The sequence below is a fragment of the Papio anubis genome, chromosome 11 (assembly GCF_008728515.1).
Source record: "Papio anubis isolate 15944 chromosome 11, Panubis1.0, whole genome shotgun sequence".
Classification (NCBI taxonomy): domain Eukaryota; kingdom Metazoa; phylum Chordata; class Mammalia; order Primates; family Cercopithecidae; genus Papio; species Papio anubis.
The window spans coordinates 12291885-12436063 of NC_044986.1; the positions used below are offsets into that span (position 1 = coordinate 12291885).

Consider the following 144179-nt stretch of genomic DNA (forward strand, 5'->3'; position numbering starts at 1 on the left):
TCCAGTGTGCAACCAGAGCTGGGAGCGGCTGGCCAAGAGGGCCCACCGCACAGGTCTATGGGAGAGTCGTCCCGCCTCACAGCCTTGCTGGTGTCCAATTTCTTCCAGCCCCTGCAGCCTGGCTGGCGTCAGCCTTGCCCACTAAGCCAGCTCCTCCCAGACAGGCAGACTCAACCATAAATTTTAATTCAAACTATTCCTTTTTATTATTTTCAAATTCTCAAGGCCCTAAACATGATGAGAAAGTTGTTCTCACGCTGTGACCCTCAGATCAGCAAGGTAGAGAGCTTCTCTGCATGTTCCCTTTAGGGTACATCATATCTCAGCAGCTCTGAAGTCTGACCCGCATGTCTCCTATACACAAACACACACACACACACTATTAGACTGGTTATTCTTTACATCTGTGGATACTGCTCTATCCAAGAGTAAGGCCAGTGACTTCGTTCTGTTGAACTCTTTGTGTGGCAGCTCCTTCTCTGGGGCCAAATGGAAAGAAAATCCGGATAATCATGGATAATGTAAGTGCTGACAGGTACGGGTGCGTGACTCCACCTGTACAGGCCGCCTCCTCTATGAAACACATGTAACTTGTTGCAGCATGAATTACTGCTGCTCAGCGGCATGAGCTCACCTGCATTCCTGGGTTGTTTTGCTTCTTGACCGTGTGTCTGATGCCCGTGTGCCTGAGAGTGACTGAGCCCTTTCTGGCGGGCCTCCCACCTGGAATATTGGAAAACTGAAGCTGAAGCCTTGCTTAGAACCTGGAGGGAATTCCTGGTTTCGCTCCTGCCCTGTCCTGTGTGGCCTGAGCCTGGGAGTGGAAGGGTCCATCCTTCAGTTCACATTGCACCAGGGAGTGACCACTCTTGGTCCAGGAATCCTCAGGAAGTCACACATGGCTCTGGAGAGCTAGGGAAATCTGATGCAGTGGGTCTGGGTGGGGCCCGAGACTCTGCATTTCTCACAAGCTCCCAGGTGATGCTGATGTTGCCATCCCCGGGCCACACTGTGAGGAGCAAGGCCTGGGGTTTCCAACTGGCTCTGGATCTAGATCCAAACCCATCTCTGGCCTTCATGAAAACACTGCTGGTTTTTAGACAGAAAAGCTACAAAGCAAGCCAGGGGTACACTGGAAGGGTGAAACAGTGGTGTGACCCCGTCATGGCTGTGACTGATGCATAGCAATGATGTTGCTAAAAAGCAATCAGTGGATGAGGCCTCTGTTTTCCTTCCTGTCCCTTCCATTTTCTACTCTGCAGCCCAGAAACAAATGTCTCCTCGTTGGGCTTCATCAGTAGCTCCTATAGACTAGGAGGCGCTCTCCCAATTCCTCAGGGTGGCATGAAGTGTCCCTCCCTTGAATTACAATCCACTTCTCCGGCCTGGGTCCTTCCCAGCACCTCAGTCCCTCCCCACTAAGTCCCCACCGTCTTTCAGGTGTGGCCCCAGGGACACCCTTGCCATCGTTGGAGACGTGGCTCGGTGGTGGCCTGCTCTGTGAGGCCTCCCTGCCTTCAGCTAGAATTAATCCTTCATTCTCCAGGCCTCTCCACACTCCTTCCCCTACTCTGGGGAATTTTGTTGTGCCAAAATTCTCTCCCTGCCACCCTCTGAGCACCTCAAAGATAGCACCTGCCAGGCACGTGGTAGGCATTCAGTGAATGCCTGTTTAAGGTACAAATGTGGAAAGCGTCTTGTCTCTGTGGCTTCACCATGTGCACAGAAACCGTGGTTTCCTAACAATATAATCAAAATGCAGCACGGTTCAGAGCCCAGGCAAGCAGACAGGGCGCTTCTCAGTAAAGGAGAGCAAGCAGAACAGAGAATTCTTGATCCAGGATAGGAGGAGATAGATGGAGTTCTCATTCTCTCCCTTGAATGTTCCCACTTAATCATCCTTCACAAAGAAGGAAGGCCTAAGTCTGTGGCACCGGCCTCTCTGTGCACGTGCTGCATGGCTTCCTCGCCAGATCCTGCCCATGAACCTAGCAGGGGAGTGCAGTGTTGAGGGTGGGAGTGCTGAGGATCTCTTTGACAGTGAAGTTTTTTCCTGGAGACATGTGGCTGGCCCCGGACCGGGGCTGTGGTCCCTGCAAGGCCTCGGTACTTTTGTGACTGAACAGATTCATGTTCCTTCCATCTCTTTGCAGGCTTCTTTTGGGAGGGGTAGGTCTATGTTAAGAGCTTTACAAGCCTCAGGCACTTGCTTTTGGGGAAACGACTCCCTATTATATGAAACAGATTGAAATACATCCGCGGCTAACATTAGAACACAGTTTTATGTAATGATTGAAGTAGAGCGACCTTGACTTTCAGAGGTAATACTATGTTTTGGAGACATTCACTTCAACATTATTGCAGTTTTGTTTTTGCACTTCCTGTCTCAGAGGAAGGCTTAAACCCTTCTGTAGGGTCTTTGGTCCGATAAGCCTAGGCAGACCCCCCCTGGCAGCCAGATGGTGTGAGGGTAGATCCGGCTTGGGAGCAGGCGGCCCTGCTATTTCCTCCCTCTGTCTTCTTGGACAGGTGTTATTGCCCAGCTAATGACCTTTCTTTTTGCCCTCAAGATTCTTCCTCCAGGCTTCCTCCTGTCCAGGAGAGAGAGAGAGAGTTTCCTCTAGGGTAGAGTCACACACTCCAAGCTGGAAACTCATTGACAGCCCAAGCCTTAAGCCACCAGGGAGTCATGAGGACCGAGAAATCAGCTTACAGGTTTGCACTTTTCCTTGAGAGGAACCCTCAAGGTACAATTGTAGTTTCTTCCTTTTAATGTTGCACAAGCCCAAAGCCCTTTATAGGGCCGTGGCTGTGCTTAGAGGGAAGCTCCTGCTGCCCAGGGTGACTTCTGCCCAGGGGCCATGCCAGCCTTTACCTCTCCCAATGCCCTCTCTCCCCGAGCTGGTATCGGACAGCGCCCTTTAACTCCAGGTGTCTTCAATGCCTGGTCCCTGCCCTGTCAGACGCCCCTGGAAACACACCTGCAGCCCACAGCCTCCTGACCTGGGCTGGGCTGAGCAGGTGCAGTGACTGCAGCCGCCGCCACTCCACATTCCATGGTGCACCTCACCTCCGGGCCGGTCCAGACAAGCACCAACTCCCGGCCAGCTCCGGATGCACATACAGAGGCAGCGAGAGCCGCTGAGGACTCTCTGTCACCTCAGCTGAGCCTACTTGCAGCCTAGATGTGAGTGTCAGGAGGGACGGAGGAGAGCATGCTAACAAGCCAAGTGGCTCCTGCTCTGAATTCTTTGGCAGTCAGGACTCGGGTGCTGAGCTGAGTGTGCGGCGAGCAATGGAGACAGTGCAGGGATGGGAGCTAATTAAGCTGTAAGCCATCCCCAGAGCCCCAGTTCATTTGTAATTATGCTCTCTGATCTCAGAATCGCCTCGGGCTCTCAGGAGAACTGAGCGGAAAGGGGGAGCAGGTGATTGAAAAGTTGATCAGGGCTTTTAGAATGGATTTTCATGAAACTGACATTTACACCACTCGTAGAGAATTTGGCTGCTTGAAAAGAACCATAAACCATGCCTAATTCTGCCACGTGATCCCAGGAGCTCCAATCGGCCGGCCTCAGGGGGTAATGCCTTGTTCTGTGTAGGTCAGGAGACCCCTTGTGTGGTGTGATTTTTGGAAGGTCCCCCTGCTCCTGCCCACAGCCATGCCTCCCGGCGAATCTCCTTGATGCTGAAATTGAGTAGCCCATTTTGTCCTCTGATTGTGCCTCGACATCACAAAATCCAAACACTGGGTTTTGCCGTGACAGACACACGCCTCCGCAGGCAGGAGTATGATCCAATCTCCAGGATGGGACCCCATTGCTCTATGCCCAACCTGCATTTTTTTAAGTCGACAAATCAAAACATGACCTAATTTTTTGAACTGATTTTCCAAATGGGTAACCCAACGGCCAGAAAGGATGAGTGACTTAGTCAAGGTCACGTAGGCAGATGTGGCTGACTGGCACCTGCATCCAAGTCCTCTGGCCTCAAATCTAGTAGGCTCGGCAGTTTTTAAGTAACGGAGTAAAAGGAAAAAGCTGGAAAGTCGGGGATTCGTCAAGTATCAATCTAGAGAGACTGGTACTAGGGAAGGTGCCATGTGGAAAGGGTGGGAGCCCAAACTCGGTCCCCATTATCACCTTTGGTCATTTTTTGATTTGTTGACTGTTAGAAAAATACAAGTTGGGGATAGCGCAATGCTCCAAAGGATAAATTACAAGCAGAAACTCTCACGCCGATGGGCTGACATCTGTTAAGCTCATCTTCGTGCAGTAATGGGCCCTGCTGACAATTGAGTGGTTTCTGGGCAGAGTACCTTCTCTCCCAGAAACCCCGTTCCCCAGACAGTCCCACATAACTGAATAGCAGCAGCTCGTCTTTGCTCCGGCTTTGAAGAAAACCAGATAATACAAGGCTCAACCCAGTTCAGGCAGTGCCTATTTCTTTTAAAAACAGAGAAGGAGACAGACAAAATTCCTGCCTGAATCTGTTAGTCCTGTCCCTGTGGCCAAGCCCCAGGAATTCTGCCCTGGCTGGAAAGACTCAGACCTCAGCACTTTTCTGAGCAGTGAGGACTTGGGCCAGAGTCTCCACCTCTGATTCCGGTTCCCAGAATGGCAGCGAGATGTGTCGGCGGGAGCTGGCCTTCGAGGGCCTTCCAAATCTGAGGAATGAGGTTAGGGAATCTTGAGGTTTTTTTCTATTTTTTTTATAAATAGTGAAATATAAATGATTGTTTCGTAGAATTTTAATAAAAATTCAAGAGTTAAGGAACTTAGCCCTGTGTCTGGCATAGAATAAGAACCTTTAAAATCTTCATTGTGAAACAATACATTTCTAATTATAGAGGCAGTTCTTTCACTGTAAACAAATTTAGAAAACACGGAAAAGTACAAAGAACAAAACTAAATTCATCTATAATCCCAACTCCCAGACATGGTACCTTAGTAATATATATAATTTCAGAATTTTTTCTACTCCGAAATTGAATATATCTAGATTATAAACTAAATATATCTGTTTTAGACATCATAAATAAAATACATTAATCACAAAAATGGGACTATGATGTGTGTATTGTTTGACTGTATTTTCACTTTACATTTCATAAACTTTTATTGTTAATAAGTATTCATCAATGCATTTTCATGATTGCATAGTGTTCCATTAAATTATAAATGAGCATCCTTGCACACAGTCATTCACTCGTTTGCCTGATAATTTTCTCCAGATAAGTTTGCAAGATTGAACTCCCAGCATCAAAGATTTTAGGTGCGCACAACCCAACTCCCTTCCCAAACAAGTGTACCAGTTTCCAATGTGAGCTCTTCTCTGATACCAAAAATACATATAATTGATCCTCATTGTTCATAAATTCCATGTTGGCAAATTGTTCTACTTGATAAAATTAATTTGTAACCCCCAAATCGAGACTTGCAGCATGTTCACCGTCATTCACAGACAAGCACAGAGTGATGAACACATATGCGCACGTTCAGCTCTCACACTATGAGCAAGTGTCCTTTCATGCTCTGTTTAGTGCAACATTTTTCTCATTTTTGTGCTTTTTTCTTGGTGATTTCGCTGTTTAAAATGGCCCCTGGGCACAGTGCTGAAGTGCCATCTGGTGTTCCTAAGCGCAAGAAGGGTCTTTCCTGCCTTATAGAGAGGCTTTATGTGTTAGATAAGCTTGTTCATGCATACGTTATAGTGCCATGGACACTGAGTTCAATATCAGTGAGTCAACAATATACATTAAATAAGGTGTCTTCATACAGAAACACGCATAAAACACGGTTATGCATTGATATGTTGACAAAAATAGTATGATCAGAGGCTCACAGGAACCAAGCCTTGTATTTCCCCTGGGAGCAATGGGTCAGGACATGCTAATTCGGTGTTCAGAGTGCCTGTATTGAACATAACCAGCACAGATGATGAGAAGTGACTGTATGTGTCTTAGGTGTACGAATCTTTCAGACTGCAGCGGTCTTGCCTGTGGATTACAGGCCTCCTGTATTCGTGGACATCCTTTCCCAAAAGCTTTCCAGAAAATCTCTTTGGCAAATAGAATTCAAGTTTTATCTTTTAACTCTTAATGCCTGGTACATAGTAAGCGCATAAATACAGTGTGTGTTGAATGAGTGGGAAAATAAATATTAGAGGTTGTTACACACTTAGGATCCCAGTTCAGCATAATGCATTTCTCAGTTTCTGCTTTCATTAGGCCTGCCTTTGGCTGCGTTCCTTCTAGACATCTCTGAAGCATAAGCACCCAGCTCACATGTCCCCTTCCAGAGAAGCAAACTTCTGATGACTCCCTTGACCTTCACCACCCACTTAATCTAAAGGCCATTGATAGCACTGAGAAAAGCAGTGACGTGGCATGAACAATCACATTTCCCATGTCAAAAAGTAAAAAACAAGGACGTTATCTTATTTATAAATTATTCATGTGGAAGAAGAAGATTTGCAGAATAACATTTTGTGAAATTATACAAGTGAAAGTTATACAAAACTCAAATTTCAGTGTTCATAAATAATTTTATTGGAACATGGCCACACCCACTTATTAGCGATCATCTGTATCTGATTTGGCGATACTACAGTAGGGCTAAGTGGTCCCTACAGAGACCAGACAGCCCCAAAAAGCCTGAGACATTTACTCTCTGGTCCTTTACAGAAAAAGTTTGCTAATCCTTGGTCTGGAGGTATGAAAAGATATGTGGTCACAATATACTTTTAAATGTACGTATGTGTGCACGCGCAGTAATGTGTACTGACACACCAATTTGTACAAAACTTCTTTTGCTTAGAATAGTGGTTCTGAAACTATTTGGTCTCAGAGCCCCTTTTGAATCTTGAAAATTGCAGAGAACCCAAAAGAGCTTTTTTAAAATAGGGATTCTGTTTATTGCTATTTGCCATATTTAGAAATTAAAACTATAAACATTTAAAATATTTACTTGAGGTAGAGCACAGTTACTCACGCCTGTAATCTCAGCACTTTGGGAGGCCGAGGCAGGCAGATCACTTGAGGTCAGGAGTTCGAGACCAGCCTGACCAACATGGAGAAACCCCGTCTCTACTAAAAATACAAAATTAGCCAGGCGTGGTGGCCCGTTCCTGTAATCCCAGCTACTCGGGAAGCTGAGGCAGGAGAATCACTTGAACCCAGTAGGTGGAGGTTGCAGTGAGCCAAGATCGTGCCACTGCATTCCAGCCTGGGCGACAAGAGTGAAACTCTGTCCCAAAAAATAAATAAAAATAAAACATTCACAGGGTGAAGCCCCTAAGAGATAGCTGACTAGCCTGGGGCATAGAGGGCCTCTCCTGCCTCTGCTTCCAGGAAGATAAGCAGAGAGTCAGAGATAGAAGAGGTTAGAACACCACAAGTCATTCCCTCATTTGTCATGCAAACCTAGGGTGGGGCCAGTGGCTCCCATGAAGTCTTGGCAACCAAAGGCTTTAGGGACAAGGTTTACGAGTGGCAGTTTTTCCCAGATTCAAGGCTTTCTCCAAGCCTCATCTGTCTTCTACTTCCTCTTATTCCCTCCGCCCTCACCCATGAGCTTGGGAAGAGAAGCTACCATGACATGTCACCTTATATGTCCTTGAGAAGAACCAGAGCAGTTCTCATTGGCATTACACTTGGCCACATCTGTCTGAAACCCTCCCACTAGCTGGAGGAGCATGTCCCCTGGACCAACTGCTCCTCCAGGGCTCCCTTTGCCGCCACAGTGCACCAATGCCCTTGGCATCATTCGGGTGCAGTTATGTTCTCTCTCAGGGAACCTAAGATTCAGTCTAACTATTCTATGCCAGATGTAAACCACCAAGCCTGGCTAATTTTTGTATTTTTTTTAATAGAGACAGAGTTTCACCATGTTGACCAAGCTGGTCTCGAGCTTCTGACCTCACCTTGGCCTCCCAAAGTGCTGGGATTTGCTCACCTCGGCCACCCAAAGTGCTGGGATTATAGGCATGAGCCACCACACCTGGCCAAAATGCACTTTTAACAACTATTTAGCTATTTTTAATGTTTTAATTGTTGTAGCTACTCTGTTAAAGCAGAAGGGCAGTCTGTTTACTCAACCTGAGCATGAAACTCAGCCAAAAATTACTCTGAGCATGGTGATGAGGCCTATGATGTGCTTGAAGCATGACTAGCTCCATCCAATATGGCGGACTTCTGATAAGAGTTAATAGTTTATGTTCATTGTCTGCTCACTGAGTACCAGGCACTGTTTCAAGCAGACTACAAATTATATACTCTGATAACTGCTTTCCTACTTTGCTTTAATTATAGAACCCATGGTTTTAAGCTAGGCACATGGCTTCCCAGTATAGAGACCACATCTACAAGCCTACAAGCCTCTCTCATTTAGGTGCTGCCATGGGACCAAGTTCCAGTCAATGAGATGTACAGAATGAACCCTTTGCCTTGTATTTCTCTCTTATTTCTTCGTGCTAGCTGGAGCGAAGACCTGATGGCTGGAACTCCGGTTGCCATCTTAGGTCATTAAGTGGAAGCGACTTGTTGAAGATGGTGGAGTAGCAACAACTTAGAAGGAGCCTGGGTCTCTGCTACCGTGGACTACATACCATTTCCTAGCTTTGGTCTTTCTTTGGGGGTAAGAGAAATCTTTCTTTTTTTAAGCCACCGTGTTATAGACTGAATGATTATGTCTCCCAAAATTCATATGTTAAAACCCTAAACCCCAACATGATGGTGCTTGGAGGTGAGCTTTTGGAAGTTCATTAGGTTTGGATAAGGTCATACAGTGGAGTCCCTATCATGGGATTACTGTCCTCATAAGAAGAGGAAGAAAAACTAGAGTACTCTCTTTCCACCATGTTAGAAGGCAACTGTCTGCAAGCCAGGAAGAGGGTCCTCACCAGGAACTAAATCTGCTGGAACCTCGATCTTGGACTTCCCAGCCTCCAGAACTGTGAGAAATAAATATTGGTTGTTTAAACCACCCAGTCTATGACGTTTTGTTATAGAAGCCCATGGTGACTCAGATACATTGTTATTTGAGGTATGCTATTACAACAGCCAAACATAATCCTAATGCAGAGTTATTGCTTTTAATTGCCTTAATAATATGACATCAATATTTTTCAAATGAGGAAACTGAGGCACATAGAGATTATATAACTAACCCAAGGTCATACATCTGAAGAGGAGTGCAACCAAGATTCTAACTCAGGCAGAATTCAAAGAATATACTTTAAAAAATAAAAAATAAAAATAAAATAAAATAAGAAAACAGAGTCTCATTCCATCACCTAGGCTGAAGTGCAGTGGCATGATTCTCACTCGTTGCAACCTCTGCTTCCTGGGTTCAAGGAATTCTCATGTATCAGCCTCCCAAGTAGCTGGGATGACAGGCATAAACCACCCAGCCTTGGTAATTTTTGTATTTTTTAGTAGAGACGGAGTTTCACCATGTTGGCCAGGCTGGTCTTGAACTCCTGACCTCAAGTGATCTCACTTCGGCCTCCCAAAGTGCTGGGATTATAGATATGAACCACCACATCTGGCCAAAATGTACTTTTAACAACTATATTTCACTGCCTAATATTTTAGTATATAACTGACCTTCCTTTGGAGGCTGATTTTGTGGCCTCTTTCACTTAGTTTATGAAAATCTCCCATTATTTGATATCAGCTTCTAGTGTAGTCATTGGGTTGCCAGCTACAAAATGGACAGATTAAAAACTCCTGTTTATTATATTCTCAACTCATCTGAACTTTATAGATACACACACACACACACACACGTGATGTTTACATATTCTTCTCAGAATGCCAAATGTTCACCTAGCTCATCAGACATTGACTTTTAGACTCTCTACACATGATCATAGTCCTGAACCCACAAATATATCCCATAATAACAATCATGTCAAATATCAAATATTTATTGTGTCCAAAGGAAATGTCCTTTATTGGCCATTGAGGGTCTCATTTTAAGTTTTCCTAAAACAAAAGTTAGGTGGAATTTTTCCCACTAGCCAAGTAGCTTCTCACACCTGGACCAGCTGAGTGGCATGCTTTGTAGATAGGACCACTCAGCTAGCCTCTCATGAGCCCCTTGCCAACTCCTGCTCTTTAGTTGTGGACCATGTGTATTAGTCAGGCTAGGCGAGGCTATACTGCAAGAACTACTTACTCCTAAAACTTTAGTGTCTTAATGGAACCCAGTATGGGTTGGCCAGGGGCTGAGGGATATTCAAGGGAGCTAGTACTCTACATAGCCACTTAAAGAACGAGACTAATGGTGACTCCTGCATCTTGTGGTTACATTCTTGGGAACATATGACCTCTATGATTACCATGGAAGAAGAGAACCCTTGGATATCCCAACCCAACCCAGAATCACGCATCAACCTGGAAGTTTCTTGGAGAACCCTAAAGGTTCAATGTATCATTTTCTTTCTCAGCTCATTGGCCAGAACTAGTCACACGGCCCCACCCATCTGCAAGGAGGCTGGTGAATATGCTCGGGAAAGGGGATATGGCATTTGGTGAGCAGGAAATGTCTCCACCATCCCATCTCAGCATCAATAAGTCTACAATAATGAGTCTCACTAAAGGATTGTTTTAGTTTTGAGAACAGGGAGGGGAAATTCTGAGCTTTAATTAATGAGAAAGTACAGATGCACAAGGACTTTTATGTGTATCTCTATCCCAGTGGCAGAATAGGTTAGGACCCTGGTAAATATTTGATGGTTGGTGCATAATTGGTCAAGTGGGGTCTAAGAACTAAAAGAGGATGCTTAGTGGCTTCAGCAGAAATAAGCCAGTTAAGGTTTATTTGGGTCTGCCTTAAGGCCGTGAAGAACCCTGGAGTAGCATCCATGGTTCCACCCCTCCCCTCTATGAGCCCTGTCAACAAGGATGGTAGGAAATAGATTTATGAAGTTTAGAAAGAGATGAACTAAAAAGTGTGTATCTAGAGAAATGTACATTTGTATTCATACCCTGAGTCCTCTAGTTTACGCACATTAGAATTTCTGTAAGTGGTTTTGATGAAAAAGGGTCACCTTCTCTGTTGATAGTTGGCCAAGTCCAACTAATGCCTAAGGACCTAGTTGAACCAGGGCCTGGCTTAGCTATATCAGTCAGTCACTCAGATATGTGCTTTGTCTCTATCATGTGCCAAATACAATGTGAAATATTTTGATGGTTACCAAAGAAAAGTACAATGGGGCTACAAGGCAATGAGACAGGTTTCGTAGTAAAACATGGTGCTTTTGTAAAATGTAGCCCAGAACACCTTGTCTTTCACAGTAGTCCCCTTCGAAGGCTGTGCATTTATTTCTGAGATGTAGTTGAGAAGGGCTCCTCCATCCAGTTGGAAATGTCTTTGGGCCCCTGGTCAGGTCTCAGCTGGCTGTTACCATTGTAACATTTCCTATTCCGGATCCACTGTCATCCTGCAGAGTTATCTGCGTTGTTTGCTGGAGTCAGCTTTCAGTATCTTTTGTCTGTTCTCACAAATCAAGTATATGCTTAACAGTGGAAAGGTAGCCACACCACCAAATATCTAGAAAACAATGTCCAGTAGCCTTGAAAGGCAAATCCCAAAGTATATTTTTAAACTCTCTGGCAGATTACATTTTCCAAAACAATACTTCTCATCCTACATGCTTTTTGAGAAACTTAGCATTCACTCATTGAGAGGTGGAGTGTAATTCCTCTCCCCTTAAATGAGGATGGGCTTCTGACTCATGTGTACCCAACAGAATGCAGTGGAGGTAATGTTGTCAGACTTCAGCGGCCAGATCATAAAGCAATTCAGCTCTGCCATGGGAACAGAAAACTAACTGGAGCCCTGAGAATCACTCTGCCTGTTCTGACCACCATATTGTGAGGAAGCCCAAGCTATCCTACACGCAGAAACCACATGACAACAAAGTGTGAGAGATTCCCAGTCAACCCCCAGCTGCTCACCCTCCCCCTCTCTCAGCTCCAGCCACACCCTCTGACTGCAACTGCATAAGAGACACAGGACCATTTAATCAAGTCCCTCTCAATTTCCTGTCCCACAGAAACTGGAGGAAACAATAAAATGTTGTTTTAAACACAGCCATTGGTGTGCTTGTAAATTTTTCTCCATGAAAAAACAAAAAAGCCACCCTGATTTGTAGCGTTCAGCTATTTCTGTGGTGTAAAGCTCCTACAATGGCCAATCTTAAGCTACTAATGTGATAAACAAGAGTTGAGAAGAGATGCACACAACTGGTTCTCACGAGTAGTGTGAGCGGACTCCAGCACACACCTGTATACAGCACTAGAGTAAATCTTTAAAAGGGACAGCTCTGAAGGCCAATTGCACTCCTGAGCATGTTTTAAAGTTCTTTTTCCAATTTATGTGACAGAGTCCAGAGCCAGGAAGCATTGGGATTGGTGGAGTCTATCTGTGCCTATCTTTGGCTAAGACACAGAATGACGCCCACTGACCTCATAGTAGACAGAGCACGGAAACATCTTCCCAAACCTAAGAGACCCCTAATTTGACGGTATCTTCCACAATACAGAAAAATATAGGGGAGCAAGACCTGCACCTGTGGAGAGGTAGATACGCAGATGGCTGTGGGCAAGTTAGGCCACAGCTCCTTGAGGGTTTTGAAGACTCTCCTCCCCTAGCTGGGCTGCTGAGGGATTGGATGAATGCAGAACAAACACGCAAGAAGCTCATGGGAGTGCCAGGCCCACTGCTGCATGAGAACACAGCCATGTCTCCTGCTAAGCATGTTTTCACCACTGCCCGGGAAAAACATTTGCCCCCACCAGCTGCCAACAGGGTCTGTGTGGGGAGATCACACAGAGATGGTCAGGCTATTTTCAATAACTTGTTTTCTATCATAAATTTATATATGTTATTGTGGAAAAAATGAACACATAAAAAGAGAAAATTATACCCAATTCTCACTAACCCCACTGAAAACTTTTGGAGTTTTTCTTTTTTTAGTGCTTTACTATACACAATATGTACCTTTCTACATCCAAAGTCTTGCACTTAGCATGACATCATGATCATGCCCCCACATCCTTAAATATTAAAAAAGTTAATGGCTGCATATTATTCTAGCATTTGGATGGTAGCAATTCTCATTACTGGTTATAGAGCTTATTTCTCAAAATGTTTAATCCCCAAGGTGGGCATCCCTGAAAATAAGTCTTCGTACTTTTATCTGATTGTAGAGCATTTGTAGAAATAGAAAAAAATTACAAAAGTATGTGGCCACTTTTAAGGCCCTCAGTCAATTACACAAAGTTTGTGTCGGTGGAAAGTCACACCTGCATTGTGTAACGGTGCATGTCGTATAGGAATTTGACGGGCAAAGTGAATTTTTATTTTGTTTTTGATATTTGAAAATCTTCTTTATTGAATATTTGTATTTGTATTATTTACTTGTGTTCTTTGTCCAATTTAACGTATTAGGATAGCACTTTTCTCATTGTTTTGCAATAAACTTTCACATAAAAATGGATCCTTTCTGACATTTATCCAAACATCTTTCCAGTATTACTGATATCTAGAAGTTTTAATGTTTTTGTCGTCAAACTCAATCATCTTTTACTTTTTAACCTATTCCTAAGCATTTGTATCAACAAAGTCCTACTCTCAAGATGTGAAGTTTACCTGTCTTTCATTTGTATGTTATTTTTGCATATAAGTGTTAAATGCATGTGGAATTTATTTTGGTATAGGGATTACCTTTAATTTTTTCCATATGATTGGTCTCGACATCATTTATTGACTAATCTCCCTTTCCTCACAGATCTTTACCACATACTAATTTTTTTGTCTATATTACCTCTATTAGGGCCTGTGTTTGAGACATTCTGTTATATTGATTCATCTGTTCACGGTTTAATTTGGCTATTGAAGCTTTAAAATACCATCCCCTTACCCTTTTCTCCTCATTGTGATAGAATATTTTTAATATACTTCTTTCTCAAAATATTCTGGGCTGAATTGTGCTACTAAAAATGTCTTAAAAGGCACAGTCCAGGCTACAGCAGACCTGGTGTGTACATAACTCTTGTTGACCTGAACAGCCAACACTATCTCCCTCTAAGAGGTCAAGTTTACAACTGTCTTCCAAGAAACTGATCTTTTGATTTTTCCTGGCTCATGGTGGCCTTTTGCTTTGGAATGGAGAAGCAAGAAGGACAGAGTGAAGGAACAGCTTGGGCCTTGCTGGGACATGTTGACGGGAAATTAACATGTATGGTCACCCTCTTTTTATTAAGAGAATCATGTGCTATTGGCCAGAAAGCAATAACTTGCACTTAGCTCTCTTCACTGCACCCTGGCAGAGGGGCACCCATAAATGAGACTGGTAGCTGTCCATTAAGGAACACTCAGCAAAGGGTAAAGTCTCTATTTGCAACCTTATCACCGCATTATCTTGGGTAAGCTATCTCATGGCGGAATTCCACCATACAACCTGTGACATCCTTCCAGCCTGGACATCCTTCCAGTTCCAACATAGGGCCACTGGTTACAGGCAGCCCTATCCAAATCTTGCAATGAAATCCTCAAAGTGTCTGCCTTTGTTTCCTGAAACCAGCATTTGTCGGAACTCTTCAACAGTGCTGAATTTAGACATCTTTTTGTTTTCCTGAGACTTCTTGCTTTGTGAATGATCCTTTCAAGATCCCAGGGATAAAAGTGTCCACAAAGTTTGAAACAGATAAAAAGCAATCGCTTTCACACAAGAAGAAGAAAGTTGAGTTTTCTTCCCTTCCTCTCATTAGTTTAACTTCTGACTGATTTAGACATTTGTTACACTTTCCCTGGAAATGTAAAAGTTTAATTTGGAATGCAGTCACAGAGCAAAAATTCTGCTGAGTATATAATGCAAAAATATGGTTGCTAATGAGTGGCACTGATTTAACAGGAAATAAGGAAGAAAAATACAAATTTTGGAAGAAAATAAGCAATTTTATAATGTTTCCACTTGTTCCAAATCCAACTTCGTTGCTTCAAGGGGTAGCTTGGAAATTTTTCTCAAGAAAGCACAGTAAATATTCCTGAAGGCGAACTATTTTCTGGCCTGGAAGAAATGAGTAGAAATGACAAATTTCCTACAACAACCTCTGAGAAATTTGTGTTGATGACACCTCTGATGTTAAATTCTTCTTTCCTCCAGCAATACATATAATGAAGAACAAAGAAGAGGGCAACAAATTCCCGCTTTTTAAATTAAAATCCTTTAAGTCCTTGTAGCTGCATTGTTTGTGTGTGAATGTGTGTGTTTTAAAGACATTTTGAGATAGTTTAGGGAGATATCACAAAAAAATCTTCTTCCTCCCATTAGAAATTCTGATTTTACACCGTTAACTGGCATTTTCAAAACACCAAGCGCCCAGTTTGAAGTCTACAAATAAAACACAAGCCCAGATGTTGCAGTTTACACTTGCATGCATTTAACACTTCATAAGTAGTTCATTAAACTGATAACATTTTAAACAGTAACACTGGCTCTTTCAGTCTCCCTCAGCTTGTAATTGTCCTGAGGCACCGAATGAACCCTTCCTAGGCTGGGAACCACAGGAATTTACATTCTTGACATGTATCTCTTAATTATCGACACTCTGGGGTCCCTGGCTGACTCAGGAAGGGCCGGCTCGGGTCTGCACGCCCCAGTGACCGCGCACAGGGACAGGCCGGAGGGCCGGTGGGCCAGGGACACCGAGCAGGGACACAGCCTTGGGACTCACGCAGGGCAGACGTCAGACACCAAACGGAGCGAGCTGGAGCCTCCCCACCTCCTCAAGCACCGCGGCTGGGTTCCCGCTGAGCCTCTTGGGTTTACTAAGCAGCTTCTTTCTGACCAGAACAGTTTTCCAGCAATGCCTCTCCCCATGTTTAACGGCCTTGGGATGAATGCTCACCTCCCTCTTGCCTTTCCTTCCAAGGATGGCATTCCCGGCTGCCCAAGTTCTCCCTAGAAAATGGGAGACCTTGGTTCGGCGTGGGTCCCATCTCCAGGGAATAAGCCTCTAGGCCCTGGGGTGACCGTAGTGTTGGCTAGGCCGCGGAGGCCCGGGGTGTCCTCCTGTCCACTCACGGGACAGGCGCAGAACAGGGAAGGGAAGGGTTGCTAGCGGTGTGCCAGGCACGGTGCGCAGCTCCGCAGGCGTTTCGTTCAGTTCCACCACACCCGGATGCCGCAAGTACAGGGCGGACCTCGTCCCTCCTGCGGAGATGAGCCCAGGTCAACTTGCCCGAGCCCACGTGGCCGCAGACGATGCGCCCCGCAGTGCTGACTCGGCGCGGGGCACTGTGCTTAGGGGCCCTGTGCTGCCCCATCTCCGTCAATCCTACCAACTGGTCGGGATCTTTATCACCCTCATTTTCAAAAGAGAGTGATGACAGAAAGGAAGAAGGAATTGGGACTCAAGTCCGCCTGGCTGCCTTCAGACAGCGGGCTTGGCCTCTGAACTATGGCCCCCTCTGCAGACACGGGGTGTGCATGGCGAGTTAGAGAGTCTCAAAGCCTGGGCCCAGCGATTTCACCCCAGAGGATGGAGAACCCTCTTCGTTCGCCCCTCCAGCCGCATCAGGACCCGGGGCGCCCTGCGCTCCCACGCCTCCCGCCCTAGGCACGGTCCCCAGCCCCACGCAGCTGATAGGGAACGGATGGATGACTGAGCGGCTGCTGATTGGTTAACCTAGCTGGGCTGCAGTGAGGCCCGAGGCGGCCAGCGAGCTTCCTTCCCAGGCAGAGAGCCCCGCGGCCTCACGGAGCCAGGAACCGTAGCCCGAACCCCTGCTCCGAGCCTGGAGTCCGGACCCAGACCCGAGAGCGCGAGCGGGAGCCGGACGTGCAGGGGTTCCGCGGCCGGGTGCACAGCGCCATCGCGTGGCCAGCTCGGGGCCGCGGCTCCGTCCCCGTGGACGCGGCGATGGGCGGAACCACTGCGTCCCTTTAGGATCATCCCCTTATCTCCGGCTCTGGGCTCCGTGTGGCTGCAACAACAAAGGCAATGGGCCAGTGGAGTCTTAGCGGGGACGCCTTGGTCAGTTCTGAACTGTTCGCACTGTTCTTAGTGGAGGTAGCAAGACCCCCTTCTTTCCTGGTGGGCAGTGGGGATGTCGCGGAGACAGAAGCTCAGGTGGCAAAGGGTGGTGGAACCTTCTGCACTTTCCAGAATACATGGGTCCATGGACATGGGCACGGCCATGTTAAGGCTCACGTTCATTTGTTCAGTTCGCTTATTTAATTCATTTGTTCAGTGGTTCCTTCATTAATTCCGTCAACAATATTGTCTTGAGCGTTTACTGTGGGCCAGAACCCAAGATCGGGACTAAGGACACAAAAGAGAAAGCTGGAGGCTGAGGCAGGAGAATCGCTTGAACCTGGGAGGTGGAGGTTGCAGTGAGCCGAGATCACCACTGTACTCCAGCCTGGGCGACAGAGTGAGAGTCTCCGTCTCAAAAATAGAAAAAAAAAAAAAAAAAAAAAAAAAAAAAAAAGAAAGAGAGAAGAAAGAAAGAAAGAAAGAAAGAAAGAAAGAAGAACGAAAGAAAGAAAGAAAGAAAGAAAGAAAGAAAGAAAGAAAGAAAGAAAGAAAGAAAGAAAGAAAGAAAGAAAGAAGAACGGAAAAGATGGCTTACCGTCTTTCTTGTCAGTCTCATGAGGCCAGAATATTTGAAAAAGCATAAATTAATATACACAGGATTATGAAACAAACCGATTATACTGATACGCAGTTATCAAAATATTTTTAAGCAGTGCTATAGTCGTATATTTTCTTTGTTGATAGAGGATGTAATGGGAGCTACAGACCAATCTATTAACTACAGTCATTTCAAAATAGTGATGAGCCCAACTGATATTTTGAGATAATTGCATCAACTACGATGTGGTAGAAAAACAGCTGTGATTTCTGTTGGAGACAAAGACACAGACACTGCTAATACACTGTGGCATGTTGCCTATTTTCATAATTAAGTAAACTGTAAAATCTCAGTTAGACATTAGTGAAAATAATGATATAAATGTTTCCCTGTCCAAGTTCATGGAACCCCCTCCTCCAGATTTTATTCACAGACTCCTTGGTGAGCAGAAATAAACAGGGTGAGTGTGGACAGTGATGAGGGCTTGGAGGAAATCAACAGGGAGAGGGACTAAAGATAAAATCGGAAGGGAGGCCCTGTGTGGGATGCGATGATCGGGGAAGGCCTGGATGAGACCATGGTTCACTGTAAAAGTCCCATACAGAAGTAGGAAATGGCTACTAGGTACTCTGACTTAGCCTGTAAATCTGCAGTCTTCTTGAACACTTGTATCTGGTGTTCAGGCCTGGACTTACCTTGTGACCACAAGGCCTCCCAATCCCAAAAGTCCAGGTCAGCCTCATGGACATCCAGAGATTTCATCCCAGGGCACTGAAGATGAAATCTCTGCCTGGGCCCTGAAGGCACTTGATTTTGCAACTTTACCACCTAAACGTTCCTGGGTCACTCTTGAGGCAACCCATCCTGGGCAAGAGTAGTTTGCATGGCAAATGGAACTTTCCCAAGTTTAACCTGAAGAAGGTGGTCGGCATCGTGTCCTATTTAGAAACCAGGCTCCTTCCAGCCTGGGGATCCCCTGAATCTTCTAGATCTTTATCCACCTTTCATTCAACCTGTAATTCCCCAGGGCCCCTTCTAAGCCAGCAGCTGCGTGACATCTCTGTTCTCATCCACCCATTTCCAGGCAGCAGCGTGTTGGGGGTGGTTGGGGAGTGTAGTGCTGGGTCACAGGCAGCCTTTGTAACTGCATATGAACCAGTGTGGCAAGCTTGCAGGATGATGTCAGAGCTGGCACTGGCAAAGAACAACTTTGTTGACAAGAAGATTAATTAGACAAATGTAGTGCCCATCAGTTACTGCCACCGCCTCCTTGGGGGTCAGCTCTAGTCAGGCCTTTGCTAGAGATTTCTTTTTCGTCTTTGTAGAGAAAGCTTAATCTCCTAACAAGGCAGCCAAGAAACAGTTCATGGCGTGCCAGAATAGCAAGTGCATACAAGCATGTTCTGAAGTGAGGGTGCCTGCACACCGCCAGGCTGCAGGGCTGGGGCTGGCCCAGCCTTGGAGCCAACTGGGCCTCTTCCTTCTACCTGTACAGACCCAGCCCCAGGAAGCATGTTGAGCCCTGAATCCTTCCTCACAAGGGAAGACATCCATTTGTGAGCTCTCTTGGCCCCCTCTTCCTCTCTTGCTTTCCTGGGAGAGTTCCCCCTTTCATGGAGGGGCGGGCAGACAGCCATGCAGGGTCTTCAGAGCTCGGAGGCTTCCGCCACCTACACCTTCCCTCTTTATCCGAAAGGCACCTGCCCCATTGTCCCATTGTGGGAAGAGGCAATGAATGAATTGCTGAGTGGTAGTGGCCTTATTCATCATTCATCAAATACTCAGTAGGTTTATAGGCATATTATATCCCAGCAACACTGCAGTAAAGGAATGATTCCCACATATCAGGCCCTGGCCCTGGGGAAGGGGTTATATTCTAGAGGGGGAGGCATGGCAATGTGCACCTGTGGTAAAGGCCAAGAAGGAGCTAGGAGAGGGGATGTGGTGGTGAGGGCCGGGAGATGGCAGCCGTTTTGGAAAAGGTGCCCCTGAGGAGGTGAAATTAGAATTGAAACTTGAGGAGGGAGAGAATCTGTGGGGAAGAGCTGAACTGTTCGTACTGTTCTTAGTGAAGGTAGCAAGACCCCCGTCTTTCCTGGTGGGCAGTGGGGAAGAGCTGACTCCCTGTTGGCTGCAGGGGACAGGAATCTGACAGTGCCAAGGGAGGGGATGTTCTGTGGATATCTGTTGACTGCATGAATAAAACAAAATGTTTCCAAGCTGTGCTTCTCACACTTCAGTGTTGTGTTAGAATCCTTAGGAAGGAGGGTCTTGTTAAAAAGTAGATATCCAGCTCCACTGATTCAGAAGGGCTGGTGCAGGGCCCAGAGAGCTGCATTTTAACAGCCCTTCCTCCAGGCAGCCCTCCCAGCCCCTCCCGGAGCCCCATCTCCAGGAAGGCACTCAGCCCTGGATTGCAGTCCTGTCTGTCTGTCTGTCAGGCCTACCTGAGGTTTCAGAAAGGCCTCACAGTCAGGATCCCAGGGGCCCAAAGCCAGTGTGGCTTTGGTGGGACCATCTTGACAGCTCCTTATAACTCCAAGGCCTCCACCTCCCACTGGCCAGCAAGGAGCCCTGGTGGGCAAGGGCAGGGCCTGCTCTGTCTCATCAGGCTCTGGGTCCCTGGGGCTGGGGATGGGCCTCCCCTGGATCCTGTTCCCCTTCTTTTAGAGTAACGGACACCTGGAACCCTGAGCCAACCTCCAGGTCTGTGTGGGCCTCTCTCCCTGGGTCCATCATTCTTCTGTGGGTGATGGTTCAGCTGGAACTGGGTGGGGGTGTGGACATGTGGGGCTGGTGGGTATACACGCCGGTACACACACACACACACACACACACACGTGTGTGCACTAAAAAACCAAGTGGGGTGAGGTGTGAAGGGGGTAGGCTGCAGCCTGGCTGTCTGTGCTGCTTTTTTCTGAGAGGCAACTCCTCAGAATTCTAAATTCAAACCTTGCCTTCATGATGATGAAGATGTATTTATCAAGGTAGAAAAATTATGTGTTTGATCTTCTAACAACTGATTGGACTGGTAACTTTTTTTTTTTTTTTTTTTTTTTGGTGAGAAGGAGCCTTACTCTGTCACCCAAGCTGGAGCGCAATGGTGCGATCTTGGCTCACTGCAACCTCCGCCTCCCAGGTTCAAGCGATTCTCCTTCCTCGGCCTCTCAAGTAACTGGGATTACAGGTGACGGCGCCACGCCCAGCTAATATTTTTGTATTTTAGTAGAGATGGGGTTTCACCATGTTGCCCAGGCTGGTCTCGAACTCCTGAACTCAGGCAATCCACCCGCCTTGGCTTCCCAAAGTGCTGGGATTACAGGCATGAGCCACTACACCCGGCCTCAGATTGATAACATTTTAATAGTTGACACATGGTATGGGACCTTCACTTTTATTCTCATCTTGGGCCCCCCGAATGTTAGGATGATTGGAGACAGTTACAGGGAAGGTACCAGAACCAAGGAATTTTCCCCATGAATGGGGAGTATGATTCCAAGAACGGAGACTGTGAATTCCCAGTGTTGCCTGCCACCTATCTTTTCACCTTCACCACCCAGGCTTAACCTCCAGGCCAGAGATTGGCCAGGTCTGGTTGGGCAAACCACCGTCAGCGTCTGTTTAGCAAATGGATTGTAGGACCACACCCAAACCTGATGAATGCCGTCCCTGCAGGTGGGGCTCAGGAGGCAGAATTTTCTGCCCCCTCCCGGTGACTTAGAGGCACTAGGAAATGTGAAATCCACGGTGGGGGAGAGGTGTGGGCCCTTCATTCAGATGGATCCACACTTGGAAACGAGGAGGGGGTTCTGAGCTTGAAGACCAGCTGGAGAGGCGCAGTCTGGGATTCATCTGCTGTCTCTGAACAGATGTTTGGGGACTCCAGGGTCACACATTTACAGGGAACTCCCTTTTCCAGCTCCGTGTACAGGGGGCTTTAAATGCACGGGGCCCTACTTGGGAAGCCTCTCAAGTCCTTCCTACATCCATGAGTCCCTGGGGTTCCTCCTGACCCCCGGCACCATGGAAGAAAGCTACCCTCATGTCCACTCGCCAATTCTCTTCTAGGAGGGAATGTAAAACTCAGCTTGGGACGGAGCGGAAAGGCCCATGCGTGTTCCTGAACCTACCACCAGCAGGAGGCCACGGGCTCTTCCCTCTCTGGGCTGGGTTTTCAAGATGATACCAGGATCCAACTCTAAGAAATACATTTCAGTGTAAGACTTTTCTTAGTCATTGGAGAGCAAAGGGATGAGGAAATGTCTTTTCTTTGGCTAATGGTTTCGGCCGTGCTGAGCGACAGGTGAGAGAACTCATTTCAGCAGTGGGAGAAGCCGCCTGCCGGGGCGCCGTTTCCTGATCTCTGCTGCCCTCTGCTGTCCAGTGCCGGCTGAGACATGCCGATGCGACGCACGGTCCACAGCATCACAGAGCTGCATCCTAAGAGGTGGTTTGCCAACAAGGAATCTGAGGCTCAGAATGGGCTGTGACTTCTTCCAGGCCACACAGCAGGTCACCAGAGCTCCTGCCTCCCCAGCAGTCGGACAGAGTCCTCTGGCTCACGGAGTCTCCAAGCGTGGTCGCCAGACCAGCAGCATCAACGTCCCCTGAGAACTTGTCTTCTGGGGTCTCACCTCAGACCTCCTGAATAATAAACTCCGTGGGTGAAGATCAGCGCTCAGCATCCTAGCAAACTCTCCAAGTAACCTGAGAACCTTTGCTGTCTCTTTGGAAATAGAAATCCAGAAGAGAAACAGACTTTCTGTTTCATCATATTGTCCATCTTTAAAACTGAAATAAGACATGGAAAAATGCAGGAGTCTGACTCTTCGTTTTCATTTCATGTTTAAAAAGGTCAGTGTTGTGCGAACATTCAGATTTCCGCAGCTCACACGTATCTTTTTTTTTTTTTTTTTTTTTTGAGACTGAGTCTGGCTCTGTCGCCCAGGCTGGAGTGCGGTGGCCGGATCTCAGCTCACTGCAAGCTCCGCCTCCCGGGTTCACGCCATTCTCCTGCCTCAGCCTCCCGAGTAGCTGGGACCACAGGCGCCCGCCACTTCGCCCGGCTAGTTTTTTTTGTATTTTTTAGTAGAGACGGGGTTTCACCGTGTTAGCCAGGATGGTCTCGATCTCCTGACCTCGTGATCCGCCCGTCTCGGCCTCCCAAAGTGCCTTAATCCGAACTTTGCAGCAGAGACTTCTCAGGGACAAATACTTAGAAAGTCTCTGCGGTCAGGTGATGTCTATGGAACTCCAGTGAGTGGTAACATGCCTCGGCGCTTGAGTAGGATTTCTGCATTTTGGGGACGCACATCTGATGGCAGACATAATCCAGGGCAGGGATTTCAATTTCAGAGACGGTCCTGTTTTGCATTCATTCATCCATTCATTCATTTGTTCACTTAGCAACTGTTGATGGAGCATTGACTATGAATTATAAAGACTATGCTAGCTATTAGGGTAGGTGATCCCTTCTTGAAATTACAGCCCCAGGGAGACAGAGAGCAGGCCAGAAATTACACATAAAATGGATTAGCTGAAATTAATTAGACACAATCATTAATGAGTGAGGGCTATGAGGAAGACATTCTGAGTGCTCCCATCGGCAGGAGGGTGCAGGGAGAGGGAGGATTTTGAAATGGTGATGACTCATCTTATGAAGGAGGCAGTCCCAGGTGCTATGGGAGAGACAAGGATCCCTCAAGCTTCACTTTCTCAGGTGTGGTGCAGATGGAGCTTAGAGGAAACATTTCACAGGGTCTGCGGATTTGTGGACAGAGTCTTTTTACAATGAGAATTAAGCAAAATTTTTATTTTTTTATTGTGGAATAATTGCTGTTGTTACCATTTATTAAAAATTGATTCAGTCTGGGCACCATGACTCATACCTGTAATCCTAACACTTTGAGAGTTGAGGTGGGGAATTGCTTGGGGCCAGGAGTTTGAGACTGACCTGGGCAATATTGCAAGACCTCTGTCTCTACAAATAGATAAATAAAATATAGTTAAAATCTGGGCCGGGCGCGGTGGTTCAAGCCTGTAATCCCAGCACTTTGGGAGGCCGAGACGGGTGGATCACAAGGTCAGGAGATCAAGACCATCCTGGCTAACATGGTGAAACCCTGTCTCTACTAAAAATACAAAAAAACTAGCCAGGCGGATGGCCGAATAGGAACAGCTCCAGTCTCCAACTCCCAGCGCAAGCGACACAGAAGACCGGTGATTTCTGCATTTTCAACTGAGGTACTGGGTTCATCTCATAGGGAGTGCCGGACAATCAGTGCTGGTCAGCTGCTGCAGCCCGACCAGCGAGAGCTAAAGCAGGGAGAGGCATCGCCTCACCTGGGAAGTGCAAGGGGGAAGGGAATCCCTTTTCCTAGCCAGGGGAACTGAGACACACAACACCTGGAAAATCAGGTAACTCCCACCCCAATACTGCGCTTTAAGCAAACAGGCACACCAGGAGATTATATCCCACACCTGGCCAGGAGGGTCCCACGCCCACGGAGCCTCCCTCATTGCTAGCACAGCAGTCTGTGATCTAACCGCAAGGCAGCAGCGAGGCCGGGGGAGGGGCGCCCGCCATTGCTGAGGCTTAAGTAGGTAAACAAAGCCGCTGGGAAGCTCGAACTGGGTGGAGCTCACAGCAGCTCAAGGAAACCTGCCTGTCTCTGTAGACTCCACCTCTGGGGACAGGGCACAGCTGAACAACAACAAAAGCAGCAGAAACCTCTGCAGATGCAAACGACTCTGTCTGACAGCTTTGAAGAGAGCAGTGGATCTCCCAACACGGAGGTTGAGATCTGAGAAGGGACAGACTGCCTGCTCAAGCGGGTCCCTGACCCCTGAGTAGCCTAACTGGGAGACATCCCCCACTAGGGGCAGTCTGACACCCCACACCTCACAGGGTGGAGTACACCCCTGAGAGGAAGCCTCCAAATCAAGATTCAGGCAGGTACACTCGCTGTTCAGCAATATTCTATCTTCTGCAGCCTCTGCTGCTGACACCCAGGCAAACAGGGTCTGGAGTGGACCTCAAGCAATCTCCAACAGACCTACAGCTGAGGGTCCTGATTGTTAGAAGGAAAACTATCAAACAGGAAGGACACCTACACCAAAACCCCATCAGTACGTTACCATCATCATCAAAGACCAGAGGCAGATAAAACCACAAAGATGGGGAAAAAGCAGGGCAGAAAAGCTGGAAATTCAAAAAATAAGAGCGCATCTTCCCTGGCAAAGGAGCGCAGCTCATCGCCAGCAACGGATCAAAGCTTGATGGAGAATGACTTTGATGAGATGAGAGAAGAAGGCTTCAATCCATCAAACTTCTCAGAGCTAAAGGAGGAATTACGTACCCAGCGCAAAGAAACTAAAAATCTTGAAAAAAAAGTGGAAGAATTGATGGCTAGAGTAATTAATGCAGAGAAGGTCATAAACGAAATGAAAGAGATGAAAACCATGACACGAGAAATACGTGACAAATGCACAAGCTTCAGTAACCGACTCGATCAACTGGAAGAAAGAGTATCAGTGATTGAGGATCAAATGAACAAAATGAAGCGAGAAGAGAAACCAAAAGAAAAAAGAAGAAAAAGAAATGAACAAAGCCTGCAAGAAGTATGGGATTATGTAAAAAGACCAAATCTACGTCTGATTGGGGTGCCCGAAAGTAAGGGGGAAAATGGAACCAAGTTGGAAAACACTCTTCAGGATATCATCCAGGAGAACTTCCCCAACCTAGCAGGGCAGGCCAACATTCAAATCCAGGAAATACAGAGAACGCCACAAAGATACTCCTCGAGAAGAGCAACTCCAAGACACATAATTGCCAGATTCACCAAAGTTGAAGGAAAAAATCTTAAGGGCAGCCAGAGAGAAAGGTCGGGTTACCCACAAAGGGAAGCCCATCAGACAACAGCAGATCTCTCGGCAGAAACTCTACAAGCCAGAAGAGAGTGGGGGCCAATATTCAACATTCTTAAAGAAAAGAATTTTAAACCCAGAATTTCATATCCAGCCAAACTAAGTTTCATCAGTGAAGGAGAAATAAAATCCTTTACAGATAAGCAAATGCTTAGAGATTTTGTTACCACTAGGCCTGTCTTACAAGAGACCCTGAAGGAAGCACTAAACATGGAAAAGAACAACCGGTACCAGCCATTGCAAAAACATGCCAAAATGTAAAGACCATCAAGGCTAGGAAGAAACTGCATCAACTAATGAGCAAAATAACCAGTTAATATCATAATGGCAGGATCAAGTTCACACATAACAATATTAACCTTAAATGTAAATGGACTAAATGCTCCAATTAAAAGACACAGACTGGCAAACTGGATAAAGAGTCAAGACCCATCAGTCTGCTGTATTCAGGAGATCCATCTCACACGCAGAGACATACATAGGCTCAAAATAAAGGGATGGAGGAAGATTTACCAAGCAAATGGAGAACAAAAAAAAGCAGGGGTTGCAATACTAGTCTCTGATAAAACAGACTTTAAACCATCAAAGATCAAAAGAGACAAAGAAGGCCATTACATAATGGTCAAGGGATCAATTCAACAGGAAGAGCTAACTATCCTAAATATATATGCACCCAATACAGGAGCACCTAGATTCATAAAGCAAGTCCTTAGAGACTTACAAAGAGACTTAGACTCCCATACAATAATAATGGGAGACTTCAACACTCCACTGTCAACATTAGACAGATCAACGAGACAGAAAGTTAACAAGGATATCCAGGAATTGAATTCATCTCTGCAGCAAGCAGACCTAATAGACATCTATAGAACTCTCCACCCCAAATCAACAGAATATACATTCTTCTCAGCACCACATCGCACTTATTCCAAAATTGACCACATAATTGGAAGTAAAGCACTCCTCAGCAAATGTACAAGAACAGAAATTATAACAAACTCTCTCTCAGACCACAGTGCAATCAAACTAGAACTCAGGACTAAGAAACTCAATCAAAACCGCTCAACTACATGGAAACTGAACAACCTGCTCCTGAATGACTACTGGGTACATAATGAAATGAAGGCAGAAATAAAGATGTTCTTTGAAACCAATGAGAACAAAGATACAACATACCAGAATCTCTGGGACACATTTAAAGCAGTGTGTAGAGGGAAATTTATAGCACTTAATGCCCACAAGAGAAAGCAGGAAAGATCTAAAATTGACACTGTAACATCACAATTAAAAGAACTAGAGAAGCAAGAGCAAACACATTCAAAAGCTAGCAGAAGGCAAGAAATAACTAAGATCAGAACAGAACTGAAGGAGATAGAGACACAAAAAAAAACCCTCCAAAAAATCAATGAATCCAGGAGTTGGTTTTTTGAAAAGATCAACAAAATTGACAGACCGCTAGCAAGACTAATAAAGAAGAAAAGAGAGAAGAATCAAATAGACGCAATAAAAAATGATAAAGGGGATATCACCACCGACCCCACAGAAATACAAACTACCATCAGAGAATACTATAAACACCTCTATGCAAATAAACTAGAAAATCTAGAAGAAATGGATAATTTCCTGGACACTTACACTCTTCCAAGACTAAACCAGGAAGAAGTTGAATCCCTGAATAGACCAATAGTAGGCTCTGAAATTGAGGCAATAATTAATAGCCTACCAACCAAAAAAAGTCCAGGACCAGATGGATTCACAGCTGAATTCTACCAGAGGCACAAGGAAGAGCTGGTACCATTCCTTCTGAAACTATTCCAATCAATAGAAAAAGAGGGAATCCTCCCTAACTCATTTTATGAGGCCAACATCATCCTGATACCAAAGCCTGGCAGAGACACAACAAAAAAAGAGAATTTTAGACCAATATCCCTGATGAACATCAATGCAAAAATCCTCAATAAAATACTGGCAAACCAGATTCAGCAGCACATCAAAAAGCTTATCCACCATGATCAAGTGGGCTTCATCCCTGGGATGCAAGGCTGGTTCAACATTCGCAAATCAATAAACATAATCCAGCATATAAACAGAACCAAAGACAAGAACCACATGGTTATCTCAATAGATGCAGAAAAGGCTTTTGACAAAATTCAACAGCCCTTCATGCTAAAAACGCTCAATAAATTCGGTATTGATGGAACGTACCTCAAAATAATAAGAGCTATTTATGACAAACCCACAGCCAATATCATACTGAATGGGCAAAAACTGGAAAAATTCCCTTTGAAAACTGGCACAAGACAGGGATGCCCTCTCTCACCACTCCTATTCAACATAGTGTTGGAAGTTCTGGCTAGGGCAATCAGGCAAGAGAAAGAAATCAAGGGTATTCAGTTAGGAAAAGAAGAAGTCAAATTGTCCCTCTTTGCAGATGACATGATTGTATATTTAGAAAACCCCATTGTCTCAGCCGAAAATCTCCTTAAGCTGATAAGCAACTTCAGCAAAGTCTCAGGATACAAAATTAATGTGCAAAAATCACAAGCATTCTTATACACCAGTAACAGACAAACAGAGAGCCAAATCATGAATGAACTTCCATTCACAATTGCTTCAAAGAGAATAAAATATCTAGGAATCCAACTTACAAGGGATGTAAAGGACCTCTTCAAGGAGAACTACAAACCACTGCTCAGTGAAATAAAAGAGGACACAAACAAATGGAAGAACATACCATGCTCATGGATAGGAAGAATCAATATCGTGAAAATGGCCATACTGCCCAAGGTTATTTATAGATTCAATGCCATCCCCATCAAGCTACCAATGAGTTTCTTCACAGAATTGGAAAAAACTGCTTTAAAGTTCATATGGAACCAAAAAAGAGCCCGCATCTCCAAGACAATCCTAAGTCAAAAGAACAAAGCTGGAGGCGTCACGCTACCTGACTTCAAACTATACTACAAGGCTACAGTAACCAAAACAGCATGGTACTGGTACCAAAACAGAGATATAGACCAATGGAACAGAACAGAGTCCTCAGAAATAATACCACACATCTACAGCCATCTGATCTTTGACAAACCTGAGAGAAACAAGAAATGGGGAAAGGATTCCCTATTTAATAAATGGTGCTGGGAAAATTGGCTAGCCATAAGTAGAAAGCTGAAACTGGATCCTTTCCTTACTCCTTATATGAAAATTAATTCAAGATGGATTAGAGACTTAAATGTTAGACCTAATACCATAAAAACCCTAGAGGAAAACCTAGGTAGTACCATTCAGGACATAGGCATGGGCAAAGACTTCATGTCTAAAACACCAAAAGCAACAGCAGCAAAAGCCAAAATTGACAAATGGGATCTCATTAAACTAAAGAGCTTCTGCACAGCAAAAGAAACTACCATCAGAGTGAACAGGCAACCTACAGAATGGGAGAAAATTTTTGCAATCTACTCATCTGACAAAGGGCTAATATCCAGAACCTACAAAGAACTCAAACAAATTTACAAGAAAAAAACAAACAACCCCATCAAAAAGTGGGCAAAAGATATGAACAGACGTTTCTCAAAAGAAGACATTCATACAGCCAACAGACACATGAAAAAATGCTCATCGCCGGGCGCGGTGGCTCAAGCCTGTAATCCCAGCACTTTGGGAGGCCGAGACGGGCGGATCACGAGGTCAGGAGATCGAGACCATCCTGGCTAACACGGTGAAACCCCATCTCTACTAAAAAATGCAAAAAATTAGCCGGGCGAGGTGGCAGGCGCCTGTAGTCCCAGCTACTCGGGAGGCTGAGGCAGGAGAATGGCGTAAACCCGGGAGGCAGAGCTTGCAGTGAGCTGAGATCCGGCCACTGCACTCCAGCCTGGGCGACAGAGCGAGACTCCGTCTCAAAAAAAAAATAAATAAATAAAAATAAAAATAAAATAAAAAATAAAAATAAAAAATAAAAAAAAAAAAGAAAAAATGCTCATCATCACTGGCCATCAGAGAAATGCAAATCAAAACCACAATGAGATACCATCTCACACCAGTTAGAATGGCGATCATTAAAAAGTCAGGAAACAACAGGTGCTGGAGAGGATGTGGAGAAATAGGAACACTTTGACACTGTTGGTGGGATTGTAAACTAGTTCAACCATTATGGAAAACAGTATGGCGATTCCTTAAGGATCTAGAACTAGATGTACCATATGACCCAGCCATCCCATTACTGGGTATATACCCAAAGGATTATAAATCATGCTGCTATAAAGACACATGCACACGTATGTTTATTGCAGCACTATTCACAATAGCAAAGACTTGGAATCAACCCAAATGTCCATCAGTGACAGACTGGATTAAGAAAATGTGGCACATATACACCATGGAATACTATGCAGCCATAAAAAGGAATGAGTTTGTGTCCTTTGTAGGGACATGGATGCAGCTGGAAACCATCATTCTTAGCAAACTATCACAAGAACACAAAACCAAACACCGCATGTTCTCACTCATAGGTGGGAACTGAACAATGAGATCACTTGGACTCAGGAAGGGGAACATCACACACCGGGGCCTATCATGGGGAGGGGGAGGGGGGAGGGATTGCATTGGGAGTTATACCTGATGTAAATGACGAGTTGATGGGTGCTGACGAGTTGATGGGTGCAGCACACCAACATGGCACAAGTATACATAAGTAACAAACCTGCACGTTATGCACATGTACCCTAGAACTTAAAGTATAATAATAATAAAAAATAAATAAAATAAATAAAATAAAAAATAAAAAATAAAAAACTAGCCAGGCGTGGTAGCGGGTGCCTGTATTCCCAGCTACTCGGGAGGCTGAGGCAGGAGAATGGTGTGAACCCAGGAGGCGGAGCTTGCAGTGAGCCGAGATCGCGCCACTGCGCCCCAGCCTGGGTGGCAGAGCAAGACTCCGTCTCAAAAAAAAAAAAAAAAAAAAAAAAAATCTGGAAAATATAGCTAATACAGAGAAGGTGAACACTGGAAACCGTTTATAATCCCAGCGTGTATACTTAACCACTGACAAGAGTTTGTGGAAGAGTCTTCTGGATTTTTTAATATTAATCCATGTATTCTTGTATTCTATTGCATTATACTGTGCTATGTTATATATGCCATCATACTGTTTTGTAGTTTGCTTTTTAAATTACAGTGTAGCATGGGCATTCTTACATGTTGATTGAGCACCTCCTCTGTGTGAGGCGTACAAAGTGTTCAGTGCTGGATGTACCCTGTAAACAAAGCCCACCGGGATGCCATCCTTGGGGATTTGCTAGGTGTGATAAATGGAACAGGGAAAACAGAAAGAACAAGGTACAGTGAGTAACAATAGCAGCAACCCCATTTGAACAGAAAGATTAAGGGAAGCCTCTCTGAGAAATGAAGGATGCAGAGAAGTTACCCTGGGTGCCAGGAAGGCGAAGCCGACTGATGCAGGGAACAGCATATCCAAAGTCCAGAGACGAGGCAGGGCTAGGCGCATCCCAGGGCGCTGATAGAAGGTGGGTGTGGCCAGAGCAGGGCGGGAGGGAGGCACTGTTTGACAGGGGTGTGACAAGCTCAGGGCCCCAGGTTGAGGCTGGTGTCCTCCTGTGGGACCCCCAGGTAGACAAGCGCCTGGTTACAGAGTACACAGGGACTTGATGGTACACAGCTTGGGGAGGGAATTCACATGCTCATCTCATTACAATGGAAATGCCTTATGGGCCTTTAAACTGCCCAATGGCATGATTCAGGCTTTTAGTTCTCACCCAACGCCAGGTGCCAATGATTTGGAAAGGAGCAAAGAGGGATGTCCAGAGGCCTGTTAGAAGGCTTTCAGAAGTCCAGAGCAGGGGTGACAGTTCCAAATACAAAATTTACATGTGCCTCAGGGTTTTTAATGCCTAGGATTCCATTGTATGGATGCACTAGGATTGCTTTAAGCAACACTGGGGTGTTTCAGATTGCTACAAGTACATCTTTGCAGCTGAATTTTTGTGCCCATTCATGTTTGCCAGGCAAAATGTCTACAAGTGGAATTTCTTAGCCACTTTAAAGACTTTACTTGTCTCACCAAATGATGCTATGGAAAAACTGTGTCAAATTGTACCCCCAGTAGGCGAGTGTCAAGGGCTTCCTTCACTGCTCAGGCCTCCTCCGGAAGAATGAGAAGTTCCTGGCCCACCCAAGGACCAGAGGAGCACCTGAGGAGCACCCGAGGAGCAGAAGCTGCTCCCTGGGATGAATGCGGCCCGGGGCAGGGTGGGGCTAGAAGGCTGAGCCCCGGGAAGCGTCTGGTGGGAGGGAGTGCCAGGCCAAGATGGGGGCATCATTCTGAAGATGGGAGGGAAGCTTCAAAGGGCTGGGGCAGCACATGGGGCAAACTCTCATCTGGAGGAGACACCCCCTGCCTACACCGGAAGTGTGGAGGATGATTTCCAGGCACCTAGATTGGCTGGGTGAGGGGTGGAGTCATTAATTAGTCAGGGAAAAGGACAAGCAGGGAAGGGGGAGCTATAAAGGGATGTGCATCCAGAGCCCACATTATTCTTATCCCCTCGGGGATGGTCCTGGGCCCCCAAGAGTACCCTGCACCATGTCCGATCACTGGGAGGGACTTCTGTTGCTGAAAATATGGCTACTTTAAGTAGACAGTGGCAGGGTTCTAGGGCTTCCTGTGTGGGGGAAAAAAAAAAAAACGTGACAGAATGCAGAGATACTGATGGCCCACCAGCCAGGAGGGCAGGCTATTGGAATCTGAGAGCTCAGGGCAGGATGAAGGGAAGGGGACAATGAGTCTCTGCTCAGACAGAGCCTTAGAGGGGAGGCGCAGAGACGGGGGCGGGGGGGGGGGGGGCACACTGGGCAAACCATAGTGGGCTGGAGCCTGGGGGGCGGAGCAGAGGGGCAGAACTGAGGTGCTCACGGCCCACTTGCCTCTCTGAAGGGGCTGACGTCAGTAACAAGGACCAAGGTCTCCTTTCCACAGTCGGAGCTAATAAGCGTGGGAAGCCACGTTCCAGCCCTGTGTCCTGGACCTGGCATGGCCCTAGAGCTCAACCTCTGGGGGTGACAGGGCCCTTTGCAAAGGTTCTGGTGACGCTGAGGCAGGAGGGTCTCCCTGAGGACAGTGGGTCCCATGGCAGGCCTGCGTGAAGCAGCGTGGGAGTGTTTCCTTGAGAGCAGAGGAGGGGCGGAGGCTGAACACGCACCAAGGTCTGGGGGCAGAGGACCTGAGAAAACTAGCTCAAGCAGCAGCGCCTGCACCTCTACAGCTTTGCTACTGAAGTGCCTAATGTAAAAGGGCCTGCACCTGCTTGTTACCAGCTTCACGCAGGCGCCAAGACTCCACAGCTTGCTACTAGCTACTTCAGGCGGCCAGATCACAGCTTGCTAGCTGCTTGCAGAATTTTCCATCTCACCAGCACCAGCATTACCATCTTGTTAAAAGTAGAAAAAAAGGAGGTCAAATGGCAAAGTGTCCAATCTAGCCAGGACGTGACAGAGGACACCACTCCAGGTATTTTATTGCCAAATTTCATGCCCTTTCTCCTGTCCTGTGACAGGTCCAGAAAGTGGGCCCAGGTGTGTGTGGACATCTTGCTCGGAAATGGTCCTTTCTAAGCCACTGGGGACTTGGGCAAACGGGGTGGCTATCAGGGACTTAGTCACTGTCTTAGTCACCATCCCTCCCCTAGGAGGACAGGGGAGTGACAAGCGAAATGAACTCAGCTCTGGCTGCACATTAAAATCACCTGGGCTGCTGTACAAGCCTCAGATGCTCAGGCCCCAGCTTTCAGAACTCCACCTGAATAAGTGGTGTGGTTATATAACTTTAAACAAAATTCGCACATACAGTTCAGGTGATCAGGAATGAGGCAGAAACATCTGGGAAGTGTGTCCAGGATGGGCCCTAAGCAGTACAGCAAGACCAAGACGCCCTGAAGTGTTGCACATATGCCAGTTTTCTTGGTGTCTTAAGATAGTGAATAAAAGATGCACCACAGGCCGGGCACGGTGGCTCACGCCTGTAATCCCAGCACTTTGGGAGGCCAAGGCGGGCGAATCAAGAAGTCAGGAGATCCAGACCATCCTGGCTAACACGATGAAACCCCATCTCTACTAAAAATACAAAAATTTAGCTGGACGTGGTAGCGAGTGCCTGTAGTCCCAGCTACTCGGGTGGCTGAGGCAGGAGAATGGCGTGAACCAGGGAGGCGGAGCTTGCAGTGAGCCAAGATCATACCACTGCACTCCAGCCTGGGTGACAGAGCAAGACTCCGTCTCAAAAAAAAAAAAAAAAGAAAGAAAAGATGCACCACAATGCCTATGCTTATTTTTATTATTATCAAAGCCACAAACTGTCAACACAAGGGCTGATTTTTGGCCCAGAGATATATTTTGTTTGGCTTACACTGGACTTTTTTTCAGTCAAGCCAAAAATTGGCTATTTCACCTAGTTATTTGAATTTCTGGCTTCTTTTGAAAGATCAAGGGATCTGACATTCTGGGTCCCAATTTGTCTGTGCCAAGAGTCAGCTGGAGCTGAATGGCTGCTACTGATCTTTGAGAGCCTGCAGCCCTGGAACCCCCTCACACAGGGTGGGCATAAGAGCTACACCTTGACCATCCCCTCACACTCTGGTTGCTCCATCCCTACCAGCACTTGACTTTCTGACTTGCTCTAGAGCCTGTGGATCACAGTCATCCATAAAAGAAAGAAGTTTGGGTTCATCTCAACCTAGTCTGCACTCCAATCCAGCTGCACAAATCAAGGAGCCCATTGGCTCTCTGTGTGTGACACCAGAAATGTGTAAACATTTCATTCAATCCCACAAACCAGCCAAACGACGCCAGTCAAGTAGCCAAAAAGACAGCAGCACTGCATGTTTTTATTTTCCTAAATATTATAACCACAAACACATCCAGAAAAAAAAATAGCCATTGACCTCAACATTGCTGGTCATCTCCACACTTCCTGTTATGCACTGCGTTTTGTCATTTTGCTCATTAGCGGAAGGTAAATATCATGAAAACCTGTGGAACATTTGACAGAGACTTGCTTTCCTTTGGTGACCTGGGGGACATACCTTACTTGGCAATTATAACAGGGCACGGTGCCGCCTGTAGACCACATAGATAGAGCAACGGGGCCTCTGGAATCTTACCTCCATCTTCAAGAAGTGACCACAGTGTTTTTTCCTGGGTTTGCAAGTGGTGACTGAGAGGCTGAGAATCTAAGTGGAGCTTTTAATAGACACAAGGAGCTTGGCGGGCTCTGCAAGGCTGCACTCTAAAAAATGCACCAGAAATAGACCAAACCTCACAAAGGTCAATGCCTAGTTCTGAATCATCTCAGGTCCTAATTGGATTTAAGTAACCTGGGGTTTCTAATGTTTAGCTGCCTGCAAAAAGCAAAAGTAAATCCTCTCTGGAGGAAGACAACATCATTCAAATTCTCAAATTAAATTTAATTTTAAAAATATTAATATTTTAAAAATACAGGCCAGGTGCGGTGGCTCACACCTGGAATCCTAGCACTTTGGGAGGCCCAGGTAGGCAGATCATGAGGTCAGGAGTTCAGGCCAGCCTGGCCAACGTGGTGAAACCCCATCTCTACTAAAAAGAAAAACAACAAAAATTGGCTGGGCGTGGTGGCATGCACCTGTAGTCCCAGCTACTTGGGAGGTTGAGACAGGAGAATCACTTGAACCCGGGAGACAGAGGTTGCAGTGAGCCAAGATTGCACCATTGCACTCCAGCCTGGGTAACAGAGCGAGACTCTGTCTCTCCCTCTCTCTCTCTCTCTCTCTCTCTCTCTCGATAGATAGATAGATAGATAGATAGATAGATAGATAGACAGATAGATAGATAGTGTCTGACAATCAAAAATGATCAGGCAAACCCAAAGGAATGTCACTAAAACTGACAAGTGGCATTTCTACAGAAATAGCAGAAGCTAGAAGACAATGGAATAGCTCCAAAGTGTTGAAAGAAAATAATTCCCAACCCAGACTAGCCAGTGAAAACAGCTGTAAAGCATGCGGGTGAGAGATTATTGTTTACACTGGGTGATGTGTCCATAGAGGTTTATTACATTATCTTCTCTACTTCTGTATGCTTGACATTTTCCATAAAGGAAATGAAAGCAAAATGAAGACAGCTAAGGCAAGCAGAAGCTGTGAGAATTTATTAACGGTAGACGGGCACCAAAGGAAATGCAGAAAAGTGTTCTTCAGGCAGAGAAGAAATGATCCCAGATGGCAGCTTAGAGATACAGGAAGGTCTAAGGAGAGATAATGTTGGTGTGCCTAAAGGGGTATTCACCAAATAGAATCATAATTATTATGTCTTGAGAGAGTTTCGGATGCATACGGAATTAAAATACACAATAACAATTGCACCTAAACCAGAAGAGGGATAAACAGAACTAGAATGTTCTAAGGTCCTTTTCACTCACCTGGAAAGTGGAAGTACAAATTTACATTAGACTTCAATAATAAGTCAAGGACAAATGATGTAATCCAACAGATTATCACTAAGTGGATAGAAAAGAATCTATAAGCAACAAGACAACAGAGTGGAAAATGGAGTAATAATAAAAAAATACTAATCCAAAAGAAGAGAGAAGGGAAAAGGAACATCAAACAGGTGAGAAAAAACGGAAGTAAATAATAAGATGATGGATTTAAACGGAACCACATTAGTAACATCATTGTATGTAAATTGTCTGATCTCCAGTTGGAAGACAGAGCAAGTAAAAAACCAAGAACCAAATTACTTGGTACTTAGAAGGGACACATTGTTAAGAATAGAGATGGCTGAACATAAAACAATATAAGCACATGGGAAAAGAAAAATAGTGTAGCTGTGCTAATATCAAACAAAGTAGACATGAAGGCAAGAAGCAAAGACTTACAGACCCGATGGGCTTGTCCTCACCCCAGTAAAAACATGGCCGGTGGGCTGGGCACGGTGACTCATGCCTGTAATCCCCGCACTTTGGGAGGCCGAGGCAGGCAGATCACCCTAGGCCAGGAGTTTGAGACTAGCCTGGCCAACATGGTGAAATCCCATCTCTACTAAAGATATAAAAATTAGCCTGGCATGGTGGCATGCACCTGTAATCTCAGCTACCCAAGGAGGCTGAGGCAGGAGAATCGCTGGAACCTGGGAGGCAGAGGCTGCAGTGAGCCGAGATCGTGCCACCGCACTCTAGCCTGGGTGGCTGTTTTAAGACTGCGTCTTAAAAAACAAACAACAAAAAACAAACAACAACAACAACAAAAAACATGGCCGGTAAATGTCCAGGACCCTGATATGTCAAATCACGAAGCAGGTGCATGGAGACCTGGAAGTGTCCAACACTGTAGAAGATGCTGGAGATGGTGTGGTGGGCAAGACCTGTCCAGGAGTTACCATCCAGGTCATCACAGACAGGCCAGTGAATGGTACATTATTGACGTAGTGAATGTAAGGTGTCAAATGGATTGGATTGAGGGAGCCCTCGATGTCTGTGAAGCATTGTTTCTGGGTGTCTATGTGCGGGTTTACATGAGATTGTGGTATGAGTCAGTGGACTGAGGGAGGAAGATCTGCCTTCAACGTGGGGTCACTATGCAACCAGCTGGGGCCTGGCCGGGACAAAGCAGGCAGAGGGAGGGGGGTACCCAGCTGGCTCTCGTTCTTCTCTCTCTCTCTTCTAAAGTGGGATGCCATTTTCTCCTCTTGCCCTTGGACATCACTCTAGATTGGCCTTTGTTGGGCTTGCACTAGCAGCCTTCCAGGCTCTCAGCCCTCCAGCCTCAGACTGGGGCTGTACTATCAGCTTCCCTTGCTCTGAGGCTTTTGGGCTTAGACTGAGCTATGCTAATAGCTTCTCTGGTTTTCCAGCTTGCACACTGTAGTGAGACTTCATCTTGTGACCATGTGAGCCAATTCCCCAGAATAAATCCCCTTTTATTCATATATATACGCTACTGGTTCCGTCCCCCTGGAGAACTCTGGCTAACACAATCATTATGTAGAGGAGCAGATCTTGTGGTGAGCTCAGGGGTGTGGGCTCAGAGGTAGGCTCCTGATCCAGATAAGGGGAGGCATTGGGGAGTGGGCACAAAACCTCAAGGATGTGTCCTTGTCAGTCAGATGAGCCAGGCAGCTGGTGTTTCACACAGCAAGAGCAACGCTGTGATGGTGCTGTGGGTTCAGAACCACACGAGTTTCAGGCCCATTTCGAGGGGTGCAGATGGTAGACACTGAGCAGGACAGGTTGCCCGGCTCTGGATTTTGGGGGGATCTTTTATGCCATTCAAAAGCAAACTCTCGCCATGGGGGCTTGAGACCTAGTGAAAAGTTCCGGACCAGGAAGCTGCACAATTACATGGATTTATGGGAAAAACTGGAGGGGCAGAGTGACTTCCTTAAAACATGGAAGAGAAGCAAGGAAGGGATTTCTTCATTGCTGAAGTTCATAAAAGCACTGTCAGGCAGAGGCAGGCAGAACACAGAGGAAAAACTATGATTAACAAACTTGAGAATCCCCAAATACCATATCCTTTGCTTGGAGGGGCACAACTTGTATTTGGCATGTTAAAGCCTCTGAGAAGTTCTGCAGTAAGAAAGTCATTTAATTATATTTACGTTGGAAGTTCCCAGACCTATTTGATCATGATGCTTTAAAAATGTTTAAATATTGAAACATTTTGCAGGGCATTAACATTACAGTTAGTATTTTGCAGGGCATTACAGCTCCAAGGAATACAGATTGGAATATATTGGCCAAAGGGATTCTGGGCTCCAGAAGTTAGAAAGCTAAAGCCAAAGAGATTCCCTGACTCTGAAACCTTCCCCAAGGCACCATCATGGGTCCAATGTCTTTGACAAGCTGGACGTTCCCCAGGCTATGAGTCTGGGACTTGCTGGTGTTCACAGTTCCCTCTGATGAGCAGCGGACAACAGAAAGAAATGCCACCAAGCCTGGGAGGCTGCTGAACATAGTGACAGAAGCCGAAGTACCGAACTTGTGGTGTAAATCCGGCTGCAAATGGGATTTCTAGGTCCAGAGGTGCAACTGAAGGATATCCTTTTCTTCGTAGAAAGTGGCTCCTTACCTGACCAGGACTCTGAGTAAAACAAACACAAGCCAGAGGCCTCCTCCTAGCCACCCTTGGCCAGAGAGAAGGACAGGAGGGTCGAGTTAGAATTCTTACTCTTTTGGGCAAAGAGCAGGGGGATTATCTCTACAACTTGAAGAGGACCTGGGAGAATTCCAGGTCCTCAGTTTTGTTCATTGGAGGTGGTTAGCTTCTTCGAGCTGCCGTAACAAATGGCCACAGATGTGCTAGCTCAAAACAACAGAAATCTGTTCTCGCCGTTCTGGAGACCAGGTGTCTGAAATCAGGGTTGGCAGGACCATGCTCGCTCTGCAGGTTCTAGGGTGGGACCCTCCTTGCCTCTTCCTAGCCTCTGGAGGCGACTGGCAAACCTTGGGGTTTCTCGGCCTATGGCAGCACAAGTCCAATCTCTCTCTCACATTATCAAATGTCCTTCTTGCCTCTGCGTGAGTCTCTGTGTCCTCTCCTCTTCTTGTGAAGATAGCAGTCATTGCATTTCATCTCAACATCTTTAATTACATCTGCAGAGACCCTATTTTCATGTAAGGTCGCATTCTGAGGTTCCAGATGGAGGTGAATTTGGGAGGGATGCTATTCACTCCACTACAGGAGAGTCAGATGTGCCAGAGTCCTGGCTGTCAGCTCAGGTGGACGCTCATGTCTGTGGCTCAGGATGCGGGAGGATGGCTGTGGGAAGGTCCATAAGAGGCTGGGCCTGAGGCTCACCAAGCATCGTGATGACTTTATGAAAAGCCACTAGCCTCTCAGTTCTCAAACACAGCATTTCCATTCATACTCCCACTAATGTATATGAGTTAAGCTGCCGCAGCAGCTGATGGCTTAAAGCCACCGACTCTAATGAACATAAGGGTCCGTCTGGTGACCGAAGGTTAAAAGTGCCATTTGCTTCACAGGCCCAGGCCACAAAGGGAGGTTTTCCCAGGACTATATTCCATGTCATTGGTTCTCCGAGGCACAAGTGCCTCCCTGTGTCTTCAGATGGGAGCTGGATCTTCATGAACTTTCAGATGAGCTTTTGCCCTCCTTCTGGCAACTGGACAGTGAGCTCAGGCCACTCTGTGTTAGTCGGGACTTGATTCTCCACTTAACAGTCTAATGGCCTTAAGTGGTTTCACGTGGTATAATTCACACCCAGCAAGACTCTTAGGCCGACTCACGAGGAGTGGCAAACAGACAAGTTGGTCAGGGTAGGAAAGGAAAGCAGGGAGGAAGAGATGAGAGGAGGGGTGGGCCAGGAAACAAATGCAAGGAAATGGAGCAACCTCTCTGGAGCTTTCTTAAAGTTTCATCCCCCTGCAAGTGCAGGCAACATCCCGACTGTTTGTGAAATCTTAACAGTTACAATGCTTCCGCCTGCAAGCAGTGTTACAGCTTTATTGAAACCTCATTGGAGGTTTATTTAGTTTATTTATTGAATCTGATCCCACCGGGATTCCTGAGTAGATCAAACAGTGGAAGGTGGCCCTGAGCGTGGCAATCTCTGAGACCAGCGTTGGGATGACTAGTGGCCACTGTGACCCTGTCCTCATGAAGAATGACCCTAGTGCCATTGTCAGGAGCGAGCACTGTCTTTTGCTGGCCTTGTAATTAAAAACCGAGCCACCTCCGAGGTAGCAGGAAAAGCCTCCTGGTTCTGAAGCCCGGACGCTGTAGACTAATGTTTTGGTTTTCAGCCAACAGGTACAGTTTCATTTTCTATTCGTTCAAAAGAAAAATAAGGGCAGAAGCAGCAGTAATGGCTTTCTTTGGTAGTTTTTATATGAAAGGAGAGCAACCCAAACCAAAATGGTATAACCTGGTGCAGTTTTGCAAATAGGTTTACTTGGAATGGCCAAAGTCCACTACGCAAGAGAGTTTAAAAATGTTTTGAAAACTACATTCTTTCCAACAGAGCATGGCTAAGAAGACAGTCCTTTAATTCTGGCCCCTGCTGGATTCTGGGCCTTCCTGTCTCATTTGTTGACTGAACTCAGCCTCCCCCTCCTGCAGGAAGAGAACACTTGGGATTCCAGCACCACTGCCGATCAGATCTTTCTAAATTCTCCCTCCTCTGGAAAGCTGTTTAGAGTGGAAGCAGCTCAGACCAGGATGTCAGGCAGGGCTGTATCTTGCATCTCAAATTTGTCAGTTAATTGCAGCACGACCAACTGTCCCAGTTTACCCAGGACTGTCCTAGTTGAAAGTCTGGTGTCCTAGGAAACTCCTCCTTTTGGGGCAATCCAGAATGGTTGGTCACCCCGGTTTTCTCAACCTCTCTGAGCCTAGTTAACACCTCTGTGAAGTGGGGTGATCGTGGCTACCCTGAAGCTGTGAGGGTCAGATGGTGCATGGTTTGGCAAGTGCGAATCAATGGAAGCTTCACTTCCTGAGAGTCTGAGGTTAGCGGGGGCCCCCAGCAGGACACCCACTCACGGGTGCTGTCCCATCCAGGTCACTTGGATGTTTTCCATCTGTGATGTACTTTGACCTGGCCCAATATCCTTTCCATCCCCCTGTTCCTCACCTACTCTCTAGCTGCTTCCAGTGGGGCCCCTGTTACATCCCCAGGAGAGAGACAGGCAAGGCACTGCCAGGAAACTGGGTCTGTGGGCTGGGGGATGAAGCATCTCTGGGGACTAAGAGTGCCTCCAGATGTCCTCAGGGCTGTCTTCAGCAAGAGGCAACAGGTTCCTGGTCCCAGGGTCCTGGGGAATTCCACCTGGGACACTGCTCCTTTACCAGGTCCCAAGGCTTGAAAGCAGATGGTGAGTGAAAGGGACACCCTTTCATTATTGGCAGCCACATAGGTTCCTGCAGAAGAAGAGGGTGATGAGCTACCCAAACATTCATGTCCAGAGTCTCTAGATGAGCCTCAGTGAATCAGAAAATGAGACCAGAACGCCATAATCTAAAGGGAAGATAGAGGACCTGAGCTTTCAGCACAAGAATTTACCACAGTGGATGGACAGAGTAGCGCCCAGTGTCCCGGTCTTTCCCTGGCCTTTTCCTCCTGGTGCCATGACTGTGCCTTTGGGACATGGCTGCCTGGTGTAAGTCCAAAGGGCTGTCCAGGCTAAGTGCACAGACCTGTATGTGCTTGGTGGAGAATCTAGAAAAGACTGCGCTGCTGAATGTCCCAAGTCATCACAATTTAGAAAAGAATAGCATCAAACCCTTGTATAGCACTATGCGCCACACACTGATATGAGTGTTATCACTCAGCAACCCTATGGGATAAGTCCAGCGTGTGATCCCCCATTTTGCAGGTGAGTAAACTGAGGCACAGAGCCATGTGGCACGTTGCCTACTTGTACATAGCTCATAAGTGGTGGAGTTGGGATTCTAACCCAGGAGGTCTAATTCAGAATCCAGAGTTTCAATACCTACACTAGACAACCAGTCTGATGTGGGGGATCTCTGGACTCATCTTACTGTTATCTAAAGCACATTCTGGTGATGGAAGTTAAGAGTAATACAAGGGACAGCCTGGGAGGTAGTGAGCAGCCCATCATTGGAGGTGTGTAAGCAGAGACAGGATGCCACTTGGAAGGGACCATGGCAAAGCTGAGTCCTCTTACCCTGGGAATCCTAAGAACCAAAAAAGAAGGAAGGTTGTGGTTGCGTGAATTATTCAGAAGCTTGTAAAGGCTCAGAAATCTCATGAGTGTGTTTCTGTTCTCAGAGTTGCTTTTGTTTTGGTTTGGTTTGATTTGGCTTACATGTTTTTGTTGTTTTCTTCCCCATGAAACTTCTAGGCTTGGAAAAAATTGTTTGATGGTCTCTCAGCTTCGTATATAGAAAATATTTCATTTCTCTCTGGGAAAAGACATTACATCCTTTTGCATCAGCCAAAGGCAGATCAGTTGAAAGGGAGACTTGAGGCTGTGCTCTGGAAAGAAGCCATCTGTCTCCATGATTGAGGTGCCAGCCTCCTACAAGGCTTAGAGCCCTGGGTCATCCCTGGTACTGCAGTGCTGGGCCTTCCAGAAATCCTGGTGAGAGAGTGGCACCATTGCTCTGTTGCCTGCCTAGAAAGGCTTTCTAGGCCGGGCGTGGTGGCTCACGCCTGTAATCCCAGCACTTTGGGAGGCCGAGGCAGGCGAATCACGAGATCACGTGAAACACGGTGAAACACTATCTCTACTAAAAATACAAAAAATTAGCCGAGTAGGGTGGCGGGCGCCTGTAGTCCCAGCTGCTCGGGAGGCTGAGGCAGGAGAATGGCGTGAACCCGGGAGGCAGAGCTTGCAGTGAGCGGAGATCATGCCACTGCACTCCAGCCTAGGCGACAGGAAAAACCCAAAAAACCCAAAAAACCAAAAACAACAACAACAAAAAAACAAAGAAATGGTTTCTATGGCACACCCAGCAAGTTCCTGTGCTTCTCGAGCAACTGTGCCCACTCTGAATCCAGCAGGATTCCATGGGGCATTCACAGCATGGATGGAAGGGAGGAAGGGAGGGAGGGAGGGAGGCAGGGAGGAAGGGAGGGAAAGCAACGAGGGGAGAAGGAAATTCTTCAGCAAATGGGTTTAGCTAGTATTGGCTGAAACACATTTAAGCAGGTATCTTTATGGTAGGACTTCTCAGAGCCTTTGAAGTGCTAACGTGCACTGGGAAGCTCTGAGGGGAGACATTCAAATGCCTCGTTTTCCCAACTCATTTGGTCCCTATCCCGTTTGTTTTTTCTCAGGAATATCTTGTGGGACTGAGAAAATAATATGTTAACCTTAAATTGTCACCTCTGGATTCTGATCTTCCCTCTGCACAGACACTCACTCCCACAAACACGGAGCCCTTCTTGTGAGCCTACCAGGGGCTGAATAGGAATCTAGGGAGATCTCGGAAGGGACCTGTTTCTCCCGTTGGTTTACTGAGCTCCATTCGGCCAAGAGATAGGGCTTTTACAGCACAAACAGTGACAGGCAACTGCCAAGCTGTGTTCTAAGAGCTCTATGACTGCACGAGGGAAGCACTGTCATTAAGCCAATTTTGCAGATGGGGAAACTGAGGCATGGCAAATGGCAGAGCTGGGAATCACCTCTGGGGGTCTGGCTCCAGGGCCTAGCTCTTTACTGCCTGGGGAGCCACAGCTCAGGCACTCGCAGGGCTGCCGAGGGGACATGTGTGGGCAGAGTGAGAAGACCAGGTAGTGGGTGAAGGACTCAGTTCACCCCTCTATTCTATACCCCACCCCAAACACACATATGTTCTAGAAACAGAAATACCAGCTTTTCAAGACAGAGATTGCTGCTCGGTTTCATACCCGTCTACAGATTTGAGAAAAGAAAACACAAAACAAGACACATAATTTTTCTTCCTTGAAAGTACTTTTTTCTGTATTCATCACTTCAATAAATGTTGTCAGACTAACTAAACACTGCAGTTATTAAATTTTCTGAGAATTGCACTTAAATCAAACACCGTGTGCATTTGGTAAAGGAAATGGAATCTGATGAAAAGAGGGGAGAGGAGTAGTCTTGTTATATGTGCCGGGGGAAAAAAAAAAAAACTTTTTTGAAATGTAATTAGCCTACACCTGTTGGTCACCTTTCTAGAACACTGCAGACAGTCAAGGCACTTGTGATGGCAAAGTCAGGTGGGAAGGCCTCTGGTGCCTGGGGGGTGAGGACTCAGGCTGGTGCTGGCTGGTTCACCTGGTTCTGCTGAGCCCTCCAAAGGCCCCGGCTCTTAGCAGCCAGGTGCAGACAGACCCTTCCTGGGCCAGACCAGTGTGACCCTATCAGTGACCCTTTTGGGGACCTAAATGTGTGGCTGCTCGCTTCATCATGTGGGTTTAGGCTGTTTCAGTCTTGATTTAACATTCAGTTCCCCTTTCTGGCTCTTCCCTCAAACCGAATCACATTAAGCATATGGTGGATTTCATAATTTCACTAAGGCTTTGTAAAGTCCCGAGGAGGGGTACATGGCACAGTCTGTGGCATTCCTGAGAAAGGTCCCCATTACCTGTGCATCTCTTTCCAAGGCAGCTCAGTGTCATCACAGCGACTGTGTTGATTGCTGACAGAGCAGGGCAAGCACCAAGCTCTGACAACACCCGGGAGGCTGTGGGCAGCCCCTCTCCAGTCTCCCACCCCAGCAGGCTGAGACGGTTCTAAAGGAGCCCGGCAATCTGGAAACGGTGCTGCAGAACCACTTCCTTGCTGTAGCTGCTGCTGGACCGCAGGGAGCTCCCAGGACTCCCCTCAGTTCCGATTTTTTCTTTCCCGTCCCTGAGTTTCCCTCTGCCTGCCATGGCTTTGCCACCTTCTTGAGTTCCTGGGGCTCTTCGGACCACACTGAGACTGATTCCTCTGCAGGGGGGATCCTGGCTGCAGCCCCTCGCTGAGCTCACACCGGGCCCTCAAGTGGCATGTGCCCTCCCGCCTGCTCACCTCTGCCCCACTGTCCACACTGCCTGCAGGGGTCTCCTCTCCTGCTGCCAGCCTCTGGCCGGCCCCCTGCCCGCAGGGCTGCTCCCTGGCCCCCTTCATTTACCTGCATCTCCTCCCACCTCCCCAGAACTGCTGCCCTCCCCACCGAGTCTGCATCCAAGCCCCAACTCAGGTATTCCCAATGACCCCAGTTGGCTGATCTCCACTGTGACCCTGTGCCCTCCTACAGGGGCGGTGAGTCCCTGGAAGGAGGTGGTGGCTCAATGAGTACTTGGAGCTTGGTGGTTCCCATGGATGGGATGGGGCGGGGGGTCCGGGGGTGCAGGGATGGGTCGGGGGGGCCGGGGGGGGAGGGGTGGGGGGGGGGGGCCGGGGGGTGCAGGGATGGGGCGGGGCTTCCGGGGGTGCAGGGATCGGAGGTGTGAGGCAGCAAAAGGACTGGAGAGACTTGAATTCTCAGGCAGGAGGAGACCTGCAGAGTGTGAGATTCGCAGGGGAGGAAGTGCCAGCTCACAGAGCCTGTTTCCAGAGCTGCCTCCAGGAGAGAAGGTGACCTACCTGGCTCCGGATCAAGTCCTTTCTGCTCAAAACAAGCTTTCTGCACTTGTAGGGTGAGAGATTTTAGAGATTTGGGGAATCAATCTTTGCTTCTTTCCTTGTTTCTCTCTCTCCTTCCCAGTCCCACCCACTCTAATCCCAGCTCCTGCTTATCTAAGCCCCTCAAGCAAGACTCTCTTCAGTGAATGAAAACTGACAATGTGAGTCTCAGCCTCCTTCCCAGGAGCAGCTAAGCTGACAGATCCTTGATCTTGACAAGCCCTCGCAGCTCCCTTCTCTGACTCTCAGCCACCCCTGGAGGGAGACCCCATATCACCATTTTACAAGTGAGGCTCAGGTGGTAACTTGTCCAAGGCCACGCAGCCAGATTGCCGGGAAGCAGGTGTTCCCAGCCCCACAGCTTTCACCCTGTTCCATATCTCTGGTCCTTGTGTTTAGAACCATTCTTGAGTGGGTTTGCCAAAGGCAAAAAACAAAACCAAGGCTCGGCTGACAGTTACTGAGGCCCTCTGAAATGTGCATTGGCAATTCCAGAAACACAAGCTCGGATCAGATCCTTAGCATTCGAATGAACTTACGACAGGTTTGCTGCAACATGATCTGCTGAAACAGCTTTCTAACTCCTCAACGAGATGAGGTATATTTTCCTTGGCCTATTCTAGGCGAAGATCAGCAACTTCAAACAAGGAGCTGTTCTTCAATTAAATTCCTGATTGATACACATTTTTGAAGAACACTGGGAAGTAAAAACCTGGAGGACTAAATTGTGTTGTTGGGCAGATAGTTCTTAAGAAAATGATCTGTGTCATGTCTCCCCAAATCAGCCTCGTTTCTTAGGATTCCCTCCCTTCCTTCCATAACATACCTGTGCAAACGTAATGGTTTGCCAATTTCTTCCTTGAATTGTCTCCATTGGATTATATTGCAGACTTGTACATTTCTCACTTCTGATGATTGTGCCACCTCCTGGCCCAGCTCTGTGGGATTATTTGAAGCCCCAGTCATTGGACCCTGTAGGATTCCCTGACCTGCGATGCGCTTCCCAAGTGGGATGTATGTGGGTCCCTGCACCCATGGATTCTCTTCTACGACAGTAGTGCATGCCACTTATTTGGGACACAAATATTTTTTTCATCTTCCAGCCTGCCTGAAGTACTTTGGCTTAAAAATGATGGTAGAATGCAAAAGATTGGAATAAAGTGAAGATCTCATAGCAGAACGTGTTCAGAAGTATCTGGAGTAAAATGGAGATTTGCTTACAAATATTTCAAAATGAAATGGCACTTGGAGTTAAACTTTTCAATCACCTGTTGATGCCTTTTACCTCAGATTTATCAACAATAAGACTAAGGTTAGCCTGGCCGATAAATCTTGGAGTCTCCTGCGCCCATTCCCATGGCAACTTAGGCCTATGAAGAAGCCAGATGGGATGGAGCTTATAACAACAACCTTCTAAGGAGGTAGGTTCTAATGCACCTAACTGTAGAAAAATTACAAAGGACCTCATACCAGTTTGTAAACAATACGGCAGTTGGACAGCTGAGATTTCATCACCAGGAAGCATTTCGACCCTAGAGAAGGAGTTATTGAACTATTTTTCTGTAAAGACCCAGATAGTAAATATTTTAGGCTTTTCAGGCCACTTGATTCCCTTCTAACTTTTCAGTGCTATCATTGAAAACAGCCAGACGATGAACTGGTGGGCACAGTTTTGTTGCAGTAACACCGTGTTTCTAGAAACAGGCAGGGATCAGGCTGCCAGATGTGGTTTACTGACCCTAAACCTGCAACATCACTGACCAGGAACAGGAACAGGAACAGCAGAGGCCCCATCGTGTACAGCTTTTCTCTCTCTGCTTCCACATCAGCTGCCTTGCTTCAAGTGATGGCTCACACCTGTAATCCCAGCACTTTGGGAGGCCAAGGCGGGCAGATCATGAGGTCAAGAGATCGAGACCATCCCGGCCAACATGGTGAAACCCTGTCTCTACTGAAAATAGAAAAAAATTAGCTGAGTATGGTGGCACACACCTGTAGTCCCAGCTACTAGGGAGGCTGAGGCAGAAGAATTGCTTGAACCCGTGAGGCAGAGGTTGCAGTGAGTCGAATAGCACCACTGCACTCCAGCCTGGCGACAGAGCAAGACTCCATCTCAAAACAAAAACAAAAACAAAACAAAACAAAGCCAGAAAATACCCTAACTGCAAAGAGAAAATTGACCCCTCTGGTTATATTTTGTTTTGGTTTTGGTTTTTGAGATGGAGTCTCGCTCTGTGCCAGGCTGGACTGCAGTGGTGCAATCTCAGCTCACTGCAACCTCTGCCTCCTGGGTTCAAGTGATTCTCCTGCCTCAGCCTCCCGGTAGCTAAGACTACCGGCGCCCGCCACCACGCCCAGCTAATTTTTTTCTATTTTCAGCAGAGACGGGGTTTCACCATGTTGGCCAGGATGGTCTTGATCTCTTGACCTTGTGATCTGCCTGCCTCGGCCTCCCAAAGTCTAGTTACATTTTTAAGGCAGTGACTACTAAGGATTGTCTTTTTATCTGTTCTTAAATTCTCAATGATTTGTTCAAATCCCATCTTTCTGAAGCAGCCCATCAGAGCCTCTTTTTTTTTTTTTTTTTTTTTTTTTCTGACTTGAGATGGAGTTTTGCTCTTGTTGCCCAGGCTGGAGTGCAGTGGTGCTATCTCAGCTCACTGCAATCTCCTTTTCCCAGGTTCAAATGGTTCTCCTGCCTCAGTCTCCCAAGTAGCTGGGAATACAGGTGCCCACCACCACACTGGGATAATTTGAGCATCTTTCTTTTTTTTTTCCTTTTTTTTTTTTTTTTAAAGAGACAGAGTCTCGCTGTCACCCAGGCTGGAGTGCAGTAGTGCCATCTCAGTTCATCTCAAACTCCGCCTCCCGAGTTCAAGCAGTTCTCCTGCCTCAGCCTCCCGAGTAGCTGGGACTACAGGTGCACACCACCACACCCAGCTACTTTTTTTTTGTATTTTAGTAGAGACGGGGTTTCACCATGTTGCCCAGGCTGGTCTTGAACTCCTGAGCTCTGGCAATCTACCCGCCTCGGCCTCCCAAACTGCTAAGATTACAGGCGTGAGCCACAGCGCCAGGCAATTTGAGCATCTTTAATTGTCCTTGGCTTTGCTCACTTTACATATGGAAGATGGGAAAGCTAAAAATCATGTCAGGTCACCTCAGAATGTCCTTCTTTCTCTTATACTTAGGACATATTTTACCTTAAGTCATACTTCTCAATGTTCTTGAAAAAAATAAGGTGGGAGTGGTGTTTATTTGGCATTTTTAGGCATCAGGCCAAACACCAAAGAGAAAGGCCTGAAATTGCCTGCAGGGACTCCTGTGAGAGCCTCGCCATCTCTCAGCAGGAGAAAAGCAGGGCTTTCCTGGGTTATTTTGAATGCGTGCTGTGTGCTGACCAAACAGACATGGAAGGAAAGAAAACACACAGGACGCTTGCAGGAAAGGCAATGCAAGGCGAGGCGGTGGCCGTCTGCCCTTCCAATTTCCTCTTAGACCTGACATCTCACTGGATTCCAGCAGTTTTCAGAAGTGCCTTCCAAAAGCCAGCTCCTCCTTCCTTCTTTTAAAGCGGCAGCAACATGTCATCGATTAAAACTGCCGTTACGTTTTAATTAAAAGGGTTCTTTCATTCACAAATCATTTTGAGTCAGTCAAAATAATCTCACGCAGGCTCCCAGAGAAACATCCCCACTGCCTAGAACATTCTCCCTTGTGTGCCATCCCTGCGTGGCCCTCCTTTATTTCCGTAGCACTGTTACAAGTCTGTGCCTGAATGCTTTACTTCAGTCACATCCTGTTGCTGAGAATGGAATATCCTGGGTGGTCACAGAGCTCAGGATTCACTGAAACCTAACACCATCCTGAGGCAAGAGGAAGCCTCCAGTAATCAAACAGATGAGAGAGAAACTGTTTTCTTATTTAATGATGTCTACATGTTGAGACTCTCTGATCAGGTACCTGTGTGAGGGACATGAGGCTTGTATGAATCTGCTCTGTTAACTATTTTGAAAGAATAAAATGTCCTGCTACTACGTCCAAAGCAATGATTAGACCTAGAGCAAGACTGTGGTGGGGCAGCCAGCTACATTAGGCAGAGGATTTCATTAGCAACAGAGCAGGAAAAAGGTGACGGTGTGCAGTAGGAAATGGCTCTAAGACCAGCCAAGGGGAAGCACCTGCCATCCACCACCTGGCCTTCCTCCTGAAGCCCCACCTCCAGGGGGGCTCCTCCACCCCCACCCAGGCTTTGTGGCAAAGGGAAGGGCCCAGGCCTTGCCCAGCAGCTTCTGTAGGGGCTGGCACTGGGGCTGGGGGCTGCTGCCCTGGAGTCATTCTGTCTTATTCCCAATTTCAGCTGCTTGTTTCAGTTCGTGAAGACACCTCATTAGTGCGTTGACAACACATATTCTTAACGATCTTTCAGGAAAAGATATTCAGAAAGGTTAAATACGAAAAACGATTAACACTTGTTCAGCTCTTGATTTCTAATGCTTGATGGAGGCGAGTATGACAGTTTTCAGCAACGTGGCCACGAATATCACCAGAGAACACCTGTTCTGTTTGGAAGGGGGTTTTCAGTTGTGTCTCGACACAGGCTTGGTCTCTGTGTCTCCGTGGGAGTCCTAACTGCTAACTAGCCAGCTAGACTGACACAAACCCAGGCTCTGGGCCTTGTCTGCTCACTGTGTTCACACCCAGCTGCCATGCCTGGCCCTGCTTTGCTCTCACAATCAGGCAATGCCTTAGTACCTATTTGTTGGCCTTAAATCCAAAGCATTTTCGTTTTTCAGAATGCACAACTCTGGTATAAAGCTTTTTCTTTCTCTCTGACTCCTAAGTTTGGTAATTCATATAATGAAGCCTTATCATCCAGTGTGATGGTATTTGAGGGTTCAGCCTTTGGAAGTAATTAGGCTGAGGTTGACCCCATGATGGGATTAGGGCTCATTTAAGGGGAAGACAGAGCACCGCTTGCTTCACGTGCATACACAGAGGAAAGGCCACATGAGTATGCAGCAAGAAGGCAGCGCTCTACAAGCCAGGAAGTTCCTCACCAGGAACAAATCTGCTGGCACCTTGGTCTCAGACTTCCAGCCTCTAGAACTCTGAGAGATAAAGGTCTGTTGTTTAAGCCACTCAGTCTATGTATTTGGTCATAGCAGCCAAAGCTAAGACAATGGTTGAATAAATAAATCTGGACAAATAATAAACAATGTAAAGAAAGCTGTATTTGCCCGTGGCCTTTAGAGTCTACTGCAGTGTGCCTAGGCAAAGAAACGGCAGGAAACATGAGCCACGTACAGGACCAATAATGGATCCTGGATTTCTTCTAGAACTGAGAGGTGAAGCCAGTTGGACTTCCTGGGTCAAGTGGGGACTTGGAGAACTTTTCTGTCTAGCTAGAGGATTGTAAACGCACCAATCAGCATTCTGTGTCTAGCTAAAGGATTGTAAATGCACCAATCGGCACTGTAAAAACGCACCAATCAGTACTCTGTGTCTAGCTAAAGGATTGTAAATGCAGCAATTAGCACTCTAAAAATGCACCAATCAGCGCTGTGTCTAGCTAAAGGATTGCAAATGCACCAATCAGCACTCTGTAAAAACGCACCAATCAGCACTCTGTATCTAGCTAAAGGATTGTAAACACACCAATCAGCACTCTGTAAAATGAACCAATCAGCAGGATGTTGGCAGGGACAAATGAGGGAATAAAAGCTGGCCATCCCAGCCAGCAGTGGCAACCCGCTTGGGTCCCCTTCCATGCTGTGGAAGCTTTGTTCTTTCGCTCTTCACAATAAATCTTGCTGCTGCTCACTCTTTGGGTCTGTGCCACCTTTAACAGCTGTAACACTGCGAAGGTCTGCTGCTTCATTCTTGAAGTCAGTGAGACCAAGAACCCACTGGAAGTAACCAACTCCGGACACAGAACCGCTTGCCAAAGCACTGAGCTGGGACAAGTATTCCTGGGACAGGCCTTCCTTTCCATGGAGCTCAGTTCCTTGGCAGAGGGTGTCAGACTGGTTGGTCTAAGGGTAGAAAGAGGCTATGCTTCTCTTTAAAAACTGTACCCCTTGGTGGGTATGATGTGTCACCCAACAGGCTCAGGAGGGAAAAGACAGAAATGCTCACGCCCTCATCTCCAAGTGCACTAAGCCACGTTCCCACCCGGGAACTCAGAGGTAGACTTGCCTGGGGTGTGGGTGTCCTTCCTGCCCTGTGCCGTACTCATAGGATTCCCACATACAGGTTTCTCTGGATACAGCAGGAGCAGCCAGGCTTTCGAGGCTGGGCGACCAGATGACGCCTGAGGAGCCAGCTCATCACCTGGCCTCATGCACAGCAATGCAGAGAACACAAAGGCCTGGAGGGAAGTTTTTATTTATTTATCATGTTTGTAAGTTAGACATTTACGTTTTCAGCAATAATTTATAACAGTTACATCTCATACTTCAACTATCAGAACAGAGAGAACATTAAAGTACAAATACTTCAAAAATGAGGTTACTGTGATGTATCATAAAAGGAGTTAAAATTCAAAATATCAAAGACCTCACCTACCGAACTAAACATAAATTTTAAAACCTCCTATAGCCTCTGAGCCTGAAGTTACAAAACTTAGTGACTGTTTAAACCAAGGAATTAACAGTTCTGTGTTTTCAAGGTAAGAAAACAAAAATGCTTTGGTAAGCTATCTTTAATACTAGTTTAAATGTTTCTGTCCTGTTTGTATCTTGAAAGACTGTATATAAGTACAGGTGCAGCATATATTTGAGAAAACATCTCACAAATTTAATTTACTATAGGTTTCTCAATCATGTTTACATTTAATCAATGAGAAAAGTGATTCAGTCTCTTGAATTTTAAGTTAAAAAAATTAAAAAGTATTTCCAGGGACTCTTAAAGCTCTCTCCAAAAGTATAAAATATTATATACTTTCAAAATCTTAAGCATTCACATTCTTTCTGAGATCAACACAGGATACAAACTTACTCCCAACATAGACGCTCATGAGCTTTTGGGCACACATAGCCTTAGAACAGTGGTCAAACAGCTCACAGGACCCTGTACTCCTCTTCATCCTGGACTGTGGCGGTGACCACAGTCAGACCAGCTCCCTCCCATCTGCCTTCCAGGTCAGATTCCCTGGAATTTATTAAGCTGTCACTCTTCGATGCGTTCTTCCTTGGAGGACTCAAGCTCATTTAGTAAGTCTTTGCCAGCTGCTCCAGCTTTTGAAGCAAAGAGAACTGCTCCCTGCTTAAAACCGAGGTTCTTCAAACTCCTGGCATAATCTGCATATACAGCAGTGATAAGTTTCTGTAAACCATAGCTAAGGAAAAGAAGAGTAAAAAGGGCTGTGATGAGGCTCCGCACAGGCTCCTAGAAACAGGAAAAGTGAGTTGCGTCTGCTCTGCTGGCTGCTCAGAAGGGACCTGGTGTCCACAGCGGGCAGCACAGGATGAACACAGGAACCTTTTTGTAGGCAGAGGGTGATTCCCGGCTATAGGAGGCCATATCTCAGTCTGTACCATCACTACCTTTCGCATCAGCTGAGGCCAAAGCTTCTCCTTCCAGAGGACTCAACCAACATCCTCCCAGATTCTCCCACAACCTACACTCAACTAAAGATTGGAAGATGAATGATGAGAGAAGAGAAACTCAACCTGCATATCCTCATTCCATTTGAAAGTCTGAGAGGCTGGCAGTTTGGGGGCAGATATTTATTTCTCAACATTCCCTCTATCTGGATGTTGGGTTTTTAGAAAGCCCTGCCTATTGTTTTTAAAAACTTTTTTTTTTTTTTTTTTTTAAAACAGCCTATGGGGTACTCTGTGCTGATGCTTTGATCCTCAAAATGGATACACTGAACCAGTCACCTTCCCAATGACTAGGTACATGATCTTGAGTAGGCTCAGGCTTTAGTTTAATTTAAAAAAAAACTTTCAGTGTAGGGCTGGGTGGCTCATGCCTGTAATCTCAGCACTTTGGGAGGCCAAGGTGAGAGGATCGCTTGAGTTGGAGTTTAAGGCCAGCCTGGGCAGCATAGACCTGCATCACTACCAAAAAAAACAAAACAAAACAACAAAAAACCCAGGCACAGTGGTGTGGACCTATGGTCCCAGCTACTGGGGAGGCTGAGGTGGGAGGATTGCTTGAGCCCAGGAAGTCAAGGCTGCAGTGAGCCATGATTGTGCCACTCACTCCAGTCTGGGCAGAAGAGTGAGACCTTGCCTCAAAAACAGGAAAAAACAAATTTAGTTTAGTCTTAGTTTAATTTTCTGTAAGAAAAAAAAAAAAAATATATATATATATATACACACACACACACACACACACAGAGAAAGAGGGAGAAAGAGAGAGAGAACCAAGTAGCTGCCATGTAGAAATGAGAGCAAATTTAAGAATTCGAAGCAAAGTGTAGTGAGCAGCAGCAGGGCCACACAAGCACTGGCCCAAGTTCATTCTTTTCTGGTCCTGGGAGTTGCATTCTCAAGTTCACTCTTTTCAAAGACACCGATGTTGCTCAAGTGACATTTAGAAGAAATAAAATGTTGCGGCTGATGGGTGGATCATGGTGGCTGGCCTGAGCAACACCCCTCTTTAAGTGCTGTATTTTGTACCATAGCATATTGTCATTAGAGGTGATCGTGGGAGTCTTTTTTAGTTATTCCAGTTTATTTTTTCTAGATAAATATATAAGATGTATTCCATGGAATGCCTGGTCTGGAAAAAGTACTATCTGAAAGTATCAAGTCCTTCTCCCTGTTCCCCAAATCATTCCTTCATCTTCTTTTAAAGTTCAAACAAGACTTGGGGGCCCTGTCCTCTATAGTCCTTCCTGCCTCCCTCCATTCTAGTCAAAGCTGACACCCACGGTGCAGCCACCTTCTTTTCTGATTCTTTGTCCTCTAATTTCTCCCTCTTTCCTGGCTTTGGTGAATCAGAAAATCAGAACATGGATCTTTCACAACATAATATAGTTCCTGTCCAGGCAGCACAACTAAGGGAAATTCCAAAACCCATGCATGTCACTTTCTTCCTCGTCACTATAAAAACCTTGCAAAGGATATCTGTGTCCTCAGTGACTTCAAATGCTCCATACTTGAGGCAAGCTTCCACAAATAAGGCCGCTCTATCAAAGTATCGCATGCTGCTCAACAGAACAAAACAAGAGTTATGCTTTGTGATTTATGTCACTGGTGGGCAGCACCACTGAAGGGTATATTTCTGTATAAAGACATTTACACATTTTCCCTGGAAACCTTCGTACTACATTAAGATACAAGCACTTTTCTAAGCCCTGGTTTATTAAAAAAAGGAGGGAAGAATACTCACATCTCCAAACCCAAGCTTTTTAAAATTAATACTTTAAAAAATTGTGAAATAGTTTAAATACACAAAAATCTACAGAGATGACAAGTGCCCATGTACCCAGTATCCAGAGTTGACAAGTAATCTTTTGTCATATTTCCTTAATCTACCTCCCTTAGTTTTGAATAAATGAAATGCTCCACAATTAGTGATGGTTGTTCCTCTTCCAGATTTTCAGACAGGATGTCTCCACCTCACCATGCCTTCTGTCACCTCTCCCCCTGCTCTCTGGGCCTCCTCTCAGTTGCTCTAGTCAAAGCTGAATGGACCCCAATTCTCTGAAGACTTTTAAATTCCTTTTTACTAGGTGCCTGTTAGGTTTGATCAGCATATTAGTAGGAAACTATCATAGCTCCCAGACCAAATGAAGACGTAATGAACATGGACAGTTCCACTCTCCTTTGGGTTTTTTGACAAACCTGAAATGTATACTTCTCCTTTCACTTCACATTGAGTACCACCACCTGCTAGAACCGCGAGAGAACATGAAGTGACTGCTCACGGGCAGTCCTGAGCAGCCCATGTGAACTCTCGGTTTACCTGTGAAGCGTCTCTGCCACGCTGAAAAAGCAGCCCAGAGAGAGGAGGACCAGGAGAGCCTTTGATTTCTGATTGACTTGTGGAGAACAAAGGTGGTCAACCCACCGCTTTAAAACATCAGCACACTCCTCAGGATTCAAACGGACCTGAGAAAGACGCCCGTGTTAACAACAAAAACATCCTGCACTCTATAAAGAAAAAATAATAATTCCATTAAAGTGAGATCTGTTCCTATGAAACACAGGCTAGGCTCTGCTTGACTAGAACACTGCCCTGAAATGAAGCTGCTGCATACCCTGAATGATGCTAAGTCTGTGCCTACAGGACCCAATACCTCTGGACTGTAGTTCAGGCTCAGACTCTAGGAGGAAGAGGAGGCAGCTGCTTTTACTTAATTGCTACCAATGCAAGATCCATTTTTAAATAAGTAATGCTATTTACACTCATAAAGAATAGGAAAAGGATGCAGGTTGCAAGGAAATATTTGCAAAGCAGCTTTGCAGCCCAAAAAATGTTTCTAAGTCATAAGTCCAAAGTTCAGGACTGAACTTTCTATCCCAAATGTTGAGGGCACCTACTGAAACTTGGAACCACCTACTTTTGCCAGCCATGCAGCCCGATTCCACTCGCCGTATGTCTGCAGGTAGCGACAGGCATCTGCAGCCTTGTCTATCAGACAGAGCAACTGAACGCCCTCTGAAAGACAAACGCACACCCCCTCAAGTGACACTGCAGCTCTTTCTTTGAGAAGTCATTAAAAAGTTAAATCCCCATTTGACCTTATTTAGTCTTGCCCATTTTATACCTACTGAAGACAGGCTTGATTTAAATTTTGAAACATAATATTAAGGGTTTTACTGTTATTTCTCAAGTAACCAGGGTAGGAAGCACAATACAGTCTGGAGAATAAGTAGGGAAAGCATAGTTCTCTCACAGGTTTTATTGTTCTGGTTTGCCTAGGATTGTTGGATTTATGCCTATTATCTCAGCAATTATTAATAGTGCCCCCTTTCACTCTGAAAAGTGTAAACAATTAACTCTGGTTTAGACAATTATAGTCATCTGATTTATAGGTAGCAATCATTCTTTTTCTTCAGCATATGTAAAAAAGAAAGAAATGTCCCTACTAATCAAATACTTTGCTGGGAACAAGGTCTCATTTTTCAGAGAGATGACAAATATATCAAGTGTGCCTTACCTGCCAGTTTGCCATTGGCAATCATATTCGTCGCCACCAACTTAATGGTGCTCTGAGAGGGGCCTGATGAGGTGACAGTAGTGACTAAACAGGCTTTCAGTGAATCACAGTAATAATGCTGGTTATCTGCACTTGTTTCCAACAGCAACTGCACAGCTCTGTCTGTCTAGTAAGAGAAACGGTTTTTCTAATTACGAGAACATTTTCCTCCAACATAACTTTTTAAAATTCATAATGTGGAAAACTAAAGGAAAACATTCATTTTCAAAAACTGCAATTGAATATTTTGTTTACAAATACAAAAATTAAACAGAGGTGCTACACTACTATTTTGAGACAAACATAAAGCCAGAGTCTGGTATATCTAGGTGCTCAAGTAATTGCCTATTTTAGCTTTGCACCAGTCAATTCAGACACAAAAACAAAACAAATAGCTGGGCTCCACTGGACATTATGGAAGTCTAAATTACAAGCTGGTTAACCATATATTTTTACTTTCTTATGAGGTTTATTGGTATTATTTTGAAAGAAAGCCTGAACTGTCTATAGGCAAGGAGGTACATTCAAGGGGAAAATACTATGAGATATATACATACAGATATATTGCTCTGAAATACTAATTAACTAGCAATTTAATGAAGCATGTAAAGAGTTACAAAAACTCACATACTTGACCCAAGAGTAGGAGCTGGTCTGTACATTTCCTTGTATGATCATAAGTTGACCGTTTCACTTCCTGTAGATTAACCCTTTCTAGCTGAAATTTCTAGAATTGGGAAAAAAAAGAAAAATTAAGCCTAGATTGTAAGAGTCTGGAATTATTTAAATTTTACTGTACTTAATAAGATCATTTTAATAAACTACTTTGACTTTTCAGGTTAATAATCAACTTTACAGCGTTCCAAACATTTAATAAGAATTTGAAAAGAAAAAATGTTGATAGATATTATCACTTGAATGCATACCTGCCTGCCTACAGAAACTGATGCTTAAATGGAGCTGGATAAAAAATCTATGTGCACTGAAGTATTCTGCAGGAAGTTAAAGAAATTATGATGCGAACAGCAAATGCACACCAGCACCTGACACAGAGAACTCATTTTAGAAGCGGGAAGCAGACCCAGAATCACCCTGTGATTCGTCTCCCACTGTGAGGCTTCATGGATGTTTGTAGCATGGATGTTTGTATACATGGATGTATAGTATAGCAAACAAATACTATAAAGTATTTGTTATTTATAGAAAATTAATGACAATTAAAATGAAGCTAACTTAAAAATGTAAGACAAATTAAACAATTAAGACTGTTTAATAATAAAATTTTAATGCTTAGTAAAAAACTCAGTAATTGCCTATGAGCTTTTCAAATCCTGAATCAGGCTCTTTTTAATGCAAATGTACCAAGGGCTTCCTTCCTCTCCTTCCTTTTCTTCCTTTCCTTCCTTCTCTCCCTCCCTCCCTCCCCTCCCCTCCTTTCTTTTTTTTTTCTTCTTTTTTTTTTTTTGAGACAGAGTCTTGCTCTGTTGCCCAGGCTGGAATGCAGTGGCACTATCTCAGCTCACTGCAACCTCCACCTCCTGGGTTCAAGTGATTCTCCTGCTTCAGCCTCCTGAGTAGCTGGGACTACAGGCACGTGCCACCACACCCAGCTAATTTTCAAGGGCTTATTTCTATTACTGAACAGAAACTTATTTGAAAGTTTCCCAAGTTTAAGATATTGACAAAGATATAAGTAATCAAGATGACAGCTCTAAAGGTTTTGCTATGTGAAGTAGACTACCTGAAAGTAGGCATTTTCGCAGAGCACATCATAGCATATATCCAGTGGGTTGCTTAGTTTGTCTTGAGGAGCAGCTTCTTTAGGAGCTGTTGTTCTGGCTGACTTTTCCTGGGATAAGCTGTGCAGGTAGTGGGCAGCGACAGTCCAGAAGTGCAGCTCCGATTCGTCACCATAGAGCCTGGCAAGAATGAAGCAATGTTTCAACTGCACTTACAGCACACCTGGCCTGGATGGCTTGCTAGAGTAGACTGAAGGACTGGAAGGGAGTGTTGTCACATGTCCACTGGGATACTGGCATGGGGCCTGGCAGGGTGAAAGGGGGAGGCAGCAAGTTCTCCAGCCCTGCTACTGGGCCTCCAACAATACAGGGACCTGACTTCACAGGACCCCTTCAGACCCCAACATCTTTCCGTTCTATGTTAAGAACAATTATTTACCTGGTTTGCCATTAGCACACCTTTCAATGTGGGCCACTGATTCACATTAGGAAGAAGTTCCTCTGGGATAACTGGCTAGATAAGGTACGAAAGTAATGTGCTATTTATTCTGTAGGGAGAGGAGTCTTTTTTTTACAAGTGACAAACTCTACTGTAAGTCAGGATATACAGGTTGTTGCTTCTAAATATAATTTATTGTTATATTTAAATATATGCAGTTTGTATCTGATATTTTAAAACACATATTTTAAAAAGCTGTAGGAGGGAGTGCTTTCCAGAGAGAAGGCCTAGATCTCACATTTTAAACGCAATTTGATTTTTTCCCGATTTGTTATTACTACTATCGAAATTATTTGAAGTTAAATCTAAAGGATGAACTGATACATTTTTCTAAAATCTAAGTGTTTGTAACTAAAAACCCTTAAAAAAACCGAGTTGACTTGAAATCCTTATACAGAATACATCAAACAATATTACCTTGAAACAAGCAGGCACCTCTGCAAGAGAGTGAATTCTGGATCAAGCAACAGTTTCTTTATCTCACTGCGGAAGGAATCCGGACAAAAGTAAGACAAAAGTTTTCAATCAAACAATAAAGCATGGGGGTTGACCAATATACTCTTGAAATGAAAAATTCCAGTCAAATAACATGTGTAGAATTTACACAAGACAAGGTACTTTACTATGACACTGAAATCATAAAAGTTGAAGGCGGCTGAGAGTGTTCTCAAGGCTTGGAGAAGTAGCAGCTTTTGGCCACCACAGGGAGCTGCAGCGCTCTCATTTCTGGTTTATAGGCTTACAACAGTTTTTGAAAGTATCAGCTGCCTAACTACTGGAACAAGAATGCCATTGTTGACAAAGTCATTTTGCTAACCATCAAGAACAGTAAATACTTTAAAGAAGATGACATTCGTAATTTATTCTGAAACTATTCCAAAAATAAAGTATCTAAGGAAAAATGGTTAGTGCTTTTATAAATGCATGTTTCTAAAATAGTCAAATACTGAATATTCACAAATCAGGCAGGAAGATATTCTTTAAATCTATAGTTTCTCATTTAAACATAAATGTTAATCTTTGCATAGAAAAAACTAATTATTTTGAATTTTCCATCAATAAAATCTCACATGTTTAATTTGTTAAATACTATAATTATATGTAACAGATTCTAGACTGCGAACATGTGTTATGCTTTCCCCAAGAACTCCCTGTAGGCCCATATTTTTTCCTTTCTTATTCCCAGTACATTCTGTTAAATGCCCTTGGCTCTAGGGAGCACATTCATTTCTTAGCCAGACTTGTGCACACCAGCACCTGACACAGAGAACTCATTTTAGAAGCGGGAAGCAGACCCAGAATCACCCTGCGATTCGTCTCCCACTGTGAGGCTTCATGGAGGTTTGTAGCAGAGGCAGGCTGAGCTACAAGGACGCTCACACTATGCATCTAGTCCTGCCCTGATGCGAGACCAGAGCAGCTGGTGCTCATGAACTTGGTGACAGATGCTCTGTCACTGTAACTACTGAGTAATTACTTTTTCTGCAAAACACAGACTCTAAAGGGAGGCAAACCTCTGTAAACAGAATGGTCTCTTCTTGGGCCACTAATATTTGCTAAAACGTAACTTATTTTAATTTTGAAAAGTTGAATTATATTTTTCTTTCTCATATTCCTATTTTTTAATAAAACATGGAGTGCTTACTTAGACAATGAATTCAACTGTTCTTGGAGGAGATTCTTTATTTCTTCATTTTCTGGATAGTCACTGTAAGGAAAAGATTTTGAATGAGTTCATTATCTCTTCACTTAAAACCATGTATTCCTTCACCTCAAAAAAGTTGTGTTAATATAGAGATAATCTTCTTTGTAGTTCTTGGTTAAAAACCTGGTGACAGACCAAAATAACAAAAATCTCCTCAGGACCTCACCAATCAACTTTAATATCTGCTTGTATCTTATTGAGTCAAAAACAACAAAATGATTAAAGAAAGTCCCCTTGGCTTTCAAGAAACCAGGAAATTCATTAGCAGGCTTTAAAATCTATCAGGTTAGATTCCTTTTAATGAAGAACTTAGCAATAACTAAAGGAATCTGCGCATTCACTAAACTCTGCAGAACGAATATTCTGAGGAGACAGTGCTTGGAGAACAGACACTTCCTGGCATTATTTTTAAATGCCCCATCTGTGCTGCACATGGCAGGAATTCAGTAATATTTGTGAATTTAATTAATAATCACTAATAGTTTCTGTGAATATTTTTTTGCAATGAGGCAAATATTGAGATTTATAAGACACAGTATACCCCTGCAGCTAATGATGTTGCTTTTAAAAAGAATGTGCCTGGCTCCAAATTCCCCTGGCTTCCATTGCCCTCTTCACACGCATCCTTTTCATCATCACGACACATCCATGTTCAGACCATAAGACAAGCACACAGCCACCTGAGAGCAATACATGCCCTCACAGCTCCTCACTGACCCACACTTCCACAAAGGCCCCTGAGAACCCAGAGGCAGCCTGGCAATTCTGTAGTGTCTCTACCTTCTCTTGGCTTTAAAGGCTCCATTCCCTTTAAATGCTGGAGTACAGGCCACGGCTGTATGGGTGTCCTTCAACCCCAAGTAAATTATGAAAGAAAAAGAAAAAGAAAAAAACTTACACATGAGAAATGTCCAAAGAATACTGTCCATTCCAAGGCTGGTGTAATAAGAAGGCTTTCAAGGCAAGGGAGGCCCTTGGAACAAGGAGATAGGGGCACCACACAGGCTCTAGATAACAAAGAAAGGTTTTTAAAAATAAAATGAAGTTTTACATTACAATGAAACTTCAGCTGTAAATCATTTACAGAGTAGTCAGCAGAGAGCAACAGGTAAATCTGGAACAACTGAGAGAGTATATTCAATGTAGTCGCTGCTTAGAAACATAAGCCAAGAGCAGAGAGTCTCTGAATTCAAATCTGATTAACATTCTTCTTTCCCCCCTCCTTTTTTTAAATTTTATTTTATTTTATTTTATTTTAAAGACAAAGTCTCGCTCTGTCACCCAGGCTGGAGTGCAATGGCGAGATCTCGGCTCACTGCAACCTCCACCTCCTGGGTTCAAGCGATTCTCCTGCCTCAGCCTCCCAAGTAGCTGGGATTACAGGCACCCGCCACTATGCCTGGCTAATTTCTGCATTTTTAGTAGAGATGGGGTTTCACCATGTTGTCCAGGTTGGTCTTGAACTCCTGACCTTGGGCAATCTGCACACCTTGACCTTCCAAAGTTCTGGGATTATAGGCATGAGCCACCACGACCGGCCTTCTTTTCCCTTTTTAAATTTAAGTATCCTGTGTGGTATACAACTCTGGTACTACTTGAATAAAGGATTCAATGCAATGACTCAACAAATAACAATAAAGGTCATTATTTTTAAATATTAAAAATAAATATATTTACCTGTATGTGACTTTTGTATTTTTGTTTTTCTGAGACTATTCAATTAACATGGCCTATCAACCTTGAGTATGTCACTGAAGGGATCAGGCCACCTGTGATCACTAGCATTCCCAGGTCTCACTTATAATGGCAGCCCTTGAACACAGGGGCTATCTTCTCAGACTTTAGGCCCTAGCATCCCCCACATCCAGCAGCTGGCTTACTTAGAACACTAACAAACAAGATTTGCCTAGTTGTCAACATGTTTCAGTGCAAAGCAGCAGAAGACCTAAAGGCTGCAATGCCCAGCAGCTCTGCTCTGACCACCCTATACTCTATAGGACTCGACCTTAGCTCTAATTTTCTAGGGGTGCCTTGGCTGTTACAACTCAGCCATATTATCAACTCCCCTCCAGAATCCCGCACAGGCTTTATCCATGGATCCCTTGAATAGATACAATTATGTAAAATGACACAAACTTATAAATAGCTAAAGAGCGTTGGCTTATTTAAGTGACTGTATTTGTCCGTTTTCATGCTGCTGTAAAGAACTACCTGAGACCAAGTAATTTATAAAGAAAAGCGGTTTAATTGACTCACAGTTCGGTATGGCTGGGCAGGCAAACTTACAATCATGGCAGGTGAAGGGAAGCAAGACACATCTTACATGGCAGCAGGAGAGAGAGAGCGAGGGGGCAAGTGCCACACCTTTAAGCCATCAGATCTCCTGAGAACTCAGTCACTATTGTAAGAACAGTAAGGGTGAAAGCTGCCACCATGATCCAATCACCCCCTACCAGCTGCCTCCCCTGACCTGTGGGGATTACAATTTGACATGAGATTTGGGTGGAGACACAGAGCCAAATCCTATCAAGTGATCCACATCAACTTTAGACTGTACAATTATCCAGTATTATATCCAATATGATAGTCACTTAAAATATGGCTAGTATAATTAAAGAAATGAATGTTTGTCTTATTTAATTGAAACTTAAAAAGTGATTATTGATTCAGTCATTGAATAACTTTTAAGTATGTTTGAAACAACTTGAATACATTACTAGTTTTCAACTGAAAATTTCATAAAATCTAAATAGAGCTTGACTGTTTCTGCTGAAAATTTGTCCTCTAAATTTAGAGGGCAATTCAAGTTATTTTACAATAAATGTAAAATACTGAATTTTGAAGAATGAATACTTTAAAAAAAGTAAAATGTCTCACTAGTAACTTTTAATACTAATTATATGTTGAAATAAAACTTTGGATATATTGGCTTAAATAACATTTTAATTAAAATAAATTTCATTTCTTTTTTTTTTTAAATGTGGATACTAGAATTTAAACTTACATATGTGACTCACATTATGTTTCTATTGGAAAGCTCTGCTTTAGAAAACTTCGTTCTATGTAGTTAAATAAAAATTAAATTATACATAAAATATTTTATGTGGACTTTTCCATTTAAAAGCCAGAAAGTGATTGGAAATATTTTTAATAATACATTTTTTTACATCCAAGAATTTTAACATTGATTCAGTAAAATCACTTACAATGCAGTCCAAATTCAAAAGTCCCTTGTTATTCCCCAAATGTCCTGAGACCTGTATTATTTTTAAAAATCTGGGGCCCAGTCAAGGCTGGTACACTGCATTGTCATGTCTCTTTAGTCTACTCCAATCTAAAACACTCCTCCTCCCTTTTGGCTTTGGCCTTACATGACCTTTTCATTTTTGGAGTTCTGGTCAGCAGCTGTGGAGAATGTCCTATGTTCTAACTTCTCTGTTTTCTGATTATCAGACTCAGATTAAACATTTTTGGCAGAGTCTGAACAAAGGATGTTATGTACTTTTCACTGCATTGTACCAGAAGGAACATGTTAGTTGTCTGGTTACAGGAAACATTAACTCTGATCATCTAGATAAGGGGTATTCACCAGAACTTTCTTATCAGGGCGCCTTCCCCCCTATATAATTAATTAGTAAGTAACATGTGGGGGAAATACTGTCAGATTGCATTTCCTATTCTCAAACATCCTTTTACTCAGTGATCTGACATCCACAAGTGATCCTTGCTTGAATTAATTATTGAATCAGGGGCTGCAAACTGGTGACTTTCTAATCTTATTATTTCTGCATTTGTCAGCTGGGATTCTTCTGTCCACCTGAGCTTTTGCTTCTTGCCCACTTCCCCTTTCCTTACTGTGACTATTACTATGGAGTGAGGATTTCTTTGGTATTCTGCACTTACATCAATACCACCATTAGTTTACATGATGCTCAGACTACCCCCAATTTGACAGGAGAAGCCTCTTATGTCAGGTCCTCCTCGGTTTTTCAATTCCTTACTTGAGTTCCGGCACCACACAAGATGCCCCAGACGCATCTTGCACTTTTTGTGCCTCTGTCCTGAAATAAACTTTTTGTCCAAGGACCTCTGGCTCCTTTTAGCCTGGAAATGGAATTTACAAAGTAAAATCTGGGTGCTATGTGTGCTCACTGCCATTGAGTGTCATTGCAAGAAAACTCTGTGAGAAGAGCCAGGGAATATACATGTTCAAGAAGTCATGATTTTTTATCAATCCAAATCCACCCTTGGAGTGTTTCTTCCCACCACCGCCACTTCACATCTGCATCTCCCTTTCTATCAGCACAGACCCTGGTTCCCAAAAACTGCAATTTGGTTACTAATTTGTTCCAGACTATAACGTGCACAAAACAGCTTCAGAATTACTAGTGCCACTGCCAACTACTCAAGTAAAGTTCAACATTCCTTAGCAATTCTGTCCTTAGAATATAAACCACTAAAGGTGTGCAGTGAGTGAGAAGTTCTGTGTTTTAGTTATTTGAACTGTTTTTGTGTGTGTGTAGTTACGTTACCAATATTTGTTATACAGTTTGGTTCAAATGTGTCTTGCATTCAATTTTAGGGTTTGCTTTTTCTTTCACCCTTGTTTTCACTCTATATTTTGAATATGTAAAATACATAAATGGTTCAAAACTTGAAACTATATAACAAATATAGAGAAGTTTCACTGCTATCCCCATAGTCTCCATTTTTCCATCTACATCCTCTAACTATTCTCACTGGTTTCTGGATTATTCTGTGTATGTGTGTGTTAGTAAGCAAACATATGTGTGTATGCACCTATGTATAAAATTCACCTTTGCACACAAGCAGGCTATACATACTCTTTTACACTTGCATTTTTCACTTACACATATCCTGGATATCACTCCACATCAGGTCATAGCTATTCCTTGCTATTTTACAGCTGCATAGATTATTCCATTCTGCAGATGTCCCCAAATTTATTCAACCAATCTCCTATGGCTAAGCAGTTAGGCTCTTTCCAAAATTTTGCTATGAATAAATTTGTGTGCATTTTGGTCACAATGTATGAATGTACATCTTAAAAATGTATGAATGTACATCTTAAATTCTACGCACTGGGATTGCTGGGTAAAAAGGTAAATGTGCATGTAGCTCTGTTAGATATTGCCCAATTCCTTCCTACAGGGGTCTCACTGTGAGCAATGGATGAGAGTGCTTGTTTCCTCACAGCCTTGCCAACACAGTATATTTTCAAGCTTTTGAATCTGACAGGTAAGAAACAATTTTAATTTGTATTTTTCTCTTTTTAAAATTTTACTTTTTAAATTTCTTTTTCTTCTTTTATCCTTACCAGTAAGAGGTCAAATATTTTTCTTATTATAAATAAAGTTGAGTATCATTTCACATGTTGAAGGGTCATTTGTTTATCTGTTTTTCCCCTCTGTACACAGTCTGTGACTTGTGAATTACTTTCCCCTGGGTAATCATTTGTATTTGGCTTGCTTATTAAACACTTTATTTTATTCTTATTAAAGCTTTTCCTTTGTTTTGAATTTTTTTTTTTTTAATTTCTACTTAGTCATCTTTTCTTTTACATCTGGGCTATAAAGGAAAGATTGTATCTTGGAAAAATGAGGCTTATCTAACTACCTTCAGAAGCACTGAACACTTAGCACCGAAAGGGATGCAGGTGGCTAACTTACTTACCTTTCTTTCTATTCATCCCTCATAGATGACAATCTATATAATTCTCAAGTCAGCCCCACTCATGTTTTAGATGGTATATGTGTATGTTCTAGGTAGATTCATGTAGTAGTTGTTGGTATTACATCACAGTATGTTTGGAAATGGTAAATGTCAGGGAAAAAAATTAATTATACATAATAATCTTGGAATGGTTCAAGGAAAGTTCTCACGCTGTGTGGTAATTTCTTAATCAATGAACAAATGAAAAGATACAAGAGAATCCACGTAGAAAGCAGCATCGAGTGTTTACATCATGCAAGCAAGACAACATTTACCAAGTCTGAGTAAAAGGAGGGAAATATCTTATTTTTAAAAACAAATACATGCTATTTCCCCAAAAGCAAAATATTGTTGACAGCATCCCAATGAGCATGAACAAACTGAAACTGACCCTAACTACTTCCCTCCCTCAAGTGAATTTAAATCTTTCTTCTGAAGGGTAAAGATCAGCCACAAAAAAGTAACAGGTGATCAACTCACAGCTGTAGAAACTCACCTGCAAGAGCTCATTCACCTCTTAAAATTACACAATTAGAATGCAAAAGCAGTTAGCATCACTGCTGTTTGTCATAGATTCTGCTCCATCTGGGCTAAAGTTATGTGAGGTGTGAATCATAACATCCCGGTTTTTAGCTACCTACATGACAGGAATGTAGAAAATCAGTAACCAAAGAGCCAAGAAGTAAAGCAGCAGAAAAAAGTTACTCCTCCACCACTTGGAAGAGGCAGCAACATTAAGGTGAGCTGGAAGTCTGGGAAGAAAAGGACCCTATTTTGTGATTTTGTTCAGTGTGATTCAATGAGCGGGGAAAAAGAGAGCTAAGGAACACTACTGGTGTTCAGGCAGGACAATTCTTCATTGCACTAGATCGTTCCAGGTTGTTTAGCATCCCTGGACCTTCCCTCATCTGCAAGTCATTGTGAGACATTTCTGAACGCCCCAAGATTACCGAAAATGACTGTGGAAAGCTGTGGCAGATGAAGAGGAAAGGTTTGTGCATAAATCTGATTTTGGAAAGCTTCCTTCTATACATGCTTACTTAGGAAAAATGTGCTTAGCAGTGGCCTTTAACACGGGGGAGGAAATTAGGTTGAACAGTCCCTGATATCAAGTCAACACTATTTGAAGGGTGTGGAAACTGCATGATACTAGAATGCTATTAAACAAATCTCATACTCTTACATTCCTTTTAGATGTGGCTAAAAAGACTATTAAGATTTATTTTGATGGCACTTTATGTCCCTGAAAAATTAGGCAGCAGATAAGAAAGGTTCTCCAACTCAAAAACAGGAATTCTAATCTTCTAATTTGACTGCCCTCTTTATTGGAGGAAGAAGTGGCCTATCTAAGCTGCTCTAAAAAAATGTACAGATGTGAATCAATATTTTATGATATTCTCTACTTACCAAGGAGAATTGAAGAAAACATAGGAAATACCAATGTCTATGACCTATTTTATTTTTATCCCACATCAGTAAGCCCCAAATATACTTCTAATTCCTCAGAATAGAAATATACTATATTAAGCTTATTTTCCCCAAGACCAAATTGGCCATGAAACTGGAGGTGAACACACAGATGTCTTTTTTCTCACTTCACATTTACACTACCATAGTTTTCATTCTTTAACATTTATTGAGGGTTGTTCTGAGTTTAAAGCTCAATTTGTGGAATGAATACACAATTGCATTGACCTTTCCTGATTGCTATTTGGATTTTTTTCCTCTTTCTGGCTGAGGCTGTAACATTCGAGATTGAGAAGAATTTAAAATAATATATATTAGAAAAATTTTAAAAGAAACATGTGATCTAAAATCTGGCCACAGGCTAGATGTTCAAGTACGGTATTGAACATGGGTTAATATGGTAGACTCCATTTCTGTAGTCAGTTTAAGAACAAGCTACACCTTGACTTTGGAGCTTTTTAGATTCAAATTTTTTATTAGAAGTGAAGGAAAAGCTCTCCAAACATGTAGACTGCAGTTCCACACTTCTTTACCTAGAATTAGTAACTAATTTTTTTCAAAAATCACCCTTGAAGTTCCTTCAATTTCCTCAATACCTTTAGGTTTCAAATGAATACCAATGCTTGCCCTTTCCTAGGAGGCCATCCTGATGCTTCCCCAGAGCTGGCAAATGACTCAAGGACAGACACGGGAAAGCAGGTCTTGAATTCTGGCTTCACCTGCTGGCAGTCAGTTACACAGTAAGAAGTGGTGGTGCCCAAATGCAGTGGGCAGGGGTGGGCGGTGACAAACACCAAAGCACACCTAATGTAAGCTAAAGACGGCCCCACTAACATCAGCAGCAACTTGGTAGGCCTCAAGCATGAGCACAAAGTGAAAAACCAGGTTTTCAAAACCTTACTGTGTCTGAAGTGCCAAATACTGACTCTACAAAGGTTCAGAAAAGTCTCATGAAATTTTATATGTATCAGCCTGGAGTGTGCACCAAAGTTGTGCTGGGAGAATACTCAGGCAAGAAGTTCCCTCCTCTGCTCCAATTAGGATCAACTATCTTCCAAGGATGAACACTGTATTTCATCAGCCAAAAGCTGCCTTTTAAACTGATAAATGGATGCACTCACAATCATCCCATTCTTTTTTTTTTTTTAGGAGTCACATATGGGGTATATTCTACTAAAATGTTTTTTATTCTGGTAAAAAGCAGTATCAAAACAACCATACAAAAGACAGCAAGATACTGCAGTCTCCTAATTTGCTTGACTAGTCATTTTACTAGTCACAGATTGGCATCAAAATTCATAATACTCAGAACACTTTGCAAAGTGACTTTTCAATGATATATGGTTGCAAAAGACGTAAGGCCATTATTTAAAAGCCAGCAGTCTTATCACTAGATTTATGTCCTCTGATGAGTTCGCCTAAATTCTGGGTAAGCCATTTTTATAAATGTAAACATCTTTTATCTTGTTAACAAACCAAAGAAAAGAGTCAAAAAAAGGGGCACTTATAAAACCTGAGTTGGGAATTACTGACATCTATAGTTACGAAGACTGCAGCATCTCAGCAGTAAAAACACTCAAGCTTCAACTTAATATATTTTCTTAAACTCAGATTCTAAGAAAATAAGACTGAAATGAAACAGAAGCAGCAGCTCTCTCCCCAAAATATAGCAGCTTGTGGCAAAGTAAAGACAGGTTCCAAAGACCCCATCATTAGGATTCCATACCGGTTAACTCCTGTTCATCCATTCGAAAGCACGCAGACTTCATAGACATCTCTAGGACTCTGATGCACCCATCATCTGAAGCCAAGATCACTTTATCTGACGTACACCAGTCCACATCCAATATACGAAAGGTCACATTTCTGCCACTTCTTAAACTGCTCACCATCTGAACCTTCAAGAGTGAATTTGGGCATCACTTCCAGACAGAAAATGAAGATGTTTATTATTCTAGATTAAATGGTCAAGGAAGACAGTCTGTGGCAAAGGCCCAGTGCAAGCTGAGAACTGGGCAGCCTCTGGCAATCTTCCTTCCACAAAGAGGCAGCGTTTTAAAGGTCTCAAAGACAGTGATAATATTAAAAAATAAATAAATCGGCCGGGCGCGGTGGCTCATGCCTATAATCCCAGCACTTTAGGAGGCTGAGGTGGGCAGATCACCTGAGGTCAGGAGTTTGAGACCAGCCTGCCCAACATGGCGAAACCCCGTCTCTACTAAAAATACAAAAAATTAGCCGGGTGTGGTGGTGGGTGCCTCTAATCCCAGCTACTCAGAAGGCTGAGGCAGGAGAATTGCTTAGAACCTGGGAGGTGGAGGTTGTGGTGAGTCGAGATGGCACCATTGCACTCCAGCCCGGGTGACAAGAGCGAAACTCCACTTCAAAATAGAAAATAAAAAATAAAAATAATAAAATAAAATAAATAAATAAATCTTGAGTTGTTACCTTTAGAACAGAAATATCGTAAAGTAAAAGTTTTTAAAAGAAAATAATTTGTTATGAGAAACTTGACAAACTCATTAAGTACTTTTCATTTCTAAATCGGAAAGAAGTATTTTTTTTAACAAAGCACAGTTCCTATGGCTAACAATCCATTTACATTTTTGCCTCATGGAGAGGGCCTACCTCTTTGGTATCCCACACTTCAGCTCCATCATTGTACATTGCTATTAATTTTTGATTTCCTTTACCAGGAGCAAAACGAATCTTCCTCACCCAACTTCGGTGTGTAGGTATTCCTCTGAAGACAAAGAGACAAAAACACCAATACAATGTAGAGTGAGATCTGGTCATCAGAAGCTATGTCTAATGTCTCTCACTATTTCCAGTTCTGCCAGGTCTGATGATGGGAGAACCCTTTACTTGCTAGGACTGGGGGCCACATCTGACAGAAAGGGCCTGTCCTTTAAGGTCAGCTAAGACTTCTGCAGAAGCCACTTGCAGACAACTATCTCCTAAGAATGACTGGCTCGAGCCCCATCCTCCCAAGTTTAGGTGAAGGGACCCAAGGTTCCAAGCTACACTTCCACGAGTTTACTGATCCTGCTTGCCAAGTCACAAGCCTCTAATGGAACCATATCAAGACGTCATTTTTTTTTTTAAACAAAAGAACAAGATTTCATTCTTGGCTTATACCTGGATACTCTGCCTTTCAAGTCCCAGAAATTTAAATTTCCATCCATATCTCCAAGCACTAATGTATCACCTTTCCAAGCGATGCAGGTAATACTACCCATACTTCCCTAGAAAACAACAGCAACAAACACATATAAATTTCACTATGCCGTATAAGACATCATGATAAATAAATATTTTAATAAAACTTAATTTAAAGGGCTGTGCTTTAGTATGCTTTTAGTCATCAAATCCTAAAACAGACTTCAGACACTAACAAAGAGCTACACTGCCTATCAATTTCAACTATGAAGAAATAAGAGATTGCAACTTGATAGACATTAAGTAGTTACTGGAACTAGATTTAAAGAGAGGGTATGTCTTTTGAGGAACAAATACCTCAAAACAAAAAAAAAGGAAATTAAAGTAACAAAAGGAGAGACGTAAAGGGAAGGTTTTCCAGAGAGCCTACTCAAACTTATCTTACACTGCCTTTAAAAGGATAACTAAATCCATTCCAAGGGAAACTTAAAGCTCTTTTATAACTAATTGTGTGGTGATTTTTCTATTGAAAAAAAGGATCCAGAGTTTCACTGATACCTTTTGGAACACTGTGGAATCACGAAGGTGAAGAAATGCTGTTTACTAAAGGCACATGCAGTTTAAATTCATAGAAAGCTTTGCACAGAAGTTACATAAAGAAGCACAATATAAGAATGAAATGCTGCTATAATCAATCTAACTTGGAGGAAGAAAGGAATAAGAAAGGAACTTGCAGTTCTAACAGATGCTTAGAGGCGGTATCATGGAGGGCTCAGCAGCCTGGGCTCTGGAGTCAGACTGCCTGGGCTTGAATCCCAGCTTGAAACTGGCATGTGATTTGAGGTATGTTTACTTAACCTTTCTGTCTTGGATTTATTGTCAATAAAGAAGTTCGTGAAATTTGAGTTGTTGCTAATATTAATAAATTTATAAAGGCAGTAGCCTTAAAGCAATGCCTGCCATGCAGTAGTCAATACATGTTAGCTATTAAATAATATTACTGCTATTTATTAAAAGAAATCTTGTTTTTGCATTTATTGTACAATATAAAAATTCAAATGGTATCCATGGTAAAAAGTAAGAAAATTCTAGTGGTTTGAATAATTGACCATTAGTAGACTAGCATACACACTGAATACTGCATAAACTCTGGTAATAGTCAAGAAACCAAACAAAAACTGGATTTAAAAATCAATATTATAATAAAGTAAATTAATTAAAAAACTTAGTTATATTAAAGAAATGAAATTCTGTATAATATGAAGCAACACTTTAAGATATCTACTTTCCTAACAATATAATAGAATGTTAATTAAGAAGTTGCCTTTGAAGAGACTTCTGAAACTAGGTCATAATAGATTCTGCAACTTCCTTCTTGCTGTCTCAGATCATGTGCTCTAGGAGAGGCCAGTTGTCATGCATGAGGATACTCAAGCAGCCTTACAGAAAGACGGACATGAGGAAGAACTAAGGTCCCTTGTCAACAGTCAGCATTAATGTGCAATAGCCTTGTGAGTCAGCCATCTTGAAAACGGATCCTTCTGCCCCGTCACACTTCAAAAGACTAGCCACAGCCAACATCTAGATTGTAACTTTATGAGACCCCAAAGCCACCTATAAAATTATGGGGGTTGGCATTCTACTAGAGCATTCTATTTTTAGATGGCAATTTAAAATAAATATACATATTTTTAAAAATCCCCTCATGCCTTCATTTAACCATTATAATAGCCTGTATTAGTTAACATAAACATTTTCATGATCCATCTATTAAAAACTATCGATGAGATGCATGCTGACACAAATGATTAATGGCAAAACTTTAGTTACAGATTCCACAAGGCCATAAGAAGGAAGTATGTAAGTTAGTAAATGTTAATAATACTATTACACTTACAACCTGATTACTATTATCCAAAAATAATACTAGATTGTAAGTCAAATCCTTCAGGGTAATGCCTGAAATGGAAAGAAGACAGATACTGAAGTCAGACAGGCCTGAGTTTAAAACACTGCTCTGCCATATAAGTAAGCTGGGTAACCTTGGGAAAGTTACTTATTCTCTCTCAGTTTTGTTATAGGTAAAATGGAGATAACTCCTCATGGATTATTATGGGGATAAAAATGAGTAGCACACAGTAAACATTTAATCAAAATAGTTACAGCGTTATTCTCCTGCAGTATTCTCTAGCAGGTTTAATCGAAGATAATATCTCCTTAAGTAAAGTTTATTTACATTAGGCTTTTTTGAAGTTTTCCAACTTAACTATGCCTTCACTGGATATGGAACCAACAAAACAAAATCTTCTGATGAAGATTTAATTAAGGTTGTACTCACATCTGGTGGAATCCGAGCACTATCTTTTACTGAGTTTCCTTCAACAGTGAGATGATAAACTTGGCCATCATTATCCGTAAATACAAAATGTTCCCGGGCAGAGATGTTCTGACTAAGTTCAGATTTACTTTCTGCCTCCTGCAGCAAGCTTTGGGATGGTGAAAAATAAGATAAAGACTTTTCTTTTCCCTAGAGTGATACCCATAATTAATTAACTTGCCCAAAGTACAGATGCATTAAGAGGAGGTCCAAAACTATTTTTTGAAAAGTCTGAAACTAATATTTGCCCAAACTAATTTTGGGTAAACACGAATCACTCCTAAACAGTCACAACATCAGAGGAAGTTTACCCTGGACAGAGAAAAATGGTGATCTAAACTTAATACAAGAGAAATAAACTTCATAGAGGTTTTTGCTATAGAACTCTTCTCAATAGAAGAGAGGCTGTACAGTGACCCAACATTATCTCTGAAGCTTTTTATCTGTAAGATTGGCATGGATGGGGTGGCGCACAAATTTAGGATTCCCAACACATTTTCTTTGGTGTGCATAAATGATAATATGATCTATCTCTATGTCTATGCTATGTTCATTTGAATTTCAGGAACTGAAGTGTATGGAGTAGAAGGGCACTTGGAACGATCACATGTACTAACAGAGGCTGATGGGTGAATATTACTGCATTTGTTATTAGTTACAATAAACAGTATAGTATAATAAAAATGATAAACTTTTTAGTAATCTGGGTATGTACTAAAAGATGAAACTAAGTATATTCAAAAGCAGAGTCCAACTTGCTACCACAGACACCTTTGGATGACACTTGTCAACTTCCCAGACATGACACTAATAGCACAAATGACAGTGTCAAGAAACCCTGTACTGTACCTGATCACAGATGATTCAACAATACTCAGCTCTGTGTCTGAGACCACAGTCTGGCGGGCCATGGCCTCTCGAGTAGCAAGTTGCTTCTTTCTCAGGCTCTTCAAGTTGTGAGATGGTGACCATTCCTGTAAAGCAAAAGCAGGCAGACAAACCGAGACGTGCTAGGTTTCCTTCTGTCAAAGAATCCTCCAGAACAGCTGGGCACACACACCACTGCCCAGTATCATTTATTATTACCGCACATGAATCCACAATTTGTTCTTTAGATTTTACCTACTTAGAGAAAAGCTGAATGAATGCATTTTAATTAGAGCTTTTATGGCAAACTTCCAAAAGGTCTGAGCTTTTGATATTTTTAAAAAATTTTACAAAATGAAAATAATGAATTCAACGATAGTATGGCCTATTCTCATCTCCTCCTTCATCTCTTGTGTGCACAGGATAAGACAATCACAATTCTCCAACCAGGGTCCTTTATCATCCATAGATCCCTCCAAAATCGCTTGTTTTATTTATATATTCTTTTATATTCCGCCTATCGTAAAACCTTCAGTCCAACATCCTCCCATATGTATAAGTTCTTAACGTGTAGTTATTTCACATGTATTTCTAATTTACATAAATAGTATGGTGTTTATATATAAATGTGTGTGTGTGTGTGTATATATATATGTATTTTATCCTGTTTCTTACTCCTTCCACTGTATTTAAGTCCTCTTCCTCCTGTTTCTGCATGCTACATAACACTCCATGGCTGCATCAGCCAACTGTTAATCTGTCTCCTCTCTCTCGGTAAAAAACACGCAGATGGTCTCCAAACTCACATCATGACAAAACACACTACAGTCAATATCCTTGCAAGAGTTCCTTTACAACCAAGAGCTCGGCAGACACAGAGGATGTCTGTGTTTGCCCAAGTGCTGCCAGTGTGCTTTACAGAATGGCTGCATTGGTCTACATTCCTACCAGCAATGCACAAGGATTCCCATACCCTATGTTCCACCCACACTTGACACTACATGGCTTTCCAGTTTTTGTTAGTCTAAAAGGTAGATCCATATCATGGTTTGAACATCTCTGAAAACTGATGAGTCTGAACATTCCTTTATATGGCTTGTTGGCGTTTTAGGTTTCTCTGCCTCTCATTAGCTCTTCACCAACTTTGTTCATTTTTCCACTAGGGTTCCTGCTTTTTTTCACTGTTGATTTGCAGGAGTTTCTAGTTAAATTTAGATGCTGGAAAATTTGTTTTCCCAAAATGTCTTCTGTATTTAAGTTTGACAATGATATTTTTCATCAAACAAAAAGCATTAATCTTGATTAATTAAATGCATTAAGTTTCTTTTTCTTTTCTTTTTTTTTTTTTTTTTTTGCCTTTTAGTTTGATCTTCTGATGTCTCCTCCTCCCTCTAGGTCACAAAAATATTTTGCATTTTGTTATATTCAGTTGTATAGCTTTACATTTTTTACATTTAGGTCTTTAGTGCTGTGACACTCACTTCTATATATGGTATTAAGTAGAGAACAAGTATTTTTCTCCATAAAGTAAGACAGTTTTCCCAACACCATCTATTACACAGTCCATCCATCCTCTTTGATTTGTGCTGCTTCACTGTATATTAAGTCCCCAAATATTCATAGGTCTATTTCTGAGCTCTTTATTATGTTGACTCACTTCCTATTCTTGTGCCAATATAATACTGATTTTATTTCCATGGTTTTGTAAGATGTACTAATACCAGGTAGGAATGGCAAACCCCACCCATACCTCCCACATTTACTCCTCTTTATTCAAGGATGACTTAGCTATTTAGGACCTTTATTCTTTCATAAATATTTTACAATATGTTTATCATATTCCTCAAAATATCCAAACGAAATTTCAATTGGAATTGCACTAATATAATATTAGGTTGATCCACCCAAGAAAATAAGAGTTATCTCCATTTATTTAGATCATCTTCTCTGAACACACATTTTTAACAAGAAAATATGACATTGGCAGTAATGATTTTGATTCAAGCTTAAGCAAAACATTCACCACATACATATATACCTACATAAGCTATTTAATTCTTAAACTGTAACTTACCAAAGCAGTTATTGCAGGGAAGTTTTTGGACATTTCTCTAAGAAGGGTACAAGTCCTAACATCCCATAGCTCCAGGGGTTTATCTTTGAATACAACTGCCAAATACTGCCTAAAATAAAGAAAATTGCTAAATAAGCCCCTTTTTGCAAAACTTTCACCATGAATTAGACCAAATAAAAAGTTCAGTAAATTGAAAAACTCAGCTGACGCATTCTAAATATAGACAATTTAAACCACCATTTAGCACCCATGATGAACAGTCCTAAGAAGGTAAAGCTTTAAGATGACCTGTGAGAGAACATATAGTCTCACACAATTGGGCAAGTAGTCCAACTCGGAAGAAAGAGTGACACAGATTCAAACCCTGATGCTGCAACTTATGTTAACCCTCCTGAGGCTCAATTTCTCACATATGACATGGGAATCTCATCATGGACCTCAAAGAATTGATATACAGATTATGGTAGGCATTCAGTGAAAAAGTATGTAAAGTTTCTATCATCCTACTACAGTTGGTATTCAATGAATGTCACTTTATTCACTTTCTGTTAAGCCTGGAAGAAGTACTGAATGATGTCAATGAGTGCAATTCAATAAACATAATTTGAGCATTGATTACTCAATAAGCATTATGAGGAGCTAAAATATTATTCAGCAAATGATGGCTGACATAGAGGAAATGTGACAAGAGTAGGCAGATCCCTGTACTCCCTGTATGAAAGGACTGAGATTCTTCCACTCAGGACCACCTGTGACCCCCAACAGAAAGTAGAAATTTACAGAAAGATACCTGGCAAAACACCCACATAGTTGGAAGTTAAAAAATACACCTCTGAATGACATCCCATGGAAACTGTCAAAGCGTATAAAGTGAATTAAAATGAGAACATATTACCATATCAAAAATTGTAGGATACAGGAAAAGTAGTGCTTACATAGCATGAAATCTTTACATTACATTTTAGAGAATCATCTTAATTTAATTATCTAAGTTTCTATTTTAGAAAACTATGCAAAAAAAGAAGAGCATATTTAAGAAGCAGAAGAACAAAAGATAAGCATGATAGTCAATTAAACTGAAAATGGAAAAATCATAGAGAAGATCAAATGAACCAAAAGTAGTTTCTTGGAAAAGATCAATAAATAAAATTGGTTGATATAATTTACTGATATTAGGAGTGGGAGAGGTAATCACTGATCATAGAGACATGATGAACAAGCTTATTTCAATAAATTAATAAACTCAGCAACTTCAACAAAATGGACAGATTACTTGAAAGACACCAATTACCAAAACTCAAAAAAAGGTAGAGAATCTAAATAGTCCTATATTTATGAAAAAAACTGAATTTGTATTTAAAAACTTTTCCACAAAGAAAATTTTAGGTTCAGATGGGTTGCCTAATGAATTTTTCCTATTTAGTAAGAAATAATATCAATTCTACACAAACTCATTATTCAAAAAAAAGGAGAGAGAATACTTTACAACACATTCTGCAAGGTCAATATTACCCTGATAACAAAACGAAGGATATTACATAAAAATGAGACCAATATCCTTCATGAACATAGATATAAAAACTCTTCATAATATATCAAGAAATCAAATCCAGCAATATGTCAAAACAGTAATACATCATGACCAACTAGAGTTTATTCCAGGAATGTCATGTTGGTTTAACATCTGAATATCAATCGATGTAATTCACCATATTAGTGAACTTCAAAACAAAAAGAAAAACAAAATAACATACACACGCCATATGATGATGTCAATGAATACAGAAAAAGCATTTGACAAATTCAACACCTACTCATGATACAAAGGCTCAGCAAACTAGGAATAAAACTTTTTCAACTAGATAAAGTAAATATACAAAAAATATACAGCTAATATCATACTTAGTGTTGAAAGACTGAATGCTTTCTTCATAAGATCCAGGATCAGAGCAAGATACCTGGCAAAGTTCTAAGTTCTAATCAACACTATACAGGAGAGGTCCTAATTAGTGCAAGCAAAAAGAAGGCCTATAGATCGAAAAGATGTAAAGGTGTCTTTACTGGCAAACGAGACTGTCTCTATAGAAAATCCTAAAGAATCAACAAAAGCACCTATACTAGAAGTAATAACTAAGCTTAGCATGGTCACCAGGCACAAGGTCAATATCAAAAAATTAACTGTATTTTAGTATAAAAATAATAAATAATTGAAATTTTAAAACACCATTTATAAAAGCATCAAAGAAAACACAAAATATAATTAACAAATAATATGTAAGACTTATACACTGAAAACTACAAAATATTGCTGCAATTTTAAAAGACCTAAATAAGTGGAGAAATACACCACGTTCATTACGTTTATGAATTATAAAACTTGTTAAGATGCCAATTCTTCCCCACACTGATTGATGGGTTCAGTGCAATCCCAATCAAAATCTCAGGAAGATTTTTTGGTAAAACTGATAGGTTGATTCTAAAATTTATATGGTAATGCAAAGATCTTAGAAAAGCCAAAACAAGTTTGAAAACTATTTTAGAAAGCTTACTCTTTGTAATTTTGATTGATTTTCATTTGGTTTATATTTTTAATAATACTGCTTTACATGTTATTTTCCCCTGAAACAAAAAAACTCAATTTCTGGAAGCAAAATGGGTTTAAATTATACATAAAGAGAATGGATTCTTTCACTCAGCAACTCCATGCTTAGATAGAAGTGCATAAGAACTTTATCCGAAAGTAAACGATTCATGCAAAAGCTACCTCATCTTTTTAGAAGTGGAGAATTAAAAGTGATAGCAACTTAATTTTGTAATCAAAGTATTTTCTTTGGGCTGCATATCGCTATTTGCTATCACTAAAAAGATTCTATGTGCATTCCAGCACATTCCCATTTTCTTAAAGATTAAAAAAATCCATGAGATTTCATTGTGATAACACCATAGATTTTTTTTTAGGTCGACACTTACTTCAAATGAGATACTTTAATCATTTCGATGGGAGATTCATCATTGCCTCTTTCACCGCGAAAAGCAATGCTCCTACCTTTAATTACAAATATTTAAGAAAGTGAGAACAGTGCATAAAACATGTATGAAAAACAAGAAGCCACACCAATGTAATTTGATCAGTCCTACCCTTCCTACCCTCTGTTCTCCTATTCATTCTTCCATTTGCTTCAAATCTGTTTCTGTTTTTTTTTTTTTTTTTTTTTTTTTTGAGACGGAGTCTCACTTTGTCACCCAGGCTAGAGTGCAGTGGCGCGATCTTGGCTCACTGCAACCTCCGCCACCCAGGTTCAAGTGATTTTCTTGCCTTAGCCTCCCGAGTAGCTGGGATTACAGGTGCTCGCCACCACGCCGGCTAATTTTTGTACTTTTAGTAGAGATGGGGTTTCACCATGTTGGCCAGGCTCGTCTCGATCTCCTAACCTCCAGTGATTCACCTGCCTCGGCCTCCCAAAACACTGGGATTACAGGTGTGAGCCACAGCACCCAACTGCTTCTAAGCTGTTTCTAATAACATAAGTTCAAAGAATATTCTCAAAAGTGTTACAAATTAATGATCAATAATACATCACATATTCAGACATTTATTTTGTAAAAAGGCATTTTCATTTGTTACACAGTTTCTTGAATTCTGTAATTCAATTTTAGAAATTTAAAAAAACAATGATAAGTTTTAACATATCTATAGGACAGCAGTTGTCTGGTGCGAAAACTATTTATTTAAAGTAATATTTAATACAAACATTCTCATGTTTCCAAATACTAACTAGTGGGGGAAAAACTCTTGAAACATGTATTTAAGATTTTCTTGTCCCATGTATAAAATACTAGTTAAATATTTTGAACATGTTCCTCTGAAAACATCTTTATAAACTGGAAACTACGGCATAACTACCGTGTTCATGTATGCTGTGAAAGAAAGAGTTACCCACAAAGGAAGCTACATGATTTTCTGTGAATAAAAAAAGTATAAATTCTAACTTGTATGTTTAGTATCTTGTGATAGATTTTTATCTACATTAAACAAAAGAGAGAACATACTCAATTCAAGGCCATCTGAAGGCCTAAATGTCTTCCTGCTCTTCATTGAGATTCCATCATGTGGAATCTCAGTATACTCACTATTATTATACCCCAAACAGCCCATGTCCTGTCCTAACTGCACTAGTCTGCTGCCTTCCTTAGAAGCCCAGGCTATAAAAGTGTATAATCTATGAACTCAAATATCCCACTTAAGGAAATCAGTAACTGTTACTTATGTGCAAAGCAGATTTTAAGTTATCCAACAGTCCTCAATCTGAGCTGACCAAAACAAATACACAGGGATTTTTTTTTCTTTTTTTTTTTTTAGTCAATGGTACTAGACAACAGCATTTTATCCCTGGGATCACTAGAGACAGAGCCAGTACCACTCTGTTGGCAAATTAGGAACTTGGGAATGAGAGTCAATGGGCATGTCACTTCCAATGAAACCAGAGCAGCAACACTGGACTAAAGATGGGGATGATTCCTTGAAGTTTAGTAACACACCCTGAGAAGTAAGAACAACTGGATCTTTGAGAGCTTGAAAATACATATGGAGACTATAAAAAAGCGACCATGTACTTCATTTGTTTACAACTTACTTGATTTACAACCATTTATTTGATTTATTCATTTTACACATACATACACATGCTCTCATTGGTTAAGATCATCTGCATATGATTCATGTTGCTATACCATTTTAAAGAAACTCATCACAATTTTGTTTAAAAAAAAAAACCTCTTTGAAACTACTGCATATTTTCAAATTCTTCATTTTGAAATTCACTGGTTTTAGGCTTTTAACAATTCTGAAAAAGTTACCTTATTGGGACGTTTCCTACTGTAGAATCTTCAAAATCCCAAATTAAGTTTCTCTATTCATTCAGCCAGAGACTATTACAAGTTTTAAATTTGAGCATTTAAAAACAATCCTTAACCTATAAATTTTCTAAATGTTTCCTATGAAGGCCAAAATTTTCAGCAGAGATGCTAATAAAGTCCATTGATAGAGTTATTTTTAAATTGATCTTTTAAAGTTGGTTATATATAACAATGCACTTAAAAGTAGAACTGGTATCCTCCTATGTTTTAATGAATCTGTCTGTTCAGGCTAATGGTCCTCCATTTTACCATGTATTTGTGCCAACAACATTTCCATGCAAACAACAATGAAGCCTTTCTAGGGCAATTATTAAAGAATAAAAGAATAAATACATAAACATGAAATATAAGAAAAAACTCCAAGATGAAAGAAGTACTTTCAAACATGTTTTATAAATAGCAACATGTTTATTCAATATGACAAATCAATTTGAATCTTTAAAAACAAACCTGTTGGAAGATCAACCAGTTGAAGCTCATTTCTCACTAATCCCATATTGTTTGGTGTTGAGGTAGCAAAAGAAAGAAAACTAGTCAAACTTGTCCATTCAATACCCCTATAATAGGAAATGAGATAAAGCTTAAACTAATACTCTTTTTTATTTGAAAGGTTCATTTATTTGAAAAATAAGTTTTCCAAAGACCTAAATTGTATTACGCAAATTAATTAAAAAGTAAGCATGACCTTTTATCTTAACATGACCTTTTATTTGAGACTGTATTACCATACCTAACACATACAAAATTATTTCTAACTAACACTTTATCTACAAGTGTAATGACAAGATAGTTTAGTTATCAAGATTCACATCAGTATTAACATGACTATTAAAATCTGGCCAGTGAGAGAGTCATATTACAGTAGTTTCAGCCTACCAGACCAAGACACAAACTAATGACCTAAGAAAATCCACATGTACCTCTCTATTTTGTTTACTTCTAAGTATCTTCCATTGCATTATAAGCTTCAAAGGCTTTGTCTGTTTACAAGCATAGAGAAGATACTCAACAGATAATTGTAAAGCATTGTGAGTTAAAACAAGCTTTTAAAAACATACACACATTGCACTATCTGCTGTCATGAGTCCCCAGCACAGTATACACAAACCTTCAAGTGCTTCAGATTATGATTTTTAAAAGCACACTTAATAAAAGGTAGGAAAACAACTTTCTAAAAGTTAATCTTATTTGGACATGAAAATCTAAAATGTTTTGAGTTTACTGCTAGTAAGTTAAGAGATTTTTATAATACATCTGTGAAAGTTTTTTTTTTTTTGAGACAGGGTCTCACTCTGTCACCCAAGCTGGAGTGCAGTGGCACGATCTCAACTCACTGCAACCTCTGCCTCCCAGGCTCAAGAGATCCTCCCACCTCAGGCTCTCAAATAGCTAAGCCTACAGTGTGTGCCACCACATCCAGCTAATTTTTGTATTTCTGTGAAATTTTCTTAATGGCTTTTGATTATAATACGAAAATTACATTAACTGAAACACAAAGCAGGATTTTAGCGTTCTCTTGGCCAGTATCTCTGAATATAAAATACAAATTATTTTCAAAATGTCAATGAAGAGGAAAAATTCATGTAAAAATAGAGTATCTTTGTAAGATCATTCACGACATTTATCTCCCTGAGTAGTATATCCCTCAGAGTTAGTATCCCAAGTAACACTTACAATCAATTTCAATGTTACTCAACCATAAATATTATCTTAGCATGTGTAAGTCAAGTATTTAGTGACATCTATAACGTGACTAATCCAGGATAATAAACCTTACTTAAAATTAATACCCCTCTGATTAATTAGCTATTAAAACTTTGTGTTTGAAAAAAATGACACCATGTTTGACTTTTCAGAAGCATGTGTGAAATTCTTAGCACAAATCTTGGCTCAGCCAACATTTTAATTTTACTGCCAACATGATTCCTACTAACCTATGTGCGTATTTTAGCAGGAGATGTAGCATATGTACTGTAAAGATAAGTGAAGAGTTCAGGCTCTGAGGCTTGACAAGCCTAGAGTGAATTCCATCTAGCTCCTTCACAGATTACTTTGTAATTTTCAGTTTCTTACTCTGTAGACTGGAAATACAATACCTGCCCTATACAATTGTAGTGGGGATTCAATGAAATGATGCATGCAAAGTATTAATACTTAACATAATCCCTAGAGTAAGTAGTGATTAAATGGAGAGTTTCCCCTGGTTAGTGTTGACCATAAACGGAAACACCAGACACATAAGGCAAGGTGAAAGGAAATGTCGAGAGAAGAGTAGATGGGAAAGAGAGAGAGAGAAGATTCAGCAGTGCAAGCAGAGACTACTAGAAGTGCCAGAATGGCAAGCTACAGACACTGCAACAGAAAAGAAGAGATGACTAACAGCCTGAAAGAGTCCAAACAGACACCTTTGTCACTGCACCTCAAAAGCCCAAAGTTTTTAAAGACATTATTCCACGCAAATGTATTTGGGGAGATGCTGTACAGGAACAGCCTAAGGTGGCAATAAACAGTCACCTGGGCTGCGCCACACAACAATGCACTTGAAACAATAAGACGATGCAAACTTTTCAGAGATTTCCATCACAATCAGAAGCTGTGATACTTAAAAGGTTAACCTGGCCTGGCACAGTGGCTCACGCCTGTAATCCCAGCACTTTGGGAGGCAGAGGCAGGTGGATCACCTGAGGTCAGGAGTTCAAGACCGGCCTGACCAACATGGTGAAACCCTGTCTCTACTAAAAAATACAAAAATTAGCTGGGTATGGTGGCATATACCTGTAATCCCAGCTACTTGGGAGGATGAGGCAGGACAATTGCTTGAACCTGGGAGGCAGAGGTTGCAGTGAGCTGAGATGGCGCCACTGCATTGTAGCCTAGGTGACAAGAGCAAAACTCCATCTCAAAAAAAAAAAAAAAAAAAAAAGAAGGGAAAAAAAGGTTAACCCTTCTCCATTAAGAAAATGCATGTACTCAGGATAATGTGTTTGCTAAGGGTTCACTGAGAATTTTTATACACAAGACCTACATTTAATGTACAGAAAACAGAAAATGACCTTTCTTATGCTTTCACTGAAAGATCATAAAAAAATACTGGAAACTGGCAGGGGGCAGTGGCTCATGCCCATAATCCCAGCACTTTGGGAGGCTGAAGTGGGTGGATCACTTGAGGTGAGGAGTTCAACACCAGCCTGGCCAACATGGTGAAACTCCGTCTCTACTAAAAATATAAAATTTAGCTGGGCATGGTGGCACATGCCTGTAATCCTAGCTACTCAAGAGGCTGAGACACAAGAATCACTTGAACCCGGGAGGCGGAGATTGTAGTGAGCTGAGATCGCACCACTGCACTCTAGCCTGGGTGACAGAGTAAGACTCTGTCTCAAAAAACAAACAAAAAACTGGAAATTCATATTTTATATGTGCAACTCTACAATCTATCATTGATAGGACACAAAAGGAAAATAGCCTTGCGTTCAACAGAATAATGCTATGGACAGTACAGGTATGCATTCTGGAACAGAAAGCAAGAAGCACTCTTCTGTCAATTTAGCCTTCCCTCAGATAGCTCTGCATACACAGAACTCATAAGCAGATCAGGTTTTAAAAATCAAAGAATAAATGCTATGCAGTGTTCTGATGATGTTTAAACAAAGAATAAATAAGACAAATTAACAATTAAAATGACTTTATCTGAATTTGTCATAAGCAGTCCTACTGATGGATCATCACAGAAATGAAAAATATGCAGCCATAAAAAAGAATGAGTTCATGTCCTTTGCAGGGACATGGATGAAGCTGGAAGCCATCATTCTCAGCAAACTAACACAGGAACAGAAAACCAAACACTGCATGTTCTCACTCATAATGGGAGCTGAACAATGAGAATACATACACTCAGGGAAAGGAACATCACACACTGGGGCCTGTTGGGGGTTGAGGGGCAAGGGGAGGGAGAACATTAGGAGAAATATTTAATGCATGCGGGGCTTAAAACCTAGATGATGGGTTGATAGGTGCAGCAAACCACCATGGCACATGTATATCTATGTAACAAACCTGCACAGTCTGCACATGTATCCCAGAACTTAAAGTAAAATTAAAGAAAAAAAAGAAAGAAAATGTGGTACATACACATCATTGAATACTATGCAGTCATAAAAAGGAATGAGGTCATGTCCTTTGCAGGGATATGGATGGAGCTGGAAGCCATCATCCTCAGCAAACTAACACAGGAACAGAAAAACCAAACACCATATGTTCTCACTCATAAGTGGGAGTTGAACAATGAGAACACATGGATACAGGGAGGGGAATAACACACATCAGGGCCTGTCGGCAGAGGGCATCTGAGGGGAGGGAGAGCATCAGGACAAATAGCTAATGCATGCGGAGCTTAAAACCAAGGTGATAGGTTTACAGGTGCAGCAAACCACCAAGGCACACGTATACCTATGTAACAAATGTGCACGTTCTGCACATGTATCCTGGAACTTAAAGTAAAAAAAATTTAAAAATAATGAAAGATAATAATTTTGAGCAAAATAAATAAATAAATAAAATAAACCTGAACAAGGCAACATAAGGACATCCAGTGAGAAAACAGCCTGGCCCTTAGGAGAAATAAATGAGGTGCAACAATATCAGTTGGTACAAAAATAGCTGTTTTTTGCCATTAAAATTGCAAAAACCGCAATTACTTTTGCAACAACCTAATAAAAGATAAAGCATTCTCTACTGCTTATGTTCTTTAGACAACAAACAATTAGTTATCATTCTTGATTAACATAGCCATTAGTTGGACATGAATATTATTCGAACTTTTCAAATAATCACCACTGCAGATAACATTATGGAGTACTCAATGTAGAAAAGTCTATGAGAATTTTTTTTCTGATATGATGTTTGTGATGTCACCATCACAATGACATACTTACTTGACTTCACATGAGTGGATGCTTAACTCCTTGTGTAGCAGACCACTGGTGAGATGGTACACCAGGACAGAACCGTTACTTGTACCTTTCAAAATGACATCATGGAAGATCATTAATTCAGTGGGAGTTCCAGCACTTTGCAAGAAAAGTCTTTTCTCAAGACTTTAATCACTTAACAACATTTATCTTTTATAAAAGAAACCCAAGCTATGTGCTTAAACAAACAAACAAAAAAGAATGAATTTCTCTGGTCCACTTCCTTATTTAAAAAAATGGGCCTAACCTCATGTGCTCAAAAACCTTGCTTAATTCCAGGAATAGATTTTTCACAGAAAGATCTTAAAACTTACACTAATACACATACAATTTGAAAAACACTTTCCTAAGCTTTTATACACATGGGAATTTATACTTTTTGAGATTCAGAAGGTTTAATATAGCTGATCCTCAAATAAGCAATCTAGCAGAGCTCATTAACCAGGGTTATCCATTTTTCTTTACACAGTTTTGTTTTTGTTTTGTCTCTCATATTAAATAAACCCTGATGAGAGAGTAAAGTATGATGGTTAACTGCGGTTTCTGCAATTAAAGAAACCTGGGCTCAAGCCCTGGCTCTTCCTTATACTCTTGGATGAATCACTTGCCCACACTAAATCTGTGTTTTCATCTCTTTAAAATGGGAAGAGTAGAAAATCTATTTGTTGGAGATTAAATGGGAAAACATAAAGCACTTAGCACAGTAATTGGCACAAAGTAAGCACTTGGTTAACTATTAGTATCCTGTTATCACTACAATTAACAGTTTACAGTTATTATTCCTAAAGCTTTTCATGGTCTCAGGTAGTATGTCTGAAGTTTAAATGGAAGGGACATGGACATACATGAAAAAGCTTCAGTCTCTGTAGTGTTTTTATAAGTTAAGCAAGAAAAGTGAACAGTCTATATGGACAATCACTTTTGCACTGCACATGATTTAAAAATTAATGAATTCATACAAAGAAAGAGGGTGGAAGTAAAAATGCTGGGCAAATTCCAATATTATCTTATTTGCTGAATAAAACTCCAGAAATCTTTTGCAAAACTATTCTAGAAAAACACATTGTACAGTTATTTACATCTATCATCTATTTTATAATAATACCTTCTGGCACTGAGAAAGTAAATTACTAAAATTTTTCAATTAACAGAACTTCATAATAATCAAATGATTTCTATAATCTGAAAGTTGTAACAGTGCTGAACCTATGATCTAATGCACTAGGGGCACTACAAGAATTAATTCCATAGTTGAACTCTTTATCTTTATTAGTGACACTCTAGACAAACCTTTAGGCACTTATATTTTTACTTTGTTATACTAAATTCAGTAAATGATGCTGACTACATACCAATACAGCTTATTCTACAATGGAAATCTCAGACCTTGCCATAGCTCTTATTATATAGCTATCCCAAGAAGTAATTTTCCCCAAGAAATTGAAAAAATCCTAATTGACAAATCAGGAACACTGACATAATACATACATGCACATACGAAGCACACTGCTGAATCCTAATTAAAATCTATTAATGGTGAAATATTAATAGTTTCTAAGGCAAAAATTAAACATTTATCTGCATTATATAAACCTGGACAGATATACAGACAATTTAATCATAAAAATCAAATCGCTTTCAAAACAGAGGCACAGAAAAAAACAGAAGGGTACTACCAAACAGTAATACCCAAATGAGTCTTTAGCACTGAGAAGTCAGCCATGTTAGCCACAGAATAAACATGGTGAGGCTTTCACTACAAATCACATGTTAATAGACTTGGGGAGAAAGCCAGAAGCCAGGCAATAGCATCTTAAGAAGAAATGTTGAGTTTCAAACAAATACACGGTTTTTCAAAAGTTTTGGAGAAATGTATTTTAATCATGTGTACTTAATAGCAAACTAAATTTTGTTTTTTCTCTATGCTGTAAAGAAAATTAGGTTCATCACATTACTATGAAATCAATGTGACAGCAAGTTGAAACCCAGAATAAATTTTTCTACCTATAACATACAAATACACAATTTCAAACCAAAAGGCAAATCTTAATTTATAGGGACCATAGACACTTTAAATAATATCTGATATATAACTCTTAGCAAAAGAAGAATCCTGCTGTTATTAAACTATTAACCCTGACTATATTTTTAGTCAATAAAGACCCAACGAAAACTGACATGACCTAGAGACTGGGGTGGTCCAATTACAGACAAGGAGCCTGGGATTCAGCACTGCAGGGATGAGCCTCCTGATATTTCAGCGACGAATGGACAGCGTCAGAGACTCGACTGTCCAGTCTCAGGTGGAAGAAGACTTAGCGTTCCAATTCAATATAAGACGGTTGGAATAAAAGGACAGAAAAAAATTTTTGTTTAAAGTTCCAGGATGAGTATTTACACAGTTTCACTTAGCCTCTGACTCCTTTTAAAGCATCCTAAAAGAGAATAAAGGAACTTCTAGAAACTAGAAAACCTAAACATCTTACAAAGTGAGTTAAAAAAAGACCAGGTCAAATACTCACCAACAGCCAGCAGTGGCTGATACATCTTGATGTTTTTTGTGGTCAACGGTGGACACATACGGATAGCAAACTGTGGTGCAGGCAGTCCTGAGAGCAGTCCCGTCAGCAAGAACTTGAGGTGCACTTCCCGCAGAATTGAACCTCTGGGATGTTCTTCCCCAGCAATTGCACTTTGCCCTGATTTATAATAAAAATAACAAATATATTAACTATACTGTATGCAGATCTTAAAAAGCTAAAGAAAATTTTCAGTAGAAATGTTCTTCAGGTCTAAAAGCATAATGTAGTACACTAGTGGCCGGAGTTATTAGGGACACAATGACTCCATACCTGGCTATAGGACTTAAATTGCATCGACTAACACATCAAAGGATAGATTACTCCCGAGTCCTGCTATCCAGAATACAGGGACCTATGTATTCTAAGAGACACTGTTTCAGTCAATATTCCTGGTATTAAAGCACTACACAGGCTTCAGAAGAAGGCAAGATAACTTGCATTAGAGAACAGCTTCTTCAGACTGAACTACTGTACTGCATTCTCATTTTACTGCCTTTTGAAAGGGTTACTTTTCAATCTGATGTACGCTGTAAAGTACATACAAAATTGGTATTCATGAAAAACAGGTTTAAATAACTCATTCATAATTTCTAATAAGAAACCTTAATGTGTCAGTGTAATTACAAAACATAAGCTTTATAAGTCAATATAAAATAAATGCAAATATATATTCATAAATCATGTGTATAATATATAAGCCATCACTGTCAATAGTTAAGACTTCAATGGCATATTTCCCAAACACCATTTGTACTTAGGTTAGCAAGTCTCAAACTAAAAAGATGACTCCAATAAAAATCATTCTAACAAAATCTAAATATAAACAGTACAATAAAATCAAGACTGTTCATTAAAAAGGTATACAAATTTCCTTCCTATAAACCACTATAGAATATTGGGATTAACCTGCCAAAAATAGAAAGAATATGCATGTATATACATATACGTCTACATACACATAAACACAAACATGTATATAGTGTGAAAGGAAAAATGTAAATAAGTAGGTGGTGAATATAACCTTTTGAAGCTGTAAAGTTGTTTTAATAATGTTATTTTAAAATCCACAAAATATATAGAAAAAATAGCATTTTAATCCTATTAAAATGATCCCTTAGGATTAGCCACATACTTAATACCAATCTCTCTGCCTAACTTTGGTTGAAAAAAGATGGAGGCTGGGCATGGTGGCTCACACCTGTGATTCCAGCACTTTGGGAGGCTGAGGCGGGCAGATCATGAGGTCAGAAGATCGAGACCATCCTGGCCAACATGGTGAAACCCTTCTCTACTAAAAATACAAAAATTAGCTGGGGGCGGTGGTGCACACCTGTAATCCTAGCTACTTGCCAGGCTGAGGCAGGAGAATCGCTTGAACCCAGGAGGCAGAGGTTGCAGTGAGCTGAGATTCGCCATTGCACTCCAGCCTGGTGACAGAGCGAGACTCTGTCTCAATAAAATAAAATAAAATAAAAAATTTAAAAAGATGGAATATGAAGGAATAGGAAGCTTAACAGGTAAGGGCCACACATACATATGTTGGCTTTGAGTTGACTCCCAGGGAATGCAACATTTTTCTTCAAGTATTTTCCATCAGAGGCAATTCATAATGTAGGGCAGATTAGGCCTTAATAAGTATCAGCATTTATCCAGTGAATATAAATCAGCCTCTGTATTTACCTGAATTGCTTTCAATTATCACTAAGAACACAGTGAATTTCAAATTAAAAGTTCAAATTAAAATGTTTTCAAGTATGAAGCTTTACTTAACACTTTAAAATCAACTACATTGTCAAAAACTGCTATACAACCTGTATCCATTTGTCTCTTAAAAATGTAATTTATATCACTTAGACACCTAAATAGCATAAAATTTCAAACTTCTATGGGCTCCATATAACTGATTAGTGCTGTTCTCGTGTGTGTTTATAATTCTTTTCACTTTAAGTTTTCATATTAAGAGTAGAAAAGGTGAATTAACTAAAAAAATTGTGTTACCAATAAAACAAATTTTGCAAAACAAGTATTGTTCAGGCTTCCCCATATGGATTTATGTCTGGTAGAATAGATATCAGAGAGAAAGAATTTTAAATATAATAGTAAGTATCACTGAACAAAACAATTTCATAACTGGCAGAAATCATGAAAAAACTGAGGCCTAGAGATGGATGATGGTCTTGCCCAAGATGACAGTGGAGCTGTCAGGACCAGAGGCCATTGCTAAGGAGCAGGCTCCGGAGCCAGGATTACCTGGGTCACACTTTGGCTCTTCCTGTGTGACTGTGTGGTTTAAAGCTTTAATCTCTCTGGGCCTCAGTTCTTATATATATCAAATGGAGATGATATTACTTACAATGCAAAGTTGTAGCAAGGTAATACATAGAATATTTAGCACAGCACTTAACACAGTATTAAGTACCCAATAAATGTGATCTGATTAATGTAATTAATAATGTAATGCTTTTTTTTTTTTTTCTTTGAGACTGAGTCTCGCTCTGTCGTGAGTGCAGACTGGAGTGCAGTGGTGCAATCTTGGCTCACTGCAACCTCCGCCTCCCAGGTTCAAGCGATTCTCCTTCCTCAGCCTCCCGAGTAGCTAATTCTTGTATTTTTAGTAGAGACAGGTTTCACTATGTTGGTCAGGCTGGTCTCGAACTCCTGACCTCAGGTGATCTGCCCGCCTCAGCCTCCAGAAGCTCTGGGATTACAGGAGTGAGCCACCACGCCCGGCCAATGCTCCTTCTAGTACATCACCTATCTAGTGTTTCAACAACAACAATAAAACCCTCCTTGGTTCATTCCAAGCTGAGGAACCAGCAAACAGCAAGGTCCTGAGTTGGCATGGCATAATAGCTCAGCATTGGCTCTAGGTCCAAAATCCAGATGCCTAATGTCATTGCTTTCATTTATATCAGTCTCTCATGAATGAACGTCTTCTATTTCTAACAACTATAATGCAAACCTATGCTACTTCAGGCACTTTTTTGCTTAAGTATTTTAAACCCCACTGATTTATTTAGGAAAGAATGATTCCATGTTCTAGTTTTCTCAAGCATTAACTTTTTTGACTTTAAAATAATTACAAGTGAGTGATTCTATTAATTTTGCCCTTCAGAAAGAATACTTAACATGGAGTTAGAGGGGAAAAAAGCTTACCAATCATGTTATCTAAGGAAAGGTCTGGGAGTTTGTTCTGTAGCACTCCTACAGGAATTCCACAGAAAGACACTGGTGAATATAAAGGTGACACACCAGAACTACTGCAAAGACATAATAATTAGAAGGTTTTACATATTTAAAATCTGTATTACATATTAGGAATTCAAATTATTAAGTCCAGATCATGGCATTCTATTTTCATATTATTCATTCAACTTACCCATAGGTGAAATAGCTCTAGCAGATTTACATAATTCCCCAATAATCTAAAGCCTTAATTATTACCTTAAAAATATTTTTATAGAAAACCAGCCCTCCTATTTTTATGATTATGGAAATTTTTTATAAAATAGAAAAAAAAAAAAACCAAAACCATGATCCTGTTGAATTTACCTGTTCCGCATATTTCGATTACAAACTGTAGACTTGAGTTCCCATATCATGACCCTGCCATCACTCACTATGAGGGCGGCTGCATTCTCATTGACAGGACAGCATACCATACTGAAGGGACGGACGGTTTTTGTCACCCTGATTGCATCACACTGGCTTCGTAAATCATAGGTAAGCTCCTGAACTGGATCTGGATCTTCACAGAAAATTGTTTTAAATATGAGAAAGTAGCCATATCAATACCACTACTGTTTGTTTTAATTTAAATAAAACCTCAACTAAATTTGGGTATCACTCCTTCACGAATGCAATGTCAAGCATGGCTTCACTTTTTACAATTACTATTAAATTTTTTCTGAATATAAAGATAATTCACTTAATGACTGTACTAAGTTTAATCTCCAAAATAACAACTATAATCAAGATATCTTGTTTTTCAATATTTTTAAAATAAAGACAATGCTTTGAAAAAGGATCAACAGTGATATATAATTAATGAATAAATTTCCATCATAATTTGTAGTAGTCTATAAGCCTGAAAATAACTGTACTTTCCAACAGATGTGAAAATCACTTTGATCTTTACACAGTATATAATTTCACAAAGACATTATTTCCATTCTCCAAGATAAGACTGACTTGACCACTGAGACTTAGTAACCTCTGTCACTTTATAATGGAAGTTCTTACAGTCAACAAGTCAAGGGGGTATAATAATAAAGGCACACAAGGTTGAACATGCACTGAAAAAACATTCCAGAAGATAATATCTACTTGGCTCATGGACATGATCAAGCAATACAAAATTTTACTCTCTTTGATGTATACAGGAGGTGCACTGTTTTAACATCAAGAGATTAATCTTGGGCTTATACTTTTTGATGTCTTTATTATAACCATGTTTTAAACTTCCTCAAGGCAAGGAGTATCATTAACTCTATGCCTTGGCTGGTATTTGCCACATCAAGCTTTATAAAATAATTTTGAAGAAAAAGATAACATTATTGTGAGACAGAAACTTACCTGGTTCCTCATTTGAAGTGGTAAAAATGTTATTATAAGATCTTCGAACACGTAAAGTTATACAACCATTTTCATGTAGACAAAATAAACCATCACGTTGAAAGCAGGGTATCACCTTTAAATAGACGACTTATTTATTTTTTAAAACACAATAGATTAATAAAGTATATACTGTGAAACTCAAACTCATATTTAGGTAATATGGGTGAAAGAAAAAAAAAAAGAAACAAAAATAGACAAATCTCCAAACTTTAAAACTAAATGTACATTTAAAATATCCATTTATAATCCTAAAATAATTTGTCTTTATCCATGTAACTTAAATAGTTCAATAAATATCTCAGGATCAGTCACAATTTCTAGGATAAATCAAACCAATCAAAAGTACAGAAAAAAACTCAATCTAAAATCAATCTAAAATAGTGTTGTTAGTCTTTCAATAAATCGAAAAGAAAGTGGAGAACTGAAGACAAGACTTGTGCGAGATTATGGCCTTCTTTTAATATAACACTCTTAATAATTTTGGGTAATATAATTTATGAATTGTAGATACCTGTAAAAACGGAACTCCTGTGCGTTCTATTGCAATCACACCCACTGTCTGATTCACCTCAAGGTCAAGGATTAAAATCTCTCGAGGATAGAGCAACAACATGTGATTCCTTTTTGAAGGCAGGTATGCCAACTGAAGGCAATCATTGAGAGTTATGAATTCAGCACTGAAAAAAGTAAACATTTACTTGGGTCAAAGACTTCATTTATAGGAGAGCTAATAAAAGATTTAATTTTGTACTTTACACATAAAAATTGACAATAAAAATGTACAACTCTTGCCTGAAATGACCAACATGGGTTGGCATCCAAAACTTAGACCTCTACTATGTACCAAAATCCAAGCAATAATAATATTGTATAGGATGGGTAGAAATGTCAGTGTTTCTAAGTTTTTGAAATATTAAGTAAAGTAGTATAATATTATTAAGTCTATACAAGACATTGTAAATGATGATATAATAATAGCTGGCATGGATAAGATAGTTTTATTTTACTTTTACTTTGTCATTAAAAGTACTAGACAAACTGTTAAAATCAAGACTCAGGATGAAAACATCAACATTTAGGGTAATTAGGGCCCCTGGACCAGGAGTTACTGGACTATCTGTATGGCTTTGGGTAAGTAACTTCCCCTTGGCTGCCTTCATTCACTTTTAAGCTATCTTAAATCTTTTTTGAGACAAAGTTTCACTTATGTTACAGTATTTTCTTGTGTGTAAATAAAACAGGTCAAACTACAAGGATTTTAAGAGAATGTTAGGGTCTGAAAAATCATTTTAATAATTTGTGATTGATTTGTGATTGCCACATACATTTAATCACCTTTTCTATATCAAATATATTTCAATAGGAACAGACATACAATTATGTACTATTTTCATTTTACATACTAATTTTATTAAAAGGCTTTGAAATTTAAAATAAAGTTAGTTTACAAGACCAGAAAGAGGCATTTTTATTGCATTAAAATCCTGACTGCCATGTCCTAGTTAGGTGAGCTTGAGTAACTGTATTTAAATTGGTGTGGGACTCAGTTTTCCTAATTTGTAAAATGGGAATATTACTACTGCCAGAATTGTAGTAAGAGTACATGAATTAATAGATGTGAAAGCACCCAGAGCAGTTCTACTTGAAGAAATAATATATTTCCCCAATAATTCATATCAGAGAAAACTTAAGAAATATAAAACTAACTTATAAAACTATTCAGACTGCCAAATAATTTCTTGTTTATGAGAGGGAATACCTAAAAATAGAAAATTCTCTTAAGATACTTAAGAAGTAATCTTAAGTCATTTTGGCACAGGGTGAGAGATAAATTAACTGGTGAGCTTAACCAGCCTATGGTTTAATATATAAAAGTAATACTTACACACGTGCAAAATGTATTTGTAGAGCTATTTGTACCACATATTTTTCAAGTAGTTACTTACCAAGCCTAGAGAGAGTAATCTTGGCATACTAAAAATAAAGGCTATCTGAAAATGAATGCCAAAACAAACAAAAAAGCCTGCCAAAGCAATAATATACAGATTATAGCTATAGGAAAAAGAAAGAAACCTATTTCGAATACATCAAATTACTTAAAATAAACTTTTATTCAGTTGTAATTTCTTAAGCAATAACAGCCGACATCTTCTAAATAAATTACTAAGTATCAATGGCATTACATGTTTACTTACATTATCAGATCTATTGATCTTTAAAACAACCCTACGAAATACTTTAAAGCGTTACATTAGAGACTGGGAGAGAGAAATTTGAGTAAGATTAAGGTAGTTTCTCAAAGTCACATAGCTACAGCTTCCCCCGGAGCCTTGACTCTTACCCAGGATGGGAGACATCTTTACCTGCATAAGAAAAACACTCCGATTTTACTGCTTAATGAGAATGCACAGCACTTAAGTCAGGAAAATATATTTAAAATGAGTATCCAGCTTTTGTGCCCAAATTTTTAATGCATTCAATGACCCAAACTTCAGGATCATCACGATTTTCACAAGTAAAAATCAGAATTCAAAAATTTTAATCTATAAAAGTTAGTGGGGAAGTTGAGCACAGTTAGTGGAAACAAAGCCAATGTTAAATGCTGAATCTCCTCTTAGGGCAGGGAACAAAATAAATATGTTTTTCCTCTAATAAATTCAAAATTAGAAATGAGAAAAAGTGAGATTAAAAAAAAATCAGTCTCTGTACATCTCCAAAGATGATGCTTTCATATAGGATAAGTAGATGAATGTTGTTATTTTACACTTGTAACTTACCTAGGTTTCTCTTGAGTGATTAAAATTTTTACTTTATTTAGAGCTTTCTTGGCACCTGTGGCTGTGGCCAGCTTGTTGTGAGCTGGGCTAGAGTGTGGGCTGGATATGTAAACTTTTTTCCCAGGGCCTGAGGGAGGCTTGGATGGGGAGAAGTCTGAGATGAAAACAATGCCCTCGCTGGTGAGCACTATATTGAGAAAAGCAAAACTCTGATTAAAGTTTAATCAAGTTTAGCATACAGTTTTATTCCAAGACAATTTTGAGAGCAATATAATGATAATTTTAATAATATATAACTGGCAATGTTACGCAGTCATAACATAATGGGAATGTTCTCCAAGTTGAAGAGAAACAGGTGGTCCATTACAATTCATCAGAGGCCTCCAAGCTTGGCATTCTAAATTATTCTTATATTAAAAAGATAACATAAGGTTATTGGCAGAAAGAACAAGTGTTTGTTCTTGTAAATAAATTCAGTGCATGGACTTTCATTAAAAATCTTTCCTTATTATCCCAAGCACTTTGGGAGGCAGAGGCGATCATGAAGTCAGGAGTTAGAGACCAGCCTGATCAACACGGTGAAACCCCATTTCTACTAAAAATACAAAAATTAGCCAAGTGTGGTGGCACACACCTGTAATCCCAGCAACTCAGGAAAGTGAGGCAGGAGAATCGCTTGAACTGGGAGGCGGAGGTTGCAGTGAGCTGAGTTAGCACCACTGCACTCCAGACCAGGTGACAAAGCGAGACTCCATCTCAAAAAAAAACAAAAAACAAAGAACAAAAAAAAACTTTTACATATCCCATAACTTTAAAAAAAAAAAAAAAGCCATACTTAAGATGCTCTGCATATCACAATTAGCTAAGTTCAAATATTTGATTTGATGATACCAAATTTTTATCCTGAGCTACTCAGTCTAAATATATTTCCTTTTTCTTCTCAAGCATCAGATCAAACCTTGAGATGATTAAAGAATATTATTTTCCCTTAATATTTAGAAAAAAAAGTAGTGGACCCACAGTGACTTACTAAGTGTACATGAAACAAAAATAGTCAAGGAAGGAGCACTATATTTAGCAATATAAATTATGCCTTTTTATGACTGAAAAAATGATCTCCCTCAACAAGGGACTAATACTGGAAGATATGAGCAGAAAAACCTTACTACCCTGGGTCCCGGCCCTTAGCAAGGCTTCTCTAAGCACAGGGAACAAGGGCGCATTCAAGAGTTATGACAGCCCTAGCAGCACATTCGAACTGAGTAAACCAAAGGTGTTAGGTCAGCTGACACTCTGAAACACACAATGCTTTCATCAACCAAACCGCAGAGATGTAAAGAGCTGATGCAATCAAGTTAGATGAAAGTCTTGCTGCCTTTTCAGGTTCCAGAACTCATCCTTCAAGGTCCCCTTTGCCTCCCTTCCTTTGTGATGCCTTCCTTCCCTGACTCTGCCAACTGGGCCAGCCCTCCTAGGTGTTTCCCCAACACTGCACCTAAGTGAGTAAACTGGTGACCGAGTGAGTGTATGTATGCACACGTTCATAAACATTTATATACGTAAAAGTCTAAACACACTGTAGCATATTTATACAGCCACATTTCCCATGTTGTTATAATTTCGACTTGTCTGCCTTTCTTTTCCTCCTTTAACACATGCAGACACGCACATGCCCCTCAATGAAAGTTGATGGGTAAAATAATTTTGAGTCATTCAAATCCAGGAAAAACATTCCTTACCATAGCTAATTTCCTTACCTCCTTCACATTTCTGATCATTATCAAAGTGAAGCCTACTTTGACCACTTTATCTCATACAACTTGCATGCCCTCATCTCCCATTCTTCTGCATCCCCTTTATCCTGTCTTTATATCACCTGTCACCTCTTACTACACTAGAATTTATTAATTCATTGTGTTCATAGTTTATGATATGACTTCTTCTCACTAGAATGCAAACTCTGTGAAGGCTCCTGCCTTCCGGGTTCCAAGACATCTTGGTTCCCAGAAGAGTAGTAATAGCGCAAGAAATATCTGTGGGATGATTAAATATTTTCTAAACAATTTAGCCATAAAAATATCTAAAGCAAATCTCATTTTTAGACCATTAGCTCAGGAAAACATTAAAAGCATATTAGCAAAAACTACCTCTGCAAGAAAAAATTTGCTTAGGCTTATTTCTTCTTTACATGCATCTGTTTATGGCACTCAAAATGAATGGCATGAATTAGTACAACTTTTTAAAAAGCAAGAACTTAACTTGGCCACAGACTGAATGAAACCCTTGATTCAAGTTATTTAAATGTTCTTAGAAAAACTAATTAAGTCTGGAGTGTCAAAGTAACTCTCTGTCCCTGGCTAGTCTAATACCATTTACAAATTCAACACAGAGAAGGTGTAGCTTGCTGACTTAAATTTTTAATTATCACATTTGCAAATGATTGAGTATATGTATTAGGAGCTGCAGATATATGGACTAGACACGCTTCTCCACTTCGCTCAGTCATTTTAACATTATAGATGTATAATGTGTGTGTCTATATCTCATGTACATAGCATTACTATATTATAAATATCTCAACTCATTTTCCACAAACAACTGTTACTCACAAGTTAAATGTGAGGGATCAAAAGGGTCAAAAGAAAAAGAAAGAATGTTATCTGCGTAGCTCTTCTTCCATAGTTTGGTGCCAGTGTCTGCATTCCAGAGCACAATGTAATTTGGTGGGTGGATAGCAAGCAGTAAATCACGGGAAGCATCTTGATTCCACAACCACTGAACATCTGGAAAGACCAGATAAAGAAAGGCAAAATTCAGAAACCACACTCTCCAAAATCCTTGGCTAACTTGTCCTTGATGTTTAGTTTTTAAAATATAATCCTTAAAAACTTAACTACCGGCCCCAAATGTGACGTGTGTGTGTGTGTGTGTGTGTGTGTGTGTGTCAAGATTCCAGGAAAAAAAAAACTTATTTTATATAAAAATAAGTTGTCTGGTTAAAATCTCAAGGTCAAAATTTTGAAGTAATCTGAAATATTACTTCAAAGAAAATAAAAGGCAATTTGCCCTAATCATTACTTAAAACTATAAAATCAATATGAAACTCTCCTAGCCACAACCAAGATGTCAGACTTTCCTAATGTTTCTGTGGAATTACTTAATGGAACTTTACAGTTTTTCATGGTTTTTCAAAAAATAAACAGAATATGTAAAGATCCAGTTCAGTACCTAGTACACAGTTAAGTATTTAATAAATATTTTTAAAATAGTCATTTAAAAAATTCATTCAGTCAACAGAGTCACTAGAGGACTTGAGTCTAAAGAACACTGTACTGGTTTTAGGTCAGTAACATGAAATAAGCAAACAAGCAATCTATATGAAAATGAGAATAAAATTTTGTTCATCTCTGTTAATGAACAAATTACTTAATGTAGAGTAAGCACTGATGGCTAGTTCCTAACAGCAGTGGCCAACTTGCCTTATACTGTAGCTTAGATTATAAGATGTAACACTTAATTTTTCTTATCATGCTTGACTGAGGCTGATATTGAAATTAATGAGTTTTACCAAAGCACAAATCAGTTGAGATTTGAAGAAATATGCCTAGAAGTTTATTATAATAAGGAAAGAAAGCCAGATTTAGATCAGTAGAACAGGCAAAACACAATCAAGAGCTAACTTGGAATTGATAAAATTAAATCAATGGGGGAAAACTCCCAAAACCAAAAAACCACTCCAAGAGTAAGTATATCAATATGCCCACTTGGCTGAGCAGACTTTCCTCACCCTGGATGGGCTTGGCATGCTCTTGGATCTCACACTGAGCTACTCCTGCTGCTACATCCCAGACGATGATCTTCCCATTGACATCAGCAGAAGCTAAGCGCAAGCAATATGGTGAGCCAATGTTATGGTGATAGTTTTCCCTGGCCCATTTAACCTAGTATCAAGAAGAAATCAAATCAAGTAAATACTTGCACTGGATGAAACGGAACATAATTTTCACAAAACATCAACCAGAACCCATACTACATTTATATTATATAAATATTTAGCAAGAATAAACAGAAAACTGGTTTTCATTTTGAAGGCAGCATTTTTATTACTTCGGTATATATTTTTAACTGCAGTTAAAAAATTGTTTTTTAACACATCACAATGCTCCTGCTTTAAAATATGAAAAATGATCCACAGCCTTAATATTTTGGGAAACTTAGGTTAAAACCCCAGGATGCCTTGGAAATCAGTTTTCCTAAAATCTAATTTATGACAAAATACCTAAAATCATATTTAGCAGAATGTTTTTTCTGTATTCTAGTCCCCTAACTAAAAGGGGACAACTTAGAAACACAAAAACCTTGCAGAGGGAAAGTTAGGAGAAGGCAAACGTAAACAAAAAACTCTAGCTGTCTCCCTCTTTCACAAAACATTAAGTTTTCCTCTAAAAAATATATGTATATGCTTCATGTCTCTAGCAACAATATTAAGAAAAGAATTTTTAAAATAAAGAAACACAAGAACTCCAGGGCAAATCTGATTAAATTCTTGAACAATGAATACTGACAGAGTAAGGGATAAATTTCATAGTCCTCACTAGGAGTCAGGCGTTCCCTGGTCACTACCACCCCTCTCTTCTCAGTATCCTGTTTATTTTCTTCAAAGAATTAACTACACAATTTGTACTTATTTTATTTACATTTTATTTACATTCTTTTTGCCTGTTCATGAGTCCATCAACTGTCAGTTCCATAGGGCAGACCATGTAGTCTCTGTTCGCATTTCTATTCTCAGACTTAGTACAGTGTCCAAAGCTCCGCTTAATAAGTAGATTTAAATACCACAAATCTATAAATATATACAAATGTATATATCTATACATGTGTATAGAGATAAATACACTCATATATAATGCTAAGGTAGGAAAGTAAGCCAACCAGTTGCAGTAGTATTCATGAAAAGGATGGAAACAGCGTTTTCTGAAAATGAGTGTGAAGGTTTTCCTGGAATAGATCTTTTGCTCAGGCAAAAATTTTTAAATGAAGTGTGTATGTGTATATATGCATATGTATGTGTGTATGCATATTTGTATGTGTATATGTTTGAATATGTATCAGTTCGTAGGTATAGAATGTGTATGAATAGAATATGTATAGTGTATATATGTGTATACAGTCAATTCTAGTTATTTATAGATTCTGTATTTGTCCATTTACCTACTCACTAAAATTTGCAACCTCAAAATCAATACTTGCAGTGCTTTTGTGGACAAGTGCAGAATGGTGAAAAAATGTCACCCAACATACATGTGCGTTCCCAGCTAAAGTCAAACAAGAATTCTTGCTTTAGCTTTTACAATTGCAAAACAAGTGTTCATGTCATGATTTATTTAGTACCACATTTTTCACATTTTTGTTCTTTTTGCTGGTGATTTAACTATCTATTGGTCCCCAAGCATAGTGCTTCTACTGTTTCTAAGTATGAGAAGTTGTGATGTGTCTTACAAAAAATACATATATATGTGATAAGCTTTGCTCAGGCATGTGTTGTTGGCTATGAGTTCAATGTTAATGGATCAATCGACATATTAAATAATACGTCTTTAAATGGAAACACATATAAAGCAAGGTTATGTATTGATCAGTTGATGAAAATGTTGTGACCAGAGCCTCACAAGAACCTAACCCCTAGGAGCAAACAAAGTTTCAGTATTCACTAATTCGGTGTATGCAACAACTTCACAGAATATAGCTATCATGAATAACAAGAATTGACTGTCTCTATGTGTATATATATGTTTGTATATGTGTATATATTTGTATATGTATATGTTGAATCCCATTTAGGTAAACTCCAAGCCATGTATATATAAACATATTTTTTAAATAATCAAACTAATGAAAACCAAGGTTAAGGAAATCTTGAAGGTAATCGGAGGAAAAAAGAAATAATGCTGAGAAACAAAGACAAAAATTTTTCATCAGAAACTATGTAAGCTGGAAGACAGTGGAGTGATTTTGTTGGTTTTTTTTTTTGAGACAGAGTCTCACTCTGTTGCCCAGGCTGGAGTGCAGTGGCACCATCTCAGTTCACTGCAACCTCCACCTTCCAGGTTCAAGCTGTTCTCCTGCCTCAGCCTCCCAAGTAGCTGGGACTACAGGTGTGCACCACCACACCTGGCTAATTTTTGTATTTTTAGTAGAGATGAGGTTTTGCCTTGTTGGCCAGGCTAGTCTCAAACTCCTGACCCCAGTGATCCATCCACCTCGGCCTCCCAAAGTGCTAGGATTACAGGTGTGAGCCACTGTGCCTGGCCAATGGAGTGATATTTGTAAAGTATTACTAGAAAAAAAAAAATTGTAAGCCCAGAATTCTATATCCTTTGAAAATTATCTTTCAAAAACAAAGGTGAAATACTTTCTCAGAGAAATAAAAGCTAAGAAAATCAACCGGTATTAGACAGGCACTTCAAGAACTTACAGTAAATTCTTCAGTAGATGGGAATATAATACCAGACTGAAACTTGGACCTACATAAAGAAATAAAAGCTCCAGAAATGCCAAGGGGCAGTGTAGGGGAAAGGAAACAGAGAGGGAAAGAGAAGGTAAATATATTTTTCCCAAAACACCCTATACTTTACATCAGACTTGATGAAACACTGAATGCTTTCCCCCTAAGCTCAGGAACACGACAAGAGTACCCTCTCACTCCTCCCATTCATTGTAGTAGAGGTCCTAGCCAATGCAACATGGCAAGAAAAAGAAATAGAAGACACACAGATTATCAAAGAAAACATTAAACTGCAGTCACTTGCAGTGACATATCTACTTAAAAAAATTCACCCAAAATTACTATTAAATAGATCTAAGTGAAGTTAGCTAAATTACAGAATATAGGTCAATAAACAAAAATTAATTGTATTTTTCCCTACTTCACATCATATATAAAAATTAACTCAAAATGGATTAAAAGCTAAAGCTCTAAAATTCTAAGAAAAAACCAAAGGTATATATCTTCTTGATATTGGAGAAAGCAATGGTTTCCTGGATATGACACAAAAAGTACAAGCAACAACAATACAAAATAATAAATTGGACTACATCAAAATGAAAAAGTTTTGTTCTTCATAAGACACCACCAAGAAAGTAAAAAGATAACCCACAAATTGAGAGAAAATATTTGCAAATCATGTATCAATCAAGGTCCAAAAATATGACGCAAAAAATTCTAGAAATAAACAATTCATAAATTATGCACTTTTCTGAATAGCATGATGAAATCTCCCACTGTCCTGTTCCATCTTGCCTCAATCATATATCATCCCTTTGTCCAGAACATCCATGCTTTATCCAGCACTTGCCCTTAGCAGCCCACACTGATTATCAGATCAACTGTTGTGATATCTCAGTGCTACATTCAAATAACCCTTATTTTACTTTATAATGCCCCCAAAGTGCAAGAGTAGTAATGCTGATGTATTGTTATAACTGTTCTCCTTTATTATTAGTTATTGTTGTTAATCTCTTATGCCTAATTTATAAACTTGATCATAGGTAAGTATGTATGAGACAAAACGGTACATACAGGGTTCGGTTTATAAACTTTATCATAAGTGAGTATGTATGAGAAAAAACACTATATATATATATATATATATATATATATATATACAGGGTTTGGTACTATCTAGGGTTTCAGGCATCCACTGGGGTCTTGGAACATTTCCCTTCTGGATAAGGGAGGACTACTGTATACAAAGAAACCTTACAACTCAATTATAAAAAGATAAATAATATAATTTTAAAATGGGCAAAGGACCTGCATACACATTTCTCCAAAGAAGATATACAAATGGCCAATAAGCACATGAAAAGATACTCCACACCTTTAGCCATCAGGGAAATGCAAACCAAAGCCACAATGAGAATCAATTCATACCCATTAGGATGGTTATAATCAAAAGAACAGAGAATAGCAAGTGTTGGTGAGGATTTGGATAAATTGGACTCCTCATACATTACTAATGGGAATGCTAATTTGGAAAACAGTCCAGCAGTTCCTCAAAAAGTTAAACAGAGTTACCATATGAGTCAGTAATTCTACCCCTAGAAATATACTCAAGGGAAATGAAAACACAAGTTCACACAAAACTTGCACATGAATGTGCAAAGCAGCATTATTCGTAACAGGCAAAAAGTACAAAATATCCAAACGTCCATCAATAAAATAAATGTGATACATCCTTACAGTGGAATATTATTCATCAGTAACAAGGAACAGAGTATTGATATATGCTACAACACAGATGAACCATGAAAACATTATGCTAAGTGAAAGAAGTCAGGCACGAAAGACCACAAACTATATGATTCAATTTATATAAAATGTCCAGAATGGGCCAGTCTACAGACACAGAAAGGAGATCAGTGGTTGCCAAAGGATGAGGGAAATGGGGGAAATGGAATATGACTGCTAGTGGATACACGGTTTCTTTTTGAGGTAATAAAGTTCATTGTAATTGTGGCTGCATAACTGTGAATATACTAAAAATCATAGAATTGTGCATTTTAAATGAGCAAATTTTATGGTATGAGTATCTCAATAAAGCTATTATTTGAAAAAGAAAAAGACTCCAAATCTCTATCTCTAATCCTGACCTCTCTCCTAAAGCTCGGATCACTATAATGCAATATATTACAGGCACCTCAGACTTTGCTGTTGAAAACTAAAATTCACTGACTTCACAGATGCTTACCACTGATAACTGGAAACACTGTCATTCAATTACACCAAAAGAAACCTTGGAGTCACTCTATTCTCTTACTCTCCTTTATACTGATCACTATAAAGGCTATCAGGTTTACCTCTTAGGCAGCTCTAATATATGACTTCTCCATGCCCCAGCTTTATTTTAGGCCCTTAGAATTTCCCGCCAAAATTACTGCAAAAGTCTCCTAAATGATCTTACTGCCTCCAGTCTTGCATTTCTCCAGCAGATCCTCCACTGCTGCCAGAGTTTTTCTAAGATACAAATGTGGTCACATCAATCTCCTACTTAAAAATCTAAACTCCTGCTGGGCGCAGTAGCTCATGCCTGTAATCCTAGCACTTTGGGAGACCAAGGCAGGTGGATCACGAGGTCAGGAGATCGAGACCATCCTGGCTAACATGGTGAAACCACATCTCTACTAAAAATACAAAAAATTAGTTGGGTGCGGTGGTGGGCACCTGTAGTCCCAGCTACTCAGGAGGCTGAGGCAGGAGAATGGCGTGAACCCGGGAGGTGGAGCTTGCAGTGAGCTGAGATGGTGCCACAGCACTCCAGCCTGGGCAACAGAGCAAGACTCCTTCTCACAAAAAAAAAAAGAAAAAAAATCCAAACTCCTTCATAATCTTTTAAAACTTTCAGAACAGACAGCTGAATCTCTCTGGCTGCCTCTTATTCCATCACTCTTACAAGTGTGCCATCTTTATGGCACACTACTTACTTCTGTGTACATTCTTGCTCTTCCCTGCAATGCTCCTTGTCAATTTTTTACTTGGCTAACTACTGTCTACTAGTCTTGAAACTGAAAAGATGTCTGTGACTCTTCTCACAACCAGGCAATATGAAGCTCCTCTGTTTTCTCACAGCGTGTTAAGCAAGTCTCACTTATCATACTACCACGCCGTGAGTCTTCCTTACAAGGCGGAGAATTATCTCCATATCCATAGCACATGCTAAGTGCTCAAAACTAAGGAATGACTGAGTGGTCTTGTAAATGGTAGAACTGGTGTCTTTCATCTGCCTTAAAATGATCTAACAACTAGCATTTAATAACTCATCCTGTATTGACATTAAGTCATATATATTAAAATTCTAGGCTACCCCAAATAGATTTTTATATTTAAAAGCTATTCAACACTTACACGTAAGACTTAATGAGAGCTTAGTGATACACAGTATTAAACTTTAGACTAGACAACATGTTAGGGTCAAAATGGGATTTTACTTACCTTGACAACATCAGCTTTATGCTTTTCTAAAACTTGAAGAGTTTGGGCAGTAATGGAATCAATCACTACCACAAGCGAATGACATCCATAAGCAATTAAACCTTGCCAGCCCCTAGCAAAACAGTAATGTTAAATTTTAAGTACAGAACAAAGCAGGACAACTTCTTTCTGGTCAAGCCTAAATAAATGATAAATCTAATTCATATGTACCACCATTAATAAAATCATTCAAACCCAAAGGCCAGTATTTATCATTATCCTATTTGAATAAAAGATCTGGCTAAGCTTAAAATGCTTGTTGAAATTCACTTTTCATTCGGATAAAAAAAGTTCTAAAAGATATGAAAACAGAGACCGGAGGACATAGAAGGGAACTTGTGCCTTCTGATTGTTTTTGTGGGCATACGTCTTTCGCTTACCCGATTTCTAATCCTTAGTATCCACAATGTGCCTGGGGATACCGCAGCGAACCCCAGTACTTCCAACTAAATAAAATGACAAACACTGCACAAGACGTTTCGGTCCTCCTAACAACATCCCACAGCCACAGAATTTTGCTTTACATTTGTCTAATGAGTAATTTTCAGAGCTGCAGTGGTAATTTATAGTGAAAGCATACAGTAATAGAGACGACCTGTTGAAGACAGGAATGTCCTACACAGTAGGAGCCGGGAAAGAGAAGGTGGAAAGGGCAGGTGAGAGAACAGGCGCCTAGCACAGGGTCTGGCACATTGTTGAAGGAAAACAGGAATACAAGAGAAAGAAAAAGAAAAGACAGGATGGGAAAGAGAAAGTGAACAGGGAACTAATGGTGGAGAGAGAGAAACCTGTAAGCTGGAGGACAGGTAAAGAGGGGGGAATGGAATAGCAAAAGGGCAAGGTGCAGAGAAAACAGCAGAGAAATAGGCGAGAAAGAGGGGAAATGTATTTGCATGGGGGAATTTCCCACACGGGGCTACTATCACTTTTGTAACAACAAAAATCCACCAACTAAAAGCAATCTTATTGAGTGAGGGCGGCTGCCTGTCTTAGCGAGGCCAAACTAACCAGGGGGTGAAACCTCTTGTTCTTCCCCCTTCCCCTCACACATTCCTGGCCGATCCTGGCGACCTGGAAGCCCGGCGCCCTCACCAGTCCACCGCCGCCTTGTTGTGGGCGTTGAGGGCCCCCGTGAGGGTGCGCGCCGACACCTTGAAGTTCACTGTGTAGGGCAACATCCCGGCTGCCAGCCCAGGACCTCGGCGCTGACCCGCCACCAGGAAACGACGGACACTGTGCTTCCGTTCCAAACAGAGTCCGGGTGGCCCCCTGGGCGCCGCTGTCAGGTTCCGCTGGATTCAAGTTCTACAGGCTCCGGGTTCCACCGCTCCCGGATTCCATCGCCCCCAGGTTCCGTTGCCTTCAGTTTCCTAGGATGCCAGGTTCCGCACTCTCCAGCGTTCCGCCGCTTAGGCGGTTGTGCTAATCTGCAGCAGACGGAGCTGTATTTGGAAGAAGAGGCGCTGCCTCCAGTCAAGTCTGTTTTTTTCAGGTCGGGACTCTAGGCCTTTGTGCTCTGCTGGAAATCGTGAAAAGCAAGAGAGAAGAGTCCCAGTTATTCTTTCTGCCTTTGATAAGTGAATTTAGGGCAACTACTAGCGCCAGTGGGCATGGGGGATCTACCGATGAAGAAGACACGCAGTCTCCGCTCTCGTGGAGTTTACAGAGAATAATGAATTAGATTAATTAAGAAATGAATGAGATTAATTGAATGAAATTGTCGGACTGAATGAAGTGAATGTCCCGAATATAAACAATTTGCAAATACAGATAACACTGCATATCTTGTGTTGGCAATACTCCCTTCGCACTTGAGGAAGAAGCACTATGTCTGGGGCCAAGTGTGACCCTTTGTCTGTTGTTGGGGTACCTTTCATTTCGCACTTTCTCCTCTGCTGCTCTCCAGGTCAGACCCAATCCCTCCCTCCTTTGTGCTCAGTGTTGGGTTTATACGCTTTAACTATAGCACTTAATGCAATGATTTCTTTTCAGTGATGATATTTGCAGATGTGTGTTTCTCTCCCCAGTGCATTGTGAGCTCCTTGAGCAACAAAAGGGACAACATATTGGTGATTTTTCATCACAGGTTTTTGTGTCTAGCTTACCACTCTTGTAAAACAGCTTTCTCAAAGATCACCTCATATCCTCTTAGTTGTTCAAACCAATAATCATGTTTTGGCTTTTAGTTGATCATGTTTTGCCGCGGCTTCGCTTCCTTTCCCTTGTCTTACCTTTCCTTACCCCACACCCTAACCTACTGATGTTTGTGGGCCACCAAATGTGCCCCTAACCACAGATCTAAATTTACCACTCTCTTATTAAAAATCTTCCATGCCTCCTGTGAGAAGATTGCTAATTTGTTCCCCAAATTCATTCTCTCTTTTTTTTTTCCTTAGGGATAGAACTTCAGTTTATATCTAGGCACATTGTCCCTCCATTAAAATGAGTACATTCCCCCACTCCCTTTACAACTAGACCCAGCCATGAGACTAACTAAATGAAAATGGAAGTGTTTCATAGTGACCTCTGAGAAGTCACTTTGCTGTTCTGAGCCATTTCAGTAGTTATACCTTACATTATTATTATCTTCAGATATATCTCTCTCAAAGGGGAGGCCAACACATTTTTAAGTAATCATAATATAGGAAAAATTATATATTCCCTAGTAGACTTAGAGTTCCTCTCATAAAGGAACAAAATCCTTGTCTTCCTTTTGCCCCAATGTCTGGCACCTTTCCTGGCATACAGTTGGTCTTCAACAAATGATTGACAGTGCAGGAGTTCCAAATGCCCACTAAGCATAAGGTCAAACAGGCACAAAGTGACAATCAGGCATCAGTGCAGTAGCTCACAGATGAGGGCAGGTGGCAGGTAACCAGCCCTCCCACTCCCTGGTAAGAAAAAGCCTCTTGGAGAAAGATTAATTAGTTTAAATCTGCAAGCTACCTTGAAGATATGGATGTTGGATATTTAGGGCAAGGACAGGCTGGGTTTGGGACAGTAATGTATCTGCCATGATACAAGAGTGTGTAATTAAGTATGTTAATGGATTTTCTGGCCTTCTCTGAAGCATCTGTCTTGGCCAGAGTGGAAGACACAATATTGGACACACTGGGCAATTGATCTCTTTAATAGGACAGAACTTATGCTCCTCTTTATGCCTCAAAAGCTACCATTTCGCCCCATGCCTGATGACATAAACTCCAAAGCCTGGTAATGCACACTCAGGGCACCCTGCCACTGCTACATCATTTGCATCCCTAAACTAGGACAACTTTTTTACCCTTTTCTTTTGAAGTCAGTGGAGATAAATGCATGTGAACTTCTGATTCCTATTTTGATTTGGTGGTGGAAACACGAGAAATGGAAGAAATAATATGTAATGGAATAAATGCCTTTATAAGTACAGTAGCTTCCTTTTGAGCACTCGCAAAGTGAATACTGTGATAAACCTTTTACCTGCATCATCTCATTTCATCTGCACAAAGCCACAAAGACTGTATTATCACAAATATTTTCACAAGTTCACAGAGTTGCCCAAGTTTATACAGACAATAAAAGGCAGAGCCAGCACTGGAACCCAGGGGAGTCTGATTCTGAAACGTATGCCTTTAACCACATTGCCTTCCATGTCATGTACTCCACAGCCCAGTTGGAAGAAACTCCAGCTGCCTGGGAAGCATGAGATTTAAAAAAAACAACAGCTTTACTAAGACATAATTCACATACCATACAATTCATCCATCTAATTTGTTGTGTTTTAATATATTCACAGAGTTTAGCAACTATCACCATAATCAATTTCAGGACATTTAATCACTTCTAAAAGAAACCCTGTACCCATTAGCAGTTGCTCACCATTTTCCCCACTTACCATCCCTCAACTCTAGCAACTGCTCATCTACTTTCTGTCTATATACATTTGCCTGTTCTGGACAGTTCATATGAAGGGAACCATAAAGCACGTAATATTTTATGCCTGGCTTCTTCCGCTTACCATAACGTTTTCAAGATTTGTCCATGTTGTATCATATATCAGTACTTTATTCCTTTTCACTGCTGAGTAATATTTCATTATATGGATATACCATCTTTTATTTATTCAGTCATCAGCTGATAGGCATTTGGTTTGTTTCTGCTTTCTAGCTATTTCAAATATGTTGCTATGGACATTCCTGTACATATTTTTTGTGTGAATATATGTTTTTAATTCTGTTGGGTGTATACCTAGTAGTACAATTGCTGGCTCATATAAAAACTCTATATTTAACTTTTTGAGGAAACTGCCAGACTGTTTTCCAGAGACTGCACCATATTGCATTTCTGTTAGCAGTGTGTAAGGATTCCAATCTCTCCAAATCCTGGTCAACACTCATTGTGATCTGTCTTCTTTATAATAGCCATCCTAGTGGGTGTGAAGTAGTTCTCATTGTAGTTTTGATATGCATTCTTCTGATGGCTAATGATGCTGAGCATCTTTTCAAGTGTTTATTGGCCGTTTATATCTTCTTTGAATAAATATTCAGATCTTTTGCTTATTTTTATATTGAGGTATCTGTCTTTTCACTATTGAGTTATAAGAGTTTTTCATATACTCTAGAAAGTCTCTTTTTTCTTTTTTTTTCTTTCTTTTTTCTTTTCTTTTTTTTTTTTTTTTTTTTTTTTTTGAGACAAGGCTGTGACCCAGGCTGGAGTGCAGTGTTGTGATCATAGCTCACTGTAGCCTAACACTTCTGGGCTCAAAGGATCCTCCTGCCTCAGCATCCTGAGTAGCTAGGATTACAGGCAGGAGCCACGGTGCCTGTTTGAGTCTCTTGTCAGATATATAATTTGCCAAAATGTTCTCACATTCTGTAGGTGGCAGCATGGACTTTGAGCGACTTAGCTGAGCAACACATTCCCAATAAGGCAAAGGGCTGTGGTCAAGGTCTTATTTCCAAAACCAAGCACTGGCCTGGTTGTGGTCTGATTGTGGAAAGCAAAGGGAAAACAACTCTGACAATGAGAACTGTGTATCTAAGCACAATGTGCATTACTCCCAGGACTAATTGAATGAGTCAAAGGGAAAATTTTCTTTTTTATATGTTTCATTATTTGTGTAGCTTTTATTTGCATTTCTGTTTTATTTTATGTGAAATGGCAAGATAATGAGCAACTTTAGGCACACTGGTGACAGTCCTACACAGTATCTTCTAGCACCACGGGCTTCTCTGTGCACAAGTCCATAAAATCCATGCATTCTGTGTGTTTCTTTAAAGGCTTTCAAATGCCCTTCTATTGCTAATGCCAGGTATCATTTCTTGAGCATTTAACCATGTGCTAGGAGATGAGCTAAGGATTTTCCATGTGAGCTAAGCCTGTTTCACTTTTTAACCCCTCACACTGGATTTTCTTCTGGCCCTGGAGAGTCATGGAAGGTTAGCGTTAGTAATAGGAGGGCGTTTGTTGGGACTTTGGGCAGATTACTTGACCTCATTAAGCCTCCTTTTCTCCTGTTATTTGTGGGGAGGAGAGTAACTATTCCTGGATGATGAAAAACATGAAATCAGGTAACATATTAAAAGAACCCAAAACAGCACCTAGCTTCCTACAGTACCTTATTATTTGCTGACCGTGCTGGAGCATGAATCTAGCCTCCTATTTTCTTTCTTTCTTTTTTGAGACAGGGTCTCACTCTGTCACCCAGGCTGGAGTGCAGTGGCATGGTCTTGGCTCGCTACAACCTCTGCCTCCTGGGTTCAAGTGATTCTCGTGCCTCAGCCTCCTGAGTAGCTGAGATTACAGGCATGAGCCACCAAGTGTATTTTTTCGTATTTTTGGTAGAGACAGGTTTCACCATGTTGGCCAGGCTGGTCTCAATCTCTTGGCCTCAAGTGACCACCCCACCTCGGCCTCTCAAAGTGCTGGGATGACAGGCGTGAGCCACTCTGCCCAGCTGAGGCCTCCTGTTTTCAATAACAACACTGACCCAACTAAGCTATACCATCTTGAATTTGAAGAGAGATATTTATATTTTCTCCTTAAGGAGTGGCTTGCAGGAGAAGAAATAATAAGGATTTGGGTAAAAATGGAGTTGAATTTGCTGTGTGAGTCATCAGGACACCAAAACTGCAGCCAGTTTTCTGTTTTTTAAAAAAGTTGCTGTATTATTCTTTATGTTTCCAAAGAGTAGGACGAGATTGTCCTGAGGCACTTTCAGTATAGGTGAGGGCTCTATGAACTCCTGCTTTGGCTGTTGCTGGCACCCAGGCCTCTCAATTCAGTCTGTTCACACTCAAGGCTGTTTTAGGGCAGACTTTGATTTACAAGTTAGTCTTACCCTAAGTAGAAATGCAAGTATGACACACAGAGATTTAAAAAATCAGTGGTAAATAGTTTTAGACTAGCTCTAGAACTAAAACAAGAGCTTTAGGGGGTCATAACAGTGAATGCATCATGCAGCATTTGGAAAATTACTGCTGAGGTTGACCCAGAGGAGGGGTTAACTCCACTCTTTTTAAAGGGTCAGGCTGTCTTCACACTCAGTGAAAGACTCAGCTGTTTGAGCTGCCAGGCGTGCCCCACCCAGTGTTCTCCAAGAGCTGTGGGCGGGAACAGCCACTCTACAAGTCACAGGCTGCTTACTTAGGCCGATGCTGCTCAGGGCTTGCCTCTGGTGACTGCAGGAGTTAAGTTTTAAAGGAGAGGGGCTACAACTTGTGTACCTTTCAGTATGCTGTTGCCTCCAGTCTCATCCTGGTTTGACCTGCACTGAGCCTCCCTTTTCAGTCCTGGTCTCGACTCAGAACACTTTCCTGGTGCTTGGCTGCTCCAACTGCCACCAACTCTAGCATCAAAATGTGCCAAGACCTTTACTGCATTTGTTAGATTATTTTCCTTATAACATTGGCACTTTAAATCAGCTAATCCTGTATTATTTAACCAAAAGCATTTGAATTTCCAGCAAACCTTATTTTGTCAACCTTATTTTGGGTATCCCCAATCCCAGTTTCTAAATGAAGGAACTCAGCCTTAGAAAGATTAAGTGACACGATCACATATCTAGCTGAGGACAGAGATGAACCTTGACCAGGTTTTCTCACTGCTAAGCCAGGGCTCTGTCCAGGATATAGAGCTGCTTCATGTGAGATTTAGGAGTGTTTGTGAAGTTCTCACAGGGGTTGAATAGGGACCAAGAGAGCCTACTTTGCACAACAAGACATTTTGAAGAGACATCACCCAGTAACATGGAAGACAACATCAGCAGCAGAGTGGGTGACCGGCTGAGTAGGGAGAGCACTAAACCAACAGCTCAGATCCAGCATCGATTTATCTCTTCTCCTTAAACACGTTCCACTCACTACTTCCTTCATTGTGGATAATCATCAGTCCTAGGTGTTATTTGACTACCCTCGTTATTAATCTCTTTTTATGTCTCTACTTATTATGGGTGATAATCACAGTACAATGGATTAGTCAGTGCACTTTATGACATGGTGATTAAGGTTTATTAGACTGAAGCATGTTTCTGAGAAGAGCAGTCGTGATGAAATTCATTTATCCTGAGCAGGCTGTCTGGGGGATATGCTCTTCTAACACCCTTGGCACAAGGAGAGGCAGCTGGGGATTGCTGGAAACAGTGAGGGCTTTGCAGTTTTAGGCAGATAGACAGACAGGAGTCCTACCCTGTCCCGGCTACCTCCTAGCTCTGTAACTTTAGGAAAGTTTAGAGGATAAAAATAATACATAATGGTACTTCATAATCATTAAATGAAATCATATAGGTAAGGTACCAAGATAAAGTCACTAACTGATACATTGTAGTTAATATAATGTAGAGGGAAAAACACCAGGTGAGGAGGTAGGTGATTTGGGCACCAGACCCAGGGGGTCCATCACTTGCTGTGTGCTCTTCGAAAAGTAACCTTGCCTTGCTGAGCGTCAGTTTCCTCACCTGAACAATGGAGCTAATAGTAACCCACCTGGGAAAGTTCTTGTGACGATTAAATGAGGTCATGTATGTAACGGAGGCAGGGGACAGGTGCGCAGTCAGTGCTTTTACTGTGGTCATGAGGACAGAGCCGAGCCCTGAACTCCAGGTCATGTTGCTAAACCTCTGGCCTGCTCTCTGTATGAGGCCTGAGCCCTGCTCCCTCAGCCACAAGTAGATCGCAGCATGTCTCATCCCTGGGACTACATAGATTCTGTCAATGTGTGTTTTTCCAGTGATTGGCTGTTTTTAAAGAAAAAATGAGCTACAGGACTTTCTTATTTGATTTCTTCATCAGAATTTTGTTAGTTCAAATAAACAATGTCTGAACGCTGTGCTCATGGAAGAGCATTTCATACATTACATTAACCTAACAAGTTTGTATGTGGTGTGTGATCATGATTTCTGGAGGAAAAAATAATTCTATTGATTTCTCATTTTTAACGAGCCAAGCTTTGGTGGAAATAGTTTGTGAGATGCTGTAACAAGTTTAAGGATTTCATAATTTTAGCTGGTCTTTCTCAGAATCCTCCAATTGTTGCAATTAAAAATAAATGCCAGTTTACCACTGTTTCTTTGGATCTCTGAGTATCATACTTGTGTTTCTACTCAGGATAATATTAACTTGTAAATCGGAGTCTTCTCTATAACAGCCTTGAGTGTTGATGTGGTTTGGGTGTTTGTCCCTCTTGTTGAAATGTGATCCTCAGTGTTGGGGGAGAGGCCAGGTGGGAAGTGTTTGGATCATGGGGCTGGATCCTTTGTGAATGGCTTGGTGCTCTCCTAGTGGTCATGGGTTCTCCTTCTATTAGTTCAGGGGAGAGCTGCTTGTTTAAAAATCCTGCCACCTCCTCCCTTTTCTGTCTTACTCCCCCTCTTGCCATGTGACACGCTGCTCTCCTTCACCTTCTGCCATGATTGTAAGCTTCCTGAGGCTCTCACCAAAAGCCAAGCCGACATTGGTGCCATGCTTGTACATGGCACTGCAGAACTGTGAGCCAACATACACCTCTCTGTAAATTACCCAGTCACAGGTATTCCTTTATGGCAACATAAATGGACTGATACAAGTGTGGACAGTGTGAACTGAGTACAAGTGTGAACTGAGAGGCCTGGATGCCAGCATTGGACAGAGCAAGGGCTCATGGCGTCCTAACCTATCATGGAAGTGCCTCAAGACAATCTCATCCTACTCTTTTGAAACATAAGCAACAATATAACAACTTTTTTAAAAAAAGAGAAAAATGCATCCATAATCTTCATTTGCTAATGTGATTATTTTTATATTTACACATTTCCCCCTAGTTCTTGTCCAAATGATATATTTTACATATTTATATAATATGCACATATCTTGTTAATTTTTTTCTTTGAACATTCTATCATAATCATATTTATAATCTTTAATCATCATAATTACCATTTGAATGATTTTATCACATTTGTTAGAGTGCATATACAATACTCATTTAGCTCTTCCACTATGACCTAACATTTAAGTTACTTCCAATTTTATTATAATAAAGTTACAGTAGGCATCTGTATACTTCTTGTTGGTTTAATTATTTCCTCAAGATAATTCTCAGAAGTAAGTAGAACTATTTTTTTACTTTTAAAAATATCTATATTTAAGAATAAATAAATACTTGTTGAAAATACAGGTCTTAGAAATGCATAAACACAAAAATTAATTATATTATCACTAGCAAGAATGTCTTCTTTCGACTGTCTTCCTTTAAAATGTATATATGTATTATTTTTATGAAATTGAGGTTATTATATAAAGTACTATTTTTACTCTTCTCTTTCCATTCAATGATTGGATGTAAGCATTTGCAATATTTTCCTAATTTATCATGTCTTTTATTTTCTGACTTTGTCGAGATACAGAAATTTAACATTTTTAGTGGAATGAAATACACTGACCTTTCATTTAGTGTGTCCTTCATTGCCTGAATGCCAGACTGTCCTTTGACAATATAGTGTTCTATATTTGCAATAACACGTCTGACTATAGGCCATATAAATAATAAATAAATAAATAAATAAATATATAAATAAACTTTATCTGAAGTTTCAGGTGTTTCCAAACCTGGAGCCAGATTTGGAAGGTGCTGGAGGCATTATCCCTCTTTCCCTCTCACCCTGCTCCACTCTCTGGCCTTCAGGGAGCCTGGGCTTCCCAGCCGTACCTTGCCTTCACTGGTCCCTGGGTACCATGATGTAGCTCAACAGGTGGGAGGCTGGGTGCAGGTAGCTGGATACAGTGACCAGACCCACATATCTTTCTCAGGATAAACATAGCTGGGTGGTTGTGGAACAAGCCAATTCCTGAGAATTTGGCTCCTACCTTGAAGGATGGTCTTTTGAGGAGGACCTGTAATACCCAGGGGTTGCCAGTCAAATTAATTAGATAAGTCATCCATGGCTTTGCTTTGTGCCAAGTTCCTCACATTTTTTTTCATTTGCATGGATAGTTTCAATAGAGAGTAGAGAAGGAAAACAGTAATTAATCCTCCTCATGGCAGAATGTAGTGATTATAAAAATTAATTCCCTGTAGGAATCAGGCTTAAATTTCACTTACATTTTTAAAAGGGAAAACCACTAGAATTCTTGCATAATTGTAGAAAGGGACATCCTATAAAACTTGGTGAGCTGAATAACAATGCCATTTATTGAGAAGCAGCACAGTAAGTAGAATTTTATTTGTGATTATATGTTATATGCAGTACTTAATATAGATCTTGCATATGTACATAGACATATATTTTGCATGAGAGGACTTCAAAAAGCTTATGGAAAATGGAATTAAAAGATGAAAAATATAAACCTGATTTCTCAACATAAGCTCCATCAAGTTCAAGACACTTTGGTAAGTGATGATGCTAGCCATTCAGTCTATCCGTGAGGAACCAAGGGCCGGAGAAATTTAACTATGTCAATGCAGTCTTAAAATTATTAACCCAAGAGAAATGGATGCACTTTAAAGATTTTTTTAAGATTAGGAAACAGAAAAGAAGTCAGCAGAAGCCAAATCAGGACTGCAAAGCAGATGCCTGATGATTTCCCAGCAAAACTCTTGCAAAATTGCGATTGTTTGATGAGAGGAATGAGCAAGGGTATTGTCATGGTGGAAAAGGACCCTCTGGTAAAGCCTTCCCAGGTGTTTTTCTACTAAAGTTTTGGCTCACTTTCTCAAACTAAGCAGATGTTATCATTCTTTGGGCCTCCAGAAAGCAAGCAAAATGCCTTCAGCATTCCAAAAAACCATTGCCATGACCTTTGCTCTTGACCGGTCTGCTTTTGCTTTGACTGAACTACTTCCACCTCTTGGGAATTATTACTTTCATTATGCTTTGTCTTCAGGATCGTACTGGTAAAACCATGTTTCATCTTCTGTGACAATTCTTCACAGAAATGCTTCAGGATCTTAATCCCACTTGTTTAAAATTCCCGTTGAAAACACTGTTCTTGTCTGTTGCTGATCTGGGTCCAATGGTTTTGGCACCTATCGAGAGGAAAGTTTGCTCAGCTTTAATTTTTTAGTCAGAATTGTGGAAGCTGAACCAGTTGAGGTGGCTATGGTGCTGGGTATTGTTCCTGCTATGAATCATCAGTCCTCCTCAATTAGGGCGCACACGAGGTGAACGTTTTCCTAGCAAATTGATGTGGATTGTCTGCTGCTGTGGGTTTCATCTTCACCATGGCCTCATCCCTTCCTAAAATGAATTATCTATTTGTAAACTGATGATTCATTGGGGGTATTTTTCCCACAAACTTTTCGTAGAGCATCAACAATTTCACCATTCTTCTACCCCAGTTTTGCCATAAATACAATGTTCGCTTGTTCTTCAATTTTAGCAGTATTCACATTCCTCTGATAGGGGTTCTTTTCAAACCAATGTCTTATCCTTCTTAGTGACTCAAACCAAATCCTGTTCAGACATGTTATATAACAAGTCAGTACAAGTTTATTTTGTTGCAAAAAAAAAAAATGAAATCCATGTATAATTTTTTCATAATGTATATTTTTCATGAACTTTTGAAGACTCCTTGTGTATGTGTGTGCATGTGGATGTATGTGGATATATTTATACATAAATAATCACAAATACAAAAATATATATACTTCTATTATATACACATATATACACATACAATGTTTTAGTTCCTACCATAACTTGCCAGCCATCTGGTAAAATGACAGTGAGCTTCAAATATTCTCATTTGTAGCCTTGTTTTTCCTAGATGAGCACCCTCTGGGGGTTCTGGAAGTAGAGGATATGAGTACTGTGAGTTACTATTGAGAGCCAGGGCAGAACAGGCCAACACAACAGCCATTCTCAAAGACATTTATGGTGTCTGTGATTGAGGAATCCATTGGTTCTCTGCTGCAGTTAGCCCATAAGAACAGTCTTTACATGGTAATGTGTTCATGTTACAGTTATATTGGTATTGCAGAATTTGCATTAGGGTCCATTGATCTACAAAAAGAAGTAGTAGGTGCCTTAATATGATGTAGGTAGTAGGTGATTCAAAGAAGTAATAATAATGCAACATCAATTTCTAAACAATGGACCCTAATGCAAATTCTGCAATACCAATATAACTCTAACATGAACACATTAGACCATATAAAGACTGATCTTTCTAAACAATGGGGAAATTGTCCACCACTAAACAGTACCTATTCTTCTAAAACACAGAGCTGGGTGCAGTAAAATTTTCTTTCATCTCTAAAAGTCAAGGGCTCCCAATGGCCTCCTGGGAAATGGTGCTCTACCCCTACCCCATCCATCTTCATTCAAGTTTGCACATATTCATGAAGCATCTGTTAAGTCTAGCACTACAGACTCAACTGTAGTACATGTACCAATCAACAATTAGTGGGGATATGGCAGTGCAGTCAGCAGATGTGGAGACAGGCTTCAGGGGGCTCACATTCAACCAGGACAATGCCACTTTTCTTCCATTGCTGGGCCCCTGTTGATAATCTGCTTCCTTTGCCTGCAACATCCTTTTGTCTTTCTTTGACTTACTTTTCCTCCATGAAAACCTAGAGTTCTTTCTAGAATCTCAGATTTTGAGGCTTAATACCACTAGTTTTAATGCTGCCATATTATTTCTTTTAAAGAAATACATTTTCTTTATTTTTCTGACTTTAGTATGTATTCATGAATGAAATATTGGTAAATTTTCAAAAATGTATCATGGGGCAAGATGCAGTGGCTCACACCTGTAATCCCAACACTTTGGGAGGCTGAGGTGGGAGGATTGCTTGAGCTCAGTAGTTCGAGATGAGCCTGGGCAACATAGTAAGACTTAATCTCTACTAAAAATTAAAAAAATACAAACATTGCCAGGCATGGTGGTAAGCACCTGTAGTCCCAGCTACTCAGGAGGCTGAGGTGGGAGGATCACTTGAGCTCAGGAATTCGAGGACTGTGTGAGCTATGATGGTGCCACTGCACTCCAGCCTGTGTGACAAAGGAAGACCCTATCTCAAAAAAAAATAATAATAAAAGTACCATTGAAATATTAGTGACAACAACAACAAAAATGTATAGAAGAAAAAAATAACTATTAATCTTATCTAAAGGTAACTATTATATTTCTATCATTTTAAATGTATTGTTTCATCTGCCTGTTCCCTTCTTTAGACCTCTTGGGGACACATATTCATGTCTTATTTATCTTGTGCCCCCCTCTCTGGCTCTGCGACTGTCTCACATAGTAGGCACTCTATACATGTTTGTTGAACTGAACCAGATTAATTAACTTAAATGCTTTTATTGCTACAAAAAAAGAGAAAAAAATGACCATACTAATAATTTTAGGGGAATGTTGGAAAAGAAACATAAATTTCTCCTCCCAAGTAGAGGGATATAATGAAGGCAAAAGAAGTTGAGTATAAAAAGAAAGTATAGTCAAAAAATCAAATCACTCTGTTGAAAACTGCTACAATAAACAGATTACCCTTTGGCAAATCTTTTAAAAAATGAACATTATTAGAAATATGAAGATGTCACAGCAATGAAAACAAAAAATTTTTTCATGCATACTTGTATATTATAAATTTGAAAGTCTAAATAAAATGAGTGACTTTTCCAAAAAATACAAATTGCTATCACAATATATATTTTTTTAAATATGAAAGAAACAGTAACTAAAGAGGAGTGCATAAAAAGAATACACCTGCCCTCCTCCTCATTGCCCACTGTTCACTTGGGCCAGTTGCGTAATCTCAGCACTTTGTAATCTCACGCCTGTAATCTCAGCACTTTGGGAGGCCAAAGCAGGTGGATCACTTGAGGTCAAAAGTTTGAGACCAGCCTGGCTAACATGGCAAAACCGTGTCTCTGCTAATAATACAAAAATTAGCCAGGCACAGTGGTACACACCTATAATCCCAGCTAACTGGGGGGCTGAGGCAGGAGAATCGCTTGAACCCAGGAGACAGAGATTGCAGTCAGCCGAGATTGTGCTACTACACTCCAGCCTGGGCGACAAAGCAAGATTCTGTCTTAAAAAAATAATAATAATAAAGGAAAAAAAAACTGATTAAATACCATTATCTAGAAAGCAGTGTAAAACCTCTGGCCAAAAGATAGTGTATGTATAAATGTTTCGAGTTACAAACAACAGAAACTACTCTGGTTAACATAACCAGAAAAAAAGATTCATTGTAAGAGGGTCTGGAAACTAGCACACTCAATGGGAAGACTGGAAAACTAGGTTTGAGCAGGAATGAAAAGGAGGTGAAGCATGACCGAATGAAACTGCACCAGGAATCTGCTCAAGACCCCACTGCTCCCAGCTGGACACTCACTGCTGCTGGCCTTGCCACTGCTGAACATCCTGCTCCTCCTTCCTGCAAGACTCACCTCTACATCACTGGACTCTTTAATCCACAACAGCCAATACACACACACACACACACACACACACACACACACACACACACACCTCTGACTGCCTCACTCCTTTGAGTTCAAAGTCCCAGACAGAGTCATCTACTTGGCTGTGCTAGGTCATGAGCCTGACATTCTCACAACATAGAAAATATGTCTGGATTCTCCAAATGAAAAATATCTACCATGGTCTGTTGATTTGGGGGCTCATATATGCTTTTTCCTATATTTATGCTTCTAAATATCACTCCTGCCTAGCAGTTTTATTACCTTTCATGAGTCAAGATGCAGTACTCTGCTCTCCTAGGAGAGCCTCACCAAAACCCCACTAGTTATTGGGTTAAGTCATATGAAATTGTCATTTTTATAGGTCAGAAAATGGTTGAATGCCATCATTTTCATATGGTTCAGCCTAACAGTACACTTTGCTCCAATTTATTTAATCTAGCAAAACATAGGGTTGTGGATAGGACAATGGGGCTCCTTAGCCCAGTGCCTCCTAGGGACACTTTTCTCACAATTAAGGAAGTTTCCTTTTCTCACAATTAAGGAAGTTTCTAGAACAGAAGGGATGCTGTGTGGGCTACAATGATATATCCAGTAAGTCATGGAGGATGGTGTTGGCAAAAGCATCATGGGCAGAAGCAACACATCTAAGTCCAGGTAGGAGCGCCTATTCCAGTGAGGGAAAAGCTCTGCCCTTCTATGGCGAAAAGCACCTGGTATGATCAAGCTGCTGCCAGATTATTACAGCATATTGGGGTTTTAGGTTTGGTTGTCGCTGTCATCAAATTGTACTATCAGCTGTGGCACTGCCAAGGTGGTCTTTAGAGAGAAGTCCATGTTGTGGAGCCCACGCACAGCCTCTGCTTCATGAGCAAGCTCTGGGCTGGCCGGGGAGGAGGGCTGACCGACATCCGCACAGTGGCTACCTTTTGAGGGGAATTCTCATGAGTCACAAATATTCTCAAAGTCTGAGTCCAGGCACAGAGATCTATCCACGCATCTCGCCCCCAAGCCTCCTTGTGATACCATCTCAATATCCATTAACAGAGTGAGTAAACTACATTTTCACCTGCACACTAGCAAGAAACAGCCTTCAACACAGAACAAGGGAGCCCCAGATGAAAGTGGAATTGAACTTTTATTAACTAGCACATGCTATGTCTCCTTCTCTCATTCTTCTGCCTAATTCTCCTATCAGTCTTTCAGAACTTGCCTGAAGAAACATTTCCTCCAGGAAGTTTTCTTCGATGCCTGTTGTAGGTTGTGTTTCTCTGAAGCAGGTGCCAAGATAGGGTTTGGTATGCCAAGTACCAAAAGGCTGGTCTCACTCCCATCATGCCCCTGCAACAGCACCGAGTTTATTTCCCAGCAGCCAGTGAGCAGGGCTGAAAACTTGCCCCGGGCTATAAGCCTCCCAGCTGAGAAGGCAAGCCAATTGACAGTTCCTCAGCTGTCCCATGGAGCCCGCAGAGGCATTCCACCTCCCTCAAAGCGTGTGTGGATTCTCTCTGTTTTTCTGCTATGTTCCTGCAGTAGTTCTTGGAGCAAAAGTTCACAGTGTGAGTCTCCACATGCTGCTGTGTCCGTCTAAGTGGGAGCTGCAAGTTAGTCCTGCCTCCTACCTGCCGTTTTGACCCCCCAGCTGACTTTTGTCTATAGGCTTTGACAACATTAAGGACACATGTGCTCAGAGAGGTCTCCCATCATTTGGAGGTCAGGCCCCCTCACCTGCCATTCTCGCTCCATAACTCATCACTACTGGCACTTTTTTTTTTTTTTTTTAGTGTAAGTTTGTTTATCTCTTCATCATGTACCTCTTCGCTGAGTGTCTCCCCACTTCAATTGTAAGAGAACCTGTCTCTTGTGTTCATGGATATTCTCCAGGGACTAGGTCAGTGATAGGCACATTATAGGTGTTCAACAAACGTTTGTTATATGGATGAATAAATGAAATTGTAAGCTCCTTGCAAACAGAAACCTGTCTCAGGCATCTTTGTGTCTCTAATCTCCAGTAGGCAACCGTGATTTTGTTGAATTCATTTTATGAGCCTTTGTCTCTACTATATGTTACCCTTGAAACTCAGCTTCTGTTGCAACAAGCGCTTACCTCAGGGAAAAACAGGGAGTTCCTAAGTGGTGCTGTCTATATATACTTTTTTTTTTCAAATATTCATGTAATTTTTTTCTTTTTTGAGATGGAGTCTCGCTCTATCTCTTAGGCTGAAGGCAGTGGCATGATCTAGGCTCACTGCAGGCTCTGCCTCCCGAGTTCAAGTGATTCGCCTACCGCAGCCTCCCGAGTAGATGGGAGGATAGGCGCACACCACCACGCCCAGCTAATTTTGGAATTTTTATTAGAGACAGGGTTTCACCATGTTGGCCAGGCTGGTCTCAAACTCCTGACCTCAAGTGATCAGCCCTCCTCAGCCTCCCAAAGTGCTGGGATTACAGGCATGAGCCACTGCGCCTGACTATATTCATGTGATTTTATTAAACTATGAGGAGACCTCATAGCTGATTTGAAGTACTATGAGTCAGTGTTGAACACGGAATCCTGCTCCTGAGTCTGGACTGCATGCAGTGTGATGATCTGCATCCTTTGTATGTTGTGTGGTTTCATGGTCCATTGTGGAGCTCAGAGTATACAGTTCTTCAGCATATATCTTAAAATCTATCATTTGAGTAACACTTTATTGAGATATAATTCACATATAAAATTTTTGAAGTGATTGAATATACTTACAATATGAGGAGCAGATAATGTAGGTGTCCTGCCCATACCTCCTATCCAACACCTTTACCATCTTTGTGGACAATGGCTCCTGATAAAGGCTTTCTACTCCCAGCTGCTAGTGCCCTGGGGTGCTTAAACAATGACTGAAGTTTACAGGGTGAGGTGGAGTATAACTATTCCAGCTTCCTTCTCAGCTGACTGGGACAACGTTGTCCTCCACTGTTTCCAGAGCTTCTCTGTGGAACCAAGCCATAGGTTCACCTCCATGGGACTTCACTAATATTGCAGCCTGACTTGGCTTCCTTCCCTTTCCAGTCCCACTTCCCATTTCCTAACTGTTTTTCCAGGAACACTGTCTAGTTAATCACTGTCATGAAAGACTCTTGTCTCTGGGTATGCTTGTGGGGAGTCCAGCCTAACACAACACATGGCTCATGGCCATTGTTTCTCTGTGTGATCCAAAGAAAACCTGCATCCCAATCTCATGCCGGATTTGTTCAATATGGATTCCTGAGTCTCATCCAAACACAGTGAGTCAGAATCTCTAGGACTGGGGCACAGAGATCTGCATTTTGAACAAAGCTGATCCCCCATCCCAAGATTCTTCTGCACCCTGGAGTGTGAGGACTGTGGTTCTAGTCTGTACACTTGATGTCAAGATGTTGCAAATGCCCTTGTCTAGATGAAGACTTTACCATACTGCATTAAGGGTCTGCAAGAGAAAACCCAGCAAGGATTCTCAGAACAACCTGAGCAATTTTCCTCACCTGTCTCTCCTGACGAAGGCTCCTACTGCTTCTTATGAGGTGAGGAATATGGAGGTGGGGGTTGAAGAATTGTATTGCAAAGTGTCTTTGTGTTGAAACTGCAATCTAAAAAGGTAAGTGGGCTATTCAGACTTTGAGCTAGTTAGCATTATTGGATGCCTGTCTAGCCATGTATTTCCTGTTTCTTGTCTAATAGAAACCAGACTTGATTCTGCTATCTACCCTTTCCCAAATACTCTCTTGGATCCCTAGAGCCTGACTAATGGTCCTGATAGGTCCAAGGGGTGTTCCTCCCTTTTTATCAGGGATTGGTTCAGGAATTGGCATGTGATATGCAGCTGGTTAATGAGATATGAGAAGCATTTTGCTGGAAATTTCTGGAAACATACTTATTTGAAAGTCTGAAGTCTTCCATAAGAAAGTCACCCTTTCTCTTATTGGATGTGAACAAAGGAGTAGACCTGGTTGCTGCTAGAAGCCACTCTATGACCAACAGGATGCTTTAGGATGCAGTTGAGCCTGGACAGCAGAGCAGAGTCCTGGAAAGAACCTGGGTCTTGATTATACCATGAACCTGATTCTGCCAATTAAACCAAAGCCAACCGTATCTTTTGATGTCCTCTTTGTTAAGCAATGGATCCCCAAATTGTTTAATCAATTTGAGGTGGTTTTCTGTTACTGCAGCTTAAAGCATCCAGATTGACATACTTTGACACTGAAACCAATACACCCTTCAAAAGTTGAACTGTGATGTATAATATTGACATAAGCAGTGTCTGAGGCATTCTTTGATAAGAGCCAGTGAGCAGTCCATACTCCTTGTCAGTGGATGGCATCAGATACAGAAGGCACACCTGCCTCCTATCAGAAAGCATCAGGCTCCTCTGAAGGCAGGAAGCATCTGGCTCCTGCGAAGTCAGGCTCCCATGTGTTCCTGCAGCATCGGAGCTTGGCAGGCCCCGTTTTTGACCAGCATTGCAGCCGCCCAGCTAGTGTCTGGACACTCAGCCTTGAGTTGCTCCACTGCTTTTCTTAGGACCTCATTCTGTTATTGATTTCTCCATTGCTATCTCAACAGGAAGGGCAGGGCAGCAGTCACTGACTTGAGTAGTGCTTTTATTTATATTCATGATTAATTTGTGGAGGCCCAGGGGTAGGACAGCAAGTGAAAAGCTGTTGCCTGGGAAATTAGATTCTTTTTGGACCTTTCTGAGAAACATTGAGTTTTTGATGTTTCACACAAAAAAACTGAGCTTCATCTAAGAGCTGAGCCACCAGGGAAACCTCCTCTGTCAGGCTAGAATGCAGGACTTCAGAGCCTAAAGTCATTGTTGACTTTTTACTCTGCCTAAATGTTTTCAAACTGGCTTGAGAGAAAATTTGCACTCTCCTCTGAAAGTTAGATCCACTCGTAATAAACTCCACACTGACAGAAAATTCCTATCAGCAGCAGATTCAGGGGGACCCCAGCCGGCTCTGCCTCTCCATCCTCCCTGGCTGGTGTTGGCTTACTCTGTGGCATGTTCCTCTTTTGTGGGCCCTCACAGAGAGGATATCTGTGGGACCTGGAGAGGATAGGATTATATACCATGGAAGAACTCCCTGTTTTCCCTTGCAATAAAAGCTTGTTGCAACAGAAGCTGAATTTCAAGGGTAGCATAACAGTAGGTTTAATAAAATATTAAAAACCATGCCACCCCAGATGAATACAGGGATGCTTAGATCAAATAAAAAGATGCTCCAAATCAGAATTTTTGGTTGCAGGGGACAGAAAACCAACTCAAAGTAGCTTTGACAAAAAGAGAATTCTTTGGCTCACAGAATCCAAGAAAGGAAAACTTCAGAACAGAGAGGGGCACAGGTGAGACAATTGGAACTAGGGAGTCAAGTACAGACTAAACTCTCTCTGCTTCTCTCCTTTCTGCTTCTCTCTCAGTGTTGGCTTTTTTCTCTCTTGCTGCAGACTATTTTTCACCAGATGGCTGGCAAGGTGATTGTCAGCATGTTTTGAGCTATATCTCATTGCTTCCTGTAACTCTTTCCCAATTTCAGAACATCTCATGAAGAACTCGAACTCACCCACTTGGATCAGGTACTTGAAAGAACCTGTTTGGCCAAGGAAAGCCAGAGAACCCATATAGCCATGTGGATAGGGAAATGTTTCTGGAAGAAGGAAAGGGTTCAGCAGACAATCCCTGAAAGGCTCACTCTGCAGAGCCTTGACCACATAGGAGAATCAGTCAGCAACCATCACAGCTAGAATTCACTGTGAAGATCACCTTTTCCAGGTAACCAGGAATCAGACTGACCAAGGGATATCAATGGTCACACAACACATTAGGGGGAGAGGAGAGACTAGTACTGAGGTCTCTTGGAGTTGTATTTTTTGTTTTTCTCTATATATACTAGAAATACAGTAAAGAAAATTGAGTGTGTTTGTCCTCAAAAGAAATGTACTTCTCAATTTTTTGTGAATCCCATGACATAGAAATTTGTAGACTGTGGTGACTTGTTATTGTTATTGCTGTTGAAAGAGGAATTGAGAATCTCTACCTTCTTCTATGTTAGAAAGGAGGAGAAGTGGGGGATGCTCCCATAATCCAGGTGCTGTGCTCAGGGCTTCACATTTGTCATCCCATTTAATTCTCACAGCACACTATGAGCAGGCATCCACATTTTACGATGAGGAAACTGAGGCTCAGTAAAATAAGGTAACTTGCCTAACATCTCCTAGTGAGTAATGCTGGGGCTTGCTGGCAGGCAGCAGGTTAGAGATCCTTTCCATGGACCCCCCATGTGTGTGGGGTGGGGATAGAGGCAGTTGGCTGAGAATCTGCTCAGTTCTGATGTGACTGCCATCCCTGCTATAGACTCCTAATGAATCTCTGAGGGATGTTTATTATTAAGAGTTGCCTGTCCTCTATTCTCCCTGTCCCAGCAGGAAAGACAGCAGCCCTGGGAAGAGAGTCCAGGTAACTAGAAGCCACCTTCAGTCTAGGGTCTAGAATTGGCCTGAGGAGACCCTTACCACACCCACCATATTGCCTGGGCCTTGAGCTCAGCAGCACCCATACAAACCATTGTTTGGAATGTTATCGGTATCTTCTCTCTTAACAAGGCGTAGGCCAAACCTTTTTTTTTCTTCTTCTTCAAAATTCAGATATTTGGCTTTCAACCATAAGCACATCATAATGAAAGTGGTGGGTTATCCAGATGGGGCCTTTTTGCAGTTTTCCCAATATTACAATATGTATTTATTCCCTTCATAGTCTACGAAGAGGCTAAATTCTTTCATAATGTCACCTTGTGACAAAGCCGACAATGCTAATGAAATCACTCTTCTCCCTATTGCCCCCTCCCCCAGAGCAGTCATATCTTATCATTGAATCGCAGAAACTCTTCACACAAAATCACCTGAAGTGCTTTGGGGGACGGTATTGTAAGGATGAATTTGTGCTGTGAGTGTGAAATTCAATTTCTATATTTTCACCTGGTTGTCCAAGTATAAGAAGGCTTTTCCAGTGTTTAATGGAGCTGTTTATCTGTAAATATAAGCACTAATGCAATGTGACTTGCACGGATCTGGAAGCTGCCCTTTTTTTCTCTGGCATGAGTACCCAGTAAACAAATAAAAGGACTCTGGAATCAGGCAGAATTGCAAATGGCCTCTTTTCTCATGGAGAAGGTGAATCTCCAAGGAACCATAGAAATGAGCCAGACTGTACAATCTCATTGTCAAGGCACTTTGATGCCTAATCTGGAACATTCTCTTCTGAATTCTGATTCAGTGCTTCTGAATTCTGGTAATAGAAGCCCTTTAAGATCAAGAATGTCTGGAATTTAGATGTAGAAGAAAGCCTGGCCACGATGATAGCTCTATTCCAGTAATCCTATAGAAATTACTGCTGCTGCTGTTATTATTGCATCAATCTCTTATGTAGAAACTTGCAAACTGTTTTAGAATCATTTCATGCAAAAAAAACAAGTGCTGACTATTGTTAAAGAGGGTTCAAAAATTGCTGACAACTAAAGAAAGACTGTGATGAGGAAGTAAATAACCGAAGTAACAACCAAGGCTAATTATAGAAATCTGAGATGTTGCATGTAATAATGATGGTAGTAGCTAACACTGCATAGTGTATGCTGTGTACTAAGTGGATTGTATCACTGAACTTATTTAAGCGTTAACCACCTGAAGAGGCAGGCATTACTGTGATTCTCATTTTATAGATGAGGAAACTGAGGCATAGAGACTTATTCAAGGTCACACACCTTTTTATGCAACCTCTGTTGTTTTTGCCTGGTTAATACCCATGTCTGCTTTTGGCATGAATGCCACATTTATCTTTGGGGAAACCACTCACCCACCCCCACTCTCATTGCCTTGGTTTGCCTGGGGTCACCAACTCCCTCCCTCTGTGTCCTCCAGGGCTACTGCCAGTGTGTACGTGACTCAGGTCTAGGCCATCAGCATATTCCACCCACTCTGGCCACAATGGATGGCTCAGGGATGGCCACAGACAGTCAAGCTGCAAACTTATGTAAAATGTTGAGAAAAGAGAATTTCTCTTTGGGCTGAACTCAAAGCTGGGAGCATGTAGGTCTGGGGTTACAGGACCCTCAAGTGGAGAAGGCAGCCTGAGAGTGGAGTTACCCAGAGAAAAGCAGAGCTGCAGAAGGAGAGACCTTGGGCAATGATATTGTCGAGGTCCTGGATTCAGCCATTCCCAAAGTCTGCACTGATGAGACTTGTCCCACTTAAAAAAAAAAAAAAAAAAAAAGAATAATCCAGTGATTTTTAAACGTTTGCAAGGTTGTACAATCATCAATACTATTCTTTTTTTTTTTTTTTTCAGACAGGGTCTGGCTCTGTTACCCAGGCTGGAGTGCAGTGGTGCAATCTTGGATCACTATAGTCTCTGCCTCCCAGGATCAAGTTGTCTTCCCACCTCAGCCTCCCAAGTAGCTGGGACTGTAGGCAGCATTGCTATGCCCTGCTAATTTTTTATTTTTATTTTTATTTTTGTAGAGATGGGGTCTCATAATGTTGCTCAGGCTGGTCTTGAACTCCTGGGCTCAAGTGATCTACCTGCTTTGGCCTCCCAAAATACTGGGATTATAGGTGTAAGGCACCATGGCTGGCCCAATTCTTCAAAAGTTTCATTTTTCATTACCCCAAAAGCAACTCCGTACTCATTAGCAGTCACTCTCTATTTCCGCCGTCCTGTCAGCCCTTTGCAACGTCTAATCTACTTTCTGTCTCTCTGTATTGCCCTATCCTGGACATTTCATGTAAATTGAATCATAAATAGGCAGCCTTTTGTGTTCAGCTTCTTTCATTTACCATGTTTTCAAGGTTCATCCATGTTGTAGCATGTATCAGTACTTTCTTTTTATGACTGAAAATAATATTCCATTGTATATTTATATCACACTTATATTTATCTGTTCTTCTATTGATGGACATTTCATTGTTTCCATTTGTTTGGCTATTTAAAATAATGTTGCTGCATAAATTCCTGTACAATTTGTGTGTGTGTGAACATCAGGTTTCATTTCTCCTGCTTATACCTAAGAGTAGAAATACTAACTCTTAGAGTAATTCTATGTTGAGACTTTTGAGAAACTACCAGATTATTTTCCAACCTGACAGAACCATTTTACATTCCAACCAGCAGTCTAAGAGGATTCCAGTTTCTCCACATTCTCACCAACACCTGTTATTCTCTGGCTTTTTTATTTAGCCATTCTAGGAAATGTGAAGTGACATACCATTGTGATTTTCATTTCCATTTCCCTGATTACAGTAATGTTGAGCATCTTTTCAGTGTTTATTGGCCACTTGCATATCTTCCTTGGGGAAATGTCTGTCTAAATCATCTGCCCATTTTAAAATTGGGTTATTTTCATGCTTTTATTGTTAAGTTGTAAGAGTTCTTTTTATATTCTGGATACTAGACCATTAGCAGGTATATGATTTGCAAAATTTTATCCTGCTCTAGTATGTCTTCTTACTTACTTGCTAATGTCCCTTGACACACAAAAGTTTAATTTTGATGAAGTCTAACTTACTTTTCTTTAGTTGCTTGTGTATTGTGTCATATCTTAATTGATATGTGCCTTAAGTGCTTGATCCATTGTCATGAGATTTACAACTATGTCTTCTTCTAAGAGTTTTATAGTTTTAGCTCTTACATTTATATCTTTGACTTATTTTGAATACATTTTTACATATGATATAAGGTAGGGGTCGCAATTCATTAGTTTACTTGCATACATTTAGCCGTTCTAGCACTATTTGTTGAAAAGACTGTTCTTTTTTCCCCTTTGAATTGTCTTGGCACTCTGGTCAAAATAAATAAATAAATAAATAAATAAATAAATAAATAAATAAATAAGATCCAATGACCATAAATGTGAGGGTTTATTTCTGGGCTCTCAGTTATATGCCATTGATATATCTCTCTGTATGCCTGTACAACACTGTCTTGATTAATGTAGCTTTATACTAATTTTTGAAATTGAGAAGTGCAAGTCTTCCAAATTTGTTCTTCTTTCAAGAGTGTGTTGGCTATTTTGGGCCCCTTTAACTTCCATATTAATTTTAGGATGAGCTTGTCAATTTCTGCAAAGAAGCCAGGTTGGATTTTGATAAGAATTGCATTGAATCTGTAGATCAAATTGGGGGGTATTGGCATCTTAACAACGCTAAGTCTTCCAATCCCTAAATATGCATGAGATGTCTTTCAATTCATTTAGGTGTTTAATTTCTTTCAACAATGCTTTTAGTTTTTAATGCATAAGTCTTTTTTAACTCTTTTGTTAGATTCCATAAGTATTTTATTCTTTTTGATATTCTGACAAATAAAATGTTTTCTTAATTTCATTTTGTATTGTTCATTGGAAGCATATAGAAATACAACTTAGTTTTATACATTAGTCACATATCCTACAAACTCACTTATTTACAAGCTCTAATAGTCTTTTTGTGTGGGTTTATTAAGGTTTTCTATTTACATCATCATGTCATCTGCAAATAGATACAGTTTTGCTTCTTCCTTTCCAACCTGGATATCTTTTATTTCTTTTGTCTAATTGATATGCCTGTATTTAAATCCCTGTTCCTCCATTTATTATCTCTGTGTCTCTGACAAATCATTCAACTTTGCTGAGTTTTCTCACCTGCAGAAGGCAGATTATAATAATTCTTAGTCTAGTAAGGATTAAATAAGGTGATGTTTCTAGAAAACGTAGTGCATACCACTGGTAAATTTAGCTGAGATGATTCTAGATGGCACACATACATCATTAAATAACAATGCATTTCAGCAAGAATGTAATTCCCCTTTCAACTTTCTTTCATATTTTTTTAGAATGACTTTAGGAGGAAACTTCAATTTGGCCTACACAGACCTTCTCCGACTCTATCAATGTCTTTATTGATACAGAGAGAACAGATCTGGGATCAGAGTTTTTGGCAGGCATCAATATCCATCTGCTACTTTCTTTATGGATGCCTGTTATATATGGCAAGCTATGTTGATTTTCCTCTTATCATTTATCATACAAATTTAATTAAACCAAAAATGTGGAACAATGTCGATTCATCATTGATATGGTGGAGATGGTACCTAAATGAAAGAATTCTGGGAAACATCTAAATAAATTAATGTATGTAAAAACATGGCCAAATAGCAGCTGCTCAATAAAAGACTTTTGACTCTAAACCTATCATGTGTCTCAACTTCTCCACTTGTAAAGGAGAAGACCATGAATCAAGAAGTCATGTTGACAAGGCATGGCCAAATCGTTGATGTGACTCGTAAATTTAAAATAGAATCATCATTCAGGTTCTTGCCTCAGATCTTTATCTTTTTGGCTTCCATCCCTGCCTTGGGCAAGTTTGTCTTTATGAAGATCCTCTCTCCACTGAGGATAATTCATGCTCAGAGATGTCTACTTTGTTACATATAAACACAATTAGAAATCAGAGAGTCAACTCTGAAAGTGGCAATAACAGATGGAGGGTCATGCCAGGTGCGGTGGCTCACATCTGTAATCCCAGGACTTTGGGAGGCTGAGGCGGGCAGATCACCAGAGGTCGGGAGTTTGAGACCAGCCTGACTAACATGGAGAAACCCTGTCTCTACTAAAAATACAAAATTAGCTGGGTGTGGTGGCGGGCACCTGTAGTCCCAGCTACTTGGGAGGCTGAGGCAGGAGAATGGGGAGAATGGCGTGAACCTGGGAAGTGGAGCTTGTGGTGAGCTGAGATCATGCTATTGCACTCCAACCTGGGTGGCAGAGTGAGACTCCATCTCAAAAAAAAAAAAAAAAGATGGAGGGTGATATGTGACTCTGATGGTGGGTAGGACCTTGCCACCCCTGTCGTCTAGATAAGATTGCCTCTGAATTCCCAACACAAAGCCTCTACAATCATTCCTGCAATTACTGATGGATGTAGAGTCCTCAGGCTGCCACCCCTGCCCCTGGGCCCCTGCTTTAGGGTGTGTTGATTCCATACCACCTGATGATTCAGGTGATTGATTCAGAGCTAATTTGGCACTTAGCTCTGGTTTAATGTTTTGAGATTTTTCCCTTAAACTCCACTCACACAAAAAAGTTACTAGCAGAATCAACTTGACTGATAAGCTGAGGGGGAGATAAAGGAGGTAATATTGTAACCCCACAAACAACCCCAACATTTATACCAAGCTTCTCTGCTTGAAAATGGTCCACCACCACTGCGGGACTCTCCTGTGGCTCTCCCTCCCACTGCTGGTCCCAGCCCTATCCCACTGACTTCTCCCCCTGCCCACACCTCTGCTCCTTTTCTCTGTCCCTCTCTCTTCTCTTTCCATTTCTCAGCTTACTTCTCTCCACAGAAGCCCCAAAAGAAGCCAGTGGTGTAACTCTGAGTCCAAAAATGAAGACCTGACAACTCAGGTTTTGGAGTTGGGGGGGAGCCACTGGTGCAAGGATCAGAGTCCAAAGGCTGGAGAATCTGGAGTTCTGATTTCGAAGACAGGACAAGTGTGTAAAAGCTCTGCAAGAGAGAGCCAGAAGTTGCCTTCTTCCACCTTTTCTTTCCATCCAGGGCTCTAGCTGATTGGATGGTGCCCGCCCACATTACAGATGGATCTTTCCCACTCACTGCTCCACCTCATGCACCAATTTCCTCGGCAAACACCCCCGTAGACACACCTGGGGCAGCCTAATCATTCAAACCAAATACCAAACCACCTAGGTTTCCCTTTTAGCAGAAAAGAGAGATACTTAGTGCCTACTGAAGCATTCTTAATGAAGTGACTGAGAATAAGCAATGCTTTACCGGCTATCTGGATGTATCCCTTAGTCCAGTCAAGGTGACACCCCAAATCAACTATCACACTGGGGATTTTAAAAAATCCAGGCCGGGCGCGGTGGCTCAAGCCTGTAATCCCAGCACTTTGAGAGGCCGAGACAGGCGGATCACGAGGTCAGGAGATCGAGACCATCCTGGCTAACACGGTGAAACCCCGTCTCTACTAAAAAAAATACAAAAAAACTAGCCGGATGAGGTGGCGGGAGCCTGTAGTCCCAGCTACTTGGGAGGCTGAGGCAGGAGCATGGCGTGAACCCGGGAGGCGGAGCTTGCAGTGAGCTGAGATCCGGCCACTGCACTCCAGCCTGGGCAACAGAGCAAGACTACGTCTCAAAAAAAAAAACAAAACAAACAAACAAACAAAAAATCCATTTTACAGATGAGGAAACTGAGGTTCAAAAACATCAACTTGCACAAGGTTACACAGAAAGTGACAGGGCCACATTCAAACCTAAACCTGTCTGACTGTAAATCTTGAGCTCATGACCACCAACCCATTATTTCAAATGCTAAAGGTAAGCATTTCTCACTCCTTGATTTTGTGTGCTGTTTCAGGTCCCATCACTGTCCGAGGTAGAATTGACACAGATTTGTACACTGAATCCTACTTGTACAAAGCACTAAAATGGTGGTTCTCATACAGGGACTGTCTGGATATGTATTTGGTTGTCACAAATTGGGAGAGAGTGGGGAGGTGCTGCTGGCCCCTAGCAAGTAGAGGCCAGGGATGCTGCTAAACATCTTACAATGCATATGACTCCCGCCCCTGACCCCTCCTCCCCAACCACCAAAGAATTATCCAGCTCCAATGTCAATAGTGCTGAGGTTGAGAACCCCTGTATTTCATAAACTACCACTTGGATTCTAAGTAAAAATAGCACAATCACACTCTTTTGCCCCCTCTTGATGTAGTGTGGCATTTGCCAAGGAAGCAAAGTACAGTCTTGGAGCCAGCCCACAGATGCTGACTCTAAAATGAATGGCTTCTCAAAGATCCCACTGGGTGGGTGGACCAGATATTTTATTCTACAAACCAGGACACTGTGAAAGGAGACATTAATTATAATTACTCCATGACAACAGGCATAAACCTGGAAGAATGCTCTCCCCACAACCTAAGTTTCACTGGTGAAAACATGTTAATTGCAGAAGCCAGTGCGGCAGAAAGGATCAAATGTTGCAGCATGTGTCTTGGCAATGTCTTCAAACTCTCCCAACGTAAAGGTGCATATTCCCATCAATAACTCAAAACCAGATTAGATTTCCAAAGGCCCTTCCCAGGTCCCTCTGCTCTCCACGAGGGTGACACTTAGCGCCATCTGTTGGTGTTGTGCAGAGCTGAAAAGCTTTTGCTCTGCAGCCAGTTTCGCTGCTAGTTTTGAAAGTTCATCATTTGAACATTCGCAAGCCAAGGATCTTCTATAGTTCAATTTGTCTTGGCCAACACCCTGCCAGAGAAGTCATGTGTCATGGTTGTTTTGGATAGTAAAGCAAGTGGGCAGGTCTGGAATCTGAGTCTCTAGGTGCATTACTGAGCCCAGTTATTCTTTATGTCAAAAGAGGCAAGTGGTGACACGTGTTAAATACATCCCTATGGGTATAACTAGATTTCAAGAAAAACTTGAAAATTTTTTTTTACTACAACCGTAACTGGGTAGTTAGGTGACTGAGGTGTGTGCCAACAGTACTCCACCTGCTTCTTCCACTCAAGAGGGCATATCCAAATGGAAATGAGTAGAAGTAATTTTATTATAAGGATACCATTGGATACTCTCTACTTTATTATAAAGAGATTTATTCACAGACTTTAGTGACAGCAATCGCCTGTGACCTGCCTCATAATCTACCATGACTCACCAGTGTATTGGACACCATGCTTGGGAATGGGGCTCCCTTCCACAGTGCTCTGTCTCTGGGGAAATAAATACAAACAGCAAGAAGTAAAGTAGAGCACTCCCTGTACTTCGGGTCTTCTAATGGTTTTTCTTGTTTTGAATTCAAAGTCCAATTTCCTGGTTAAAGCTCATGAGTTTTAGGTAGATAACAGGAGATACATGGGGCACTAGGGAGGTCTGAAGTGGCCATGTGCAAACCAATCATGGAAAGATGGACTGGTGGACAGGACACACACATGAAGGATAAAGAGGCCACAACAGGGTGAAGTTTTTTGATAAGGAGTGGGCTAGGCCGGGCACGGTGGCTCACCTCTGCAATCCCAGCACTTTGGGAAGCCGAGGCAGGTGGATCACCTGAGGTCGGGAGTTTGAGACCAACCTGACCAACACGGAGAAACCCCATCTCTACTAAAAATACAAAATTAGCTGGGTGTGTTGGTGCATGCCTGTAATCCTAGCTACTCGGGAGGTTGAGGCAGAAGAATCGCTTGAACCCAGGAGGCGGAGTTTGCAGTGAGCCAAGATTGTGCCATTGCACTCCAGCCTGGGCAACAAGAGCAAAACTCCGTCTCAAAAAGGGAAGGGAAGGGAGGGGAAGGGGAAGGGAGGGAAGGGAGGGAAGGGAGGGAAGGGGCGGGCTCCCACTCCCATCTCCCATCTGCAGGACAGGATACTGATAAAGTAAAAGGTTAGGTTGAGAGGTTGATGCAGGGCTTTATCAATGATCTGTCTGATGCTGCAATTAGTAGAGGGAAATAAGCGTGCTGTGTTTCTTTCCTTTAGAGAGATGGTGGCAGCTGTAGGCAGAGAGTGGCCCACTGACAACCAGAAGAGGAAGACAAATGATCCTGGCACCTCAGAGAATTTCTAATGGAGTTTTCTCCTCTGCATTCCATTTTTCCTTGCCACAGATCCTGAGTTCCCTCTCTTGCTGACTGAAATACATTCCTTTCTGTTGGCAGACACAAATTTGACAGTGCGGTGAGCTGTGGGCTATGATTCAACCTGATAGGCACCCAGGGTTCTGAATGAAAGCCAGGAATGGCTGGGGTGGGAGTGCAAACCATGGAGCTGAGCGGGCCTCCCATAGTTCTAGAGGGGCCCAGAGGCCTCTGCAGGGCTGGACTGTACATTGTCTATCTTCCTCTTGTCTCCCATCCACATGGACTTCTCTGTTTTCTTTTCATCCCATTCCCATCCCTGTTTCACGTCTCCCCCACCATCCACAGCACAGAAGGCTTCTCTGTCTCCCTGTTATCCCACTCCCATCTCTGCCTAACCTCCTGCCACCTCTCAGCACAGCTATAGCACTTCAGGAATCTCCTCAATTGACTTCTGATTGGGGTTGGGGAAGACGTGTCTCTCTCTGTAGCAACTGCTGCTCACCTAAGGCAAGGAAGCTTGGACAAAAAATGAGTCTGGAGACATCAGCCTGTTGGAGCTCAGCTTGCAGAGTTAAAAGCACATCTTGTCAGAATCAATGAATGGGTAGAGGGTATGAGTCTTACCCTACATCTGTGCACGTGATAAATGTCAGAGTGTTTTTATTTTTCTAAATCCACTTTAATCTGTTCTGAGCTCCCACCAACCAGACTCATTGGAAACTTAGTCTTGGTCATAAGATACGGGTTTTGCTTCTCCGCTTCTGAGTTGTACGCAAGCCTAGAAAATATGGGCAGAGTCCAGGATATTTACAGAGGGCTCCTCCAGTCTGTGGCTCATATTCTTTATTTAAGAAGTACAGCTCAGTGCCCTGAGGGTGGGTAGCTGCAGGGCTTCCTTGGCAGGCTTCATGTGGAGTCTTTTCTGGGCCTGGGAGGCTCACTCCTGACTCATTTCATAGGAAGTCCTACCAAGGCCCCATCCACAGTCCCAATCCCAGTGTGCTTCCTGGGAACAGGACATGGGTTCCTACTATCCATGCAAGGCCTCTTGAAACCTGGGGAAGCTTGAATTGACCTCATTCCCTATCTGTGGTTTCAGCATCACCTTACTCCTCAGATTTTACCTGAACCCTTCCCTTATCTGTGACCTTCCAGCATAATTGTTGTGTGAGTCCAGATTTTTGTTAAAGACCAAGCTGTCAGCAAAGTCCAGTTCCTTCAGAGGGCTGTGAGGGAGAATCTGCCCATGCTTGTCCCCCGGCCCCTGGTGGTCTGCCAGCAATCATGGGTGCTCCTTAGCTGGTGCTACATCACCCTGACCTCCGCCTTCATCTTCATGTAGCCTTCTCCCCATGTGCTTGTCTGTGTCCAAATCTCACCTTTTTATAAGGACACCAGTCAGCTGGGATGAGGGGCTCATCCTACTCTAGTATGACCTCATCTTAACAAAGTACATCTTCAATGACCCTATTTCCAAATAAAGTCTTCGGTTTTGGGGGTTGGGGCTTCAGCATATGAATTTTGAGGTGGGGGTGGACACAGAATTGAATTCACAACAGTGATCAGTTTTCCCCAATTTGTCTGAGACTGTTTTGGTTTTAAAACTGAAAGTCTCATGTCCCTGGAAACTTCCTCAGTCCCAAGCAGACCAGGACAACTTAGTTGGGGACAATGCCAAAATAGTAATCAAAAACTAATTCTTGGTGACTTTTTGCTGTATAGGTTTCTCAGGAACTTCAAAGGAAAGGCTGGCCAGGGACACACACATTTGGGTGTTCCTGGGTTCTTAGATGAATGTCACTTCTTAAACTCTTGACACACTGCAGATGTTCACTAAGCATTGATGGAAATGGAGAGAAGTTTCAAAGAGAAGAGAGCTCAGATTTGGGATATGGTACAAATGTGGAGGCAAACAGGCAAACTTGCTGCTGTTTAAAAGTTAGGTTTTAGAAAGCTTGTGTAGATGACTCCCAAGGGGTCCCTGTGTGATATGACATGATCTTGAAACAATTCCCTCAAAGCAAGTTTTCTGATTACTGAACCAGCTAATAGAGTAATCAAAATAAACTCTTTCACAAAAGTCACTATCATTTGTGAGCAGGGGAATAATTTCAGAAAAAGGTATGATTTTGACAAATTACAGCAGCTGCTCTTATTAAATAAACATTCTCTTTTCATAAGGCCAAAGATGCATCACAGCTCAGATGAGACACAGTTGATTAAAAAGCATATTGTTTACAGTCTGTTGATAATACTATTTCTCAAGCAACAATTGGATATAGAGTAAGATTTATAGGAACTCCAAATACTTGAACTAGAATAGATTTGCTCTCCATTACCCAGAAATTTATGCTCCTTTCCATATTGCTAGCAGCCCAATCCCAAAAGACAGTTTTCCTAGTTTTAATTAAAACATCAGAAAAGTTGGTCTATGGCAACCAAGATACCTATTCTACAGATGGAAAAATGGAGGTGCTTAGTGCCTTGTAGAAATGTGATTAGGGAGCTGGACAGAAGCAGAGTCATCTCTGACCTCAGCTTCAGAGTTCTAGGGAGTCCAGCCACACTTTCCCATCATTGCTTCAAGAGGTAACTGACTTGATATTTTCTGTGGACCCTGGGCATTCACCCCTGCAGCCAAGGGCTTTCGTCTTCAGCAGTGTTCAACCTGTGCCATCTGTTCTCCCTGATGAATGATTATTAGTGAATATTTGGCTTTGCACTCTTTAGTTTTGAAATCATTACGGTGTTTGCTCCTTTCTAATGAGTAACCACCACCTGCGGTTGGAAGTCAGCCCAAAGGATCTGGCTGGGTTTTATCACCGCTCCATGTTCTGTTTCATGCAATGAAGCAGAAACGCCGTCATCATGTAAAGAGCTCTCCAGTTGACACACTCATCTGTCTTTCATTTTCACTTGTCTCTCCTTCATGCAGGGAGACAGTCACAGGGAATCAACTGAGAGAGGCAGGAAGCGAGGTAGCCAAGAACTGCGTGGTGAGAAGGAGCACATTAGGTTTGGAGGGCACTGGCTGCTCTTTGGTTCTGCTGCACTGAATAAAAGCCACTCAGAGAGTGAGCTTTTATCTATATCTATCTATCTATCTATCTATCTATCTATCTATCTATCTATTTTATTTGTATTGAAATATAATTCACACACCATAAAAGTTAAGTGGGAGCTAAATGATGAGAACTCATGTACACACAGAGGGCAACAACACACACTGGGACTTGTTGGAGGGTAGAGGATGGGAGGAGGGAGAGGATGACGAAAAATAATGAGTACTAGGCTTAATACCTGGGTGACAAAATAATCTGTACAACAAACCCCCATGACCCAACTTTACCTATGTAACAAACCTGCACTTGCACCCCTGAGCTTAAAATAAAAGCTAAAAAAAGAAAATAACATGTCATCCACTACATTAAGATCCAGGCATTGACTGCAGAGTTTACTCTCTAAGGATGCTACTGCTCTGCGCCTCAAATGTAAAAGTTTTTTTTTTTTTCTTTCAAAATTCAACATCCGTTCATTAAAAAAACAGCATTACCTGATAAAGAGTCTCTGCCTAAAATGTACAGAAATATCATACCTGAAGGGTGCAACATTGCATATGTTCCCTCTGAAGTTAGGAATAAAATTTTCCTTGCTTTCATCACTGCTTCGATTCAACATTGCAAAAAAATAAAAAATAAAAAATAAAAAAAGATTTTAAGTCAGTGCAGTAAAATAAATAAAATGTGTAAGACTTATAAAGCTAGAAACAAAATTGCTGTTATTTTATTTTGCTGTTATTGTAGACAAAATTTTGTTGACACAAAAATTTCAAGTGGAGCTATAAAAAAGCTGCTGAGAAATAGGACATTTCTACATGGTGGCTGGATAGATCAGTATAAAAATGAATACTGTTCTTATTTCCTAGGAACTATTAATTAGAAAATGCAATTAAAAAAAAACACACTAAACTTGATATTTGTAACAGATATTTGCAGATACAACAAAATTTTTTTAAAACTGTATTGAAAAATTTAGAAAGAGATATAAATACCAGTTCATTGGCAGGAAGATTTAATATTATAAAGAAGACATATCACTTCTACACTTTCATTGTTAGTCTAATAAAAATCCTAACAAGACTTTTCTCAGAATTGGACAAGCTGATCCTAAAGCCTTATATAAGAGTAAAGAGTGAAAAAATTCCCAGACAAATTTAAAGGAAGCAGCCATCTGTTTGGTAAGGGAGAAAGCTGGGATGGGGAACAAAATTTTTCTTACTAGATAGCAAAGCTTACTGTATTAGTTCATTTTCACACTGGTATAAAGATTGCCTGAGACTGGGTAATTTATAAAGGAAAAAGGTTTAATTGACTCACAGTTCAGCATGTCTGAGGAAGCCTCAGGAAACTTACAATCATGGTAAACGGTGAAGGGGAAGCAAGGCACCTTCTTCACAAGACAGCAGGAAGGAGAATGAATGCAGGAGGAACTACCAAACACTTATAAAACCATCAGATTTCATGAGAACTAATTCAATATCATGACAACAACTTGGGGGAAACTGCCCCCATGAGCCAATTACCTCCATCTTGTCTCTCCCTTGACACATGGGGATTATGGAGATTATAATTCAAGATGAGATTTGCGTGGTGACAGATAGCCTAACCGTATCACTTACCATGGACCTGTAGAGAATAAATCAGTGCGGCATTGTCTTGGGATGTCAGGCAGCCTGGACACTGAGCCACATATAGATGCAAGCTTGATATATGACAGAGGCAGCTTTAAAATTAGCAGAAGGTAATAGACCAAACAAGTAATTCTAGCACATTTTCAGAAGAAGATAACATTTGATCATTATCTGCCATCATATTAAAAATAATTCTATAATGTAAAACTATGAATGTCAAAAACAAAACTATAGAACTACTAGAAGAAAACATGGGCAAATATCTTTATGAGAACTGAATAGGAACTGATTTGAAGAAATTTTTTTTTCAGGATAGGAAAAGTACAAGTCACAAATAAAAAGTGTGATACAGTTTTCTAACTAAAATTATAAACTCACTTGCCAAGAAGCAGGAAAAAACCTGAAAAGATAAGAATAGATTTTACAATCCATGTAAATTTACAAAATATCAGTAACCAGAATGTATAAATACCTATTTAAAAGACAAACTCAATAGAAAGATGGGGAAAATAATATAAATAGGAAATTCCCTGAGGGGGAGTCCTTCATGATCCATCAACATGAAAATATTCTCAACCTCTCACACAAATAAGCACATTTCAAAATGAATCAGCAGTGAGACACACAGACATCACTTACATCAGCTTAGGACAGTTAATAAGCATGTTCATACCTAGTGTTGGCGAGGATGTATAGGAATGGGCATGCTGTACCATCACTGGAGATGCTAATTGGTCCAAGTGACCACTTCAGACAGTGATGTGGCATCTCTCAGTACATTCTCCTTTAGAGAAACCCACATTTGCACAAAAGGAACATATCCACGGGTGTCAGTGCAGCTCTGTTATTTCATAGCATGTGAGTGGACACTACCCATCAGTAGAAAAATAGATAAATAATCTGAGGTCTCTGAATAAAGTGGAGGCTGGAAGTAGATCAATATGGTACCAAAGTAGGTACATTTCCTACATTTTTCCAAAATGTAAAAGCAAACAGCAAAAGAAATGAACAGTATTATTCCATTTATCTAAATTTTTAAAACACAGAATAGTGTATATCCTATTATAGTATCAGGGCCAAGGGAAAATTCTCCTTTACCTTCTAAAGGTTCACTGAAAATCACTTACAAGAGGGAGATTAATAAGAGAATAGGCATATACATTTATTTAGTGTATACGCGGGAGCCTTCAGAACAAAGACTCAAAGCTACAAGGGATATTGTCCATTTTTATGCTTAAGTTCAACAACTATGTAGAAATATGATTGGACAGAAAATGTATGATCTAATGCTAATAGCCGACTGAGTGGGGAAAACCAGCAAGGCCCATCTGTCTAGATTCTTCTTGGCCTCTCAGAGTTTACACACCTTCCTTCTGGGTGTGAGGCAGGACCTTCTCTGGAATGGGGCTCTTAAGACCTACAGTCAAGTAAGGTAGGTCAGAGAATTTCTTCATGGTCCGTTTTTACACAGAAAGGTGGAGGAAAAGTTAAAGTAATATTTTTTTAGTTTTATGGCTGGCTTTGGGAAGAGGGGTTCTGGTTTCTATGACCTGCCTTGGGGAAGAGAGATTCTAATTTCTCTGCCTAGCCTCAGGGGAGAATGGAACTGAGAGGCAGGACAGCAGGAGAAGGTAGGAGAAAAACTTTTGCTTCTGAAGCTGCTTCTGAGGCCTGCATTTTGGGCTTTGTTTTCTGAGTCCTAGCAGTAGAAACGGTAAAAATACACTCATGACAATAATTCCCATTAGCCTTATAGTGGATAGTTTTTTTTTTTTTTTTGAGACGGAGTCTTGCTCTGTCGCCCAGGCTGGAGTGCAGTGGCCGGATCTCAGCTCACTGCAAGTTCTGCCTCCCGGGTTCCCGGCATTCTCCTGCTTCAGCCTCCTGAGTAGCTGGGACTACAGGCACCCGCCACCACACCCGGCTAATTTTTTGTATTTTTTAGTAGAGACGGGGTTTCACCATGTTAGCCATGATGGTCTGGATCTCCTGACCTCGTGATCCGCCCATCTCGGCCTCCCAAAGTGCTGGGATTACAGGCTTGAGCCACCGCGCCTGGCCTACAGTGGATACTTTTGAGGAAAGGTAAGGAGGAAGGAAATAAGAAGTGGGCTGAGGATTTAGCTGTATTTGCAATGTTTTATTTCCAAAAGTTGTGAGCCAAACATATATGACAAATGTTAGCTGTTTGCTTTTGGTGAAAAGACATTATTTTTTGTACTTCCTCCTTGTGTTGTAAACATTTTCATAATTAATCAAACCTTTTTAAAAGATTATGTAAATGGCAAAAAGTTTTTTACCTGTAGAATAATCTGCCTCTCCCAAAGTTATCCATGCCCTAATCCCCAAAACCTATCAATATATAATTCTTTTCATGGCAAAAGAGACTTTGCAGATGTCATTGAATTAAAGATCTTGAGATGGGATTTTCCTGGATTATGTGAGTGGGCTCAACATAGTTACAAGAAATTACAGGAATACAGGCAGCCTCTAGGAGCTGGAAAAGGCAAAAAAACAGAGTCTCCTCCAGAGCCCCCAGGACAAAATGAAGCCAGATGAGACCCTGATTTTAGCCTCATTTGACCCGTATCAGACTCTGA

The 144179-nt window shown here is 41.4% G+C and overlaps 1 protein-coding gene across 1 annotated transcript; it reads right to left on the minus strand.

Moving 5' to 3' along the window:
- Positions 1-52053: 52053 nt before the first annotated feature.
- Positions 52054-107842, minus strand: WDR11 (WD repeat domain 11). The gene is made up of 29 exons (XM_003904341.4): positions 107451-107842; positions 106320-106431; positions 100113-100266; positions 98935-99108; positions 96326-96512; positions 94060-94225; positions 93507-93621; positions 92484-92679; positions 92088-92191; positions 88872-89048; positions 86314-86398; positions 81830-81936; positions 79433-79508; positions 76463-76571; positions 74371-74495; positions 73483-73630; positions 71124-71230; positions 70614-70728; positions 69712-69883; positions 61684-61792; positions 60726-60788; positions 59498-59563; positions 58584-58761; positions 57474-57569; positions 56804-56969; positions 56204-56301; positions 55606-55751; positions 54765-54844; positions 52054-53012 (listed from the first exon to the last, which is right to left on the minus strand). The coding sequence occupies exons 1-29, from the start codon at positions 107534-107536 to the stop codon at positions 52855-52857; spliced, it is 3675 nt and encodes a 1224-aa protein (XP_003904390.1). The 5' UTR covers positions 107537-107842; the 3' UTR covers positions 52054-52854.
- Positions 107843-144179: the final 36337 nt, after the last annotated feature.

Excerpts from the sequence above, each read along its gene's own strand:
- WDR11 (XM_003904341.4), bottom strand. The coding sequence starts at position 107,536 with ATGTTGCCCTACACAGTGAACTTCAAGGTGTCGGCGCGCACCCTCACG. Across the intron at positions 81,937-86,313 it reads ATCCACTCATGTGAAGTCAA|GGGTATTGAATGGACAAGTT; the intron begins GTAAGTATGTCA and ends TTCCTATTATAG. Across the intron at positions 60,789-61,683 it reads TCTTTGGACATTTCTCATGT|TGACTATCCAGAAAATGAAG; the intron begins GTAAGTTTTTTT and ends TTTTCCTTACAG.